Source organism: Notamacropus eugenii, chromosome 3 (genome assembly GCF_028372415.1).
Source record: "Notamacropus eugenii isolate mMacEug1 chromosome 3, mMacEug1.pri_v2, whole genome shotgun sequence".
Taxonomy (NCBI): domain Eukaryota; kingdom Metazoa; phylum Chordata; class Mammalia; order Diprotodontia; family Macropodidae; genus Notamacropus; species Notamacropus eugenii.
Genome location: NC_092874.1, coordinates 131,442,128 through 131,586,306, shown reverse-complemented (window position 1 = coordinate 131,586,306; position 144,179 = coordinate 131,442,128). Strand labels below are relative to the sequence as shown.

At 35.1% G+C, this 144,179-nt stretch overlaps 1 protein-coding gene across 2 annotated transcripts; it reads left to right on the top strand.

Annotated features, from left to right (window-relative positions):
- Positions 1–46,021: 46,021 nt before the first annotated feature.
- On the top strand, positions 46,022–132,875 carry LOC140533318 (A-type voltage-gated potassium channel KCND2). 2 transcript variants are annotated; one of them, XM_072652913.1, is made up of 4 exons: positions 46,022–46,114; positions 46,399–47,026; positions 47,535–49,061; positions 129,701–132,875. In XM_072652913.1, the coding sequence occupies exons 3-4, from the start codon at positions 47,947–47,949 to the stop codon at positions 129,708–129,710; spliced, it is 1,125 nt and encodes a 374-aa protein (XP_072509014.1). In that variant the 5' UTR covers positions 46,022–46,114; positions 46,399–47,026; positions 47,535–47,946; the 3' UTR covers positions 129,711–132,875. The 2 variants fall into 2 exon arrangements, with proteins under 2 accessions (XP_072509014.1, XP_072509015.1); XM_072652914.1 differs by lacking the exon at positions 129,701–132,875 and having other exon boundaries at positions 47,535–49,065.
- Positions 132,876–144,179: the final 11,304 nt, after the last annotated feature.

Below are 144,179 nucleotides of genomic sequence, written 5' to 3'. Positions count from 1 at the left end.
CTTATGCTGTAAAACCGTATGCCTTCCCAAACATAAGAACCTTAGCAACTTGACTGACAAATAGGTCAGCAAATTGAAGGACAACGGGAAATTGAGAAATATACAAATGAGGGTTTCTTATATTACTAATGACTTAAAAATATTTACATGTAATATACATCCATTGATAGTTTGTAAATATTCCATACTTCTCAGAAAAAATTAATAAATTTAATAAATGCCAACATTTGGAACAATATAACCTCTCTGTAATTCACTTTTTGAACATACATGCTCATGTTCCTTTCTTAAATTTATATAGTTTGTTCTTACCAAACTAACATGAAATACATATTAATAGAAGAAAAAGACAGCAAAACTATACTAGGGGAGGACTTCAACTGTCTCCCCACAGAACTTTATAAATCCAAATAAAAAGGAAACAAAAAAGAAATTAGGGAGGTAAATAGTATATTAGAAAAGTTAAATGTAACACATCTTTGGAGAAAACTGAATGGGAACAGAAAGGAACATAAATTTTCTAGGTAGCACATGGCAGCTACACAAAAAATGACTATGTAATATAATAGGATGTAAAAAACCTCAAAATCAAATGTAAAATGGTAAAAATATTAAATGCCTTATTTTTTATCATAATGCAGTAAAAATTGCATTCAACAAAGGGCAGTGGAAATACAGATTAAAAATTAATTGAAAACAATATAATATAATCCTAAAGAATAAATGGGTCAAAGAATATATCATAGAAACAATGAATAATTCCATTAAGCAGAATGACAATAATGAGACAGCATACCAAAATTTATGGGCTTCAGTGAAAGCAGTACTTATGGGAAAATGTATTTCTCCAAATTCTTACATCAACAAAATGGGGGGTGGGGAGTGGGGAAGACAATAGATCGATGAATTTCTCATGCAAATAAAAAACTAGAAAAAGAACAAACTACCAATCCCCAATTGAGCACTAACTTGAAAATTCTGAAAAATAAGGGTGAGATTGAATTTAAAAACAACTATTGAGCTAGTAAACAACTCTAGGAGCTGGTTTTATGAAAACAAAACAAGAAATTAGATGTCATTGGTTAATTTTATCTAAAAATAAAGAAGAAAACCAAATATCCATTATCAAAAATGAAAAGGGTAAAATCACTACCAATGAAGAAGAAATTAAAGCAATCATTTGGAAATATTTTGCCTAATTACATGCCAAGAAATCTGACAAACTGAGTGAAATTGATGAATATTAATAAAAATATAGATTACCTACATAAATAGATTAGGAAAAAATCATCTAAATGACCCTATCTTAGAAAAAGAAATTGAACTAGCCATTAATGAACTCCATAGGAAAAAATCTTCAGGGTGAAATGGGTTCATGAATGAATTCTACCAAACATTTAAAGAACAATTAATTCTAATACTATATGAACTATTTGGAAAAATAGGTGAAGGAATCCTACCAAATGCCTATTATGACACAAATTTGTGCTGATAACTAAACGAGGAAGAACCAAAACAGAGAAAGAAAATTATAGAACAATTTCCCTAATTAATATTAATGCAAAAATTTTGAACAAAATAGTAGCAAAACAAGTACATCAATATATCAAAAGGATTATAAACTATGATAATGTGTAATTTATACTAGGAATGTAGGGTTGGTTCAATATTAGGAAAACTATCAATATAATTCACCATATCAATAATAAAACCAGCAGAAATCATATGATTATCTCAATAGATGCTGAAAAGGCTTTCGACAAAATACAGCATCCATTCCTATTAAAAGTATTAGAAAGGATAGCCATAAAGGCAGTGTTCCTTAAAATGATAAGCAATATATATCTAAAATCAACAGCAAGCATTATCTATAATAGGGATAAGCTAGAAACCTTCCCAGTTAGATCAGAGTGAAGCACAGATGCCCACTATCACCACTATTATTAAATATAATACTAGAAATATTAGCCACAGCAATGAGAAGAAAAAGAAATTTAAGGAATTAGAATAGGCAATGAGGAAATAAAACTGTTACTCTTTGTAGGGAAAATGATATATAATTAGATAACCATGGAGCATCAACTAAAAAAATTACTTGAAATGATTAATAACTTTAACAAAGTTATATTATATAAGATAAATCCACATAAATCACCCCCATTTCTTTATATGACCAATAAAGTGGGCAACAAGAGATAGAAAGATAAATTCCATTTAAAATATCTGTAAACAACATAAAATACTTAGGAATCTGCCTGCCAAGACAAACCCAGACAGTATATGAATACAACTACAAAACATTTTTCTTACAAATAAAGTCACATTTAAACAACTGGAAAAATAAGAGTTGCTCATGGGTACGCCAAACTAACATAATAAAAGTGACAGTCTTGCCTAAATTAATTTACTTATTCAGGGCCATACCGCCAAATTGCCAAAAAATATCTTATAGAGTTTGAAAAAACAGCCATTAACAAAATTCATTTGGAAAAACAAAAGGTCAAGAAAGCCAAAGGAATTATTGAAAAAAATACAAAGGAAGGTGGTCTAGGGGGAGGAGCCAAGATGGCGGAGTAGAAAGACACACATATGCTAGCTCCTAACCCACAGCTCATGAAACACCTGTAAAGAAGAACTCCCAACAAATTCTGGAGCAGCAGAAGCCACAGAACAAAGGAGTGGAGGAGATTTCTGCTCCAGAGAGACCTGAAAAACTGACACCAAAGGTCCATTGGGCTCCAGACCCGGAGCACAGCACAGCCCTGCCTTGGCCTCAGGGCACAAAGGGGAGCAGATCCAAGCAGGCTTCAGGGGCAGAATCTCCAGCAGCAGCACAGGTCCCTCCACCCACAGGCACCAAAGATCAATGAGAGAGTCTTTTCAGCTCAACAATGAGGGGAGTGGGGTGTCCCCATAACTCAGTCCCCTTCAGGAAGCAGCAGTGGAGGCAGCAACAGACAAGGGCTCCCTAAGCAGGCAGGAGCCCCGATCCATTTTTGAAGGTCTCCCCATAAACCACCTGAGGGAAATGAGCCCTGTGTAGAGGCCCTGCCCCCACCTGAGCACCTGAACTTAATCTCACACTGAATAGCATCCCCATCTTTGCCAAAAGCCCTGAGGCTGGGAAGCAGCATTTGAATCTCAGCCCCTAAGCACTAGCTGGGTAGGTCTGGAGGCGAGATTGGTATGGAGAGGAAACTCAGAAGTCAAGTAACTGGCTGGGAAAATGCCCAGAAAAGGGGGAAAAGAAAAATAAGACCATAGAAGATTACTTTCTTGGAGAACAGGTGTCTCCCCCCATCCCTTTGGATGAGGAAGAACAAGGCATATTGCCAGAGGAAGTCAAGGGCCCTCCCTCCAAAGGAGACTTAAACTTGGCTCAGGAAATAGGAGACCTTAAAAAACAAGTTAGCAGCTTACTAAAGGAGAACCAAAAAAACGCTGAGGAAAATAGAGGCTAACTCAATTGGAAAAAGAGGTCCAAAAAGCCAATGAGGAGAAGGAGTGTATAAAAAACAGAATTAGCCAAATGGAGAAGTTTCAAAAGCTCATTGAACAAAATAATTCATTGAAAAAGAGAATTAAGTCCAGGGAAAAGAATGACTATGAGTTTAACCAAGAAGTTAGTAAACAAAACCAAAAATTTTAAAAAGTAAAAGATGATGTGAAAGAACTCATTGGAAAAACAGCTGACCTGGAAAATAGATCCAGGAAAAATAATTTAAAAATTAGTGGGTGACATGAAAGCAATGATAAAAAAAAAAAGCCTATACACTATCTTCCATGAAATTATCAAGGAAAACTGCCCTGATGTTATAGAATCAGAGGGCAAAATGGATATTGAAAAAATTCATCCATCACCCCCTGAAAGAAACCCAAACAGAGAAACTCCTAGGAATATTGTGGCCAAATTTCAGAGTTCCCAGATCAAGGAGAAAATACTGCAAGCAGCTAGAAAGAAACAATTTGAGTACTGTGGAAATATAATCAGGATAACACAGGATCTGGCAGCTTGAACATTAAGGGATCGAAGGGCTTGGAGTAGGATATTCCAGAAGTCAAAGAAACTAGGACTAAAACCAAGAATCACCTACCCAGCAAAACTGAGTATAATACTTCAGGGGAAAAATTGGTCTTTCAATGAAATAGAAGACTTTCAAGCATTCTTGATGAAAAGACCTGAGCTGAAAAGAAAATTTGACTTTCCAACAAGAATGAAGAGAAGCATGAAAAGGTAAACAGCAAAGAGAAGTCATAAGGGACTTGCTAAAGATGAACTGTTTACATTCCTACATGGAAAGACAATATTTGTAACTCTTGAAACTTTTCAGTATCTGGGTACTGGGTGGGATTACACACACACACACACACACACACACACACACACACATACATACACACACACACGTGCACGCGCTCAAGCGTTCGTTCACACAATTAGTATTACACAAGATATTTAGTCTGTATTGAATTGCTTCCCTTCTTAGTGGGGCTGGGGAGGGGGGGGAGGGAGAGAAGTTGGAATTCAAAGTAGTAGAAACAAATGTTGAGAATTTTTACTGCATATAATCGGGAAATAAGAATTACAGGGATAGGGGTATGGAAATTTATTTTGCCCTGCAAGAAAAGAGAGAAGATGGGGATAGGACAGGGGTGGGGTGTGATGGAGGGAAGGGTACATTGAGGGAAGGAGCAACCAGAATGCAAGGTATTAGGAAGTGGGGTGAGGGGGGTGATGGGGAGAAAAACTGGTCATGTTACAAAGTGAGGTAAAAGCAATTAGTATTAAAACAATAGACTGAATTAATTACTGAGAATAAATCAATGACATCTTTAGTTTGGAGAAAAGAATTTCAGTCTAACTTTCCAAGAGGAAGGTAATCGCTGATAAAATTTGGCATTGATGGAAAAGTTAAGGTTTTAATGGTAAATTAGATTTTATGATTGCCATTTAATCAGGAACTAGAACATGTATAGAAAGTCATGTAAGCCACTTAAGACTTGCCTAAAAGATGTTCCTTAGCCAAAGTGAAACTATAACCATATTTTAAACCTGGTTATAGGAACTTGCCATTTTTAGATGCTATGGGACTACTAAGTGACTGTTCTTCTGAGTCTAACTCCAGGTATGGGAAGCAAGAAAGGCGATCTGAGCCTCCATTACATGATTCCAGTATGCTCATGAGATGCTGGTATGAACTGCATAGGTGATCTCAAGGAAAGAGTGGGAGAGCAGCTGTTCAGCGTGGGCTGAGGTGGGATTCTCCACACTCAGTTTCCTCAATGACACTTGGCAGACTTTAAGCCTGACTGAATACAAGTGGACAATCTACTCCTGCCTGGAATAGACATGAAGTTGGGGAGATATTGTTTCTCTTCATCGTCCCTACTCTTGGTGGCAATTCCCTATGGTCAAAAGGTTTGTAAGCTTAATACCAGATCTATTCAATTGTAGATTATGGGTAGGGGAACATCTGAGGCTGCCTAAAATTAAACTATTAGGCATAGGACTTTAGACCAACAACCTTAAGTTAGGGTCTTTTTATTCTTAGTAATACTGAGGAGACAATTAGATCAAGAGACTGTGAAGTTAGCAACATAAATATTATCTGTGTCTCACTTGGTTAATGTTTAAAAAGAAAATTCTTTTGTGGTCCATATTTTAGATGCTTTAAAAAGATATATCACCTGACCAAAAGTTTGAATTGCTTTATCTGTTATAAACTGTGTTAAAAATAAATTTAAAAAAAAGGAACGTATTCTAGGAATATGAACTCTCAAATTATATTATAAGGCAGTAATAATCAAAACTATCTGGTACTGGCTACGAAATAGAATGAAGCATTTGTGAAATAGATTAGGTACACAAGACAAGGTAGTCAATGACCAAAGTAACCTAGTATTTGAAAAACACAAAGAACTTAGCTTTTGGGATAAGAACTCACTATTTAAAAAAAAAACAGAAGTTATTATTTTCCAGTTGCAATCAGTATATGATGCATTCAAAAGGTGAATAGACAACTGATTTTACAGTATCGGAAATGTTGGTTGGATTTTCTTATCATCACTCTCATAATACTCAGTGACAATCTGTGTAATATGATTCTGTTGGAAGATATCTGATTCAGAATCAAAGGACCTTCATTCCAATCTTCACTTTGCCAGCACTTATTTGACCTGAGGCAAGTCATTTCTTCTTTGTTGTCTTCACTTTCCTTATGTGCAAACTGGGGGATTTAACAAGATTATCTTTAATGCCTTTTTAAAAATGATGATCAGACTCATGTCATCTTTCACACACACACACACACACACACACACACACACACACACACATTTTTTTTTGATCTACTTGTTCTGCATTATCTCCAGGATCACATGTAAAATCCTTTGTTTAGATTTTAAAGCCCTTCCTATTTTTCAGTCTTTTTAAACTTCACTTATCACAATCCATGACCCAATTACATTAGCTCCTAGTTATACCACAAATATGACATTCCATCTTCCCACTCCTTTGCCTTTTCATTGTCTTTGTCTTATGCCCAAAAGGCTTTCCCTTTCCACATTCATCTCCTGGCTTCTGAACATTCCTTTAAAACTCAGTTCAAATATCACCTTCCTTCTTCAAGAGGCTTTTCTAGTCCATGGCTAGTGCTTTCCCATGATATTATCTTCCTTTCCTATTGTATATATTTGTAGGTATAGCTCTTTTGCAAGTTGTTTTTCTGATTAAATGTGAAGTCTTTGAAGAAATGTTTTTTAAGCTTTGTGTATGTGTATGTACGGAATTATGTGTGTACATGTGTGCACTCACACGTGTGTGCGTGTGTGTGTGTGTGTGTGTGTGTACCTAGTGCTTAGCAAAGTATCTGGAACAGAGTAAAAATTTATTAATGCTTATTGGTTGCCTCACTTTTCTTTCTAGAAACCAGTGGTGATCCTATAAAGATAAAATGGCACCTGTTGCCATTCCCTCAATATAAATAATGAACATGGCCTGAACAATTGTCTTGTAGGAAGAAAGAAAACAAACAAATTCTCAAAGTGTACAAGTGGACTTGAATTCAGTACTGTGTGCATTAACATAATTGAGGAAACTATTCAGGTTTTCTAAAGGATTAGAACTAGTGCACATGGTCTATTATTCATTCATTGAGTCAACTGAATATCTATATTTTTTCTTGTATTTTAATGGAAATGGAAATGGATACTGAGGAAAGGAGAGGAACCAGAGGTGTCACATAAGAAGTAAGCAATAAAATGAAATAAGGATGATATGAAGTCTTATCAAAAGAACCTTTATTTCATTCTTTTATGAACTTGAATCTTTAAAACTTTAATTCATCTTTGCTTTGTATTAAAACACATAAAAATGTTTATCTATGGATGGATTAAAATAAAAAAACTCTGTTAGGGATATAAATTCTAGCTGTGCTACTTTGCAATTCAAAACAAGTAAAATGCCTACTCAGTAGAAATTATAATTGAATATTCATTAAAGATTCAAATTTGGTGATCAGGTGTTTAGACAGCTACCTTAGGATATGTTCTTCTTTCCATTTTGCCAAGTAAATAGAACTGCACTAGTAATAAGACTTGAAAGCTAAACTTGAAAAGGCATGAAGAAAAATATACTGTTGGGTCCCAATTATAACAAATAATAAATCTTACAAGTGGGTTCACAATATTTGAATTTACACTATCCTTAGATATAAACATATTTAAAATACAGTTCCAGGTCAATGGAAATATGTGAATTCAAATAATATGAACACTTTACAAGTTTGGTATTCTTACTAATCATGACCTGGCTGTATATGGTAGTAGTAAGCATGTTATCATTTACAAAATGGCATTTTGAACCATCATCATATAATTCTGAGATTCATGTTTTATCTCACAATTCTATTTATTTTATTACATTACCTATCATTTAGTTGTTCGCATATTTTACAGTTCAGGACCTACTGAATTATAATCAAAATAGTTCTTCATCCCCTGAATGACCATTATGAAAGTCCAAAGTAGTTTTTAAATGCTTCTTATTCATATCTTTTACACTATTTTCTCTGAGAGGCGTTAAGTTGTATTTATTATGTTCACTTATTAGATTCTAAGTTCCACGCTGGTATGGACCAAGATATCAAAAATGTGAAAAGCACCATTGTCCAATGTTCTGCAAATTACAGGTACTTGGTAAATGTTTGTTGAATTGATTTTTTAAAAAAATTGATGAGAAAATTGTTATAGTCATGTTGGGCTTCTTAAGTATGTTAAAAAGAGGAGTAATTAAGTATGTGATTAGGCTAGACAAGTACAGAGTTACCTTGCAGGACTTGATCAAGAAAAGGTTTTACTTTACTCAATAGAATAATGGAAGCTACTGAAATTTTTTAGTAGAGGAATAAAATTTTCTGGTCTCTGTATTACAGTGATTACTAAGGAGATAAGCTGAAGATGTACTAAGAAGGGGCTCAAAGGATACGGAATCTGTGACCTGGAGGCCACATGTGGCCCTCTAGGTCCTTAAGTGTGGCCCTTGGGCTGAATTCAAACTTCACAGAACAGAGATTTGTTCAAATTTGATTTGTATTTTATTTGCATTCAGTCAAAGGGCCACCCCTGGTAGACTATATGCAGGAAGATTAGTAAGGATGCAAAAATAGGAATCCAGGTAAGAAGATATGTGGTATGAAAGGGGTAGCTGAATTAAAATAGAGAAGATAAATTCTATCAGCCAATTATTAGAATCAACAGAACTTCATGACTGATTGGGCAGGAGAGGTACAGGGTAGAAAAGAGTCCTCTAATATTTTGTTAAAATCACTCATTGTTAATGACTAATTTTGTATTATATCCATTGGTGGGAGTGTGATAAATACTGCCAATGTGTAGATTTTCAGCCTGCTTATTTCTTGCTGCTGAAGTTATGAAGCTGTTAGTAAAATGAAGATTGAATATAATGCTCCGATCACAGATTTTTCAAAATTTACATTTATGAGTCATTCTGGTATTAATTGCTTTCTATTTTTGAGACTTTCAATGTAATGTCACAAATCCACAATCAGACCTTAGATGCCATATATTGGATTCAGATGTCTGATTTAAGTCAAAGAAGTGTAAAATCTCATGTAGTTGAACATATCCTTATTGACTATACATATGAACAGGCTCAGCAGCTTAACTTAATCCTTCCAAAGTTTATAACATTCTGTTTGGGTATTGGATGCACCCAAAGGTTGTGTTTTGCTTTTTTGTACACAGTTTATAAATTGAAAATGATAATAGGATAGTTCTTTCCTGTAAGACTCTAAGCATTTTAAAGATTTACATTTGAAAATTTTTCCCTAAAATATCTCTGTATAACTATCACCTTATATATATATATATATATATATATATATATATATATATATATATATATATATATATATATATATATATATATATATATATATATATATATATATATATACACACACACACATACACACACACACACACACAGACACACAGGAGATGGGTCTGCCAACATAATGCTAGAATTACAGCCACACCAAGGGTCTACACTACTAAAGTGCAGTGGAGAGGAGGATGAGCTGCTTAGGAAATAATCAAAGAAATATGATGCTATCCAGAATGACACTTCAGGTCATTCAAATTAATTTGGGTTCAATTTCAAGGAATGCTTATGATTACATAGTGCTAAAGAAAAGTAAAACAGGCCTTTAACTTAGGGGCAATAAACTATTTCTTTAAAGTCAGGTTGTTCCCTTACTTAATCTGTTCCTGGATCTCCCATTAATATCTCTGCCTGTAAAAAAAACATTAAAAATGATGGATACAGTCAAAGTTCATTTAAGACAGCAGTTTATTATCTTTTATAACTCAATTGCTCTTAGTGGTACTATTGAGACGCCTATGTCAAATATAGCTGTCCCTTCCACAACACTGAGGGCGTAGCTCCCCTGAGATGTAGATTTAGAAAATCTGCATAAAAAGTTTTAACCCTCCTTTTGTGCTGGAAAAGAAGAATGATTTTTTTTCTTTTTCTTTTATGGAATACTATTATTATTATAAAATTTGGGTTTATTTCATATGATATCATACATATATCTTATGCATTTCTGAGTTTCTAAACTTTTTCTCTGTCACCTGCTGGTCTTCACATGTCATCTGCAACTTCTGCAAAATTCTCAAAAAATTCCCCTTTTACTTCTTATGCTGACCCACAGTATTAAACTGCAATGGGGAAAGTGACAATATGGAAGGGATAACTGTGGTTCCCACATTTCATGGAAAGGGTACTGGGCAAAGAGTAAAGAGACAAGTTTCTAGTCTTTATTTTTCCACTAACTAGCTGTATGATCTTGAGCAAGTAACTAAGTCTCCCCATGTCCCAGTTAATCCATCTACAAATTAAGGAAATAATTTTGTTCTGAATTCTTCACAGTGTTTGCCATCTTGATTTGAGATATTCTCTTACTGATTGCAGAAAATAACAGATTTTGCAACTAAGAATTCCAGAGTGGCATTTTAATATAATTTCAAAATAAACCTTCAGGTCACACAATAGTTAGCTGCATAAGGCCAACTAAAAGTGCTTCTTCAGAAAATCTAGGAACTAGAAAGGATCTTCTGAACTTGATTACACCATGATGATTGTATAGTGGAACAAAAACTAGTTTATTCACAACTAGTGGAGAAATCCACCAACTCATATAAGATAATAAGAGTTGGGGTTGCAAAACTTATCACTGAGGTTATCTGTGAGTAGAAAAAGTAAATGAGCTACGTACGTAATAAAAATGAAAGAAAATCAGAACAAGTAACAAACCTGCAGCATTCTATGTAGATACTCTGATTAACAACCTAACAATAAAGCTAAAAAAGAATCAAACAGGACAAACTGATAAGGAATAGATGCGATATATACTAGCTAAAAGACCATAGGCATTTAACCTCTCAGTGTAAGAGGTGACTTTTCATGACAATAAATTAAAGAAATACAGATGTGCATCTGTAAGGGCACTTGCTTATAGAGACGAAATTATGATTCTGGATCAAAAGTTGGTCCAAAATAATACCTTATCCATATTCAAGAGATGTCTGATTTTTAAACCCTGTTTCATAAAACCTATAAACTCCCCTGCCAAGTGTTGGTTAAGCTCTTTTTACAGTAAACCTTTTCTTCCATGAAGTCTATGAATATTCATAAGCCTAGAAAACTATGGTAACATATGTATCTTTTAGCCCAATGTTTGAAATTTTCCATTACTTTTTAAAACAAATTGCTCATTTATTTTACTTCATTTTAAAAAACAGACACAAACACTCTGACGTGTTACATTACTGAAAACACAGGACTAGATCTGGAGTCTATTCCCAAACCTGCCATTCTTTAATAATGTGACCACAGGTAATATATTCAGACTCAGCATTACTGAAACATGTCTCTGAGGTATTATACTGGTGTGATGCCAAATATCTGGATGTTTCAAAATATTAGATGTTTGAAGTTACACATACATAACAAAATTTGATATTTTACCTTCATGTGCATATTTAGCATTGTGTAGACTTAGCCAAAGTGTTATAAAACTTTACATCTTGGAAAATATAATAAAGATTCACCTGTACATAATAGTATGCCATCTATACATATATATATATATATATATATATATATATATACATACCCACGTTTATATATATGCAAATCATGGGTTATAAAACTTTTACTTATAATTGCAAATCATGTGAATTAAGAAAAAATAGAATATCTTTGCAATGTATTTATTTTCTAATATCATGCTATTATCATTTCCTAGAAAAGACTAGTGCTTTATGTAAATAAATATTGAATCCAGTGCATGTAGAAGCATATTTTAAAGATGCTAGTTTCAAAATAGAAGTAAAACAAATATATATAACAATTTGTCGTTACTCAATTTCTAAGCACACATACTCTTCTTTACCACTAATTTTGATTTTACTGTATTGCAGTAGTGTCTACCTCCATTTTTAATCTTTTTTTCCCTTAGTATTTAATGGTAATTGGGATTTGTCACTTAAATGTTTATTTACCCCAAGAAATTTTAATGGAATGGAGAATCCAATTAAAATTGTGTAGTCATAACCTAGTTGAAAAAGCCAAGGTAAATAAGAGGCTAACATATGGGGTGTCTGAAGAGTCTTGCTGCTTTTTTAAAAAAAGCTTTAAATGGCACTTAGACTTTTTGGGACACCCTTTATAAGCAAGGATACGAGTGAGACCAAACTAGGCAAAGAACCTTGGTCAACAAGGCCAGGAAGAAATAAGCCAGCTACTCATGAGAAAAGTGCAGTCAGTTAGGGAGACAATATGAGAAAAACTAAAGCCTGATTGGATTTTGTGGATATGAGTACCTTTCTGATGGGCCTACCTTTTTCAGTTCTTAAACAAAGCCTGGGATCCACCAGTCAGCTTAGACTCTAGTGGAATCAATTCTGTTTCACCTCTTTTCCACCTGAAAGCTAGTTCTGATGATTAGAATTAGCATCCTGGACCTAGAAGAGTGCCCCTTGAATTTCAATGGGACAAATACCTCAGTGAAGAAAAGGGCAGACTGGTTTTGGAGCTGGTGGTGATAGAAGGTGGTAACGCTGCTGCTTCTTCCTCCTCACTATATTGCAACTTTATTCAGCCAAAAAATACCCAGTGCCCTGGCACGGATCTCCCTGTTCTCACTGCCATTCACTCCTGACATAAAGTGCTTCCTATAGAAAAACTAGAAGTGAAGGAAAAGAAAAATCAGAGAGCGACAACCTCAAGGGGAGGTGGATACCTTGACTCATCTCTGATTCCAATGGGGGCTCACCCACAGTGCAATGAAAACTGTAAAGTACCTGCCTGGGTAAGATAATCAAACACTAGAGACACAAAGACAGACATGACAATGACCCTCTCAAGGCATTTCCAATAAAAAGAGGCAAAGATATACACAAAAATACTTATTAGACAGTTAATGCACATCACACCTTTCCTATGCAGACTCACCTTTCTGACCATGGTTTTCCCTTATATCTTCAGTAGAGAATCTACTTAATTCAATGAAGCTTTCTTTTCTTATAATAGTGGGGAGAGCAACCCTTATGTACCACTCAGGCTAGTCAGCCTTGTCTTTCATTCTTTCTCAATTACCAGCCTTTCTTTCACTCATATGTGTCCTCAATATTATCTTTTGTGCCATGTAAGTTGGCACCATGCCATAGCTTGCTTATGTCCACCATGTATCTTTTCATTGTTCATTGGGCTATGTTTTATTTCAGTTCCTCTGAAAGTATATATTTTTTATGACTGCCAGGAATAGATGGTGAATCGAAGAATGTGATGTTGAAAAAAATGGGCTTTTGTGACAACAAGCAGTTTGGGATCTAAATAAGAACCATTCGGTTTCTCAAATGAAAAAAAAAGAAATTTTAAAGGTACACAATAATTTTAACCTGAATTTTACTGAGCTATATTTATTATAGAAAGCAATCTTGTCATTTTTATATTTAAAATATAGATGTGATTTTTCTCATCACCCATCTTCTTGTAAAGGATTGCTTTTTCTTTGCAAACATTAACAAAACAAACTTGTTGAAATTTATTTTTTCCCATCTATGCCAATTAACATCATACATTTCATCCAACAAATAAGCCATGATTCAGTTCAATCATATACTTATTCAACCATTGCAGAAACAATTAATAGGCATCTACTATATGCTAGACATTATGTCAAATGCTGTCAGGAATAAAATAATAGAGATAATATGGTCCCCTTCTTTTAAGATTAGAGTCTAGTGGGGAAGATAAAAAGTCAGTTTATTTCAATAATTTTAATGATCTGGGATTTCATTGGTAAGGATATGGTCTCTACCTACACATATCAAAACCTCTCAGATATTCAACATAAGCCTTTTGAAACATAATAGATCTCCCAAATTTATACCCTAATTAGTCCTTATGTTATGTTGATGAACTGATGATAGCATATTGTGTATTGTTTAAGGACTTTTAATGAGTTTCATTGGGGTTAAGTATAAAATGTATGTAATAAGGGAAAAACTTGAAATAGGGTTAAGGAGAGATCATGGAAGACCTTGAATGGAAGCAAAAGTATTTTAATTTTAATGTAAGGAGTTACCACATTGCATCTAGAGGCTGTTAGATAGATGAGTAAATACAGAACTTGGCCTGGAGTCTGGAAGAAATAAGTTTAAATCTGCCCTCACACACTTACTAGCTTGTGACGCTGAGCACGTGTTTAATCTCTGTCTGAATCCAGGGAAGAAGGAAATGGAATACCATTCCGTTATCTTTGCCAAGAAACCCCATGGACAGTATTGGCATACTTTTGTCCAGGGAACCACTAACAATCAAACATAACTGAGATTTTTAAAATGGTGAAAGGCACAATCAGAAATTGTGCTTCAGAAAGATTGTCTGAGCAGGAATGTTTAATATAGCTCAGAAGAAGGAGACTTGCAGTTAGGGAGACCTATAAGATTGCTGTTTCAAGAGACCTGGCAAATGTGAAAGGTAAACTGAAATTCTAGCAGTGGAAGTGGTAGAGAAAGAGAGGACACTTTGGCTATAGAATCAACCAGGTTTCATAAATGGGCTGATATTATGCTAGGTTAGAAGTTTGATTAGGAGCAGGCAAGAATCAAATTTAACTTTGGGAATATGATGATGCCATTAAGAGAAATATGAAAGTCAGAAAGAGGAGCAAGTTATAGGATGAGGAACAGAATGCAAATATTTTAATTTTAGAGATGTTGTGTTTGAGAAGAATCAAGTGGGATCATCTAGTTGGCAGTTTGAAATATAAGTTGTCTGAAGTCCTAGTGAGGGATTTGGGACAGATTTTGTGTGTGCGTGTGTGTGTGTGTGTGTGTGTGTGTGTGATCCTCAGCGAAATGATATTTAAAGCTATAGAAATAGAAGCAATCCATATAGACAAGTATGTAGATAGAAGAGAGTTTTTAGAACCCAAACTTTGAAAATAACTATTTTTACCATTTGGGATTAGGTAAAGGAGCCTATGAAGGAGACAGAAAAGCTGTCAGAGAGTTTAAGTAGTACTATAAAAAATGGTTTATAACTCACCTTTCATTTTGATTCAGGGTCTATTCCAACGGGGATTTTTAAGGAAACTGCATTAAGAAAAGTCTAGGTACTTAAAGAGTATCAAGAGAACAATTACTATAGAAAACTTCTGTATATGGGTACTGGACATCATTTTTCAATAAACATAATACTTATTCTGATGCTTTGAAAGATCCCTTATTTCATCAGGCTAGATACCTTCACTGACAAAGATAGCAATCCCTTCGGTGATTCCATGTTTTAAAAATTCTTTCTGATGATGGACCTCACTGAATTTATCTGAGCTGATCCTACAACAATATGCCAGTGAAAAATAATCCTGTGCTAAAAGCTTTCCTATGTTGGCAAGATGTATCGAAGGTGTTGGGTCACTGATAAAATCTAATATTTTACAGATTGTGACATGAAAGCGTAATCTTGAAGGAATTTTACAAGTACTCATGTATTATTATACCTATACATGAGTTTAATTTATTGATGCTAAAAATGACATGCTTTAGCATTATCTGTGTATGTGCTTACATGCACATACACATATATATACATACATATATTCATATATATATATGTACATAAACATATATATACCCACCCATATATATATATAGGTATATACTGAAAGATACTTGTAAACTAATTTAAGATTTAATGAATTTGCCAGTGATGAAGGCTCTTCCACTTGCACAGAGTTACACCATTTAGGGAGGGAGAAATATTTCTATAGGGCCAGATAGAAATAGGGATGGGGTATCTGTTTCTAAAGCCCTGGGGCAGATTTTGCTTAATATTTCTTTGTCCTGTGATCTTAGGATATTGAAATTAAGCTAGTTTCCAAAATCTGCATGCAAATGGGACATGGTGACACCTTATGCCAGGCTGCTTGCAATTTCAAGCAGGATGCAGTTCAGGGAACATAATAGGGGGGTGGGGGGAAGTGTCCCTTAGCAGGTGATAGGATGGCAAGGTCAAGAACCACAATTACTTAGGTTCAAGTACTACCTTCAGCACATACAGACACATCTAAATTTTGTGACCATGGCAAAGTAATAATTTCTCTCATCAACATCTTAGTGTCCTGGACACTCAATACCCTGGGATCATTCTTTGTATAAAGACCTAGATCAGTGTAACAAATTTACACAACACATGTTCTCTTCGTGGATGATCAAAGGTACACTTTTCCAAACACACCCAACAACAAAACAAAACAAATGACTCTATCAATATATGCTAAAAGACAGATGTATAGATATGGAAAAGAACATAGAGACTATACAATTCAAGTATTCATTTAGTAGAAAGTGAAGTCCGGGGAAATCACATATATTTACTTTTGGAGGACAGGTATGTAGTACAGTGAATGGAGCACTAGGTTTGGAGGCAAGAAAACCTGAGTCAAAATCCATCCTCTGAGACTTACTAGTTTTATGACCTTGGGCAAGTCACTTAACCTCTTTTTGCCTCAATTTCCTCATCTGAAAATGTGGATAATAACATTACCTATCTGCCAAGGTTGTTGCAAAAATCAAATGAGGAGATAATTCTAAAGTGCTTAGCACAGAACCATGGCCCTAAATAAGCTGCATATAATTTTGTAATCATCCCCATCGTCATCATCATCATCATCATTCTCCCTTCTCCTCCTTCTTCTTCTCCTCCTTCTCTTTCTTCCTCTTCTTCTTTCTTCTTATTCATCAAATGTATTTGAATATATAAAAGAAAGAATAATTCAAGATTGTTCACTCTGACAAATAATAGAAAACTTTAAAAACAGAGAATACCTTGAAGGAGCAATGAAAGGTGAAGAGCTAGTAATGTTCAACTTTGAAATTGTCTCCTATGGGAAGCTCCTTAACAGAAACCCAACACCACTTATTGATTTAGTTCTAACCCACTACACTTGAGACCTTTTCTCAAATCAGTCTAGTGCAGAATGAAGATGAACAGCTATGTTCTGTAGCATAAAATGTTGAACGGTTATTTTTTGTTCCCTTTTAAAGGAGTTAAAATAATGAACCTTTTTCTGTCAAATAAATGCCCCATGGAAATACAAAACTAAATGATAATATCACCAAGGAAAGGAAGTTTTAGAATCAAAATACAACTATATCTTCTTGTATATATGCTGAGATATATCAAAATTTACATGAAAGCTGAACAATGTATGTCCATTCCTTGCAAACAGTGATTAACCTGACGTGAGCTGCAAATGTCTCAATATCAAAAAAAGAATATCATTTGGTAAAATTTTGCTGGGGTTTCATTATGTCATATGGCATATTACCATATCAAAAAATCACAATTAATCCAGCTTATATCAGTGAAAATGAATAATATCATGAACTGTTTTTCTACAAAACCTAAAATTAATGTATTTGCTGCCTTCTTTATGGGTCTAATAATTAGGAAGAAACATATTTTAAAACCAGAATTTAAAATAATATTTTCTTGAATCTTATTCTCAATAAATAAGCCTATTCTAAGTGTGTGTTTAAAATAATAGGTTAGTAAATTAAAAGAGAGGTGGATCGGGTGGGGAAGAATAAAGCACAAAGGACATGATTAGTTGAAGCTAGCAATGTAATTTGTTTGTGGTAAATTCTTTTCAAAATACCTTTGTGTTTGCATGAACTCATGGTTTTCAATGGCCAAAGAATAATCCCTTGTATTCAGTTCAATTCAATTCATTGCAGAGGTTCTCAGAATCCAACAAAGCTGGCCAGTGAAGAGCACAGATAGTCAGTCAACGGAACTCAACTCATCTGTGAAGTGAGTTGTATCTTAACTTTCATATAAATTAGATCATTGACATTGAAATCTACTAGGAAGAATTCTCAATAGTATCCACCATTACCATGAAGAATGTTTTATGCAGATTTCTAACGGAGGAAGAATTGCCCACAAATAGCAAGGCTCTCCAGATACAATGTGGAGATGACCATAAGAACTAAACAATCTTTGGAATGTGGCAAAAAATCTCCCAGCAAAATCCATGACAATGCCAAAGAGATATCTGATTGTCTACACAGGGGAAAAATAATAAACACTAATAAAAATAATTGAAAAATGTCTTTGGTTAGATGATACCAGTCAGTTGAGTATATCAATTGTTGAATTAATTAAATAGCATATTTTTCTTAAAGAAGAACTAGATTGATAATGAACTAGATGAATACATCCAATTGTATTATATTGGGAAATTTTGCAGGGCTTCCAGAAAACCATAGCTTCTCCTTGACACAAAAAAACCATATCACTAGCAACATTCCTGCTTACTCTGCATGGTTGCAAATTAAGGACAACTAAAAGTCAGCATTGAAGGTCATTGAAAGGGTAATGGAAAAGCATACAGTGGGGAGAAAATATTCTGAAATATATTGTCAACAATGATTTGGACAAAAGAAGTTATATCTCATTTGCACAGAATTATTTCTATTGTGTGATTGGAAAGTGACCAAAGCTGTTCATGTAATAAGATTGAGGGTTAATAGATGAACAGTCCCAGTACTGCGTTGGTACTTCTAGAATGTTAAAAAACATCCTAGAATATATTAAGATCTCATAAATGTGTTAGGATCTTCTGTGAAGAATGTATGGGGATTGATGAATGAAAAAGAATTCTAGAGGATGACAAGCAATGGATAGGTTCTGATCTACAGATGATGAGGAAATATCTGCATTGATGAAATTATAGATCCACTGAAATATTGGTTACTTTTGAGTTTACAGAGAAATAACCCATGTACAATATTTTGAAAACCTTCAATTGCTGTTACAATACCAGTTAATGTCATCTAATCAGAACTCCTCCTTTTATAGAATAATCAATCAACAAGCATTAACCTAAATGCCTAGTAAGTGCCAGGCATTGCACTAGGTTCTAGGAGTGAAAAATAAAAATTAAAGAGTCCAGCCCCAGCAGCTTAAGTTCTGGGGGGGGGGGGGGTTTATATGTACACAAATGTACACAGGCACATACATGTTAGATGTGTAGTTATACACATGTTAGATTGTAGGTATACACATATGCACATACATGCACAAGTGGTGCAGTGGGTAGAACACCAATGCAGGAGTCAGGAGGACCTGAGTTCAAATCTCACTTCAGACACTTGACACTCAGTAGCTGTGTGACCTTGGACAAATCACTTAACCCCAATTGCCTCATCCTGGGTCATCTCCAGTCATCCTGAAGAATATCTGGTCACTGGATTCAGATAGCTCTGGAGCAGAAGTAAGGCTGGTGACCTATATAGCCCACTCTCACTCAAAACAAAGTCAAGTGCAAGTCATGTCATTATTTCTCTGATGGCATGGTCTTCTTTGGCAACAAAGGAAAAACACATACATCCACATATACATGTCTATGAAATGTGGTATATGTCATGTAATTACATATATAGTATATAGTGTGTAATATACCCATTACCTGTATGCAACACATATATAGTATATAATATACATATTTCATGTATAATAATTACAATAAAAATTCAAGATAAAGTATCAGGACAGAGAGAAAATTAGAAGTTGAGAGAGCAGAAAAGGCTTTGTGTGATGGTTACATGTGAGAAAAGCTCTGAAGAAAGAAAAATGGATTCTAAGAATCAAAGATTAGGAGATAGTAAGTTCTAACAAACACAGGAGGAGATAGTGCCCAGACTCGGGGACAGGAGATGGAGTGTCCTGGGTCAGGAATAATGAGAAGGCTAGTTTGGTTAAATCCTAGAGGGAGGAGAGATAGAAGGTTAGAAATGTCAGTTGGGTGCAGGATCTAAAGGGTTTTAAAAGTCAAACAGGGAAGTTTATATTTGATCTTAAAGGCAATATGGAGCCATTGGATTTTATTGAGTAAGGAAATGATATAACAAGACCTACACTTAGGGAAAATCATATTGACAGCCCTATGTAAGATAAATCAGAAAGGGGAAAGGAAATTTAAGACCAGAGATATGAGATGAGCTAACAAGCTGTTTGACAAGATCAAAGGCCTACTTAATTCTCTATCTGAAATTCAGTCCTATATCTTCTGACTCTTCATCAAGCATAGCTTCTCTTGGATATTCTATATGATGCTTACACCTCCCACTAATTGTATAGTTTTCCTGCTTTCTTATCTTCCCTTTGGCCATTTGCATCCTTCTACTGCTTGCCCTTTTTTAGTTTTGAAACCATTTTCAAGAATAGAAAAGCTCTGCATATCCCCTTTAAGTTAATTCAGAATACAATTCATGTTTAAAACATGAAATTGAAATGAGATAACGTATGTGAAAGTGCTTTTTAAACTGTAAAGAGCCATACAAATGTGAGGTATTAAGGCTTTATTCCAAGAGATGATATCAGAAAGTACCAGACCAAGTACCGTAAGTGCAATTACTGAACAAGCATTTGGAACTGCTAAGTATATTCTGGTTACTACAAACAAACTTCTTGGCACTGAGCTCTTTTTTAAAGGTAGTGAAAATATATACCTGAGGGATGAGAACAGCTGCAATGAAAATAAACTTTTAATAAACTTTTTAAAGATTTTTCTTATTTAAATTAAAATCTAATATAAGCTAAGTTGTAAATAAACTGGATTTACATAATATTAATGTTCAGAAGAAGAGGACTGCAGGGATTTGATGCTGACCACATACTTAAAACCATTAAAATTATTTTGTCTTTATATCACCAGTATCAAATATAGCAGCTGACATAAAGTAAATATTTCATAAATCCCTGCTGACTGATTTTATTTGTCTATCAACTACCATTATGAATAATGTTTTAAGGAAGGAGACATGAAGATTTCATTAAAAAAAAACACCCAAATAATTACATTGTGTATATCCAACAACCACATTGGAGTAAATCAAGTAGTTTTAAAGAAAGTATACAAGAAAATATATTGCACATGGAATGTGATTATTTAAAATATGAAAACCTCATATATGTCTTTCTAAAGTTTTCAACTTCCATAAACTATTTAGAAGCAATTCATCTTCCCTGTCAATGTTCATGCCATATGCAAGCTCATGCACTTCTCCATTTTTAGAAAAAGAGAACTTTTGTCTCCCCACAATCCTTCCTGCTCCTTCTTCACTTAAAGAAACAATTCTCACTTTATGGTACTGGAACTATTCCACCACAAATAATCCCAATGTTATAAATAAGATAATGAGTTTAAGAAGAAAACATATATTCTCATTTCTTTCATTGCTTTTTCCTTTTCTATCAAGTATACATGGATCTCTGTGAATGATACACATAAGTATGATGCCAGAAAAAAAGTGCTGGACTTAAAGTAAGGAAGTCTAGGTTCCAATCTACACATATTAGCTATGTGATGATGGAAAAAATAATTTAACCTCTTATAGTCAAAATTCAGTTAATTATGTTCAGAGTCCCACAGGGTGGTGGTATGAAAATCATTTTATGAAGCTGAAGAAAGAAAAGAGAAGTTCAGAAGGGATGACAGATACAATTCAATGTTCTAATTATTGTGTCAAATTTGAAATATGCAAAGAATAAAGTAATCAGTCCATAATAGAAAATCACAATTTCAAATGTATTGGGTTTTTTTCTGTTTTTAATGAAAAATGTTCATTTTCTCCAGTTAATAAAAAGAAAAAGGGAAATTTCAAAATTATTTAGTATTTGCTTCTATGTGTGTATGTATAAATTTGTGTGGGTGTGGGTGTGTGTGCCTTATCTATCTCTTAAGATAATGAAGATAATGACTGGTCCACTAAGTCAAGTCAGCATGCTTTTATACTAAGTCATTCACTTCAGTATGAAGGTGGAAAACAGAAAAGGATAGAGAAATGTATATTGGAAAATGTAGCTGAAGTTTGAGAAGTAAAAGAGAGTAAACTTGACTGTATTTTGAGAGACAGAAATGATTATACCTCTCCTACTATTTTGGGCAAGATCAGATATAGCTCTCAGCTCTATTATCTAGTTAATACAAAAATAAGCATCAACAAGGCAATAAAATTAGAGCAGAAGATAAAGACAAGAAGGTAAGCAATGCACATTCCTGTAAAAAACAAATCAATGTATATTGCATCAGACATCAAAACAAATAGACCAAGGGAGTGAATGAACTGCCCTGGATGCTGAACACTTTCCATGCTAAGTGGAAAAAAAAGGAAAACAAAACACTACTTTAAAGTATAAACTCATTTGTAAAACTCAGTGGAGAACAAGGATAGAAAATTACAAGAAATGACAAAAAAGAAAAATAAATTCAAATGAAAAATAATCTTAGAAACTTTTTATGAATTCCAGTTTGGTCATATAATCTCAAGAAGAATAAAAAATAAAGGTGGAAGGAAGCAAAGCAATCAATCAAAAAACATTTACTAAGTGTTTACAATGTGTTAAGTATTATGATAAGAAATAAGAATACAAAAAAAACAGACTCAACCCTCAAGGTATTTACCTTATAATAGAAGTGAAAATATGTCAGAAATACACACTCACATGTGTCTACATGTATGTATATAATATAAAGAGTGGATACAAGGTAAAAATGAAAAGGCAACAGCAAATGAATGAAATAGAATGTTCTCTTGGAGAAAGCAGCTCTTGTTCTGAGTCTTGAAGGAAGCCAGGGATGCTATTCTTCAAGGGTGGAGTTGAGAAAGGAAAGCATTACAGGCATTCATGAAAATAAGTGCAAGGAAAGGGAGCTTAGAAAGAGAATCTTGGGAGTCAGATCTGGGTTCCTGAAAGAATGGTGGTATCCATGGGAGTAATAAGGGATTTTGGAAGGACAGGGTTTAGGGACAAATGCAATGAGTTTTCTTAGGGACATGATAAATGTGAGATACCATGTGATACTGAGTTTCAAATATCTAGTAGGTTTGATAATATAAGACTGGAGTTCAAGAGAAAGAATAAGCAACTACTGGACAGAGTATGGGACTTTGAGAATCAAGGTCTTCTTCATTCTCTCTATAGCCCAAAAATCTATCTCTCAAATAATCTCTCAGACATTTAAAAACTGAGTCACTCTAGTAAAATCACTTAATGTAGAGGTGAAGCCAAGATGGTGGAGTAAAAGTGGGGACTTCTAGAGATCTTCCTCCAAACCCAGCCAAATACCTCTTAAAATGACTCTAAACAAATTCTGGAGCTACAGAACTCATAGAATAATGGAGTGAAGCAAATCTCTAATCAAAGATAACCAGAAAATTCGATGGGAAGCAACTATCATACTGGGCTGGGAACAGAGGTCAGTCCAGTGTGGGCATCCTTGACACAGATGGGACCTGAGTAGGCCTGGGGCAGAGGACGTAATGAATCTCTGGGACCTGGGGTGGTTTCCAGACTTTACAACACTGAAAAACAGTGGAAAAATTGGAAGGTTAGTAGAAAAAAAAAACCTATCAGACCTATGTGAGAGAGTAGAGTGGTCTGGTGGTGGAGGGGGCAGAGGAGCCTATTGCAGCCTCAACAGCACGAGGGGCAGCACCTGTTTCTGGAGCTCTAGGCCCACAGATTGTGGGTAGACTGAGAGGATGACATTACACTACCACCACCCACCCCCATTGGAAGCAGAGAACTACCTGGACAAAGAGTTTTAAAGTCGAGTAAATGTCTGGAGAAATGAGCAAAAACCAGACAAAGAATCAGACCATAGAATCTTACACTGATGATAAGGAAGAACAAAATATACAAACAGAAGAAGACTCCAAAGTCAAAGCTCCAATGTTCAAAGCCTCCAATAAAAATATGAATTGGTCTCCAGCCATGTAAGATCTCAAAAAGGATTTTGAAAATCAAGTAAAAAAGCAGAGTAAAAATTGGGAAAAGAAATGAGATCGATGCAAGAAAATCATGAAACATGAGTCAACTGCTTGCTAACAGAAACCCAAAAAAATGTTGACAAAAATAGGAACTTAAAAATCAACTAACTCAAATGGCAAAAGAGGTTCAAAAAAGCTAGTGAGAAGAATTCCTTAGAAAGCAGAAAAGGAGGACCAAAAGCTCACTGAAGAAACTAATTCCTTAAATATTAAAATGGAGCAGATGGAAGCTAAAGAATTTATGAAAAATCAAGAAACTGTAAAACAAAACCAAAGGAATGAAAAAAACAGCAGACAATGTGAAATACTTCATTGGAAAACAATTGACCTGGAAAAGGATCCAGGAGAGATGATTTTAAAAGTATTGGATTACCTGAAAGCCATAATCAAAAACAAAGCCTAAACAATATCTTTCAAGAAATTATCAAGGAACACTGCCCTGATTTTCTAGAACCAAGGGCAAAATAGATATTGAAAGAATCCACCAATCACCTCCTGAAAGAGATCCCAAAAGGAAAACTTCTAGGAATATTGTAGTCAAATTTCAGAGTTCCCAGGTCAAGGAGAAAATATTTCAAACATCAGAATGAAACAATTCCAGCACTGTGAAACACAGTAAGGATAACACAATATCTAGAAGCTTTTACGTTAAGGGATTGAAGGTCTTGGAATATGATATTCCAGAGGTTAAAGGAGTTAGAATTAAAACCAAGAATCAACTACCCTGCAAAACTGAATATAATGCTTCAAGGAAAAATTGTTCATTCAATGAAGTAGAAGACTTTCAAGCATTCTTGATAAAAAGACCAGAGCTGAAAGACCAGAGAAATTGTGACTTTCAAACACAAGAATCAAGAGAAAAATGAAAAGGTAAAAAGGAAAGAGAAACCATAAGGGACTTACTAAAGTTGAACTGTTTACATTTCTACATGGAAAAATAATATTTGTGACTCCTGAAATTTGTTTTCAGTACTAGGGTAGTTGGAAAGATTATATACACATAGAAAGAGGGCATGGGGTGAGTTGAATATGAAAGGATGGTATTGAAAAATAATAAAGTTAATGGGTGACAGAGGAATATATTGGGAGAAGTAGAAAGGGAGAAATAAAATGGGATAAATTATCTCTCACCTAAAAGAGGCAAGGAAAAGCTTTTTCAATGGAGAGGAAAAGGGAGGAGGTGAGAGAAAAAGAGTGAAGCTTACTCTCATCAAATATGGCTTAAGGAAGGAATAACATACACACTCAATTTGGTATGAAAATCTGTCTTACATACACTAGAGGAAAGTAGAGGGGAAGGGAAAAAGCAAGGGTTGGGTAGGATGATAGAAGGGAGGACAAATGAGAGAAGAGTGCAATTAGAAGTAAACATTTTTGAGGAGGGACAGGGTCAAAAGAGAGAATAGAATAAATGGGGGGCAGGATAGAATGGAGGAAATATAATTAGTCTTTCACAATATGACTGTTATGGAAGTATTTCACATGATTACATGTATGCAACCTATATCAAATTGCTTGCCTTCTCAATAGGCATGGGTGGGGAGGAAATAAGGAAGAGAAGTTGGAACTCAAAGTTTTAAAAGCAAATGTCAAAAATTGTTTTTACATGCAAGTGGGAAATAAGACATATGGGCAATTGAATATAGAAATATATCTTGTACTACAAGAAAATAGAGGGGAAGGGGATTAGAGAAGGTAGGTTTGTAATAGAAGGGAGGGTAGATTGGGGGAAGGGGTAATGCATGCTATCTTGGGATGTGTGGAGGGGGATAAAATTTGGAACTCAAAATCTTGTGGAAATGAATGTTGAAAACTAAAAACAAATAAATTACTTAATAAAAAATAAAATCACTTAATATCTCCACCACATTTTATCAATCTGTAAAAATGATACAATAGCTTCTAAGGTCCCTTACACCTCTAAATCTATCATCTCATCCTATCATATCTGAAACTCATCTGCAGAGGGATGATAATAGAAGGTTTAAAAGTTCCTAAGATCTCCGAGAGAGAAAAGATTGGGGAGCAGCCAAGATGGTGAAGTGAGAGCAACTACTCACCTAAGCTCTTAGAAAAAGTCCTTCAGGGGTGGAGCCAAGATGGCGCAGTAGAAAGATACACATACACTAGCTCTGAACCCACAGCCCATAAAATATCTGTAAAAAAGAACTCCCAACAAATTCTGGAGCAGCAGAAGCCACAGAACAACAGAGCAGATGAGATTTCTGTTCCAGAGAGCCCTGAAAACCTCTTGCAAAAGGTCCATTGTGCCCTGGACCCGGAGCAGAGCCCAGCCCTGCCTTGGCCGCATGGCACCGAGGGGAGCAGATCTGAGCAGGCTTCAGGGATGGAATCTCCAGCAGCCACGTGGGTCCCTCCACCCATGGGCCCCAAAGGTTGGTGAGAGGGTCTTCTTGGCTTGTTGAGAGGGGAGTGGGGTGCCCCCACAACTCAGGACCCCTTGGGAGGCAGCAGTAGAGGCAGGAGCAGACAGGGGCTCCCGAACCACGCAGGAGCCAGGATCCATTGTTGAAGGTCTCTGCATAAACCCCCTGAGGCAACTGAGCCTATGAGGTGGCCCTGCCCCCACATGAGCACCTGAACTTAATCTCACACTGAATAGAAGCCCAGCCCCCACCAAAAGCCCTGAGGCTGGGAAGCAGCATTTGAATCTCAGACCCCAAGCTCTGGCTGGGAGGATCACGAGGCAAAGTGGGTGTGAAGAGAATATTCAGAAGTCAAGTCACTGGCTGGGAAAATGCTCAGAAAAGGGAAAAAAGAAATAAGACTATAGAAGGTTACTTTCTTGGTGAACAGGCATTTCTTCCCTTCCTTTCTGATGAGGAAGAACAATGCTTACCATCAGGGAAAGACACAGAAGTCAAGGCTTCTGTATCCCACCACACCCAATGGGCTCAGGCCATGGAAGAGCTCAAAAAGGATTTTGAAAATCAAGTTAGAGAGGTGGAGGAAAAACTGGGAAGAGAAATGAGAGAGATGCAAGTAAAACAAGAAAAGCAGGTCAGCACCCTGCTAAAGGAGACCCCAAAAAATGCTGAAGAAAATAATACCTTGAAAAATAGGCTAACCCAACTGGCAAAAGAGGTTCAAAAAGCCAATGAGGAGAAGAATGCTTTCAAAAGCAAATTAACCAAATGGAAAAGGAGGTTCAAAAGCTCACTGAAGAAAATAGTTCTTTCAAAATTAGAATGGAACAGATGGAGGCTAATGACTTTATGAGAAACCAAGAAATCACAAAACAAAACCAAAAGAATGAAAAAATGGAAGATCATGTGAAATATCTCATTGGAAAAACAACTGACCTGGAAAATACATCCAGGAGAGACAGTTTAAAAATTATGGGCCTACCTGAAAGCCATGATCAAAAAAAGAGCCTAGACATCATCTTTCATGAAATTATCAAGGAAAACTGTCCTGAGATTTTAGAACCAGAGGGCAAAGTAAGTATTCAAGGAATCCACAGATCACTGCCTGAAAGAGATCCAAAAAGAGAAACTCCTAGGAACATTGTGGCCAAATTCCAGAGTTCCCAGGTCAAGGAGAAAATATTGCAAGCAGCTAGAAAGAAACAATTCAAGTATTGTGGAAATACAATCAGGATAACACCAGATCTAGCAGCTTCTACATTAAGGGATAGAAGGGCATGGAACAGGATATTCCAGAAGCCAAAGGAATTAGGACTAAAACCAAGAATCACCTACCCAGCAAAAATGAGTATAATACTTCAGGGGAAAAATTGGTCTTTCAATGAAATAGAGGACTTTCAAGCATTCTTGATGAAAAGACCAGAGCTGAAAAGAAAATTTGACTTTCAAACACAAGAATGCAGAGAAGCATGAAAAGGTAAACAGCAAAGAGAAGTCATAAGGGACTTACTAAAGTTGAACTGTTTACATTCCTACATGGAAAGACAATATTTGTAACTCTTGAAACTATTCAGTATCTGGGTAATGGGTGGGATTACACACACACACACACACACACACACACACACACACGCACGCACACACACATATGCACACGCACACACACATAGAGACAGAGTGCACAGAGTGAATTGAAGAGGATGGGATCATATTTTATAAAAATGACATCAAGCAGTGAGAGAGAAATATATTGGGCGGAGAAAGGGAGAAATGAAAAGGGGCAAATTATCTCTCATAAAAGAGGCAAGCAAAAGACTTATTAGTGGAGGGAAAAAGAGGGGAGGTGAGAGAAAAACATGAAGTTTACTCTCATCACATTCCACTAAAGGAAAGAATAAAATGCTCACTCATTTTGGTATGAAAACCTATCTTACAGTACAGGAAAGTGGGGGATAAGGGGATAAGCAGGGTAGGGGGGATGATGGAAGGGAGGGCAGTGGGAGGACGGAGCAATTTGAGGTTCACACTCATGGGGAGGGACAGGATCAAAAGAGAGAATAGAAGTAATGGGGGACAGGATAGGATGGAGGGAAATATAGTAACACAACTTACACAACACAACTATTATGGAATTCATTTGCAAAACTACACAGATATGGTCTGTATTGAATTTCTTGCCTTCAAAAGGGAAGGGGTGGGGAGGGAGGGAGGAAGAGAAGTTCGAACTCAAAGTTTTAGGAACAACTGTCAAGTACTGTTCTTGCTACTAGGAAACAAGAAATACAGATAAAGGGGTATAGAAAATTATTTGGCCCTGGAGGACAAAAGAGAAGATGGAGTCAAGGGCAGAGAGGGATGATAGAAGAGAGGACAGATTGGTGATAGGGGCAATTAGAATGCTTGGTGTTTTGGAGTGGGGGGAGGGGAGGAAAGGGGAGAAAATTTGGAACCCAAAATTTTGTGAAAATGAATGCTAAAAGTTAAATAAAAAATAAATTTAAAAAATGGAAAAAAAAAAAAAAAAGAAAAACTCCTTCAGATACCTGTACAAATAGAATCTGACCAGATTTTGGAGGGGCAGAATCTAACAGGAGAAAGACTGTGGCAGATTCACTGCCCAAGACAGACTGGAAGATTGACAGGAAGGATATGTTCAGTCGGTTTGGAGGAGCATGCAGCACACAGGCTGGACCAGAATGTCCCCACCAGCAGGGCTGAGCAGGAAGCCCCAGGCAGCAGCTGTACTGTGGAATCTTGGGCGTATCAGCCTAGGAGGGGAGTCCAGCACAACCAAGCTTGTAAGAGCTGATGAACCCCAGGTATCTGCAGTGAGTGCTCCTGAGACTATCATCCCCCAGATTGAATGTCTGTAAGTCACCTACTTGAACTTCAGGGAGCCAAAATGGTGAAGAGATTGGTAAATACTGTCTCCCCCTCCCCTTGTTGACCTTGAAAGAACCATAAAATATTTCCCCAGAAAAATCCTGGAACCGTGGGATCAGCAGAAGGTACAAACAGTCTCTTAGCACATGGGGCTAAGAAAATCACTAAGGAGGGTTACTGTGGTGGAAGGGGACCATTGTAGAAACAGAGTTGTCTTAGACAGCCCCACCTTAGCAAAACCGGGAGGAGATCCAGAGCCCCAGGGGATTGGAGTCCTATAACCATCAACATCAGCATGTGTGGCATGCCTCAGCACCCCAGGGAAATCGGGAAGACACTAGGGCAGCTAGGATCATCAACCGCTGAGCTTGGTATGCTCTAGCTCAGCAGAGGAGGCTTCCTGTGGCCATATCACACCCGCACACACACTTAGCAAGCTAGCTCCAAGGTAAATCCTGGAAAACACAAAAAGACTTCAACTGGTCTCTGCTTTCCCACACCAGCCAGCTCAGCACCAGTTTAACTGCAGCAATTCAGATTCTAGCTGAAAGAACCAGAAGTCAAAACACAAAAAGCCTCAAGTTCAAGGTACAAGAACTGTGGAAAAGAGCCCCTCACTCCCCTGAAGCAGAGATCTATTTTAAAAGTCAGGAAAAGAGTGATTATCATCATCATGAGTAAGAAGCAAAGTAGGAAAGAAAAGACTATAGAATCTATGGGGACAAGGACAAAAACAATAATAACAAATAGGTCAACATTCATACTTTTACTCCCATCTGAAACTTCTGAAGGGACTATGAACTGGCCAAAAGCACAAAGAGTACTTTTGGAAGAGTTGAAGAAGGATTGTAAAAGTCAAATTAGAGAAATAGAAGAAAAACTGGCCAATGATTTTAAAAGTATGAAAAAAGAATTCACTGAAGAGAACAGTTGCTTAAAAAGGAAAATTGGACAAATGGAAAAGGAAGCAAAAACCCTAACTGGGAAATTTGAACAAATGGGAAAGGAGGTACAAAAATAACTGGAGAAAATAACTCCTTAAAAGGAATAATTGGACAGATGGAAAAGGAGATGAAAAAGTTAACTGAAGAAAACAATTTGACAAAAATTAGAATTAAGAAAGTAGAAGCTAATGACTCTATGAGACACCAAGAATCATTCAAACAAAATTTAAAGAATGAAAAGAGAGAAGAAAATGCAAAATATCTAACTGGAAAAACAACTGACCTGGAAAATAGATCCAGGAGAAAAAATCTAAGAATTGTTGACCTACCAGAAAGCCATGATGGAAAAAGACCCTGGAACACATCTTCCAAGAAACAACCAAAGAAAACTGCCCAGAATTCCTAGATCCAGAGAGCAAAATAGTCATCGAAAGAATCCACCATTCACCTACCAAAAGGGATCCAAAATTAAACACACTAAAGAATATTGTTGGCAAATTCCAGAACTATCAAGTGAAGGAGAAAATACTACAGGAAGTCAGAAAGAAACCATTCAAATATCAAGGAGCTACAGTCAGGATCACACAGGACCTTACAAATTCTAAAAGATCAAAGAAATTGGAATATGATATTCTGTAAGGCAAAGGAGCTGAGAATACACCAAGGATCAATTACCCAGCAAAGCTGAGAATAATATTTCAGGCAAGGAGATGGACATTCAATGAAATAAGGGATTTCCAGACCTTCCTGAAGAAAAGCATAGAACTCAATAGAAAATTCAGTCTTTAAATGCAGGTCTCAAGAGAGGCACAAAAAGATAAACAGGGGAAAAAAACCTTGTTACTCAATATGGTCAAACTCTTTATATCCCTATAAGGGAAGATGATACTTGTTCATCTTGAGAATTGTATATTTATTATGAAATATAAAAGGGATATACATAGATAGAGGGAGTGGGTATAAAGTAAATGATGTAATGATAAAAATGTGATTTAAGTGTACAAAGGGACTATAACAGGAGATGTGAAAAGGAGGAAGCAGAAAATGATAAATTACATCAAAGGAAGAAGTACAAAATTATATTACAGCATAGGGAAAGAGGGGAGGAAGAGGAGCATTGTTTGATATTTACTCTCATTTGAGGTTCAATGAGGGAACAACAAACTTAATTAAAATTAATTAACTAGCTCTATAGGCAGTAAGATGGGAAGGGGGAAAGGAAAGGGAGACGAGGCTAAAAGGGAAGGAAGAAGTAGTAAGGGTAAAGGGAAATAAAAGGGAGGGGAGATGAAAGAAGGAAGGAAAGATTGTGGTCAAAAATTAAAACTCTATTGTGGAGGGGAAGGGAGAAGGGAGAACTAAAAGCCCAAATGGGGGAATGAGGATGGAGGGAAAGACACAGACAGTTATCACAACTATGAAAGTGAATGGAATGAACTCTCCCATAAAAAGGAAATGGAAAGCAGAATGGATTAAAAACCATAATCCACCAATATATTTTTTTACAAGAAATATATTTGAAACAGGGGAATACACACAGGGTAAAGGCAAAAGGTTGGAGCAGAGTATATTGTGCTTCACCTGATGTAAAAAAAAAAAAAAGCAGGGGTAGCAATCATAATCTCAGACAAAGCAAAAGTGAAAATAGAGCTAATTAAAAGAGATGAGGAAGGAAATTATATCCTGCAAAAAGGCACCATAAACAATGAAGAAATGTCATTACCAAACATATATGCTCCAAGTGGTATAGTATCTAAATTCTTAGAGGAGAAGTTAAGGGAGTTGCAGGAGGAAATAGATTGCAAAACCATACTAGTAGGGGGCCTCAACCTCCCCCTCTCTGAATTTGATAAATCTAACCTCAAAATAAGCAAGCAAGAGTTATCAACAATAAAAGTAACAGAAACCACATGATTATCTCAATAGATGCAGAAATAGCTTTTGACAAAATACAACACCCATTCCTGTTGAAAATACTGGCAAGAATAGGAATATATAGAATTTTCCATAAAATAATAAGCACTATCTACCTAAAACCTTCAGCAAGCATTATATGCAATGGGGATAAGCTAGATGCATTTCCAGTAAGATCAGTGGTGAAACAACGATGTCCATTATTAGTAGCACTATTCAATATGGTTTTAGAAATGTTAGATGTAGCAATAAGAGAAGAAAAAGAAATGAAAGGAATTAGAATATGCAAAGAAGAAACTAAGTTATCACTCCTTGCAGATGATATGATAATATACTTAGAAAATCCCAGACAATCAAGTAGAAAACTGCTTGAAACAGTAAATAATTTTGAGAAGGTTGCAGGTTACAAAACAAATGTGCAAAAGTTTCTGCATTTCTATATATTACTAACAAAGTACAACAGCAAAAGATAGAAAGAGATATTCCATTTAAAGCTAGGGTAGACACTATAAATATTAGGGAGCTTACCTGCAAGAGCAAACCCAGGGACTACATGAACACAATTACAAAACACTTTACACACAAATAATGTCAGATCTAAGTATGTGGAAAAACATCAGTTGCTTGTGGGTAAACCAAGCCAAGATAATAAAAATGACAATTATATTTAAATTAATTTACTTGTTCAGAGCCATACTAATAAAACTAACAGATAATTGTTTTCTAGAGCTTCAAAAAATATCTAATTTATCTGGAAGAACAATGGTCAGGAATATCAAGTGAACTAATGAAAAGAAATGTTAGGGAAGGTGGCCTAGCTCTACCAGATCTCAAATTGTATTATAAAGCAGCAATTATCAAAACCACTTGGTACTAGCTAAGAAACAGAAGGGTAGACTAGTGGAATAGGTTAGGTACTCAACACACAGTAGTCAATGAATATAGCAATCTACTGTTTGATAAACCCAAGGGTCCCAGCTTCTAGGATAAAACTCACTGTTCAAAAAAATTGCCTGTAAAACTGGATAATGGTGTGGTAAAAACCAGGCACAGACCAATGCCTGACACTATACACAAGAATAAAGTCCAAATGGATACATAATCTAGGTACACGGGTACATAATATTGATACTATAAACAAATTAGTGAAGTGAGAAATAGTGCATTTATCAGATTTATGGAGAAAGGAAGAATTTTGACTAAACAAGACACAGAAAACATGATGAAGTGAAAAATGGATAATTTTAATTACATTAAATTGAAAAGTTTTTGCACAAACAGACCCTATGCAATCAAAATTAGGAGGAAAGGAGAAGACTGGAAAAGAATTTTTACAACTAGTGTCTGTGATAAAGGTCTCATTTCTCAAATATATAGATAACTGAGTCAAATGTACAAGGATACAAGTCATTCCCCAATTGATAAATGGTCAAAGGATATAAACAGGCAGCTTTCAGAGGAAGAAATAAAAGCTCTCTATAGTCATAAGAAAAAATGCTCTAAATCACTATTGATTGATTAGAGAAATGCAAATCAAAACAACTCTGAGATACCACATCACACTTATCATATTGACTAACATGACAAAACAGGAAGATGATTAAGATTGGAGAAGATGTGGGGGAGTTGGAATACTAATTCATTGCTGGTGGAGCAATGAGTTGATCCAACCATTCTGGAGAGTAATTTGGAACTCTGCTCACAGGGCTACAAAAATGTGCACACCCGTTGACCCAGCAATAGTGCTTCTAGGACTGTATCCCCAACAGCTCATAAAAATGGGAAGGGGTTCCACATGTATAAAAATTTTTATAGCAGTTCTCTTTGTAGTGTCCAAAAACTGGAAATCAAGCAGTTGCCCATCAATTGGGGAATGATGGGCTATAAGAAATGATGAACAGGAATACTTCAGAGAGGCCTGGAAAGACTTATATGAACTGATGCTGAGTGAAAGGAGCAGAAACAGGAGAACTTTGTACACAGCAACAGCCACAGTGCGTGAGAAATTTTTCTGGTAGAATTAGTATTTCATTGCAATGCAAGGAATTAAAAAGTTCCCAGTGGTCTCTTAAGGCAAAATGCCTTCCACATCCAGAGAAAGAACTATGGAATTCAATCACAGAATGAAGTAGATCATTTTCTTTTGTATTGTGTTTTGGTTTGTTTTATGAGTTCTCCAATTCATTTTTATTCTTCTATGCAACATGACGAAGGTGAAAATGTATGAAGTAGGAATGTATTTGTAGAACCCATATAAAATGTCATCTCAGGGAGGGAGTGGCAAAGTAATGGGGAAGAAGGGGAAGGGAGGGGAACAAAATCTAATATATATGGAAGTGATTGTAGGACATTGAAAGCAAATAAAATAATAAAAATTGGGGGCAAAAGAGGAAAAGCTTATTTTAGTGGACTAAACAAATAGACAAAATGGAACAGATGTGTGAATATTTTGTGGGAATCTATTCAAATGATGAGAACCTCCTCATTTTAATCTTAAATATCTCAATTCACAGTGTATGACAGGAAGATATTGAAACAGCACTCAAGATGAAATAAAAAAGAGCCCCTAAATCTAGGTACTATAACTAAGTACACAATCAGAATATTCTGGAAACAACACAATTTTAAATTGTCAAGGCATCATCTACAAACTCTCTCTGAGAAAGGAAGATTTTAAATGAATGGGACAAATCATAGACACCAAAGAGAGATCAATAATTACTGACCCATTTGCTTTCTTATTTTTTATTAAACCATGTACACAATATCAAGTATGTTATACTTAATGGGAATTTGAAAAGGCAATAATAAGGTTTTCACAACTTTTTTCCATCTATATACAGCAACACAATTGAGTGAAAAATACAGAAAACACAAGATTCTGCTATGTGTGGTTTGTTGATTACCCCAAAAATATTTGCTTTGTAATAGCAAAAACTCTTAAAGTGTCTATTCTGTTAATGGTTTTCTCTTGGATATTTTAATATAAGATAAAGTTCCTTCATCAATGCAAACACAGAGAGAATGCTTATCAATGACTGTACTTATTAGTATTAAGCAAAGCATTAAGCTGGGAGGTGCAAAAATAGATTGAGACAATATAGTTTGGTTCAGATCTCATCTTATTGCCTGTGTAACAATAGGAAAATCACAACTTTTTTTCTTCATGTTTCAAATTAAGTGTTCAGAAAGGATGACCTTTAAGATTCCTTTTAAACTATGATCCTATGAAGGATATCTTGTGTAGAAACTCTTTATGCAGGAAAGATTTTCTATTCATACTAAGATTCCTAGATGCTCTTGTTAGCAAATGATATTATAGTCATTGCATTAATCCCCCAAACCTGAAAGAGAATATGTAATTTATTGTCATAACAGTAAATACAGGGAGAAAAAACTGAAGCATGATTGTAGTTATTGTCCACATTGTGTCTTGCAGTTGGATGACCAGTTCATTGAATTAGTCTAAGAATACACATATCATGGACAGAAATTATAAATGAACAGTGTGGGGGTACCTGAATCCAGTAAAAGGAAGAGAGCAGGCAGAATTTTGTTTAGGAAAAAGCAGTTTTCAGTTATTATCGGATTCTCTCATGAACAAAACAAAGCAAACTAAAATCAAGCTATTAAAATAAGTGGTATCCTAACGTTGCTGTATGATTTCTTGCCTTGAACAGAATAATCTTCAAACAATCAGAATTGCAAAGAACCCAGAGCATAATGGTTGAGTCCAGTTTGTAGGTCTAATAGTGACTTACGAAGAAAGAATAGTAGAAGGGTATTTCATAAAGCAATGTGAGATTTTCAAATGAGGCTCCCCAGTTATGTAATGACACCAAGGGTAACAGATGGACAGTTCAAAATCTGCAGTGGTAAAGAGGAAATTTAAAAAAAAAACTAACTCACAACCTCTGACACATTGAATCTCACGTATATCTTGGATGGGGGACATATGAGACATATGGATAAGGACAATCTGGATGAATAGACAGAATACTCGCATGGAATGCCAATCATGGCAACACACCTGAGGATTGCTTTTGTGAATAATTTTAAGGGTCTAATCTCATAGTATAATGAAGTCTCTATTCAGCAACAAACTAAACACTATTCAATAAAGTAAAGCATAACATTCATAACAACATCCTTAAGCAAAACATATCATCTAATACATAAATATACCTCATAATTCTCACTATGTCATATGGTACATAGCATATATCATTGCATCTCCAAAGTCAGAGGGTCCCAGGCTAGGGTCTTACCTAGCATGATGAATCCTTATGAAAACACCATACCATCCACCCCTAAGTCACCATAAGAACAATCTCCTTAATTAAGTCACAGTGTCCTCTCTGATCTTGACTCCAAGGCTGACTTACAAATCCCATAGATGGCTCAGGAGAAGAAAGTGAGGCTGGTAACTGCACAGCCCTCCCTCACTAAAACAAAGTCAAGTGCAAGTCATGTCATTATTTCTCTGATGGCATGGTCTTCTTTGAAAATGAAGGATGTCGTGATCTTTGAAATGAAAGATGAACACAACATGTGAGGAGACTGAGCTGCTCGAGTGGTGACTCAGTGACCTGGGTAATTTAGCTCATCCACTCCCTTCTATCTCCCTCTCCCCTTCTGTTGAGGATTACTGGCTAGATATCCTTTCCTTCCTTCCTTCTCATTCCCAAAACCTTACACCCAGTGCACTCTGAAACCCATAGGTTGGACAATAATAGGTCCCTGCCCAAGCTCTACTTAATGGCTGCCTGAGAGTGATTATCAGTAGTAACAGTTTCTCTTTCCTTCACAATTTCTTTTAGTTATTTTTTTTTCTTTTGCTCATTAAAAGGGTCATTCCCTGACTACTTCTTAAAGAGGCCTATTCACTAAATGTGCGTTACCTCCCACGAACGAGTATGTCAAAAGGCCTAGACTAAAATGTCCAAGGTTTCCCATTGAATCCTGGGTCATCTCCAGTCATCTTCATGAACATTGGGTCACTGGATTCAGATGGCTCTGGAGGAGAAGTGAGGCTGGTGACCTGCACAACCCTCCATCACACAAAACAAAGTCAAGTGCAAGTCATGTCATTATTTCTTTGATGGCATGGTCTTCTTTGAAAATGAAGGATGAACACAACAACAGCAACAAAGCTCATGGGTCCCCCTCAGTGGACTGATCACTCCTAGTTCTTGTCCCGGTTCACATGCAGACAGCTCTCTGCTCCTCTTCCTTGTCTCAACTCATGGGGACAATTACACTCCAAACTCTTCCTGCTTCTGCCTGACAGCAGGCTCCAGGGGCTCCTGCCTGCAACTTCTGTTTCTAGGAAAACAAAGCTTAACAGGGCTATAACAATATTTATAGACATTACCAGTACCATGATCTCAATTCTCTGTAACAGCTCTTAAAAGGGACTTAAGGTAAGCCTTCTTCCAGTGGGTAAATCTCTACTTCTCAGTTCAATTCATTCATAAAGACCAACAGACAGGGCTTCTGCCTGAGAAATTAACACAGATCAACAGACAGAACTTCTGTATGAGAAATCAACACAGATCAACAGAGAGTGTGCTGACATCAAAAATATTCTTTCTGTTAGGCCTCTCCACGAGCAAGTTCCCCTAACTTATCAACACTTGCTTCTCTTTCAGCTCTGCTTTTCTCTTTACCCCCTCTTCTCCCACCAAACAATACAATATATATAATATTTCCCATCAAATACTCTTGATTCAGTTAAAGACTCTTGATTCAGTCAAAGGCTTTTGATTCAATCAAAGGCAAAATTCAATCAAAGACTCTTAATTAGCTAAAACAATCCAGAAAAATAGTGAAAAATACAACTTTTCTAGCCTTTACATCACATTAATGATGTCACATAGATACCAAAATGTTGAAATATGTATAATATCAAATTTGACAGTTCCATATCTCTGAATATAAACTAATCATGTTAATGTTTCCCTCAGACTTTAGGAAACTTGCTATTATTTGCTTAAGGTAAGCACTGCTTTCTTCAATAATGACAGCTGTAATTTGATGGTAAAATTGAACCAGCTACTCAATGATTACAATTCCTACATTTAAATGCAAAATGTGTTATTTCTAGAATATTGCAATTGAACAGAGGCTCCATGCGTTACCATTCATCATATGTTTAATTGACAATATACACACCTATCTATATCAATGGAAATATTAAGATACTCTGAGAAAAAGAACAAAATATTTTTAGAAAGATGACTGATTTAATTAGATAAGGCTGATAATCAAGAAAAACATGGATAACAGATGATCCTTTTAAGAGAAATTTGAAAGGGGACTTTGACATTATCATGAAAGGAAAAAGCCTGTTGAACTCAGAGGCAATCAGTTCTTTTCATAATGGTTTTTAAATGTCCCTTTGGTATCTGTGGGTCAAAGATATTACTCTTTCCATGATATACGTATTTAAGAATCTTTTGGGTGTTGTTTAAAGTCTCTTGAACATAGTTGAAAAAATTTAATGGTCATTTCAGTGATTAAAAACAGCAACAAAATGTTCCCCTGCACTGTGTACCCAAATGCATCATCCCCACCACACTCCATTAGGAAACAAGTTTTAGTCTAAATTAATGTGATCTGTGAATTTGATTATCCAGAAAAAACTTTCCCAAAAATTTAAACCTCCCTTGTTAATCCTTAACTTTAACTACTGTGAATTCAATCCCTAGAAATAACACAGGCAAAAATTTGAGCATAAAGGAAATAACTCTTGGTATAGCCTTATTTTATTATTTGTGTTTCTTTTCTGATTTTAGGGACAAAAACTTGATTTTTCTCTTTAAGATGTTAAAAATTACTGCCTGTTAGTTGAGGAGTAACTAAACAAATTGTACCAGATGAACATGATCAATTATTATTGTATTGTGAGAAAGGACCAGAGAGATTTATTCAGAGAAATCTTAGAAAATTTGTAAGAACTGATGCGGAATGAAGGGAACAGAAGCAGGAGAACTACAATAATTTAAAGGAAAACAATTTTTGAAAAACTTAAGAGATCTCATCGGCAAAATGACCAATCATGACTCCATAAGAGGACTTAGGATGAAGGATGCCTCTTGGTACTGGGTTGCAGGTTCAGTATCACACACACACACACACACACACATACACATACACACACATGCATACGCATATGCCTGCACACACACATATATGTACATATATGTATACATATATATGTAATAATTAAGGGACTGTATGGATTCATTTTGCTTGACTATACTTCTTTGATGCAAAAGAAGGCATTTATTTTGGGAGAGGTGGTACTGCAATTACTTGACTCATTAGTGGACAAGAAAAGAATGATAGAATGGTAATGAAACATTTAAACATACATACAATAGAACAAAGAATGAATGGCAATTGAGAAAGGGAAAGTCAAGAATTGCAACAATTATGTTAAATTTAAATACTTTTAAAAATTCTAATAGATATATATGGCTTCATTTATAATCTTTTTTTTCTTTGTGCATGGAAAATTTTATGTTCATTAAAGTCATAGCAAAAAAATTTATAAAAACAAAAGTTTATGTCAGACAAAATTTAGGTTTGAAGTTTACAATAAATCAATAAAGCCAGTTATTATTTAATCTTGCCTTAAATTTAATTGTAAATATTGGTCAAACCTTTTTTATAATTTTTTTTATAAATTGGATGCATCAAGTTTTTTATAATATAATTGACTAACTTTAGGATTATGGAACTATTACATAATTTATAATTTTGTCTTACTGCATTTATATCATTAATTGGTTTCCTGTTTCCAGGATTGAAGTATTGGGGCCTTATATCATTTGGAAAATATTATAAAGCACTTTCAGTGATACAAAATTATTTTACTTTTTCCGACCACAAAGGTCCATTTTTTATGTCAAAATTCTCCCAATAATACTGTATGTAATATCATGATTTTCACGTGATCACAATGGCTAATGACCAAAAAGATGATGAAAGGACACATGGTAGATGTAGGTTATAATATCTAAATTATTTGCTAATGATAAGTGGCATGAAAGACATCATGAAAGACATGAATTATAAGAATGGGAAGCATGCTGATCATGTAGTAAAAGAAAAGAACAGTAGTCTAAATTTTGTACTAATGTATGTACCAGACATAGTACATGTGTGTTTATGAAATACTAAGATAATTAGAACATATTTATTGCATTGGGTAGCTTCTCCATAGAAGATTTATGAAAATATGTGAACAAAGATGGCAAAGAATGATAGTTTGTGCTCTCTACTGATAGAAGGAATCCACACTGTTATGAAATCATAGATCCACTGATATTTTGAAATAATTGCTCTTCTATATATGAAACTCATTATAGATAGGTAGAAATATACTTATGTATATTTATCTAATATATACATGGAAACATGCATATCTGTATATATATATATACATATACATATCTATATGCATGTGTGTGCATGTATATTACATGTACAGTTGTATCTATCCATAAAGACATAGATATAATGCATATATGCATGTATACATACATACACATATAGATATGCATATATTTATTCCTCCATAGAGAGAGAGAGAGATACATAGTTACACGTGCCTCTATATTTGTGTATCATGAATTTCATATGTAGAAAGGGCATTACTTCAATATGCCTGTGGATCTTGATTACATTGGGGTATGGTATAGACCTAGAGTAGTATAGTATAAAACCCATGATCCATCAATCGATTTATCTCTCTACCTACCTATCTACCATCTACCTTTCCATCTTTTGTCTTTCTATCATGAGTTTCATGCATAGAAAAGTCATTACTTCAATATGTCAGTGTATCTGTGACTATGTTGTGATGTGTTTCCCTGTAACTTTATAGGACATACTCCAAGATCTATCTATCTAGTCATAAATATCTACACCTCTGTCTAGCTCTATTAGACTTACGACAAGTTAGGTGAAGTGTATGGTACTGAGTATGGTATTAACAAGAACAAGGCTATTGGCATGTTTCCTGTGTGATACCACATGGTGTCACCTGGTACAAATTTCTCTCTTCACCTCTACGCATTGAAATATTTTCTTTGTCTCAAGGTAAATCTTGGAGAAGAACATATATTTTCCCAATTCCTTGCCTCTTCCCCCCCAAAAATGAACTATGCAGACTAAGCTGGTGAGTTTACCTTTGATTATGGAAAACATCCAAAAGTGTGTTGTTCAAGTTTCTTGAAAAGGACTCAGTGATCACAAATAGTCACTTGGGCTTGACCAAAAAAAAAGGCCATTCCAAACTAGCCTCATTTCCTTTTTAATTTTTATAGGGTTATTAGATTGGTATATAATATAATGCTATGGAATCAGTTACCTAGATTTTAGCAAAGCATTTTCTTATAGAGGAGGTTTGGTTCAGTATGGAAATATAGAAATACTTTGGTTGAATAGTGGTTGAATGTCAACTTAGAAGGGAATATCTTATGAAATACTCTAGGACTCTGCTTATCTCTGCAGCATTTGAGCTAGTAATCCATGACTTGGATAAAAGAATAGATGGCATACTTATCATATATGATGGTGATATAATTCTGGGAGGTGTGTACAACAAATCATCTGACAGAATTAGGATCCAAAATGCTCTAGTCGGGTCAGAACATTGGGTCAGATTTAATAAGATGAAATTTAATAGGGATAAATGCAAATTCTTACACATTGGTTTGAAAACAAAGTAATTTCACATGTATGAAAGAAGGAGGTGGAACAGTTTGTCTGAAAAAAAATGGAGTTTAGCAGTACTCTTTGCTCAATAGGAGTCAAAAGCATGTCAGTCAAAAAGAAGTTAATAGTACATCATTGGGGCATATTGTTGGAAGTGGGAAGGGGAGGGTAACACTGTGCTCTGCCCTCATAAAACCATTATATTGTGGTGTACACTTTGTAGTGTACATTTTAGGAAAGACATTGATAAGCTGGTAAGTGTCCAGAGGAGATCAAACAGAATGTTGAATGGTCTCAAGGTCAAGCCATATGAGAATCATTTGAAGAAGCTGAGGATGAGAAGCCTGTAGGAGAGAAGATCTAAGTGGGATAGCTGTCTTCAAATATTTGAAGGGCTGTTTCTTCTCAAAGGAAACAGACTCATTCTGTCTGGGCCCTGGGAGGCATAACAAAAGGTTAAATTTAGTATTGATGCAGAGAACTTAATCAGAGTTTTCCAAATGTGGAATGGGCTAACTAGAACTCAGGAGCCCTCTCCAGTACCACCACCTACCTCCTCTTATCAGCCTGTTTTTCAATCTAGAATTATTTATGCAAATATCAAATGACTACTTGACAAATTGGATGCTTAGGGGATCCTTCAAAATCATTTGCAATTATAAGATTTTGTAATTCTCAGAAGTGTCTTTTTGTGTGCACCCATGTACTTGAAACTTTCCCTGGCACTACCAGCCAGAAAGGACTTCTACCTTCTCAATTTTTCCAAAAGCATCTTGTCTAAATTTTTCTTTTACCCTATTATGTTCTACCTTATAGTTATTTTTGTATATGTTGTATCATTTTCCAAGTAGATGATAAATTTCTGGAGGACAAGGTTTATATAAATTTTATTCCTCATTGTATCACTAGAACCTAGTACATGCATAAGAATCTCTTAATTATTGAATTAAATCTCACAAACTATTGTCAAAGGACATTGTGAGAAAATATGTGAATCTGTCCTCATAACCTCAAAAACAATTAAGTATCTTGTTGATGGTACACTAGAAGCTTCATTCTCAAAGGACAACATTGTCTTATTAGTTGTATATTCTGAGAAATACAGTAATTTCTATGGATATTTGATCCTCAGTTGGAAGGGTAATGGCAATATGAATCTTCAATAAGGGAAACCACCACCACTATCAACCTTCTCATTAATAAAATAAGTTGAAAGAAATAATTTAGTGTACATTAGGATATACAGAAATAAAAAGGTTTTGTAAAGTGGTAGGATTTCTGAGTTATTATATTAATAACTAAGTGTATTTCTAATTGAAACTAGAAGTTGTTGTGCCAGCCTAGAAGTAAAGGACTTTGCAGTCCTACCTCTGAATCGTACTGGTTTCTGTGCTATGGAAAAATCACTAAACCCATCAGTGTCCCCAAGAAACTCTTCAAGACTCTTAAATTATCAATAAGCTTACTATCTTTTGTGGATGGATTTTCTACATGAGAAGTTCTCCATTCTGTCTACGAAATCAAAGGTCAACACCCCACCCTAAGTTCTTTCTTTGACCAAGTAGGCAATGTAAAAATAGCAACTCCTACTTATATATCTTTTAAAAACACATAGAGTTTTTTAAAAGCTAAACAGACAGCTCTGTGAGGTAGGTGATTCAGATATTTCTAATGTGTCATTTGAGGCTTAGACGGATTAAGAGACTCATTCAGAATCACATGGTTATTATGCATCAGATCCAGGATTTGTACCCAGGTCTTTCGTGTCTCTAAAACCAGTCTTTTGTTTATTTTTGTATGTTTTTGATCCAGAAAATAAAATTTCACTTTTCATTATAGCATCTATCATTTAAAAATATTTTTTATTTCTTATTCACCTTTTAGGGACACTGAAATAGCCAATATTCTACTTTTCTTCCTATTAATTCTCAATCTCAGGAAGATAAATATCAAAAGCACTATTCAGGTCACCTTGAGCTGTCTCCTCACATCTCTGAGTCTTAGGTCAATTTGTGATATCACCTGAATATTCATTGATTCCAGTTTCTGGGTGGTCATGCAAAGCATACTTTGTTTCCTGACAGAGCCATATCACCACATAATTCTCCAGACTAAGAGTACCTTTTGTAATAATAATCAGCTAATATGTTCTTTTGTTTCTTCCTGCTGAACTTATATTTTCAGCTATGGTTCCAACATGCATCTGAATTAAATGAGCAGCAGACATTTTTGCACTTCTTTGTCCCAACCAAATGACATTAGTTTATACCTCATTAGCCCAGATGTCTTTCTTTACTTGTGAATCCTTTCCATTTTTACAAATCTTTGCATATGATGCTTTATCTCCTTCTTTGATTGTTTTATTTAAATGATGGTTCCATGGTTTTCTTGTTGCTTTTGCTTTTGTGGTACCCATATTTCATATTTCCAAGACTAAGGTGTTACGCCTATGATCTCTAGTGGAAAAAAAACAAATTCTTCCACTATACCTTACAGTCCATTTACTTCACCAAACCAAGTGAAGCAAAACCAAGGAAAGGTAATTTGCAGACAGAACTTAGTCACCTTTCATAAATAACTATTGATGGCAGACTAACATTTTAGGGTGTTTTACTTTATGTATTTATCCCGAAAAAAGTTTTTTTTTATCTATAACATACTTTTAAAATTAAGTGAAAAGGACATTTTATTTTCAATTAAATGTTTCTGCTTCAGTGCAGTGTCATATTAGAGGACACTCAAATAGTCATAGAAAAAGAAAGAAGGAAGAAAGAAAAGAGGGGAGTAAGAAAGGCAGGAAGGAAAGCAGGGGGGAAGGGCAGGAGGGAGAAAGGCAAAAAAGGAAGGAAGGAAGGAAGGAAGGAAGGAAGGAAGGAAGGAAGGAAGGAAGGAAGGAAGGAAGAAAGGAAGGAAGGAAGGAAGACAAATGAGAAGAGAAAGTGAGGAGGCATTGAGAGGGATAAAAAACAGAATGAAAAGAGAACAGAGTTGGGAGAAAAGAAAACAGACAAACAAACAGAGTCGCAGATTTTCAGTCTTTCCTTCACCTTTGGTTAAGTAACTTTTGTCTTTCCACTTCCTTAGAGTTGCCAAATCCTTAGGAAAAGATTTAATTCTCGTCGTTCCCGCCATCTAGTGGTCTGAAGAGGTTTTTGCTTGGTTTTATTTGCTTTTAAAGTGAGGAAAGATAAAAACAAAACAGTCACAGTTTCCCTACCTTTACAATTCCTGTTTGTGTGTGTGTTGAGAAGGAAGGAAATCAGTCTCTGTCTGCGTGTCTCTCTGAGTCTCTGTCTCTCTGTCTGTGTTTCTGTCTGTCTCTGTCCTTCGCTGTCTCTCTCTGTCCCTCGCTGTCTCTTGTCTCTCTCTCTCTCTCTCTCTCTCTCTCTCTCTCTCTCTCTCTCTCTCTCTCTCTCTCTCTCTTCTCTCTCTCTCTCTCTGTCTCTCTGTCTCTGTCTCTCTCGTCTCTCTCTCTGTCTCTGTCTGTCTCTCTGTCTCTGTCTCTGTCTCTCTCTGTCTCTCTCTGTCTCTGTCTCTCTCTGTCTCTCTCTCTCTCTCTCTCTCTCTCTGTCTCTCTCTCTCTCTCTCTCTCTCTCTCTCTCTCTCTCCCTCTCTCTCCCTCTCTCTCCGTCTCTCTCTGTCTCTGTCTCTCTCTCTCTCTCTCTCTCTCTCTCTGTCTCTCCTCTCTCTCTCTCTCTCTCTCTCTCTCTCTCTCTCTCTCTCTCTCTCTCTCTCTCTCTCTCTCTCTCTCTCTCTCTCTCTCTCTCTCTCTCTCTCTCTCTCCCTGCCTCTCCTTCAAATGATCGTTTAGGAAAGGGATCCAACAAATCCTTTACTAATAATTAGAATGCAATGGAGAAGGAGTTGTGGGAAGGAGACAGACAGGATTCTTTGACTTCCGACAAGTTATTACTATTATTTCCCCCCTTGGACTGTAACATAACACCAAAATAAGCAAGTACTTAAAATTAGCCCCATGCTTTTCAGATTGTGACATTTCAGCCCCTACCACCACCCCACCACCCACACATCTTAACTAATTTCAGCTTTCTAGCTTCGCATGCCGGTTTTTTTTTTTTTTTGGCTGGGGGGTTTGTGCGTGTGTGTGGGTCTTAATGTGTGTGTCTATTTCCCACGGTCGTCTAGGACAGAGACCTAGGAAGGCGCGCGCGCGCACACACACACACACACACACACACACACACACACACACACACACAACACACACAGAGTGTTTCTTATCTGCTCCACCACCATCACCAACACCACCACCACTGCCACCACTGCCGCCGCCACTGACACCACCAAACCACCGCAACCTAGAGCGTGAGGATTCCCTTTGTTCCGCTTTTAGATCTCTGTCCTTTCCCACAGAAGATCCACCTGGCTGCTTTCGCTCGGTGACATTTTGAGCCAGGGGGTGGCAGTGGGTGGTGGGTGGGGTGAAGAGAAAGGAGATGCAAGAGAGAGGTGGGGGAGGGAGGGAGGAGAGAGGTCGAAGGTGGGGGGAGGGAAAAAACGAGGAGCCTGTAATAACCTGCGGTGCCAGGGGTTTGCTTGTTTCTTGATTTATTTATTTATTTTGCGTTTCTTTTTCTTTATTGGCACAGCCAGCCACGCAGCCCCGGGAGCTCGGGGAGATGCGGGACCACCCACTGGAGGGGAAGGAGAGAGAAGCCCTCCCGCGCCCTCCCCCTGCTCCCGAGCGCCTCTTCCTGAGCCAGCGCACAAACTGTCAGCACCAGCCCAGAGCCACCCACCGGGATGGGCAGCACCTCAGAGACGGCTGCGGCGGCGGCGCCGACCACTCGCTCCTGACTCGGGCAGCTTCCGAGCTGCAGGATCCTAGGCTCCCGCACGAGCAGGAGGTGCATTAAGTTGGCTGGGGAGATTTCCCTCCCCCACCCGCCACCTTTTGAACTTGTTGCTCCTGGCGGGTCCCCCTCCAGCCAACCCTCTGCTACTCTTCCTCCCTCTCCCTTCCACCCCTCACCCCGCCTCCTGATGCCCGTGGGCTCCTGAAGCGTGGAAGGGAGAAGACAGTCTGGCAGGCAGGAAAGGAGGCATGGGGGAAGGGGACGAGCACCGCGAGGCTGGAGCTTTTTGGCTGCTTCTTCCCCAGTGGAGCTGAGTCGGCGGCTCGGGAGCTTCTCTCTTTGCCCTGTCTCTCATTCTGGATGCCGGGATAAAAGAATAAAAGTCTCTATGCAACTCAGCCCCGCGCCTGGACTTTCTCAGGTATGTACCGCAGGCGAGGCACGTTCTTCTGACCCGCAGATGCTGCCGCTGCTGTCACCGCTGCCAGAGAGGAACCTGCTTGGGGTCTGTAAATGTCAAATTGCACGGGAGCTAAACTTGCCAAGAGAGTGAAGGGAGGCTGGAGCAAACGGTTTGGGGGGATGTTTGTTTTGTTTTGTTTTTTCTTCTCCCCTTCACAAACTGTGTGTGGGTAGGCTCTGCGGGAAGGGGCGATTTGGAGGCAGCCCTTCTGTTCACTCTCCATCATCCCACCACTGTACGTAGAGGGCAGGGTATCCAGTTCCCAGAAAGAGGAGAACAGAGGGGTCTGTCTGCTACTGTGTTTGCATCTCGGGAGCTCCAACAACAGGTCGCCTTTTGGTCAGACTACTCTGGCGGAAAGGGGAGAGAGAATTGGGTCTTGGAAGAGGGGGGCAAGGTAACAGTTAGCCCCTCTCCTTTGGTGAAGAAAAAGAGGTGACTGACAGTTCTCCCTCTCACCCTCTAGGCATAACCCCTCTCCCCAACATCTGGACGGCGTGTGGGAGAGAATCAGAGACACCTGCTCGGAGAAGAAAGGGCTGCATCTGAAGTCACCTGTGTGTATATCTGCCTGTGTGGGAGGGTGGTACCAGCTGCAGGTGAGAGCTTGGCTAGATTCATTTCACGGAGACTGGTGGATTGTTATATTTATTACTATTGTTTTAAATTTCTGAATAACTGGCTCATAGGATTGGCTGCCTCTCTCAGAATTGTGTCTTCAGCAACATCCTTACTTTTGAAGTTGCAGCATTCATCTGTACCAGGTTCTTTAACAATAGTATTTTCTTCTTGGGAAGAAAAGGGGAACTTGTGGCCAATTTCGTGGCCACATATTAAAGGCCTTCCCATCTTCTCCCAGCACCTCCCCAAAAGGAGCCATGGCTGCAGGGGTGGCAGCATGGCTGCCCTTTGCTCGGGCAGCAGCCATAGGCTGGATGCCTGTGGCCACAGGACCTATGCCGGCACCCCCCAGGCAGGAGAGGAAGAGGACTCAAGATGCTCTCATTGTCCTGAATGTGAGTGGCACCCAGTTCCAGACGTGGCAGGATACCCTGGAACGCTACCCAGACACATTGTTGGGCAGCTCAGAGAGGGACTTCTTCTACCATCCTGAGACCCAGCAGTATTTCTTTGACCGTGACCCTGACATCTTCCGCCATATCCTGAACTTCTACCGTACTGGCAAGCTCCATTACCCAAGACAAGAGTGCATCTCTGCTTATGATGAAGAATTGGCCTTCTTTGGCCTCATCCCAGAGATTATTGGTGACTGCTGTTATGAGGAATATAAGGACCGTAGGCGGGAGAATGCTGAAAGACTACAGGATGATGCTGACAATGAAAATACAGGGGAGAGTGCTCTGCCTTCAATGACTGCCCGGCAGAGAGTCTGGAGGGCCTTTGAGAACCCTCATACGAGCACCATGGCCCTAGTATTCTACTATGTTACTGGGTTCTTTATTGCTGTCTCAGTCATTGCTAATGTTGTGGAGACAGTGCCATGTGGCTCTAGTCCTGGCCATATCAAGGAGCTACCATGTGGTGAGCGTTATGCTGTGGCCTTCTTCTGCCTGGACACAGCCTGTGTGATGATATTCACTGTTGAGTACCTATTGCGCCTGGCTGCGGCACCTAGCCGCTATCGTTTTGTACGCAGTGTCATGAGCATTATAGATGTGGTGGCCATATTGCCTTATTACATAGGGCTAGTGATGACTGATAATGAAGATGTTAGCGGGGCCTTTGTCACACTGCGGGTTTTCCGAGTCTTCCGGATCTTTAAGTTTTCCCGCCACTCCCAAGGCCTTCGGATCCTGGGCTACACGCTCAAGAGTTGTGCTTCAGAGTTGGGGTTCCTGCTCTTCTCTCTCACCATGGCTATCATCATCTTTGCTACTGTCATGTTCTATGCAGAGAAGGGGTCTTCAGCTAGCAAATTCACCAGCATTCCTGCTGCTTTCTGGTATACCATCGTCACCATGACAACACTAGGGTAGGTGCCACGATGGGGAATGGAATACCATTGAAGGGTGATACAAGGGATTATGTCTATGTTCCAAAGAAAGTGGTGTTTCTGAGTATTTCTATGTGATGAATGAAGAAAAATTGGTTTTTTTTCTTGTTGTTTATACTTGATTTTTTTAGGTATTACTTGTATTTAGAAAGTGTCTATGATGATAAGGTTTGGTACATTTTAACAGGTGAAAGTTCATGCCCAAACTTCTAGTGACAAAAGTGAATTCTTACAAGTAAATGGTCATTTGGTATTCTGGAAGCTATAAATAAAATATCCACCTGAGCACTGGAAACACAAATTCATGTGCCCAGAAATGTGGATAGAAGTCAATAATTTTAAACTTGATTTATTAATCATATTACTATTTTCTCAAGAATTTATACATATATATACATATACACATATAAAACCAAATAAAAAGTTAGCATTGTGCTTTCAAAAAGAATATCATATGGTTAATATCTGGATGCTGTAAAGATTACATTAAGATCCACCTTAACCCAGGTTTTGTGATCTTTATTATATACGATCATGCAGTGGTCTGAAATATAACTTGTTTTCACTGAGGAATAGATTCCATTTTAAACTTAATTTCATCACAACAGGTTTAAGAAAGGCACAGAAATCTCATCCATCTATGAAACATGCATTTTGGCACTTACCTGTTGTTATGCATATATATGTGTGTATATATATATATACAAATATGTTTATAATGTATATGTACATGGTCATGTACATGGATGGTTACTGAGTTTGAAATTGTCCAAGTCAAACCAATTTGAAGAGAAGAAACTTTTAAGTAACTTAAAATTTATATATGTATATATATGTACATATACATACACACACACACACACCTGCATTCCATTTTTTTAATAGTTCAATTCTCTAGACACTAAGGATTGCATCATGCAATATATTAGTGTTCCTTAGTTGTAAATAAAAGTAGAGGAGTAAAATATAGGGATGTTTGCCCTCCAAAATTCTCTTGTGTGTTTCCTTATTTGTGATATCGTCGTACTCCCAAAACAAGGAGACAAACAAGAAATGGTTTATTTTTAAAAGGAAGATAATATATAAAAATTGAAATTTTTATGGGACTTAAGATTCAAGTTAACAAGTTATCCAAATTGTTAATAAGGTGATTCTGACTGAAAGAAAAAAATAGATGCATTTTAAGCATTAGAGGATCTAGTAAAATAAGATCATTTCAGTCTTTTATTTTTAGGTCTTAGTTTAGTTTTAAGTAAAGCCAAGGAATAATGCTACTTCCCTTTCTGCAGTTTTATCTTTTTATTTCATATGCAGTCAGTTAAGTAAAGATTTGGTAATAGTTATAGGAAAAAAGAAGTTGTTTTTCGGGCTGCTTTTCAAGTTCTGTGTAGATGGGGAATGTGATTGTTTTCTTTAAGTAATGCAAATGATGATTTAGTTAATATCTACTAGGTTTCATTAGTATTGTCTTATTGAGCTAAGATGCCTAGTTTTTTCGGTTTGTTTGTTTGTTTTTTTCACATGGCTAACTAATGCAATACACCTTGTTGGCTAAAGTATTTTCCCCAAAATTATGAATGATAGAGTAATGCTGAGAGCTATTTATTATTTTCATTGACTCCTTTTCCTATCTTCTTGCTGATGATCTACTTGATCCTTAGGTAAAAACTGTGGGAAATAACTTCATTTTTATCGGGAAATGTGTGTAATATTCTATATATTTCTATGTCACCTTTTTTTTTTTAAGTACTAGTATAAAAACCTGGTTTTTGACTGTTGATGAACTCATTCACTCTGCGTTCTTACTCTCGTAGAAAGATTCCCTTCCCCCTCCCCCTTTCATAGTACTGAATTTAGTTGTTGGACAGAATTATTGTGTAACAAGCAGACATAAGTGACTTCAAGTTAGAAATAAAAAGTGGCAGATGCACACTAAATGAACAGAGATATATTTTTCCTACAGATATTCATGTTAAGAAGAAATGAAGGCAGGAAATGCATGGAATTATTTCTAAATAGAACTGTTGTCCATGAGATGTCAGTGAGTCTTCAGTAATGTAATTCTATAGGTTGAAGACAAGGCTTGCTATCCTAATGAAAGCTGAGACTACATTCAGAGAAGCAATTTAAATACTACCCTGTAGACAGGAGAGGAGTTGTAGTTGTGTCTGTTCACTTCTTGAAATAACTTTCATCAGCTGATTAGGTGATGGTAAAATCTTTTGTCTTTTCTGGGAAAATATAAGTAATTTTAAAACACCACTGACAACATTTTATTGCATAAATGAAATGCAGATACAAAATCAATCTATTTACATTTTGAAAGGGTTTGGGAATCTGAATCATAATGTATGAATAAAATCTCTGCAGTGGGATTTATTTCAAGTGTTCCATATGTAAGAGCTTTAGGGGAATCAAATGCATCTTTTCTGAGAAACTGGAAGTAAACTGGATTCCACTTTTAAGATATCAGTTCTGCTGATATCTTAGATTTGGGAAAAAATAATTTTCAGGAAATTGTACTAATTAATAACAGCTGATGTGCTATATATATGTGTATATATATATATGCACATATATATGTAGCATGTATATGTATACACACACACACATACACATACACCCCTCCACTCACTTTTAGACTGTTAAAAATGTGTGAAAATATATGGAGTTCAGAATGATTAGGTAGTTCATTGGAGAGTATGAATTTGTTGTATAAAAGCATCTGGAACATATATCTTCTTATTCCAAACCTATAATTAAAAGTTCCAAATTGTTAGCTATAAATTCAGTCATCTTAATTGTTCAACAAGTTACAGAGTTTATTGTGTCTAACTTTTAAATTCTATTTTGGAGATCAACTGAAAGGATGTATACATTATGTAGAGCTTATTTGTCTTTGTATAATGAAGCAAATATTGCTGTCCAGACATAAAATGTAACAAAAGGCCATAACCTAGCATTATCTATTTTCTATGCACTTTTAAATTTAACAATATTCCTAAAAATGATGATAAACAGTAAGTTTTCTGGGGAAAATATGTAATAGCAGAGTTAATGGCAAGGTCTCTTTGGTAAAAAAATCAAAGAACTTTCCATTACATTTTCTGGGCTATTTTACAGTGGCTATTATTTTTAATAGTGCTAATATACATCACTAATGATAATAGAAGCAGTGGTAATGGAATCTAAATCAGTGGTTATTGGAAGTTCCAACTAGTAAGAACATTAACCTCAGGAGGTAAAATACTAAAAGCCTGGTCATTAGGTGATGGGACTATCATCCAATGTCACCTAGATAACTGTTTATCTAGCCATTGGATGCTGTTTTATGTGGGCAGTAATAAGTGGGTCTGTCTTAAAATAAGTGTTTATCCACCATAGAAATATTAATTGTTCTGACATCTTGCATATTAGAAAGTAGATTTAGGCCAATACTATAAGAACAATTATTTCAGGTTTGGGCATAATGAACATTTATGGTGTTGTTATTAAGGTTTTTACACTCTTTACTAAGAAACATCTTTAAGTCTGGAAACACCTGCTAAACCACTTTGGTGTTGAATTTGTTTGAATTTAGAATAAGTTTGAAGCATTTTATAGAAGTAAAGGGAACCTATATCAGTAAAATAAGTGCAATTACTTCATATTTAAATTGGATAACAATTGAGTAAATTAAATTTTGTAGCTTTGGGGACTCCCCCTTTATTCTTCTTTTTGGGGGGGAAACCTGATAAGTCAGCAAATGTATATTATACATATATACATATATATATATAGAGAGAGAGATACATATATATATGCATACATGCCACTGGACAAAATTATGACAATCCTTTTCTTTCCCTCTTCACCCAAATTTTCTAATGATTATTGATTGCCATTGACTGCTATAGGAGAATGGGAACCTGATACTTCTATTTTTTTGTCATCAAATCCTGAGAACAAAGCAATAATACACTGGATGACAATACTCATTCTGAATGAAGCTAATTCAGCTTTGTATATATTTGTGATTTGTAGCAAAATTCAATGAGTTATTTGAAGTGTAGTGTGTTAAAAAAAAAAAGAAAAACAACAGATAAGCAAATGAATGTGCATTTCACAGACTCTTGCTACAGTTATCCAAGAGTAGCTTACTCTCAGTGCTGCAGTGTTAATGAGTGGCAGCCTTAGTAATTTAGGGAATTATTATCTTGGAATAATAGTTGCACTAGATTTTTCAGTTCTTCATGATTACTAAGCAATTAAGCCATCCTTTAAAAATGCATGTTGAATTTACTCTTATAGCACAGCAGTGCTAGTGACATTGTAAGGATGACCCAACTCTTAATGTATTTGCTTTACCCATCTGAGTGCTACTTCTCATAGGTAGAAAGGGAACAGTATCCATGCATACAAACATACATCTACAAGGGAAAAAAAAAAGACTAAAAAGGAACTTTGGTAAGAAAAATAAATTAAACATGAGTAACTTATAGTAATACTTCAGAGCAATCTTGTTTCTCTATTTTGTAGTTCTCCCTAATTTCAAAACAAAATTGTTTGCATCTCAGAAGGCAGGCAGTATTGTATGAAGTCTAGAGAACTGACCTTAGACTCTGGAAGACTTAGGCTGATTCCCTGCCCCTAACATATATTGACATATGACTAGGCAAGACATAACCTCTCAAGGCCTCAGGAACTTGTCTAAGACTAGAAGTTGCAGAAGTTTCCAATATGTATTGGTAATGGGATTTTTCCATACAACAATGAAATGATAGATTCCCATCATCACTTCTGCAAAAGGGCATGTTTAAGAAAACTAATGTTCCACATTCTAAGTCAAAACTGGGGGTCTCAACTTTGATGAAATTCCAACTAAGTAAAGGAAAAGTTATAATTTTGATTACTAAAAAATCGGAGACATCCAACAAAAAAGTAAAATATATACTGAAAGTGCTTAGAGATTAAATTTAATTTTTCCCATTTTAATGTTTAGTATTTTACCTATTTCTGAAAGAGCATATTAATTGTTTCTATAGCATTTCCATTTTAAAAGGTCTGATGAATTAATATTTTGAGAAACAAAAGAGCAAGATATCTTTTAACTGGACCAAAGAATGGCCTATCAAAGACATCAATTATTTGAAATGACATAATTTGAAAAGGAATTTACCATAAGCATAAGGGACTGTAATGGAAAAATAAATCTAATAAATAACACTTTCTTGATGTCTGTCACCATTCAGATTCCAAATATTCCCCCCTTTGCTATAGAAAAATATTGGTAAAATGTTCATCTCAAGCATATTTAGAAGTTGGCAAATACTACAATTTTTCTCCCTGACAAAAAAAACACAAGTTAATACAATGCCTTTTTGAGAATGGCTTGTTAAAACAGTTTTCTTAAGTATTTTAGTGCTTCTTAATGAAAATAGAAGCTAAGCTTTTGAATAAATCTAAAAGGTCTATTACAATACATGTTGAATCTTCTGTTAGTTTCATCACCACTGGTGTGTCTCCTATTTCAAGTTATAAACAGTTATGAATTGAAGGAGAAACTGTATAAGGAGCATGATTTATTTTAAAATTTTCATTCACTTGATGCAGCATCTAGAACTTATGCTTTTATTTCATTCCCAGATGAATTACAGAGAGATATGTCAAGAGGAGGTAGTTTTCAGACTGTGCTTGGTAGGCTGCTATTTCTGAATAGAGCTAGTAGGAGTAAGCAGAGTAAGAAATTCAGTTTCAAGTTTTTATTTGTTTCTAATCTCATCAGCCAACTTTATCTTACATCGTGTGTGTATGCATGTGTTGTGTATATGACCAAGTTGAGCAATATATAGGCAGTAGAATGTAGTCAAAATTGGTAGTAAGTTTTTCACTCAATTTTCTCACCCCTTTGGTAAATAAGCTGGTTATTGTCCTTCATACTTGAAGAAGATGAAACTGACATCACAATGTTAAGGTCAATGTGCAGTGTGTCCAACTATGGCAGATCAGACCAGTACATGCTTGGAAGTTTCTACCACAGGTTGGGTAATATTCTCGTTAGTTATCCGCTAGAATCATAAAATAATGGTTGCAGAGATGCAAATGACTTGATAGATAATCCACCCAACTGAGATACAGAGATGTTAAATAACATGTTTAAGGTTACAAAATATTATGAGATGATTAATTTATTTTTTTCTCTATTTTTAGATTTTGACATCTTCTTTCCTATGTAGAGCACAAGGCATGGTATTAAGCTATTTTATAATAGACCTAAAATATTGTCAGGAAAAATGGGGACCAGATATTGTATAGTTTCTTTTTATCATCCATTCATATGTTTTGCATTTTTCTATCTTGGGCTCCACTATCTGGTACCAATTGTTCAAACAATGAGACAGAGGTATATTTGTTAACTAACCATAATGTTCCTGTTGGAATATCTACTATGAAAGTTCACTGAAAAAAGTGAGAGATAATTATCTGACATGTGGACAATTCAAGTGGTATTGGACCCAGGTTGATTTCTTAAGTTTTACATGTTCCCTTCCCCCATTGATTTTTACTTTTTTTCTCTCTTTTCTTTGTCTTGATTTTTAAAATACAGTGTCATTATGTGGGAAAAGAAAATGAAGGCTGGGTGATGACACAGAGAAACACTAACAAGAGAATGAGAATTTGATCCCACTTTTGGAATTTGGGGAATGTGACACGTTTTCAGATTCATTATCCTACTTTATTGTCTTCCTAAAAGTTGAAGCAGTGAAAGAAAAGAGTTAGCTTCAGCACGTGTGTATTAACTTTCTGAGTTATTTACTTGCTAGCACAGCTCAGTGTGGTTAAAAAAACCCCATAAATTACCAAAAATCTTTGTACAATCAAACAATAAACTATGTTTCAATGAGGTTGTTCAGATATTCTTTTTATCTGTATCTTCTTTGAAGCAGCATGCAAAGTTACAAAACATAGGTGAAATAAGTAAAATTCAAGGAAATATGCATAGAAATAGATGTGCCTGGCACCTGTGATGATTCAATACCATTGAAGTTTGAATTTAAGCTTTGAACTTCATGCTAATTTAGGCACAAATAAGAGGTTAAACCATTCTCAGTTTGAAAAATGAAAAATTCAAGTTTTTCAAGAGAAATAATCTTTTACCTGACTGTAAATTCTAAGATGAATTTAATGCATGATTCATTATAGAAGTGACAGTGAGTAGCATCATAAATTTAGAAGCAGAAGAATCTTTAAAAGATGTCCAGTACCCTAATATTACAGATGAGGAAACTGAGGTCCATGGAGGTGACTTTACATTACTAGTGCCATATAGGGAAGTAGTGGTAGAGTTGAAACCAGGTCTTCTAAATCAAAATCCAATGGTTTTTTTTTTCCCACTCACCATGCTGTCTTCAATTATTGTTTTGCAGAGGGAGGGAGGGAAGAAGAGGGAAAGAAGGAAAAGGGGAGAGGGAGAGAGATACAGAGAGAATTAGCTTTCAAATAGGTATTTCTTACATCAGCCCTCTGTAAAACCTAGGGGCATAGCTCTATCTTAACCGAGGAAAGATATTTCTGGGGGAAAATAAGGTACTATTTTTAGGCAAGCATCGTGCTGATAATCTGACCATACAGAAATGGGCTTTTTTAGAGAATTCAGTGAAATTAAGAGTTAACATGTCCATTAGGATGTCTCATTCAAATATCAGTTATCTAAAGTGAGCTTTTGGCATGTACTGCATCAAAATCAATACATAGTTGAATTTTCTGTCAGTGTCTGATATGCCAATATTCTTGCTGATGATTAAAGAGAGATTTCTGTAGTAGAGATAAAAGATGCATATGAGGGAGCACTGACAATCTATTGTTGAAATTTAGGAGCCCAACTTATATTCTTCCTTCGAAAAATGGCCAGTTTTCTTCTGCAGGGAGTCAAATCATAAGAATGGATCAAATTAGGGGCAAAATTGTTTTCCATATGAATTTTGAAGTACTTTTGTTCTGTTAATCTTGAAAGGAATTAATTTGGGCTGGGGGAAAAATTAAGCTTTGTGTTGGACCATTAAGGGATAGAGACATCCTCAGCTATCCACCTTGGTTTTGTTTCTGAAAACAGGCTAAGTCCCTAGTTCAGTTATAGACCTGTAGACTTCTCAGACTCAACATGCCTAAAGAGAATTCATTATCTTTTCCAAAAAATACTCCCTTTTTTAACTTTTAAACTTCCCTATTACTGTTGAGGACACTACTACCTCCTGGTCTTTCAGACTCATACCTCAGTATTATTTTCAATTCCTCTTTCATTATAGTATTTTATAGTATTTATAGTATAGTATTTCATTATAGTATTTTATATAGTATATATATATGTATATATATATATATATTTTCATATATGCATTCACCATGTCCAGTCTGTTGCCACATTTTGACTGCTATGTTCATGTATTTTTTGTATACATTCCCTACTCTCTAGTTATGCAACTACCAGCATGGTGCTGGTTCTCATCACCTCTTATCCAGATACTGTGTCTCTCTGACTCAAATTTTTCCTCTTTTCTTATGCCAAAGCAATTTTTTCTAAAGTATATATCAGAACAAGTGATCCCACCTTGTCCTACTCAGGAAATTCCAGTGGCTCTCTATTACCTCTAGAACCAGATATAAATACTCTACCATTTACAAGCTTTCACAACTTCATCCTACCCTGTTTTTCTAGTTTTCTTACATTTTATTCCCTTCCACATACTCTACAATCCAGAAATATCAACCCTCTTGACTCTGAAACACCCTCCTAGTTTCCTTCAAGTTTCAATTAAAATTTCACTTTGTGTAGGAGGACTTTACCTTCCTCTTCACTTCCTGCTGTCTTCTTTCTTCTTCTTTCTCCTCCTTCTCCTTCTCCTCCTCCTCCTCCTCCTCCTCCTCCTTTTTCTTCTTCTTCTTCTCTCTCCCTTTCCCTTTTTATATGTGTGTATATGCATATCTATGTGTACACACCATTGTCTTGTAAATAGGAAGTGCTTAACAAATGCTAGTTGCCTGATTCACTGGCAATATAGGAGCCACCATTGCCTTTTATAATGTATATAAGGTTTTTTTGTATTTTGTATTTTGGGGTTTTTTTCCCCTTTTTTATTAATGAGTTAATTAATTTTTGGTTTTCAACATTCGCTTCCACAAGATTTTGAGTTCCAGATTTTCTCTCCATCTCTCCCATGTGCATACCACAAGACAGTGTGCATTCTGATTACCCCTTCCTTCTTTCTGCCCTCTTTCTATCACATCTTTCCCTTCTCTTATCCCCTTCCTCTCTGTTTTCTTGTAGGGCAAGATAGATTTCTATACCCCATTGCCTGTATGTATTATCTCCCAGTTGCATGTAAAAACAATATCTTACATTAGTTTTTAAAACTTTGAATTCCGACCTCTCTCCCTTCCTCCTCACCCACCACCATTGAGAAGGCAAGCAATTCAATATAGGGTATACACATGTAGTCATGCAGAACACTTCCATATCAGTCATGTTTGAAAGACTAACTATATTTTCCTCCATCCTATCTTGACCCCCCCACTTATTCTGTTTTCTCTTTTGACCCTGTCCCTCCTCAAAAATGTTTACTTCTAATTACCCCCTCATCCCATTTGCTTTCCCCTCCATCATCCCCCCTCACTGTCCTGCTTATCCCTCCCCCCTTTCATGTAGGGTAAGATATATTTTCATATCAAATTGAGTGTGCATATTATTCCCTCCTTAAGTCAAATGTGAAGAGAGTAAGGTTTACTCTTTCCATCTCAACTCCTCTTCCCCTCCATTAAAAAAGCTTTTTCTTGTCTTTTTTATGTGAGAGACAATTCTATTCTATTTCTCCCTTTCTCCTTCTCCCAATATATTACTCTCGGATCCCTTAACATTAATTTTTAGATACAATCCCTTCATATTCAACTCACCCTGTACCCTCCCTCCCTCCCTCTCTCTGTCTCTCTGTCTCTCTCTCTGCCTCTGTCTCTCTGTCTCTCTGTCTCTCTTTCTCTCTTTCTCTCTCTCTCCATAAAAATAGATAGATAGATATAATCCTTCCAACTACCCTATTACTGAGAAAAGTCTCAAGAGTTACAAATATTATCTTTCCATGTAGAAATATAAACAGTTCAACTTTAGTAAGTTCCTTATGATTTTTCTTTCTTCCTTACCTTTTCATGCTTCTCTTGATTCTTGCATCTGAAAGTCAAATTTTCTATTCACCTCTGGTCTTTTCATAAAGAATGCTTGAAAGTTCTCTATTTCATTGAATGACCATTTTTCCCTCTCAAGTATTATACTCATTTTTTCTGGGTAGGTGATTCTTGGTTTTGATCCTAGCTCTTTGAGCTCTGGAACATCATATTCCAAATACCCTGATCCCTTAATGTAGAAATTGCTAGATCTTGTGTCTACAATACTCAAATTGTTTCTTTTTGACTTCTTGCAACGTTTTCTCCTTGACCTGGGAGTTCTGGAATTTGGCTCCAATATTGCTAGGAGTTTTCCTTTTGGAATAGCTTTCAGGAGGCAATTGGTGGATTTTTTCAATATCTCTTTTACCCTCTGGTTCTAGAATATCAGGGCAGTTTTCCTTGATAATTTGTTGAAAGATGATTTCTAGACTTTGTTTTTTTATCATGACTTTCCAATAGTCCAATAATTTTTAAACTGTCTCTCCTGAAGCTGTTTTTTTTTTTTTTCAGGTCAGTTGTTTTTTCAATGAGATATTTCATTTTTTTCATGTTTTCATTCTTTTGGTTTTGTTTTATAATTTCTTGATTTTTCATAAAGTCTTTCATTTGCTTCGATCTGCACCATTCTAATTTTTAAGGAATTATTTTCTTTGGTGAAATTTTGGACCTCCTTTTCCATTTGTCCAATTCTGCTTTTTAAGGCATTCTTCCCATCATTGACTTTTTGGATCTCTTTTGCCATTTTGGGTTAGTCTATTTTTAGGGTGTTATTTTTTTTCAGCATTTTTTGATCCCCTTTACCAAGCAGTTGACTTGTTTTTCATGATTTTCTTGCATCATTCTCATTTCTCTTCTCAGTTTTTCTCTACTTCTCATACTTGATTTGCAAAATGAAATCCTTAGCCTGAGCCCAATTCATATTTTTCTTGGAGGCTTTGGATGTAGGACCTTTGACTTTGTTTTCTCCTTCTGTTTGTATGTTTTGATCTTCCTTGTCACCAAAGTAAGATTATATAGTCTGATTCTTTTTCCAGTTTTTGTTCATTTCTCCAGCCAATTACTTGACTTTTGAGCTCTTTGTCAAGGTAGTTTTCTGCTTCCTGTGGGGGTGGGGGGTACACTGTCAGCCACTCGATCGCCTCACAATCTGTGGACCTAAAGCTCCAGAAACAGTCCCTGCTGCTGCTGCTCTTATGGCTGCCACAGGCTCTTCCACCCCCTCTGCTGCCCTGGGGCTGGGGCCAGAACACTCTGCTCTTTCACAAGGGTCCTACATATTTTTTCTACTGACCTTCTAATTTGTCCTGGTTGTATTAGGGTCAATAAGTTTGAAAAACTCCACAGGTGTTAGTAATTCAGTTCCCCTGAGGCCTGCTCAGTTCTTGTCTGTGCTGACACCACCCATGTTGAACTGTGCTCTGCTCCCAACCTGGCACAATAGATGCTTCCTGTCTACCTTCTGGCCTGTCTTGGGCTGGAGATTTGCATCACTCCATCATTCTGTGTGTTCTGCAGTTTCAGAGTTTATTTAGAGTAATTTTTTAAAGGTATTTGGCTGGGTTTTGGGGGGAGAGCTCTCATAAGTACCTGCTTTTACTCCACCATCTTGGTTTCCCTGTATTTTTGTTTTGATGGTTTTGTTTCAACATATCACACAAATCTTACTCCCAACTGAATCTCCACAATGTACAATTCCTGAAAATGATTAAGTAAAACAACTTACTAGAATGATTTTCATGGATCGCACATAAAACCTGAGCCTTTAATAATTTTCCATTTATTCAAAAGAAAGAACAGGTGAATTTTTTGTATGCCAATACTCAACCAGTCTCACAGAAGAAAAGGACCTTAAGGGTTGTCAAGTTCCTCTAATACCTGCATTATAATCCCTTCTGCAACACACTTTGCTTGAAGATCTGTGGTGATGGGACTGTTATCCAATTTTTTTCATCCAAGTTTAATTGCTATTTAATGTGACAGTTGAAATAATTGTGCATTTTAATCTTTTGTTACTATATTTTTATCTTGCATCACTTCATATAGTTCATCCCATATTCCTTTCAATAATTTATATACATGCCATTCCATTAACATCCCATTATATTTATATAATGCAATGTATATGGACATTCTCCAAATCTTAGTCATACTTTGCTCTGTTTTTGTTTCTCTGTCTTTGTCTCTCTCTTGCTCTCTCACTCTTGCTTTTTTTCTTTCTATCCCTCTCTCACCTCCATAGAAGCAGCTAGTGGCACAGTGGATAAGGTGTTGGGTCTGGAGACAGAAAGACCTTAGTTCAAACATGGCTTCAGACACTATTTGACCTTGGTCAAGTCACTTTATGTCTATTTTCCTCAGTTTCCTTTCAAAATGGGGGTGATAATAACACGTAATTCACACAAGGTTTTTATGAGGATCAAATGATATAGTATTTGTAGAAATGATATCTATAAAAATCACATTGCAGAATGCCTCTCACATAGTAGGTATTACATAAATATTTATTCTCCCTTTATTCCTACAGCTTTCCTTCCTTGCCTCCCTTGTTTTCTTTTCTTTCTTTTTGTATTATTCCAAATAATGCTGATATAACTCCTTTTGTACTTACAGGCCTTTTCTTGTTGATAATATCACTGATATATAAATCCAAGTCTAGGACTGGGTCAAAGGACATGGACAGTTGTGTAAATTTGCATGCATATAAATTGTTTTCCAAATGGGAAAAAATTCTCAATTCTACTAGCAGTAAATAGACATCTGTTGTTTTTATGTATCCCTACCAATGCTGGATTTTTCTACCTATTGCTAATAGCTAATTTGATAGATGTGACATAGTATCTCAGTGTAGCTTGCATATCTAAATATTAGTCATTTGGAACTTTTCTTTTGCATGAATATTGAGTTTCTGTGTTTTTTTTTACAACTGTTTACATATCACAGGATCTTTTTGGTAATCATTGATAGTAGAGCAATAATTAAAATGTTTTCATCTGAGACAAAAACTACTGAGTGAAGGAGGGAAGGTGTGGTGAAGGTGGCACAGAGGACATTCCAACTGCTTGAAAAGACCTGCTAGGAGAGAGGGTATTTGAGACACTAGGGGTTATGGGACTATGTAGGATCAGGAGAGGGGTGCCATGATTTCAGGACCAACCAGATAATTAGAAGGCTAGAGTAGGGGACCCCCTGATGAGAGAGGGAGTTGTGTCCCAATCATCAGCCCTTATAGTGGCACCCTTGAGTAAAGCCTCATTTGCTCCATACTATTATTGGCTATGGTTGATAGATATTCTCTCCTCTTCCCTCTAGAGCTCCTGAAGATAGCTCATCTACAGAGGAATACAGTTTCCTTCAAACCAAAGAGTACCCAACTTTTAGGTAAAATCACTTCCCTGAACTTGGTAGTTAACACTGTATTGTGCTGCAGGTGAAATTTCCCCACAGTTTGGTGCCATAGAGAGCTCTCAGGAAATGTAGCAGGGTGTAGAAAAGCTCTCTCTCTCTCTCTTTCTCTCTCTCTCTCTCTCTCTCTCTCCCCTTCTCTCTTTCCCTCTCCCTTTCCCTTTCCCCCTCCCTCTCCCTTTCCCCCTTCTCTCTCTCCCCTTCTCCCCTTCTGCCTTTCCCTTTGTATGTTTGTGTGTGTATGTGTGTGTGTATACATATATACACACAAAATTGCAGATTATGTATGTACAATGTGTATATAGATTGTGTATATATATAAATGTGCATGCATATTGTATATATACATATATATGTATGTATATACATATATGTATACATATACACAAATATAAAACTTTAACTTGTTTTCCAAAATGAGCACAAGTTCTCAATTCCTGTATACGTGTGTTTGTGTGTGTGTTTGTGTGTGTGTGTATGTATGTATGGAGAGAGAGAGAGAGAGAGAGAGAGAGGTTAGATGATCTTGAGGTTCTATGACTGTTACTTGATGACTTCATTAAGAGATCTCTGTTAATGAGCCTCAGGGGCTGAACTGGTTCCTTGGGGGAATGAGGAAGAGTCCATCCTTTTAAGGTAGAGAGCAGATGGGTGATTTCACTGTTATCTATGAGTGCACATTGAAACATTTTCTGCCGTTTACAATCTTAGTTTAGATTTGCCTGAGTTCATATGTCAGAGGCACGATTTGAAGCCAGGTCTTTGTGGCATCAAGCCAGACTTCTATCTACTGGCCACACGGCCACTGCTGCTTTGTCATTTTAGCAATTATACTCAAATCTTTTTAGTTGATTAAGTTTGCAAATAATAAAAACATTAAAATGTATAGTAATTGTGTTACCACAAAAGGGAAAAGAATATGTAAGATGCAATCCAGAAGGAAAGCTTAGTTTAAGGCTTTTCAGTAGTCATCATTCTGACCATAAAATTGACAGTGCTGGAAGGAAGGCTAGATAGTTGATGACTATCATGAGCTAGGTTGTGAATGTGAGCACTGATCCTTATTTAATATCTAGTCTATAAAACAATTTCCTTCCCCTGCACATGAACAGAATGAGCTATTTCTAAATTCCTATATCCCTGGCCAATGGCACAAAATATTTCCAAATTCCATTCCCTTTCTCTGAAACAAATGTATCCTTAATTTTATTTTGTGACATGCATAAATCCACAGATTTGGAGTGGGAGTGGGGGTGGGATGTCAGATTTGTAACCCATGCATTGACTGGTACTTGGGGCAATTGCTATATTAAATACTAAAATAAAAAGGAGTGTTTTACAGTGAAACTTGATTAAATTAGATTCTTACCTTTGGAAATTGGTTAAAATGAAACCAATTCAAGTGGAAAATGAATTCTGTATTCTAGATGGAATAACTGAGGTTCAGGAGATGTGGAATCTCTTGGGAGATGCCTCAGTAGAAGTATTTCATATACAGGTTTTCTCATTTAGAGGTGTAAATTCTAACATTAACTTTCATGAAAACCACACAGCTTTGACTGCTCTTATAAGGAATTTTGTTCCTTTTTTTAAGGCTGAACTTGGAGGCTAGAAGACCTGAGTTCACTTCTGATACTTACTACTTGTGTGACTTAGGACAAGTCATGTAGTATCTCTAGACCTCAGTTTTCCCATTTGTAAAATTTGGGTCTTGGACTAGAGGTCTATGAGCTTCCTACAAGCTCTGAATCTATGATCTTATGATCTTGGGACTAATGTAAATGTATGAAAGTTTTTTGTTTTTGTGTTTTAGTAAAGGAAATTGTTTTCATATCTCTAGATGAGTACAGAATGCCAAGTAATAAGTATTTCACTACCCAAATGAGGTATGTAACATAAATATTTCATATCTGATTTTAAAATTAGACATCATAGTGATTAAAATTAATTGCAATGATTTGTCCTTATAAGAGATAGTGTGGTATAGTGCGTAGAAGTCTGACCTTGAATTTACAGAGACTTAAGTTCAAGTCCTGACCTTGAAATTTAATGACTTTGGGACCAGAAGCTAATCACTCAGTCTCTCAGTATCCCCCAAGTAGCTCTCCATGACTATAAAATTATATAGTTTCTAATCTGTTTTTGCAGGGTAAATTTCAGTACTAGGAGTTTGCCACACAAATAAGATACAGGTCCAAAATCCATCCCTCAAAAAATGTTTTATTATACTCAATAAGAACATAGACATAGGAAATAATTCTTCAAAATATATAGAGACTTTTAAAATGTTTTATTATGTGTCATGGATATTAAGGCATGTCACAACTAAAGACTAATATTCACTATGTCAGGAGGAGGCAAGAACAATTAATAAGTTAATAAATTACATTTTAATTTACATTTCAAACTAGCATCCTGTGTGACTGCTTAGCTAGTAAATTTTGTCTTGATTAGAGACCAATGGTACCTATTAGTAAGTGGAACTCCATTTGTATTTCAAAAATTTGTAAGAATTTCACAAATCTGTTTTCACAATAGGACCTAAAATCATTCAGTATTTCCATATGCTAACACCTCCCCATCAATGGATCAAATATGGATTATGCAACCTAATTTTTTAGCTTTGAAAATCAAAGTATGAAGAATGGGAAAATTAATTACTTTTCCTCTTTTTTATATTTGCTAGTATGTATAAATTTTGCTTAGTCTTTACCAAATGTGTGTGTTTATGTACACATACACACACACACACACACACACACACATATTCCTTGTTAAGGAAAGAAGAGGCAACTAGGTGGTTCAGTAAATAGAGTAATGGGCCTGGAATCAGGAAGACTTGAGTTCAAATCTTGCCTTGACACTCATTACCTGTGTGATCCTGGGCAAGTCACTTAACTTCCACTTGCCTTAATCTGTTGGAGACAGAAATTGCAAACCATTCTAGTATATTTGCCAAGAAAACCTCATATAAGGTAATAAAGAGTTGGATGCAACTGAATGACTAAAGAATAATTAAGGAAAAACTCTCTTCAATCCTTCTCCCATTTGTTCTTTTGCTATTAATGCTACTCATTAATACTCAAGTCTCCATCACCTTCATCACCTATATCCTCTCATCCTACAACAGGAAATCACAAAATAACTTTCTGAAAAAGTCCCCAATGGGATTTTGTGCTGTTAAAATTTATCTGTGCCCTTGAATGACAGACCATTTATTCCTCTCTGAATGATAATCCTCATGGCTGTACACCATTTTTATCTCCTAAGATCCACATCTCCAATGTCTTCCCCATTGTTCCCAGATGATCTTGCCTCCAACGTTTTAAAGAGAATTGGGCCCATCAGAAATGAACTGTCTTGCCTTCCTTCATTCACTCCTCAATGCCTTTGCCTGTTCTTACTTGTCTACTTCTTCTGCTTTTTCCCTACAATGTCAGAAAAAAGGAATAACTCTCAGTCTTTCCATAATGAGTGACTTTCTATGTATTCTTGACCCCGTTTCCTCCTGCCTTCCTGTGATAGTGTGACATCATCACTCTCTTTAATGCTTTTTCACTATTCTCCAGCAGTCAATTCCAAATAAAAGAGAAAGATCCTTATTGTTTACCATTCATTCTGTTATATTAAAAAGTGGCAATTATAATGGATTTTATACCATCATCCTTTGATATGGAGGAGATTATATTAATCATTACTTAAATTAAGGTGGAACTTTGTACTTTGGAAAATGCTAGTCTTATATTAGCCCTTTATGGTAACTAGCACAAGTATTTTTATTTCCATTTTATAGATGAAAAAATGTCAGAAAAAGGACAGTGTCATAGTTGATAGTGTTTTAGGCTTGGATTCAGGAAGTCTTGGTTTGTAGCCCTCTGTAACATTTATTAGCATTGTGACCTTATACAAATAATGACTATGTGATGCATGTAACTTTACCTCCAGTTGCCTCATCCAGAAAATCCTAGATCATTCATTCATACAAATGTAAAAATGGGTAACATCTCATTTTGACATAACACCATTTTAAATACCAAATCTTCATTTAGTGACAGTAGTACTCCTTGAAGAGCTACATGCACAATACATCCCCAATTTTAAATAAAATCATGTATATTCAATATAACCTTAGAATTATGAGATCAGAGGTCATCTCCAAAAGATTTTGTTTTAGCTTTTTTAAAATTTAATTTTAATTTAATTATTTATTTATTTGTTTGATTATTAATAATTTAAAATTTAAATTGAGTGCTAGGAAAACCCAGATCTAAAAATCTGCACATTTATCCATTTATCCTCATATTTTGAAGATTGTTTGAAAGGACAAGGACTAGAAGTGAGGAAATGGGTTAGAGTTAAGAAACTATTGCAGACATGCACATAAAGGGCAATAAACCTAGTATATTGATTTTGAAATGAGGGAATAGATTCTAAAGAGGGATTTCGGGGATAAAACTTGGCAACTGATTAGATGTGAATTACTAAAATACAGTCCAAGAGTTGGAAGGCCATCTGTTGTCACCTCAACTAGTATGAATTTTATCTATAACATATAACCTCCAGATTAAGATTTGCAGTGATAGTATGTTCACTACCTTATGAGGCAGTCTACTTTATTTTTCTAGTTTTATGGATATTTTTCCCTTTATTGAGATGAAATCTACCTCATGCATAGAGATGAGGGAGTGAGAAGAGTCAATGGTTAGTTCAAAGTTGGTAATCATCACTTTGTTTCCCAACAGTTTTGCCAAAAGAGAAAAATTCTTGAAAAGGCACTAGTCAGTGTTTTTTTAATAACATAAGGTTGGCAATGAAAATTGTCTATACATGCAACAGAGTTCAAAATTTCAGGTTCCCTGAACCCAATGAGTACAGAAAACATACAACTTTGCACCAGTCCAAAAATGTTTATATTTATTTGCTTTTGACTTTCCACAGTTCAGAACAATTCATTTTCATTTAATTTTCACAGAAAATTCAAGGGAAAAATATCAATTTCTTCTCTGATATGTGAGAATTTCTTATACAATTATTTATAAGTTACGTTGGTTTTCTAGCTGTGTATGGTCAAATAAACCCTCACATATTCGATAGAAACCCATCTCTTGATATCTCCTAATTTATTCTTTATTGCTAAAGCAAAAATGTGCTCATTTCAAAGAATCTCATTTAAGGTTCAAAAAAAAGTACACTACTGTGGATTAGGCTGTAAGATGGAAATATCAAAAGTTCCTTCAGTTTCAGAAAATTTCTCATTACAGAAAATAAAGTGATACTTTTTCACTCTTTATATAGATAGACATGTTTGAAATAAAAAAAAAAACAGTTGGTTTCAAATAGTATAATTAATATAGGGACTATACATGCTGATCTCTTTGCTGGTTTCCAAAAGCTGTTATGTCCTCTTTGAACATAATAAGTCCAATGAATTAGGATCAATGTGAACAGTGGATGCCATAACAAATTTACTGTTTTATAAAAGAAAAAAAAAAGTGAAAGGCGGCTTAAACAAAGAGCTATAAAAATTGCTGTCTATGCAAATAGACAGCACTTTATTCATCATTGACATGGTCTGAAAGTAGTAATAAGTAAAATGTAAACAAATTTTTAAAAAATGAGTTTAATATTTTCATGTGAAGTATCTAACGCCAAATCATAGTGATCTAAATTAGATTATCTGAACCTCAAAGGACATTCTCCAGAGTATAAAACCACCAAAAAGATGAAAAGACTTTTCAGTAAAAGTAGGAAAAGTTAGCTGTAAGTGTGGAAATGTATTATTTTTAAACAGTGCTGATTAAGTAAGGAAATGCTTCACAGACTGCTCATCTCCCTTTTAGCTGTCTCCTCACTCCTTGACATAGCCTTTGTTCCTGGCTTCTGAGAATTTACAAAGATTCCTGAGGTGTTATGGTGATAATTCATTTCTTTTTCTTTTTTAAAATTATGTAGCCTATACTCTCCATTCCCCAAAGGCAAGTTTTAGAGATCTTTACATACAGACAAATGCCCAGGTATTTCTTTTTGACCTAAAATGTTTTGGAAAGTTGCCCACTTTCTTTACAAAGCTTTCCAGAATTCCTTCAGTTCTTTTTAGAATTATACCAGGTTAAAGCCTCAATTAGGCGATAATTGTTTTCATCACCTTTTTTTTTTAACACTTACTAATCTTCCTCTTTTTTTACAAGAAGTGAGAGCAAGAAGGTAGGATTGATATAAAGAAATACGTGTCCAAGGAATCTTGAATTAGTTAGGATTTCTTATAATATATGTAATATACAAAAGCTTTATGAAAAATATTTCCTATTAAGTTGTTCATAGCTTTGTCATGAGAATTTACCATAATACTTCACTACTCTATTCCAAGTGATATTAAGGAGAAAAAAACCACTTCTATCCTAGTAGTTATCTGTTTACTTGTATTCCCTCTTGATGAAATAAAATTCCTTGATGTCAGGGACAGTTTTTATTCAATCTTTGTATCTTCAGCAGCTGGTGTCACACCATGTATGTGTGTACCTGATTTGTGATTTTATTGCTTTATGGAATTCTAGGTGAAGAAAATTCCTTAAATAAGACAGAGCATCATGGCTATGAAATTTACAATTGTAGAGGACTGACAGAGATACTAAGAGATGAAGTGATTTATTCAGGGTCACGCAGACAGTCTCTGTTGGGAGCAGAACTTGAATCCAGACTTTTCTGCTTCTGAGACCAGCTTCCTCGCCACTACACCAGAAGTGTCAAAGTTGTAGCCCTCAGCATTCTGAAGTGCACTCTGAAGCAGATTAAACCAGATTAAACTTGGAAATATTTTAAAAATAAAAATAAATAAGACTACTGTGTAGTATTCTAAGTCAACGTGTATTCATATGGATCTGTATGTATGGCTTAATGACTCTGTTTCTATTTGAGTTTACCACCAAGGCACTGCATCGTAACGACTCTCACATAATATGCACCTATTACTTCTTGAATTAGATTAGAACAAATACTTATTCACCAGACTACTATATGCTATGCACTGATTCAGAACCTAAGGGTTAAAAATGATTTTGGAAATACTATTCCCTCAAAGAGCTTAGATTTCAGGGCTGGAGCAATCTCAGACAACTGTAGTATATAATTGAGGTAAAGGCATGTAATCTATAACTGAAGCAATATTAGTAAAATGATAAATATTTATTTATCTTTATTTTATTGAGTAATATTTAGAAAGCTCATTTTATCCTCACAAAAACTTGAGGATGTAGGTACTATTTTCTACCACATCTAACAGATATGAAAACTGAGACAAACTCACCTCCAGATCACACAATTAGTAAGCATCTGAGGCTATATTTGAACTCAGGTCTTCCTGACTCCAGGTCTACCACTCTCTCTACTGTACTTCCTGTTCAATGAAGTATAGAATAGATGATTTTGAAAAGTTCATCTGCAAGGAAAGTTTGGTAATACTTGGATGAGATCCATAAGTCCCATATATGTAAAGATTGGTTTCGATAGCTTGCCATACTTCTTTTTCTATATAGTATCACTAAACAGAGACAATTTTGGTAGTTCAGCAGATTTGTCATCTTGCTGATACGGATATTCCCAATTTACCTGTGCCTTCTCATTCCTGCAATTAGAGACAAACAGAGGATAAGAAGGAATGCAAGTTCCTCATAAGACCCCCCAGAAAAATCTTGTTAGCACATATAGGAATGAGCAATGAGGACACTTAATTTGCTGTAATGATATTTCAGTCCATATCTAGGCTTTATCACTGATTACATGTGTGATTCTTGGCAAGACACATCTCTCTGAAACTTAGTTTTCTTATCTGCAGACTGAATATAGTAACACCTGTACTCAATGCCTTTCAAAGTCAGAAAAGTGATTTATAAACTTGAAAAGTCTAAATAAATATGAGGATTTGTTGTGCTAGTGGTGCATTATTATTGCTACTTTACTCTTACCTCCTTCTTAATTTTTTGATCTAGTTTAGACTAAAATGGTCCTGGGACAAATCACCATCGACTCTATTTATTTATATTAATTGTTCTACAGACTATCGCAGAGGCAGACAATTGCTTTTGATATAACAATTTTATATATAATTACTTTTTTATAAATGAACACAAATTTTGGAATGTATACCTTCTGTAAACTCATTCACACCAGCTATGGACCATCTGAAGGAACAGACAAAATGGGGGTGGGAGGGCGGGATGCTAATACTGTTCTCATAGGGTTTTAATTTCTACTGGGCCTTTGTGTTTTAGAGGTTTCATGCTATGTAGTTTAGAAGTAATGAGTAATCATCATGGCGATATATATGAAAACTGTTACTTTAAATTTTGTTGTGCTGATGTTATGAGTGGTTGTAAGCAAGAATTATAATGATGCTCTCTCATTCTGGTAACAGAGTTCTTGTTAGCATTGATCAACAAATATTCTGATTATTTATTGAATTCTCATGGATATTTGGTAGCGTATTTGTAGTCTAGAGATTCCTTTATTACCTCATGAAGGGATAGTGATCTTCTGGCTTATTAATTTGGCTTTGTGTTTTTCTAGGTATTTAGTAGATGCTAAATTTTGGCTAGTGACTAATTTTGTAGTTTTTATTTTCCATGACTTTTACCATTTCCTTGCAAAATGTGCATTGATTACAAGTGGGTTCCATAAGGATAATCTTTCCACGATTTCTTGAAGCAATAGTCTAATTATATAGTTCTATCATAAACCCTTACAAATTCTTTATAGACACATTGTTGATTGAGTTGACAAGTATATTGGCTATGAAAGACCCTTTTATTCCACTCTTGGATACCAGCCATTTTCTAGCCTTTGTCTAGAGAAGAATGATTACTGTGAATTTGTTCAAATATTTCTGTACTCCCAAAAAGAATCACCCCAAAGCTCCCCCAAGATTATCTCGATGCTTTGCACATTACAACTGTTCATTTGGTAATGACTGAATATCCTATTAATTTTAGGAAATTATAGGATCTTCTCCCTCAGTCTTCATATTCACTCATCCCCACTCCTTTTTTAATGGGTACACAAAATAACTTTCCTGAAGCCCATAGAACTTCCAAATTTTACTTAGTAAAAGCAAAACAAGTCAAGCAAAAATTGTTTTAGAGGTAATTTTTGATTTTCTGATTTAGTGTTGTGAATAACTTTCAGGCATTCAATTAATTTCTTAGCTATTTTAATTGCATGTGTTTAAATGTATTCTAAATACAGATAGAATTCTTCTGGAAATTATCTTTCCCTTATGACCTTTGCTGAAATTCCATATGAAAAGCCTCCAGAAAAAAATAACAACATTAGATTTAAAGCTGGATAGGACTTCACAGATCAACACTAAAATGTCAAACTCAAAGGTCACAGTAAAACCCCCAAATGAAGCCTGAAGCAGATTACAATGAAATTTGAAAATATTTAACTCAACATTTCGTAATTAAATAAAATAAGTATTTCCCAAATTAACACAAGTGCAAAGGACATATATGATGCTAATTTGAAGTTTTCTAAGACCATATGTAGGGCAAGAATTCATTTCTCTTTGAGTTTGAACCTCTGAACTAATAGAGGCTCTGTTTGAAATGAAGACAGTGATGAGCTAAATTCACACAGGTAGCAAATATCAATTATAAATTGAATTTATAATCAATTATAAATTGAATTTATAATCAATCCATTGGTTATAAATTCAGCATTCTTTCTATTATACCATGAAAAAAATTTGGGACAAGTGAGACCTACATATCAGAAGTGAATCCTCTTCATTTATGGCTATAAGGGCGAAAACATGTCCCTAGCATTTTTTAACAGTGAGGGAAAATTGTAACTATGTATCTCTTGTATTTTTCCACCATGGGAAAACTGTAACTAATATTTTCAGTTCTATTCAAATACGAAATTGAATTGGCCTTCTACAATTCACAAACTGTGCTAGGCAGTTGAGAATATAAGAAAAAATACTGAAAAACAGTACCTGCCCTCAATGAACTTAATAAGGAAACAGGAAAGAAATACACTTTTTATATAGACAAGTAAATGAAAGATAATTGAGGGAAGAGACAGAGACAGAGAGAGACAGAGAAAGAGAAAGAGGGATCATTTACAACCAAAAGGATGTGGAAAACATGGTAGTATCATAGATTAATAGGTAAAAGCTACCTCAGAAGCCATCTTAGTCAAAATTGACCCCAGAAATGTTAGATGCCTTATTCAGTGTCCCAGAGATAGTAATCATCAGAGATAGAAAGAGCAGCTAGATCCTTGGAATTCAAAGCAAACACTTGTTCTGCTATAGCAGAATAAGATAACATAGGAATGCTGAAGAAGTCTAAAAAGTCTAAGAAATGGAGTAATGTACTACAGACGTTGAGAATGGCTGTGCTTAAGTGATGGGAGCAGGAAATGGAATTTCATGTACAGGAAACATCAAGTAGCCCAATTTTGCTAAGATATAGAATGAGTGAAGGAGATATAATATTGGAAAATACATCTGGAAAGATAGATTGATGTCAATTCTTGATTGACCTTCAATGTCAAGATAAGGAGTTTATGTTTTGTAAGGTGGCCCCTCTGAAGATTTTTTGATCGAGGTAATGATATGATCAGGGCTGTGACTTAGAAAGATCATTTTAATAGCTTTCAGGAAGTTTGTGGTTACCAGAAAAGGCAGGGCAATCAGTTAGGAGGTCGGTGGAATAATCTAGGTAATAAGAGCCTAAAGTAGGATGATAACAATGTGAGTGGAGGGACAAACCCCACAGATATTGTTAGCAGAGGAACAACTAATAACACATAGCAACTAATTGGAAATGGCAGACGAGGAAGGAAATAATCAAGGATAAAGATTAAATTGCAAACTTGAGTAACAATAAGGATAGTGGCACCGTCAAGGCTACTCACATTTGAAAGAAAAAAAAACAGATGTGTGGGAGGATAGGGCAATGTAATGAGCTTCATTTTTAGAAATGATGGGCTGCCCTTTGTGATACAACAGTGGCATTCAGTAGCTTGATTAGCGCTAGATTTAAATATTTGGGAGACATCAACAAGGAGGTGACAATTAAACCCTTAGCAGATGATGTGATCACAAAAAGAGAGGAGAGAAAAGGGTTCACAAAGAAGGACATTTTTATGCAAAGGAAAATTTTTTAAAGAGATGTAGTTGGAGAGGTAAGAAGAGGGCATGAAGAAAGTAGTATCATAGAAATAAAAGGATGAGTGTTCAGGAGAAGAGATTTTCCATGTGGAGGGAGGTAGTCAGTAATATAAAAATGAATAGAAAGAAAGGGTCATGAAAATGGAGAAAAGTCTGTCACACTTGGAAAATAGGAGGTGTGGACATGCATAGCATAGTGGCTGTGGCACTAGATATTAATCCAGGAACACCTGGTCCTGATGCTGACTTGATGTTGTTTGACCCTCAGCAAGTCATTCCTCTGAGCTTCAGTTTTCTTATTTGTAAAATGAGGATTATAATAATAACACGTACTTTACAAAATTGTTAGGAGAATCAACAGTGTAACACTTGTAATGTACTTTGAAAATCTTAAGAAATATTCTATCAGGGGAGTTATTATTTTAAAAGGAAAGATGTTTGGTAGATAGGTATTCACTTGAATGATGGTGTCAGGAAGGAGATTTCAAGGGATCTGCAAATCTGTAGTTTAAACCAAGGAAATTAAAATAAAACTGTAAAAAGTATTTTTGTTTGTAAATGTAGGTAAGCAGCATAGATAATTAAAGTGGTATCTTTTTCTATTACTTTCAACTTGGGAAATGCTTTGCAACAACCTTGCAATTTGAGATTTGTCATATATTTTTAGCAAAGATACTTTTCTAAAGTAACATTGGCTTGTAGTAGTATTTGTGAAAATTGTCACTAAAATTGTTTCCACCAAAAGTATACTCATATCTAAAAGGTCAACATGAGTTTAAGTAAGATTAGAAACTTTCTGTGGATTCATGAAAATGGAGAATCAAGAAGCCCTGGACTGGACAAAGTAAGGAGACTATTTATGACCTCCTGAATTTTAACTACAACTCTATGAGCGTCATCAGTTTGGTGGGATAGATTTAAAATAAAAATTCAGAGATAGAAAGATATACATCGTTCAAAATAAATATTATATAAAAGAGATGGAGGAGCTAGTTCCATGTTAAAATGATTTATATCTGTTTAGATTTTATTTCAAAAATTTGAGTAGCGTCACAATAGGAGATATTTGATTAAGGATGAAAGGTGAAAGAAATAGGAATGACAGTGGTGAGATTATGACAAAGGAACTGATACAGCAGAACAATGAAAGTCCAATTTTGCTCCTGTCTTTTCCACCTAGAATAATCTTCAAACTAAAAATGATGGAATGAACTTACTCAAGAAAAAATTAACATATAAGTTAGATGAAAAGATAGTAAAAAGGACATCTAATTACTTTGTATGACTGTAAATATTCAGGCCTATATAAATTAGAGCCCAGGGCATGAGAAAAAAAAATCACGTTATGATTATTAAGATGGGAAAATGTCTGTATTTTTAAAGAAATCAATTCTGTTTAACAGGCCCACAAACTTAAAACTAGTACCTGGCAAATTAAGAAAAAAACAAATTCATAAGCAGAAAGTTGGGAACATTAGGAACCACTATCAGAGACTTCTTAATTCTTCACTTTATGCCATCAGAGTGATATCATCTGCATATCTGAGATTGTGGATATTTCTCCTGGCATCCTTAATTCTGGCTTTTGATTCACATAGCATGATTTTCACGTGATGTGCTCTGCATATAAGTTAAAGAAATAAGGTGACAATATGCAGTCTTGTTGTACTCCTTTTCTAATCTTAAAGCAGTCAATAACTTCATATTCAATTTTAACTGTTGCTTCTTGAGCCACATATAGGCTTCTTTCCTCAGAAGACAAGTAAAAAATACTACCATTTCTTTGAGGACTTGCCAAATTTTGTTGTGATCTACATAGTCGAAAGCTTTTGTGTAGTCAATGAAGCAGAAGTAGATGTTTTTCTGGAATTCCCTTGCTTTCTTCATAATCTAGTGAATTTTAGCAATTTGGTCACTAGTTCCTCTGCCTCTGGTGAAAACCAGCCTACTCTTCTGGTAATTCACAGGTCACATATTGATGATGCTGAGCTTGCAAAATTTTAAGTATGTATAACCTTGCTGGCATATGAAATGAGTGCAGTTGTTGAACAATTTGAACATTCCTTCACATATATAAGATTGAGATGTAAATTGATTTGTTTCCAAGCCAGCGGCCATTGTTTTCCAAATTTGCTGGTATATTGAATGCAGCATTTTAATGGCCTTATATTTTAGGATTTTAAATATCTCAGTTGGAATTCCCTCATCTCCACTAGCCTTGTTAGCAATTCTTCCTAAGGCCCACTTAACTTCATTCTTCAGGATGTCTGGCTGTGGATCAGTAACCACTTCATCATGGTTATCAGTGATATAATGATCTTTCCTGAATGGCCCTTTTGTATACTCTTGCCACCTTTTAGTTCCTTCTACTTCAAACTCACTGCCATTTTTGTCTTTTATCATGCTCATTTTTTCATGAAACATTCCCTTGATGTCTCCAGTTTTCTTGAAGAGATCTCTTGTCTTTCCCATTCTATGATTTCTTCTATTTCTTTGCATTGCTCATTTTAGAAAATCTTCTTTCTCTTTGAGGCATCTGAAATTCTACCTTCAGCTAGGCATCTTTCCCATTCTCCTTTACTTTTTGTTTTCCTTCTTTCTTTAGATATGTGGAATGCCTCATCAGACACCCATTTTGGTTTTTTACTCTTTTTCTTCAGAATATTTTTTTTGGTGCTGCCTGTATAATATTGTGAACTTCTGTCCATAGTTCTGTAATCACTCTATCTATCAGATCCAGTCTCTTCAATTATTTCCTCACTTCTATTTAATATTCATAAAGGATGTTATTTAGATCACACCTACGTGGTTTGATTGTTTTCCCTACTTTTTTCAATTTAAGTCTGAGTTTGGCAAAAAGAAGCTCATGAGGCGAGCCAGTATTGTTTTAACTGATTGTATAGAGCTTCTCCACATTTGGCTGATTGTGTTATTGACCATCTGTTGATGTCCACATGTAGAATTACCTTTCACGTTGTTGAAAAAGAGTGTTTGCTATAACCAGTGAGTTATCTTGAGAATACACTATTAGTTTCTGTCCTACTTCATTTTTTTTTTACTCCAAGGCTAAACTTATCTGTTATTCCAATTACCTTTTGATTTCCTACATTAGTATTCCAATCTCCATGATGAATGTGGCAGCTTTTATTGGTATTATTTCCAGAAGATGTTATAGGTCTTCATAGAACTGATCAACTTTGACTTTTTTGACATAAGTGGTTAGAACATAGACTCATATCACTGAGATATCAAATGGTTTGTCTTGAATTCAAACAGATATTATTGTCATTTTTGAGATTATACTCAGTACTGTCTTCCTCACCCTTTTATTGATGATGAGGGTTGCTCCATTTCTTCTGAGGGATTCTTGACTACAAGGGGTCAAAGTCTCTCATTGCATCCTGGGTCACCTCCAGTCATCCTGATGAATATCTGGTCACTGGATTCAGATGGCTCCAGAGAAGATGTGAGGCTGGTGACCTTGCACAGTCCTTCCTCACTCAAAACAAAATCAAATGCAAGTCATGTCATCATTTCTTTGATGACATGGTCTTTTTCAGCAACGAAGGACAAACACAACAACAACAACAACAGTATATGTGGTGATCAACTAAACTAATTCAGTCATTGCCATCTATTTAAATTCATTAGCACCCAAGATTTTGATGTTTAATCTTTCTAACTCCTATTTGATCACATCCATCTTACCTTGGATCATAGGTCTTACATTCCAGGTTCCTGTACAGAACTGATTTTTATAGCACTGGACTTTCCTTTTCTTTTACTAGTCACATCCTTGCTTTAGGCTTTGGCCTAGCCACTTCATTAGTACTGGAGCTAATTCATTAGTACTTCCACTTGTCACTGGTAGATTATTGGACACCTTCAAACTTGAGGAGCTCATCTTTCAGTGTCATCTCTTCTATCATTTTAGTACTGGCCATGGGGTTTTCCTGGCAAAGATACTGGAGTGATTTTCCATTTTCTTCTCTCATGGGTCACTTTTGATAATACAAACATATGTGTCCCTAACAAAGATTTATAAAGAAAGATTTTTTGAAAAGCAATGAAACTAACCATCAAAATAGTTGATTTTGATAATATCCATAATATTTCACCCCTATTATTCCCAACACATGGAATGAAAGAATGCTAGTACATTTGCTCAATACTCACCTATGTCTAAGGTTGATCATTATAATTATACAACATTCAGTTTAGTTTTATTGTTATTGTTTCTGTTTATGTTGTTTTAGTCATGATGTATATAATTTTCCCAGTAACACGTAGGACCTCTACATCAGTTCTCATGGTTTCTATGTATAATTAATATTCTTTGGCTTTTTAAAGCAAATTCACAAATGGATATAATGAGATGTTATTAACATCCCATTATGTTCATGTACCTCAGTTTGCTCATTCATTTCAAAATTAATAGATACCTTTTTTCCCATTTAGTAAGTATACAAATGAAGTTGAGAGGCAGAATTACAGAGTTGATAGCCAACTGTGGAGTCATGATAAAAACAGGATTAGGGTTACAAATATACTAGCTGTGTGACTCTGGGCAAATCACTTAATCAGCTATTCAAAAAAATTCACAAATGATTGAAGGAAAAATGACTTGAATTCAGTAGCTAAAAATAAAATCTTACTTTTAGTGTAGTATAAATCCAGTTACAAAAATACAAGATAAGAACATCTGGTTTGCTATTGGGGATGTAAAAAAGACATAGGAATTTCAACTGATCACAAACAATCTTAGCTGCTCATGTAACATGGCTACCAATGAAGCCAGTGCCCCACACTATTAAAAAGGGGTGTCAGGAACAAGGATGGAAATATTTCCATTGTATTCTGTGCTACACAAAGAAGAATTCATGAGAAGTAATGGACTCAGTTTATGATGTTTCCTTTGAAGAGAGACATGAATAATATTCAGAGGTTGTTATCAGGATGTCAAGGAGACTGAAAATCAAGTCCTAAACAAAGAGTTAGGAAACTTTAACCTGGATAAGTAAGAAAAGACTATTGAGAAATGTGATGCAAGGACTTGGGAACAGGAGGTGTCATGGGGAGAAAGGAATAGACTTATTCTTTCTTTCTCTAGATTAGGGTTTCTTAAGTATTTTCTATATAATGGACCTCATTTGGCTCTCTGGTGAAGCCTATAGGCCCCCTCTCAGAATGATATTTTAAATGTATAAAAGGAAGTGCAAAAGAAAAAAGGAAACAAATTATGTTAAATAAGATACAGTAACCATTTTTTTGAATCCAAGTTCACATACCACAAATTAAGAAGTCCTCTTATAATGACCATAACATAAGGAAAACATTTTAGTTTGAATTAGAATATGGATAACAATTCAGTATATTTGTAACAATCATAATTATTTAAGAATGAAAAACACTACCTCACAAAATAGTGAGTATCCCATCACTGAAAGGAGTCAAACCAAGTCTGACAGCTCAAGTGTAACAAATGTTGCAGAAAAGATTCCATTATTGAGTGACAGATGAGACGAGATGGCCTTTATGGTTTCTTCCACGTCGGATGTGCTGAGCTATTTAAAGTTCTCTCTCAAATCTTATAAAAAATTAGTATTAGAATAAGTGCCAGAGAAGATGGACTTAGCTACCTAAGAGGACATATGAAAGTGATTACAAATATGTAATGGATTCTACCAGAGAACAAAAATGTAGAAGCAACTAAAATAATATTTAAACATTTTCTTCTTTTGATTAATAATTTATCCTTTAAAGGGTGCTAATATGTTGACAGCAGTGAACTTATTTATTATTATTCTAAATGTAATTATGTAAAGTATCTGCATTTCAGAGAATATTAAAACTGGGTTTTTTTGTTCTGTTTTGTTTTGCTGTAAGTCCAAAGGCACAGTTGTTGTTGACATTATCACTTTATGTCAATTTATCCTCCAGAGTTAGGTCATTTGATAGTATTAAGTCTGCACATTGATGAGTCCTTGTGTATTTTTTCATACTGGTCAGATAGTGTATATAATTAAAGGAATGGCTATAGTCCAGTACCTCCATCAGGTATCCTACCCATACCTCATCTCTTTAGTCTCTTGGTCACTCATGCTGACCCTCACCCTACCATTTGAAACATATTCTTCGATAGTGACAATTAATGGAAAGTTATATGATTGTTTTCAAAAGGCAACGCATTGTACTCAAGGAATTATGGAAAAATGATATCAGCATAAAAATGTAAGATTGAACAAGATGACGGTTATAGAAAAAGAGGGAATAATAAATAAGGGTTAGTGCTGAGGTGATATTTCCCACTTATATATTTGTGAAGTTGAGAAAACACAAGGATGATTCCCATAAGGTTAGAAAAATTCTCTTTGTTGAATTTCCAGAAGGTCATAGAGGAGAATTACACAGGCTGGGAAGGGGAGGGTGGGTTACAACCTTCACTATTGGAAGAAATCATCACATTGATGAAATTGCATATACATTGACATCCCTTTTAAAGGGAAAAGTCATATCCTCTTCCCTTAGTAATATGCTTGTAGGTTAAATAATCTTTAGGACACAATGTCTCAAACTTTATGGTTCAATCCAAAGAAATCACAGCAATTTTGAAAGGTTCAGTCTGGAGTTGGAGAAGAAGATGGCCTGGCCAAGAAATAGAAAGATATTTTTGTCTGATAGTCCTTTAATAAGTTGGAATGTGTACTCTAAGTATAGGGCTAGGCTAGGAATACTATGAGATTGCAAGGGCACGTACAGAAAATGTGTTGGACTATATGTTTAATTCTTCAAGATATGGAGTAATAAATAAAAAGACATATAATGAAATAGTTAATGATTCATGGTCACAGGCAGTTCTGCTGAATAATTACAATCTAGTAAAACATGCCTTGAAATATTGTCAGTACATTTCTAAGCCAAAACATCAAGTTGAAAAATGGGATATTCAGATAAACTAGTTTATAAGGATCATGTAGACCAAATAGATGTTCCCTGAATTAAACTATATTAACTTAATTAAATAAGTGTTCCTTCAGTGTAGACAGGGTAAGTTTCAAGTAAAACTCTGAACAATATTGGTGCCAGCTTAGCAATTTTAAAGTGCCCACAACACTTAACATAGCCAAAATTTGTTGTTTAATTGTTAGGCTTCTCACAATGACTCCTTCTGTATTGTTTGTTAAATTCTCAGTCAATAAGCACAGTTTGTCATAGGATTTCTATATGGAAAGCTGGACAAAACTTGCAATTAATAACTACTGCTTTCCAAAGCTTAGAGTAGGATTTGTGGACATTTTTATATGGGAAATAAAATCTCTGTTGGGAATATTCTCATCTATCTTGCACATGTATTTGGGCCGTTTTTCTTTTGGAAAGATTACGGTGAAAAGGGGCATGGGGAAAGCAATTCTTGGCTTTTGTTTTCATTTTTAAGGAAAAGACTGTTGATGAAAAGAGGAATAAACTCAAATATTAGATCATAGAAAATATGGAACCATAGGTTGTGAAAACTGGAAGAAACCTTGAAGGGCAAGTCTGACTGTCTTATAGAAGAAAAAATGGAGATGCAGAGAAGTTTAGTTATATATCTAAGATCTAACAGCTAGAACTGGGCATAGATCCCATTACTCCTGAGTCTTGTGTCCTTTAAACCATACTATGAGTGAAACTAAAAACAATGTCCAGTTATGTAATTTAGCCATTGGTTTAAACATTTTAACTAGGAAAATAAAATCATAATGTCAAAAATAACACATTCATCTAGAAATGAATTCAATCAATTTGCATTTTCAACATTACCTATAGTTATTTCTAAAATTCAGATCAATGGCTAACTTAGGACATTATCAAGTCCAAATTAAGCAAAGATGGTTCAGAGATTCCTTGTGAGCATATTTAATCATATTATGAAAATGAATCTATGAAATATATGAAATAGAAACTATTTCACTATGAAATAGAAAAAGCATATTCTTTTGAGAAAATTATCAGAAAATTCCATTCATCATTGCAATTATTTTTGTATTAATCAACCTAAAGATACTTTGAAAAATCAGCAAAACCTTTGAGTTTAAATGGGGAGGAAAGGGATCTTAGAGAAAAACTTAGAGATGGTGGCTCAAAGCGACAAAATTATTTCGTTGTTCTAATGAGCAGAACTTAATGAATTTTCCTAGCACCTTTCTAATCATTCCTGTTATCTGTTCATCAATGATATCTTGAGGATAGAGAGTCAAAAACTTTTAGGTTTCTAATTCTTTGTTGCACCAAACAGATTTCATCTAGAATATTTTGTAGAATTAGAGATATTAGCTATTAGATTTTAGAGATATTAGAGATATCAATTTTGGAACTGGGTGCAAATTTCTCAAATTACTCTTCAAGTGCCCAGAATAATCACTACCTGTAAATAAAGTATTTAGTTAGAGAGAAATGTGTATGGAGGTCATCAGTCCAGTAGAAAGAATGTTGTAGTAAGAGTCTTTGAAACTCGGTTCAAATCAAAGCTCTACCACTTATTAGTTCTATAGTATTACAATTTCTGAGTCATTTATCTTCTGTGAGCCTCAGTTTTGTGAACTGTTAAATGGTGGTTGGACTCACTACTTTAAGATCCTTCCCGAGTCCAAATCTGTGAAACTCTAAATTACTAAAATAGGCATGACACATTAAAATGCACTAAGAGAGCTGTGTTCAGATTTGAAGCATCTGAGTTCAAATCCCAATTCCACCACTTCCTACCTCAGTGACCCTCCCACAAGTCACTTAACATCTTTAGGCCTCACTTATTTCATTTATAAAATGAGAGAGTTGAACTAGTAAATCTCTAATGTCTCCTAGCATGCAACCTCTCATACATTGACCTCAAAAGGTAAGTTGGGAAGAGAGAATGGGTCAAGTGGCAGAGCTTCTGAGACACTGCCTGGGGCTACTCCTGGGCTGGACACCTAAAGTGCAGAAGGATAGACATAGAACACCAAAGAATGGGGAGGAAGTTTGTACTATCTGGTAGCTCCTGATTTTAACTATAAGTTTGCCAACATACCATAATTGAGTCTCTAGTGTACATTTAGTTACACTTATGTATTATAGGTAGTTATTTGGGAAGTATAAGTAGTATTAGCATTATTAATAGTCTGGACCTATGATGTGACTGTCAATGGCTCTGGATCTATGATATGATCATTATATAAGTCTTAACCAGTTTATATGATTTTTCTTTACAGAAGCCAAGTAAGGCACACAGGTGCAAGCTTGTTATCCCCATTTTAGGAATGAAACTGCTTTTATCCTTGCCATGTGTTTGTTTTATTTATTTTATTAGACCAGACTTGTAATTTTACTTATGGAGGAAATCTCTAATGAGGAAATTCACAATTCCAAGGGTGGGGAACCTGCAGCTTCAAAGCCACGTATGGCCCTCTAGTGCAGCTCTTTGACAGAATCCAAACCGGTTAAAAGGTCTAGAGGGCCACATGTAGACTTCGAGACTGCAGGTTCCCCACCCTGCACTATTCTAATACTCTGTAACTTTAATAGGCTGAAACAGTTGCTTGGGGTCCTTAAAAATTAAAAGTGATTTGCTCAGAGTCCCTCAGCTAGTATAGGACAGAGGCAGGCTTCCTGAATCTCACTGATCACTATACTATGCTGCCTCAGATTTCTTTAATACTAGTGAAATTGGTTTCTTCTGACCAACAATAGGCACTACAGGGAAAAAAAGATAACCAAAAATATCTAAAATATGTTTTGGGGAAAAGTGCTGTGTGTGGTCAATATATGTATATATGTGTGTGTATCTATATTTGTGTGTATACACATATATACGGATATGTGTATTTATATATGTGTATATGTCTATATGTGTGTGTATTTATGTATGTATGTATGTATGTATTCCTCATTAAAGAAAGACCTGATCGACTATAGATGGCATCTTTGGTTTCAAACTGTCATCCAAATATCTTGTGGATCAATGAATGTTCATTTGAGGATGGTGAATTGATCATATTAAAACTGAAGCAATTGAGTTTGTATTGAATAAAACAAGTTACAACCTGCTGTCTGACTTGTTTATAGATGCCACATTTGTAAAAGTGAAATAGCATTGACTCTAAAAATGATGTCATCTTACTCTTGATAAATGAACAAGTAATTTCTTGAAGTTAGAGATCATTAATTCATCCTAAGGTAATAATGACATTTATTATACAATTTCTTTTTATATAGAGTCCATAGTTGAGAACTTAATTAATGCCTATATGAAAAATATTTTTAAAACCATGTTTGTAATGACATTTTAATTTAACTTGTATTTTAGGAGAATGCATACAGTTATACTGAGGTACTTAAAATGGCACTATAGTTTGCAGTAACTTAATTATGTCTTGATTAAAAAACTCCCCTGTGATGAAAGAGTTTATCAAAATTTTTCATAAATCTAATGAGAATTTGCTGGGAAAACATGTCTATCAAATGAATAAACAAGGCATGTTATCATTCAACTCCATAATTTTGTCGTTTATAAAATCCACTCAATTCAGTGCAACAGATATCTGAATGAATGAATGCAACACTGTGCCAAGCACATGTGCTATGGTGGGAATAAAACTATACTGTAAAAGCAAAAGCAGTCCCTATCACAAGGAAATTCTAATAGGGAGAGTCAATACACAAGTGATCACAAGAAAGGTCCCTTTAATCCAGAAAGTTATAGGTATGATGAGTAGATCAATAGAGTAGTGTATTGACAAACCTCTTCCAGGAAGAGTGGTAGAGTTGATTTAAGAACTCTATGTAGCTGGGTTTGTTGGAGGAGTACATGTTTTGGGGCAAGGTAGTTGTTGAGGCTGTTGAGAAGATGGTCATACAAATTAGGAAATCAAGTGAAAGAAAGCTTCAGACTCACAGAAAAAGTGGTCCAAGGAGACTTGAGCCACAAAGTAGAAGATCTAGCAATAAAAAAGTCCAGATCTCCAAGGCATGGGGTCTGGTCCAGGTGGAATGGCACCTGGTAGACAAAAGAGAAATAGCCAACAGGCAGAAATAGAAGCTATGTGATACAATAGAGAAAGAACGGGATTTGAAGTCCTAATGAGATGTAGTATGGTATTGTAAAAGACAGAATGGAATTATAATGATGATGATGATGATGATATCATACCTGGAATCATGTGTTCAGGTCCTTCTTCTCAAGATTAAATAGCAAGGCACTTTAGCTATCACTAGTCTAGGCAACTAAGACTGTGACTGACAGGTAAATTTCCCACTGAATCAATGGAGGGAGTTTCATTTTACTGAGCAGCAATGGTTTTCAATGTGCAATACCAAAAATATATATTGACGTTAGAGAATCAAAGTAAATATGACAATTCAGTTCAGATTACTTAGAGAATTGGGCAGCTAGTTGGTGTAGTGGATAGAGCACCAGTGTAGGAGTCAGGAGGATCTGAGTTCAAATCTTACCTCAGACACTTGACACTCATTAGCTGTGTGACCTTGGGCAAGTCACTTAACCCCAATTGCCTCATCCTGGGTCATCCCCAGTCATCCTGATGAATATCTGGTCACTGGATTCAGATGTCTCTGGAGAAGTGAGGCTGGTGACTTGCACAGCCCTCCCTCACTGAAAACAAAGTCAAGTGCAAGTCATGTCATCATTTATCTGATGGCCTAGTCTTCTTCGGCAACAAAGGATAAATACTCACACTTAGAGAATATTAGAATTTTGAAGTCTGGGTTCATTCACCTTCAAAAATATAAAAATTCTCTTCCCATATTAAACATAGAATATGTGTTTTCAAGGTAAACACTAAGTATTTCTGACATTCCTTATAAAGAAGTTTTTTTTTTCCTTTAATATGGAACAGAAAGGATTTATTTCCTTCTTATTTCATTAAACAGATAAATACATCTTTCCTTGATACTGGGGAATTAATGTCATGCAATTCATTCTTCTGTTAGCTGTGGACAATGTTCATTTGCAATATGTCTATCTGGAATCTGGTACTAAAATTTCTCTACTTTAGGAAAGCTGCTTTTTTCCACTGTACTGTTTGTTAACTTTCCCCCACAGAAGCCCTGAGCTAGAAAAACAAGTGCTAGATATCAAAATCTGAAAGAGCTGCATCATTAATTCCTGAGGCCCAGAATTCTCTTTTCCCAGTCAGTCCCATAAGTAAAGTTCATTTTTTTCCTATTTGCTTCACTCCACATTTTCTTTATTTTCTTATTTTAAAGTGCTAACAGACCTGGGTAGGCACCTAATGTACTGGGATATTGTGAAGGCTTTTATTATTTGGAAACTCCTTTTGTTGAGATTCATTGGAAAAATAAGGCTTATTAGAAAACTTTACTGCCACCATTTAGTTCATTAATTGCATAAGACTACAGTAACACTCAGATTGAATATTTAGCAGTATCCTCAAAATACCAGAACTTGAAATTCTAGGGAGAGACTATGTCTAGAAGACTCAAATTTCCTTGACTGGAAGCTTTCAAGAAAAAAGAAAAAAAAAGTTTTAGAAGTTATAATGCAACAGATTTAAAGCTAGAGTAAGGGTCTTAAAACAATGATAAAGACCCTGTCATTTATAGATCAGTCAGACTCCATAGAAAATTCAGTAAAATGTAGATTAAATCAAAGTTATATTCAAACTATAACCTAAAATATGAATAAATCATATGTTTAAATATGAAGTTGCTTTTAGATCCTTTGCCAGATGAGAAAAAAAGAAATAAACTCTCTCAAATGCTCAAAGATTAAAGATCTCATTCAAGAAAGTATTTTATTGAATAATTCTAATTATGCCCCAATCCAAACCTATCTAACCTATGGAATTCACATTCATGTCCCTCTGTAATTTTTCACAGGAGGTTAATTCAGTATTATTGGGGGACTCTTCTACTTTTTTATACCATAAAGATAAGAATGGAGTAGTTGGACTGTCCTTTTCTTATTGCTTGCTTTCAATACAGTTTTGGTGGGTTCTCATTAACCTTTTTAATTTGTCTTTCTTCAGTGATATCGTTTGTACCAATTATTCTGCATTTTTTTCTTAATTGCAAAATGTTATATCCTTTGCATGTACACTGTGTTTCTCTTTATTGCTTTTTAATCACTCTTTAACTTCAGTGCTTTTGAGACCTTGCGTGACTTTCAGGCATACTGGAATAATGTTGTTTTTAAATACAGGTCTTTGATTCAGGCAAATCCTGATGTCATTACACAAATTATAAAATTTTGCAAAGGGGATGACTTCAAAAAAATGATTAACAATTGGAGTTATCATATACTGGGATTTTAATCCTATAGCCTGCAATTTCCCGTCAAATTTACAATTTGATTTAATGATGAGGAATGTTGAGGGAATTACACTGATTTGCTTTATACTCTGATTATTCTAATAGAGTCTCCTCTAGATGTTAACAACTATAACATTTATGTGTATATATAATCTGTATATGTATGTATATATACATATATGTATATATAAGTGTTGATATATGTGCATATATACATATGTATATGTGTTGTTTAGTCATTTCAGATATGTCCAATTCTTCATGACCCTATTTGGGGTTTTCTTGGAAAAGATACTGGAGTGATTTGTGGTTTCCTTCTCCAACTTATTTTACAAATAAGGAACTGAGGCAAACAGAGTTAAGTGACTTGCTCAGGGTCACACAGCTAGTGTCTGAGGTCGGTGTTGAACTCAGTTCTTCTTGACTCCATGTCCAGTGCTCTATCCATTGATCTACCTAGCTATGGATATGTTTATGTGTAAATTAAACACATATGTGCATTTGTGTGTATACGTATACATGTGTATAGACATAAACACACAACTTACAAGTGTATAGAGATACATAATTTTATATGTATGTATATATGTATAAAATATACATATAAATATTGATATATATGAGGAAGCTCAGCCATCTCTTGCAATGTAAGTTGAAACTTGTTCTGTAAGTTAGTCTTTAAGAGTTTCACTGAGATGTTTAACAACTTCAGGAAGGTCCCATAACTTCTGTGTCTCAGATAGAACTTGAACTCAAGCCTTCCTGACTGTAAGATCAAATCTCCATCTACTTACTATGCTAAGCTACCTCACAACTGACAATAGCTGGCATTTATATGCACTTTAAGGTTTGCAAAGTACTTTTCATACATTATCTCATTCAATGAATTGCCCAATTGCTTTTCAAAATGTCTTCTAACCACTAACATTCCTAATCAACATTTATTTCTTTAGTGCCATCATTTCCCAGAGACTTTTGAAGCTATTGGCTTATTAACTGTATAACATTGGAGCGGACAATTTTATTTTTCCCAGTAGGTTTATTCTGCTGAGCTAAAGTCATCAGAGACAATTTTAATTTTTTTTTCCCCAAGCCTCTTTCAAAGTGTGTTGACACTGCAGCTGAGTCTTACTAGAATGAAGATTCTTAGTTGGTAAAGTGCTTAATTTTTTTAGATGTGTAAATGAGACATTGCCCCATAAAATTGTATATTCCTGAAATAGAATTCTTAGGCATATTTCTATACCATATGCTGGAACTAATCTTCCACTGGGGCAGTTTGGGGGCATAAATGTATTAGCCACTAATTAGGAAATCTAGTTTAACAGAATTCTGCCCTCCTCCCACCAACAAGTCAAGTAACTTTGATGTTTCTGGAAGCACAGTTGAATAATTCTTCATGTGGAATATAGCAAACAAATAAAAATAAAAATATTTAATTAATTGGAAAATCTGTATGTAGCATGTTACATTCATACCCCTCTATTTCTGCTGGTTATTGATTTGTTTTTAAATTGCTAGGCAGTCCAGTGGATCTAAGCCTAGAATCAGGAAGATCTGACTTCAAGTCCTCCCTCAAATGCTTTCCAGTTATATTACCTAAGCTTGCTAATGTAAAATTCCTTTTGTAATTATGCAACTACAGTCTTCTTGTTATTTTTCGGACCTTTGCTATGAAGAACCAGTCAGCAGTAGTTATTTTTTTTTCCATGTGAACTACATCAATTTGGAGTTATTTTTTCCTCCTGATTTGACATTATTTAAAGGTATGGCAGTAACAGAAATGAAAAAACAACATGATTTTGACTGCCCCTGTTCATGCCAGATGGTGCGTGTTATCCCTTTTCATAGAAACAGGAGAATTCAAGCTATATCTGCAGTTCTCTGCAATGGTCAGGGGAACTTGCTGAGCCAGCTATACAAGTAAAGAGAACTAGGGACAATTCACTAGCTCCTCACTGCATCTTTTACTGGCTTAGAAGCAGCATAGCCCTGCTTGGTGTTTGTTTAGGACAACATTTTGCTGATTGGTGAGAAAAATGAGCTCAACAAATGCCATTCAGGTATATGAGGGACTCAATCAGTGCCTTATGGAGAAAGACCAGCATTTCAAAGCATGTCACCATGATTCATACTAAGCCAAAGGAAGTCATTATATCCTTACTCTGCTTGTTAAATATAGGTTTATTCACAACTTAGAGATATGGTCCATCTAATATTGTTAACTGGTCCTGTGACAAAAATTATTTTCGCAAAACAATGTTATAGAATGTAGGCATTTCCCTAAGGAACAACTTTACAAATGAGTGATTAGCTGAACAAGGGAATGATGTTTCAGGAGAGACTCACAAATTTACCCTGGGGTTTGGTTATAATGTAGTAATAACACCACTGTGAAACAACATTTGTCTGACCAGGTAGCATGTATCTTTTTTTTGGCTTTCTACATAAGTGCAGTGTACCTGAACCACAAAGAAAAGCACAAATTAGAACAATGTGAATGATATTTGGGATATAGATTAGGGTCTTGTTAAGACAAAGTAATTTTTGTTGAGCCAGAAGCTCCACCACCTATCATCCCCAGAATGGAACAAAGGACAATTACGAGGATATAAAAGAGAATAATTTCTGTAATTATTTGAATACACATGATCCTAAAAGAGAAAAGGGCTTAGCTTGTATAACTGGCTACAGAGGGAGAATTATGTTATATATGGGGGTTATTCCAAATTAGAAGAATAACATCTTTAGGGACCCAGTGAGAATTTATTTGATATGAGCCATTATTTGTTTTTTTTTTTTCTCTACAAGTCCTTGACATCTCACCCTCTTGGAAAATGTTAATATAGTATAAAATAATCCAAGCAATATCTTTATTTGGTCCTTATTGGCTTGCCTTGAGTTTTTAATTTTTATGTTTGCCTCATTTGAGACAACTTGATAGTGAGTGCTTTTATGTCGCTGAGGTAAATATACTTGAACAAAGAAAAAATCATGAAGTCATGGATAAGGGTGGAAAATATGCTACACATGGATGAGAAACTTGAATCTTCTATCTTCTGTAATAGATCATAAATCCCAGTATCCCAGGATGCTGGATTTTTTTTTTCATTTTTTTTTTTTTGGCTAACAAAAAAATAGGGAGAATAGATTAATATTATTTGGTGTGTATTTATTATAAGAACTACTTTAGATCCTGTTTGTGTCTTTAAAATACATCATATAAATTATTAAACTCTGATATATTTAATGTAGTTAAGTTAATGTATATTTAGATATATAAATAAAAGATACAGATGGGTTAAGCGTATGTGTTAACTATAGATGATAGAGATAGCCCCAAATTCTAAAGTATGTGACCATGTTTCATACCGAGTCAAAGGAAGCCATCATATCCCAACCTATTTCCTAAATTCAGTTTATACATCTAGCACAGATATGCTTGAGATAAAGAGAACACGGAATAGTGACTATATCCTGTCACTGTGTTAACCCCCTGATAGCAATAATAACGTTGTTCACAAGTTACACAAATACAACTACAATTACAGAACACTTCTGTACCCTTCTGTATCTCCTACCTCATTTTTGATGCATTTCCTATGGTCAATCAAGAAAGGAAGGATTCCATCGTTTCAAAGGAATATCATGTAAACGTGTCGAACATATTGTGTAGTTGTTCCAACTACTCCTTCATCTTCTAGGAATATTCTGAATAAAAAACCAAATGACTCTAAACAGATATAAAACCAAGGTCATTTATTTTCCTGCTGTATGTCTTCTGTGCCTAAAGATGCTTCTTCTAGGTATGTTCATTTATTTTTTCTTAGCAAAGAAATGTGATTAAAACTCTTGACTTTTGCAATTGTTCACTTCTTTGAAAGTTCAGCTGAGGTGTGATCTCGTGTGGACACTTCATTTTCTGACCCTTCAGTTGTTAGAATATAAGTTCCTCAAGAGCAGGATCTGTACTATATCTATATCCCCAACAGTTAGTAAGATATCTAATAATAAGTGTCTGATAAATTGTTATTGATTGTTGTGTAAGGTGTCTTCAGGGAAGATTAGTACCTCTGGTGTGATGGCTGCTAAACCCTTTTCAGGGCTGCTTTCCACCTTTGGTGTCCACCTGTTCCACTCAACTCTCACAAGTAAGGGAGAGAAGAGGTATTAGACTGACTACCAAACTAAAGGTCTACAGAGCTGTTGTGCTGACCTCATTGTTATATGCTTGTGAAACATGGACAGTCTACCAACACCATCCCAGGAAACTGAATCACTTCCATTTGAATTGTCTTAGGAAGATTCTGAAGATCATCCGGCAGGATAAGGTACCAGACACTGAGGTTCTTACTCAAACTAAACTACCAAGCATTCAAACTATGCTTCAGAGAATGCATCTCCGATGGGCTGGCCATGCTATTCTAATGCAAAACATATGTTTGCCCAAAAGGCTATTTTATGGAGAACTCATACATGGTGATCAGAAGTGATGCAAGAACACTCTCAAGAACTTTGAATTGATTGTGTGACATGGGGGACATTGGCACAGGACTCTCAGCATGGCATGCGCACATCAGAGAATGTGCTGTACTCTAGGAGTAAAGCAGAATTGAAACAGCTCAAAGGAAATGCAGGATGCGCAATCTTAGAATATCCACTCCAAAGGTTCACATGGACTATTTCTGCTCAATCTATGATAAAGCATTCCAAGCTTGTATTGGTCTGATCAGCCACAGTCAGACACATTGAAACTTGACTTTGTCATAATGATGTCATTTTGGTCCTCTTTGATAATGAAGCACAACCACCACCACCACCACCATCTTACTGATTGATTGAATGCTAGTCCTTTTCCAATGGAAAATATATACTTTGTATTTATTGTACTTATATATTTACATACTAATTTATAAAAAATTTAGAGCTAAAGGAAACCTAGAAACCATCTATGTAGTCCAAATTTGTGATTTTGTGGATAAAGAAACTGAGACCTAGGAAAGTTTAGTCACTTGCTTAAGGTCATAGAAGTAGTAAGTTTATGATAAATGGAAGATTATAGCTTTGCGTCTTCCCCAGTTCAATCTAAGATCTTTTAGAATGGGGATTATTTTATTTTTGTCTTAGGAAATCCTAGCAAAATACCTTGACATAATATGAGCCTTAACACATAGTGCTTAAATGCTTGTAGAAGAAAGAAAAGGAGAGGATATGAGAAGACAGGAATTTTTTCTTCTGCCACTATGACAATTTATAAAACAAAGGTTTAATGCCCATCTAGGTTTAGTCTTGAAGTCCACCTCCTTAAACAGTCTTATCTGAAAGAAATATTGAAAGTCAGTTGGTGACTGTATTTGGGATTGCTATTCAAGTGGAATATTATTTTATTAAAGTCTGTCAAGACCAAATTTTCACTTTAAGTATATACCTTGGAGCCTTTCACCTTCATTCTGTCCAGTTCATTGCAACCTGAATAATAAAAAACTACTAAGTCCTACATTCCATCAAGAAATGCTGGCTTCCCTTGCTAGGCGATTTCAGATTTTTTTTTTAAATTGTATTTTATTTTATAAATTTGCAAAAAAATTACATACACATTGAATTTCAGAGGCAAAATATAATAAATAAGACATAATTCTACATGCGACAAAGGATCAACAACAAATCCAGAAAAATTCCAATTGAAATCAACTTATATACCCAAATAAAGCTTAACTAAACAAAGGGGCAGCTAGGTGGTACAGTGGATAGAACACCAGTGTAGAAGTCAGGAGGACCTGAGTTCAAATCTCATCTCAGACACTTGACACTCACTAGCTGTGTGACCTTCGGCAAGTCACTTAGCCCCAGTTGCCTCATCCTGGGTCATCTCCAGTCATCCTGATGAATATCTGGTCACTGGATTCAGATAGCTCTGGAGGAGAAGTGAGGCTGGTGATCTGCACAGCCCTCCCTCACTCAAAATCAAGTCAAGTACAAGTCATGTCATTATTTCTCTGATGGCATGGTCTTCTTGGCAACAAAGGATGAACACACAACTAAACAAATTAAAGTTGAGTATTAATAGGTCACTCCACATACCCCCTTGAAATAGTAACTTTTTAAAGAAAGCATTTAAATTCTCTCAATGATTCAAGCAAAGAATATACTGTGCCCTGCATTTATTTCCTTATTTCTGTACTTTGCTTGGTTTGTTTAAATAGACTTGTTTTTAATACTCCAAAATGGTCAGGCCATGATATAACCAGAGTTGATATTTTGATCATCATTTGTTCTAGCACTATCATTTGAGCTGCAAGCAATCAGTACTGGTTATGAAGACTTCCAAAATTATCAGTATAATTCAGTATTAAGTAGGATGCCCTATTTCCATCCCTACTCATCTATTTTTTTCAATGACATGGGAAGTGATACTGTTTGGAGGTTTCCTAAATGTGTAGCCAGGCTAGAAATATACATGCCTTGGGTTAAAACCTAGAATCAAAGAATGCTTGAACTGGAAGGAACTTTAGGGACTATCTTATACAACCTCTATATTTTACAGATGAGAAAATCAAAGGAGATAGTAAAGTGTCAGGAAGGAAAGATACATTCTGCCATTAGTGATTAGAGAGCTGGTATTGGAGCTGGAAAGGTTTGGCTCCAAAGTCTGCTTTTGACATGTATTGTCTGCATGGCTCTGCACAAGTCATTTATCCTATAGCCTAGGTAATTCTTTAAGATCAAAGTCAAAAAGAAGGTGCTTACCTTAAAAATATAGATAAATTGCTTTGGAGTTTTTAATTAAAATTTGAATTTACAATGCATTTTAAAGTTTAGGAAGAACTATCCTCATGACAACACCATTAGGCAGGTATTAACATTTGTTAATATTGTTGTTATTTTACTGATGAGAAAAGTAGGACTCAGGAAGATTAAGTGATTTGCTTATAGTGCCCCTAGTTAAGTGACTTCCCGTTTGTCCATTGTTCATATAGCTAGTTAGAGGTTAGAACCAGGATTACAACATGTCTCTTCTAACTTCAAAGTCAATGATTTTTCCACTACATTTTCTGCTTTTACCAGGTAGAATCTTTACAAATTAGCTCAGGGTTAAGGAAGGGGTGAGGACTCTGCAGCCTTGAGGTCCTATGTGGCCCCTTAGGTCCTCAACTGTAGCCCTTGGACTGAATCCCCTTCTATGAAGTTTGGATTCAGTCCAAGGGCCATAGTTGAGGACCTAAAGGGCAACATGTGGGCTTAAGGCCACAGATTTCCCACTCTAAAATAGATGAAAGAATAAGATGTAAAGATATGCCTGTTCTAAGCTTTCTTGTGGACATTCTAACATGTTTAATGAGTTTTGAAAATATATCCTTCTGATGATATTAATGCATTAGCTCTATCATCTCTCTGACTCTAATAGAATTTCAGATATGTGTAACTACTCATTTTCTTGTAACATCAACTATATGCTGAAAGTGAAAGGTGTCTTTATTGTTAAACAAACACCGATATCTTTCTAGATAGAGGTTAGACATACCAACCTTCTCAGTGCCTTTGAAAAGTGCCAGAGAAACAGTTTACACCAGTGTTTTCTTCAAGAGCACTTACAAATCTGTTACTGCAGAGCTGAACTGTTTAGCTGAGATGGTGTTCAAGATACAAGAGGTCCATATATATTCTTTTATCTTGTGGATTTTGATTTCATGCTTTGACCCTTTTCTCAGATACCCATGAAATAAATGAGAAAAATGAGATAGATCACTTGTAATAAACAGAAAATTTATATTTTTGTCTAAGAAAAACATTAAGTGTTTTCCCTTCCTTGAAGAAGTTTAAAAGAGTCTGGCATGAACACAGAGCAAATTACCTAGGAAGGTTTTTTTGTTTTTTGTTTTTTTTTTTAAAGAAAGAAAGCAGACTGAAGTATGCTGGGAGTGAGTGATTCTTTCCATACTATTTAAGGAAGAATATAACCATGTTTTGTAAATAGTATATCTCATAGTCTTTCATCACCAATTCATGCTTATATAATCTCTTATTTTTAAAGTCATACTTACATCACAAATATTCTTTGTTTTATGAGCCTATATTCTAGAAGCTACATTTTTTTATTTGCAACAATACTACCTACCTTTTTTTCCCCCTCCACCTCTCTTACTTGATTTTCAACATCCTTTTTGAGCTCTTCCATGGCCTTGAGACCACTGCATATTTATTTTGGAGGTTTTGGATACGGAACACTTGATTTTTATGTCTTCCTCAGATGGTATGCATTGTTCTTCCTCATCTGAAAGGATGAAAGAAAATATCTGTTCACCAAGAAAGTAACCTTCTATAGTCTTATTTTTCCCTTTTTTTTTTTTTGACATTTTCCCAGCCAGTTACTCAACTTTTGAGTCTTTTGTCAAGAGGAGGATATACTCTAGGGACCTGTAACTTCTCAGTTCCTCCAAAGTGGCACAATCACAGGAGAGGAGTTTTCTCCTCTTCTGGCCTGCACTCTGGTCTGGGAGCAACTACAAGCTTTTCTGCCTAGGATCTGCAAGTAGAATTTCTTCTCTAGAGCCTCTACCAGCTCTACCAGCCAGTGCTCCTCCTTGACCCAGATCAACAGCTCAATTCTCCCAGGGTCTTTAGCCTGAGAGTTCCAAAGATGGATGCTGCCGTGCACTGCCTGTTGCCCCGCTGGGGCCCAGGGGCCAGACCACATTCCCTTCTCACCGAGGTGAAAGAGCTTTCTCACTGACCTTTGAAGCTATCTTTGGCATTTGTGAGGTGAGAAATCTGGGTGATTCTGCACCTGGAAGCCTTCTCTGGTCCTGTAGTGCAGCACCATGTGGCCAAGGCTAGGCTGTACTTCATGGGCTGCACTCTGTGGGCTGTGTACTGCCCTGAGCCCAGTGTGACAGACCTTTCCGGTTGGCTTTCCAGGCTTTCTTGGGCTGGAAATCTCTTTTACTCTATTGCTTTGTGGCTTCTGCTGCTCTAGAATTTGTTGAGAGTAATTTTTTACAGGTATTTTATGGGCTATGGGGGGAGAGCTTCTACAGGTCCATCCTACTCCACCATCTTGGCTCCACCACCTAACTTTATTTTTTTAAAGAAAGCTCCTTATTTCTTTGTTTCCTAAATAAACAGCTTTCTCACAGTCCTCTTTCAAATGCTTATTTTGGAAGGCTGTTTTATCACACCATATTTCCTCAGCATCAAATATCTTAATTCTCAAAATTTTTAAAATGTCTCTAAGGCAAGGGATCTTAACTTGAGTGATGAATGTGTTTGTATTCATATTTTGATAGCTATGTTTCAATACAGTTGATTTCTTTCCTATTTTTCTGTATTTTTATGTAATAGTGTTCTGCCGCATGTGCAGACCTCACCAGTTTACTAAGATGACATAATTCAAATAGAAGATGATAGATGCTTCGGGGAGAAGGCTGAGGACTGGAGCATTTGTGGACATTTTGTACCTGGTTCTGGTTAGTTTACCACACTATTAGGAAGATCTTTTTTTTTTCCTATCATTTTTATAGCCAGAATTATTCACATTTCAAAAGGCCTGATTCTCATCCAATGGAGGAAAATAGGCCCTTATCAACCACATAATAGATTCCCTGGAAACAGGTGCAGAACGTCTACAGTGCTACAATCCTCATTCTCCTGGAAGCAGAACCTTAATATCTTCCAAGTGAATTCCAACATCTTAGCAAAGTGATGGGGTCTGCACATCTGCCTGTAATATTTATTTTATGCATTCGAAAGCACTCTTCTATGATGAAGTTAAGAATTTAACCCTTACTCTAGAAGTAGCAAGGATATATTTGTGCTAGACAAAGATGATGAAGAGACTATTAGTCAACCAGGGCTTACAATGTGTTATAAATTATTAATTACATTCTATTAAAGTGTACTTTGCCCTCTGTTTTCATTACTTCTGGTACTAGTTGCCCAGTCTGTGGAGGAGGGCATGGAACAGTCCTTGCATTCTAGGAGCTCTTATTTTATGCATATATGCATATATACATAAATACAAAATACTTTTAAAGTAGTTTGAGGAGAGAGAACACTAACAACTGGAAGAATCAAGAACTTTGACTGCTCCATGAAATTAGAAAGGGGTGCTATGAGGTGGAAAGAAGAAAGGAATTTAGATAGAATTATCTTTGGGACAGTAGAAACACAGATCAACACTTCAGAACCACAGAATGTGAGAGATGAAAAGGACAGAAGAGACATCTATCTAGTACAACTCACACCTCAAAGAACCAGCGCTACTACGAACTCTGATATGTGTTCATCTATATGAATTGTAGAGGGAAAGCCTACTACTAATGTAGTTATATGTAAATATATTTTTATCTTCCATTAAACCCAATTATTTTATTAATGTTATTTTATATCATTATTAGTTACTTGTAACTGCTTGTTTTTCTTTCTGGAAACCTAGAAACAATATGATCATAGGTTTTACCTTTCTCAGTCTCTCCTTTTCTCTGAACTTGTCTCTTATTCTCTTTGTTCCTCTTTCCTACTCCACCTCTGTCATCTCAGTCTTCCACTCACATATACACACTTCTATGGCAGCTAGGTGGTGCAGTGGATAGAGCACCAGTGCAGGAGTCAGGAGGATCTGAGTTCAAATCTCACTTCGGACACTTGCACTCACTAGTTGTGTGACCTTGGGCAAGTCACTTAACCCCAATTGTCTCATCCTGGGTCATCTCCAGTCATCCTGATGAATATCTGGTCACTGGATTCAGATGGCTCTGGAGGAGAAGTGAGGGTGGTAACCTGCACAGCCCTCCCTCACTCAAAACAAAGTCAAGTGCAAGTCATGTCATTATTTCTTTGACGGCATGGTCTTCTTTGGTAGTGAAAGATGACATGCATACCTGCACACACACACACACACACACACACACACAATCAATTCTATACCCATTCTTCCCCAGATCCCTATTTATTTTCATTTTTATCCCATTTTAGTCAGATCTATATATTTACTGTTTGCATTACTTGAATCAAATAATTTTCAAATTCTAATAAAAAAGGGAGGAAGGGAGATATCTATGGAGAGACACTTATCTCAGCCCCTTGATTTGTAATTAAAACTCAGATTTCTTAATTCTGATTGTATTGTTATTCTCTTTTCTTACATTTCTCTTAGACAGGCTAGATACAGAATATTTCATGGTCCCTACTCCTATCTCCACACTTCTTTTGAATGACCTCATCTATGAACTTATTCCAGTCTTGGAAATAATAGCTTACCTCTTTACTGTCCCCAATTTATCATCATCCAGTATAGTTCTGTCTAATTCCACTTTATAAGTTTTCACCATAGAATTTATCTCTTTGTTGTTTTCTTATCTCGTTGACCATAGAGAAATAAGACTTCTAAAATACGATATAGCTTTATTTCCTTCTTATAGATTGTAAGCACTTATTTTCGGTTAGTCTTCTCATTAGGTAAATTTGTTTACCTTTATTGTCCCTTTACTTTAATGGGCTGGCATAGCTAATGGCTTGGTTTTTGCCCAGTTTCCTCAATAGCAATGATCCCTATTTCTCTATCTTGTTTGAAACCTTTTCTCAGGAAAGAATACACTCAGCTTTGCAGCTTTAATTAGAGGACAAACTGATTCCCTTTGCCTTTTGATATATCATATTTGTAATTTATGTTCCATAATTAACCTTCAGTTCACATCAAGGATAAGTGATATTCTATGATCTGATCTTGGAAACCTGGAAAGACTTGCATGGGCTGATGATGCAAAGTGAAAACTATGGTGAACAAAGAAACAGCAATATTGTATGATGATCTGTTGTGATTTTGGGGTTTTTTATAATATATATTAAGCTTCCTCCTAGTTGTTTGAAAGACTTTTTCTTTAATGTGGTTACTCTGTAACTTCATAACTCCATTTCTGGGTTAGTCAAACTCTGAGATCCTCATGATTCCTCACAGAATCCTTTTCATTATATCAATATATACTTTGCTCTCTGGTTTCAATGCTAAGAAGTTTGTTCATATGATTTTTCCATGAGACTATAAGCTCCTTGAGAAAAGATACTATGCCTTTTCATCTCCAGTATTTAGCATAGTGCCTGGAATATTAGGAACATAACAGATGCTTGTGGACTAATTGACCAAATGAAATATGCCTTTTGGGATATTTTTTCAGAGACTTTTTCCAGGAAACCAATAATGCTCAAATCATCTCATTAATATATGTCTTGAAAGGTGATTTATTTTGACTTGTAAAGAAGTCAATATTTTCAAATGTCGCTATCTTTTGATTTGATTCTGTTATTTGTTATTTCATCTCTTATTTTTTTTAGTTCTATATCTGAAAATCTCTTTATCAGGATATCCACTTCTTTTGTGAGATTTTGTACCATTGGTTATAATACAATGTAACTATCTCCTATTAGAATGTGCATTTCTTGGAGACAAGAGGCTACTGACTTTCTATCACTAGCACTGAGTCTGATACATAATAGACTCTTAATAAATGCTTCTTGATTGGCAGCTATCTTTATCATTTTTTCAATTCATGTCCAAGTCAAATTTATATCCTTTCTGCTTTTAAATAGTTAATCAAGCTTCTAAAATTCTCTGAAAGTCCTTTCAGTGATGATGTAAAGCTCTTCTCCTTACTTACTCAATCATCTTCCCCAGAGTTCTCACTATTTCATTGTTCAGATGGTCTTTAACAATCCTTTTTAATAATTTGCTATTATTGTGCCATCCATGAAAGCTAACTGCGTTATCCTGTAGGTTGTAGGCTCAATTCTCTTCCCCATTTTAAAATTCCTTTCTTCTTTCTGTCCAGGTTGTCTATAGTGTACTTCACTGGCAATATCTACTACAAATCTTCTATCTCTACATCTGTTGATATTGGAAATACAATTTACTATGTTTCTCCATTTAGGTTTGGCATTTCATCATATAAATGTGAATATAAACATATAGAGAATGTATATATACACATGTATTTTATGTGTATCCATATGTGTACATGTATACATATATACTTAATGTGCACATATGCGTATGTGTACCTCTCTATATATTTTCACAATAGTTTAAAATCCTATTTTCACTATTAAAATTAACAATATCTTGTTAAAGTTGCTTAAAGGTGCATTGCTTATGTGGTAGACTAAATAGACATGGGAGTTTAAAAATATCTGAAAATGTGTCCCTATTAAATATAAAAGCTTGAAAGACTGTATTACAGTTCTTGTATAATACATAATCTCAAGTTGTCTAAATATTGATATAAATACATGTAATTATTAAATGTCCCCAGAGTTTTATATTATATTTTTCAATGCATATTACCCATATATTTTAAATAATAGAGTAGAATGATTATTCATAACCAAGGCAACATTTGTGTCTAACTTTTTGATGGAAGTGAAAGACTTTCAATAGAAAAGTCTCAGATTATTCTGCTGTGTTCCGGATCACAAACAATTTGTCATTTCTGCTTTTTGGAAACGTTCTTCCAAGTGTACAACCGTAGCATCCTGGATGAGGGTAACAACTTAGAGAATCGCAGAATTTTAGTGTATAAAGAGACCTTTAGGCTTTATGCAGAGTAGAGATACAGGTAGCTAAATATCATTCTTTTTTTAGTATTAGTTGTTTTGAGAGGTTAATGCTAAGGATTAATCAGTGTGTTTTGAAAAATGTAAAGACATAGTATATGGGCCAGTATTTTTTAAGGTGGTAGTGATAAAAATCTATGAATTTATTCATTCAATCATTACTTAGTAAGCATTAACTATATTCAAGGTTCTTGGGATTACCAGTTAGGGGATCAGTATCTATAGTGAGCTGAAGTCCTTTCTCTGCCATATACATTCCCATGTGATCCTAAGAAAGTAACCTTCCAGTGCTCCAAACAACTAAGATTTAAATTACATAGTAATTGTTGAACCCTATTACTACAGAGAGTTTCTTCACCAAAAGCTTCCTACACTAATGAAATTCCTAGCCCACCCCTTGGCCATATTTGAAATACATGCATAGATCCATACATTTACACGTGCGTAATATATAATGTATATGCATATGCTCATGCATATATCAACATACATACATACAAATATTTCTATATATAGATAGATGTGCATATATATACTTGAACTTAATAAATACATATAATTATATGTATGTGTGTATATACATTAGAATTAGAAGAAAACTTGTTGATCACCTCATTTACCACCTTTCTTTTTACAGATGAGAAAGCTGAGGACCAGAAAAGTTAAAAAAAAAAAAGTATTTGCCCAGACTCTCACTCACTTACCCCATGCTATTAACATTTAAGCATAAAAAAAATCTTTGTATCACAATTGAAGAATATTCTGTTGAATATTAAGTTAGGCAACATGTTCCTCCTCTTTAAAAACCACTCCAGAAAATGAAGGTCACACAGTGACCCTGACATTTCTGTGAATAGGGCAATCAGCTTAGTGATAGATCCATGTTGAACAGGCATAAGAAGCATATTAGAGACATGTTTGTTTTTGTTCAATAGAAGATGTATCATGGCACGCATTACCTATATTGTGTAATCCACTCAAAAAGCATGTCTTGACTCTCTGACTGGAATGCATCAATATGCAAAATTGGAGTTACTCTTCAGAACTGAGGCAAGCTTTAATAGATGCTGTGCCAGCTTCTGAGACTAGACACCGTGACGATTTTGTAGGCCATCTCATTAACGAATTGTATCTCTGCAGCATGCACTGCTTACTTATTTATTGAAGAGATAATAGGAAATAACCAGTTTCTTTGTGAAGTCATAAATAATATGACAGAAGGATATTAAGTGCACTGAGATGTGACAGAAAAGCTGAAACTTGTGGGGTTTTGTATTTTATAATGCCAGCCCTCTTTTCCCCCCATGGGTACATGCAAAATAAACAGATATGTTTGAGATGTTTATGTGGTCGATTATCAATTTAACTTTGCAGCAGCTGAAACGTGGGTGTCCTAAACTGTTGTGAACTCCCTGTAGCTTTTCACAGTATCATGTGCAAAAGGTCTTTACCAGGGGAGGGGAGAGGAAGGGGAATTGCTCTCTTCTGGTTCTTTCTATAATTCAGTACCAAGAAATGCAAAAACTCCTTACAAATACAAAGGTGGTCTCTTCCTTTGTATTTCCTAATCAGCTTGCTGCTCCTGGAAAGGTGAGAGAACGGTGATCTCTCTTCTGGTCTGACTTAGTTTTACCCAGTTTACTAAAAAACAGTTCCAAGCAGTGTCATGCAGAGATGATACATTACTGTTCTTAGTGTTATCAGCAAGAGGGCTCTTTTAGTTGCCTTTTGAGGGCTTAGAGGGATTGCACATTTATTTTGCAATAGGAAGTGAATAACAGACTCAAGTACAGCTGAAATGAAAGTTGTTCTTTGATATCACAGAAAACTGCTGTACACTTACATGTATGAATGTATGTGTAGGGATAATCCAAATGTGGCAGTTTCCTCTCATTATATGTGGCAGTCATTAGACTTAATAGTCATTCCCTCACCAAGATGGAAATATGTATATTTCATGGGCATCTCAGAAAACCATGGAATCCCATCATTAACCAACAAGGACAGAGCTTTACAAGTCGTGAATTGTCTATCTCTGTTTTCCTCTTATGTGTGAAACTGAGAATACGGGAAAGGTTTATCTTTCTAAATGCTGTTTCCTTAACTTCAAAATATGTAGAAGAATATGTTTCATGTCAGTGCCATCTAACCCTATATTTTTTAAAATAGTAACATTGAAGTTATAGAAATCATAGAGTAGCAGAATATCTCTGGGTTGTGTTAAACTTCTAATTTCAAGCCCATTGTTCTACAACACATGTGGTTGTGCTGTGGAATAAAATCCTTTCTCTGGTTTATATTGTGCTATTTTACAGGATTTTCTTTCTCTAAAATGCAGTGAATATCATTTTGCCCTAGAACCACTTTCAATACATGTCAATGTTCAAAAAGTGCTCATCAATCCTCTGAATGAAGAACTCCAATAAGGGTGTTCTACCCTGTCTTGTGGTAGCACAGTCTACTTTCAGACAGCCCTAAATTTGTTGCTTGTGACTTCCATTCATTTTGGTGACCAGGGGAGAAGTTCTTAACTACTATCTTCCGAAGACTTTTTCAGAAATTTGAAAGAGGATGATGACTTGACTAGCAATTACGATGTTTTAGAATAAATTTAGAAACTTCAAAATGCTAATGAAAAGCCAGTATATTAAATTCTGAACTCTTAACTTTCAGATTGTTTCTTATAAAATGAGTAGAGTAGTTTCACCACTCCTTTTCCCCCAAAAAGAAAGAAAAACCGAAGCTCCAAAAGACGTCTATGTTCATTATATTCAGCCTGCAGAATAAAAGGGACAGTAATTGTTCACTATGACATTAATTCTTAGTAATGACTTAATCATTTTTTCCTCTTGAAGATAATCTCTTGTATTATCTGGTCTATATTATAAACTAGAATGGATTAGAATTTTTCTTCTATGTATACACAATTCAATATTTATGTATACTACAAAACACATGGAAATAAAGTATATATGATACTTTAGTCAGGAAGTCAAAAAACTTTTATTAAGCACCTACTGTGTGCCAGGTACTGCACTAAGAGTGGGGAATACAAAACAGGCAAGGGACGATGCCTGCTCTCAAGGTACTTCCCATTCAGTGGGGGAAAGAATATGTCAACAACTATATACATACATGATATTTACTGAATGAATAGGAGGTAATCAAAAGAGGGAGGGAACTAGTATGAAGGGAGAGCAGAAAAATAGTCTTGTAGAAAGTGGGATTTTAACTGAGACTTGAAGGAATCCAGGGAAGTTGGGAGTCAGAGAAGAGGAGAGGGAGAATTCCTGGCATGAGAGTCAGCTATGAATTCCAGTGCCTGAAACTGAGAGATGTAACATCTTGTGCAAGAAAGGGCAAGGAAGCTAGTATCACTGTATCTCATAATATATGGATTGTAAGAAGACTGGAAATGTAGAAGCAGGATAGTATTTGCTTGAGACAGAATATCTCAAACTGTTGATTAAGAAGAGCCAAAAGTTCTTCAAGGTCAAGTGAGGAACTTTGCCATTCTTCACTTTCATTCAAAACTGAGGAACACAGAGACTGTGTTTCAGATCTAGAAAGAAGAGTGAATTACTATTTCAAAGAATATCTCTTGGCCAGTACTATGGTCTCTTACTGTTTGGGAATCAAAGACTTGCTCGTTATTCCAGTGTTCTATCATTCTACAAAAGTTCCAGAACTATGTAAAAAAAAGTTGCTATGGCAAGAAGTTGAAACTATCCAGTATACTGATTTATCACTTTTTCTAATATTGATTTCCTAATTTTTTTATTTGCCAAGGACGCAATTTTTTTAATCTAAAGTTAAGCCAGCATGAGTTATGGATAGGACTTGAATCCAGTTATCCCTACTTTGTTTTTCCCAAATTTATTATTAAATTTAAATTTAATATTTAAATTTAAATTATTCCCCCTCTCCAAGATGTCATTCAATCTGATATGGCTCTACACATACTTTCCTAGTAAACACATTATCACATTAGTCATGTTGTATAGAAGAAGTATAACAAATGGGAGTAACCATGAGAAAAACAAAACAAAACATAACATAAAAGAAAATAGTCTGTTTCATTCTGCATTCTGACTCCATAGTTCCTCCTCTGGATGTGGATGGCATTTTGTATCATGAGTGCTTTGGAAATATTTTAGGTTCTTGCACTGCTGAGAAGGGCTAAGTCTATCAAAATCAGTCCTCACACACTGTGACTCTTTCTGTGTATGAGGTTCTCCTGGTTCTGCTCACTTCACTCAGCATCAGTTTATATGAGTCTTTCCAGGTTTTTCTGAAGTCCACCATTATTTCTTATAGCACAGTAGTATTCCATCTCATTCATATACCACAACTCGTTCAGTCATTCCCCAGTTGATGGGTATCCCCTCCATTTCTAGTTCTTGGCCACCATAAAAAGAGCTGCTATAAATATTTTTGTACATGTGGGTCCTTTTCCCATTTTTATGATCTCTTTGGGATACAGCCCTATTAGTAGTATTGCTGGTTCAAAGGGTATAAAAATTTTTGTAGCCCTTTAGGCATAGTTCCAAACTGTTCTCCAGAATGGTTGAATCAGCTCACAGCTCCACCAACTATGAATTAGTGTTCCAACTCTCCCACATCTTCTCCAGCATTTGTCACCTTCCTGGTTTGTCATGTTAGCCAATTTGATTGATGTGATGTGGTACCTCAGAGTTGTTTTGATTTAAATCTCTCTAATCAAGAGTGATTTAGAGCATTTTTTTATATGACTGTAGATAGCTTCAATTTCTTCCTCTGAAAACCATCTGTTCATATCTTCTGACTATTTATCAGTTGGGGAGTGACTTATATTCTGATAAATTTGACTCAGTTCACTATGTATTTTAGAAATGAGACCTATATCACAGACTCTGGTTGTAAAAATTATTTCCCAGTTTTCTCCTTCCCTCCTAATCTTGGTTGTATCAACTTTGTGCAAAAACTTTTAATGTGATGTAATCCAAATTATCCATTTTGCATTTCATAATATTCTCTATCTCTTGTTTTGGTCATAAGTTCCTCCACTCTCCATATATCTGACAAACTATTCCTTTCTCCCCTAATTTGTTTATAGTAACAGTCTTTATGCCTAGATCATGTACCCATTTGGACTTTATTCTGGTATACGGTATCAGGCTTTAATCTATGCCCAATTTCCACCATGCTATTTTCATTTTCCCAAAAGTTTTTGTCAAACAATAAGTTCTTATCCCAGAAGCTGGGGTTTTTGGTTTTAGCAAACAGCAGGCTAGTTGTTTCTGCTTCTATTGCTGGAGATCTATATACTGTACTTATACAAGTAGGTGGAAAAGTATATACACACAAAGGTTTGTAGAAATAAACAAACTCATATTTACAGATATTTGAGGGAGAAATATGTGACTTATCAATATCATTTAGTTGTGTTTGTGTGGGAACTTCCTCTTCAAATATAGATTTTAGCTTGATAAAATGTATAGTCTTCATTTGCACCAAAGATTCAGAGAAGTTAAATAATTCAACAATGAGTTACACAGATAGTAGCAGAAATGTGATTTGAACCCAACTCTAAATCAAAATTTTGCTCTATCCATTCTATTATTAAAATAGTTCTTCTTTTTATCTATGTCCCTACTAATTATGGGCCAGAAGAATGCTATAGTGTCTTTCTGTTATCAGAATCTCTAGCATTTGTAAATTTTTCCTTAAGGATCTGGGACACTTAATCACACTCAAAGATGCCCTACAACTTCTGGATACTAGAATTAATTACCTAGAAGTAATTGTAGATTATTAAAGAGAAAATTTGTTCTCCTTCCCTTAAAGTCTCCCAATCCTTTACATGTGCTCAAGCCAATGAAATCTTTGTCCTTCCCCAGTTGTTAAGTTTCCTTTTGATGGTGGGTCCTCCTTTAGTGTAGTTCTACCTTCTGAGATATGGAAGCATGAAGCTAGCATCATGCATATCGTTAATCCTTCCAAACAGCAAGAACACTACAGACTCTGTTAGAGATCTCTAGTGGGTCCTCAGATAAGACATTAGACAAACATTTTAGTATAAATTTGTTTTAATTTAGTTTAAATTGAGTTTAAATTTAGTGTAAATTTAAGAAATAGAGAAGCATCATCATAGTTACAATTATGAGTAAGACCCCCTAAAAATCTGACTTACATACCAATACTATTCATAGGATCCAAGAATTAATTATCAGGAACTTCATGTAGGCACAGAGAGATTAAGTGACTTGTCTAAAATCTCACAACTGGTAAGTATAGGAGGAAAAAAAACAAGCTTATGTTTTTCTTACTCCAAGTTCATAGCTCCCTTCACTATGTGTATTGGTAATGCCTTTTTGCTTGTTGTCAGTGCAATCTGCTTTTTAATGGGAGGATCATTCCCATCCATTAATAGGCCCATGTGACCTGCTTAAGTCACCTGGATTTGGGATCCCAAAATATAAGGCCTCTGCTTCTTCTAGGATCCATGGCAATTTAGATTGTGAGGCCAAGGATCCAAGAAGAGTGGAATGTAATGGCAAGAAAAGTAGTATCTTTTGCTGTTTTGTAAGTGCCTGGGATTGAATCTTGCCTTTGATTGAATTAATCTAGACTCTTTAACTGGAAACAGAATTGTTAAAAATCTACCCCAACGACTAATGGGCTTGCTTATTAATGGGAGTTTGATTAGGGGAGAGTTGTAGGGGAGGCCCACACCTTTTGTTAATTTTCTGATGAGGCACTGGTTCTCAAGGGTTGTGATGTCCTCTGGCTCTGAAAACTGTAGAAGTACCCTGAGATGAGGTTTCATATTGGGGCTTAGTCTTTGGAAGTGTTTGGCCACATAAGACTCTGGGCAACAACTGAGGATCCCCCTGGCTTTAAAAACTCAGATATTGGTTCTTCTCTCTCTGGTAGCTATGTATGTGACAGTCAGACAGTTGGATCTGTCTATTGATCGATGAGGTATGTATTGCTTTTGTCAAGCAGCTAGAAGCACTGTCTATTGATTTGTATTTCTCTGTATTTTCTCTGAAGTTTAAGGTGCTGACTTTTTCCCCTGAACTAAGTGACTAATAAATATGAGCTTGATTAAAGTTATTGTTGACCCCTCAAAAGTTGTTTTCCTTTTTAGATCTAAGAACCTATAATAGCAGGCTCTCCCATATATGTCAGGGTACTTGCTTTTATACTATGACAGTTAGCAGTCTATTGCTGTTATAGCTAAGTTACAATCCATAATCTGATTGTCTTTCTCTGTCTGTGTGTCTCATCTCTATTTCTCTCTGTCTCATTCTGCCTCTTTCTTTCAGTCCCCACTCCAGGCCTGAAGTGCAGTGACTGAGCAGTCTGATTGCATCACACAGATTTTCAGAGAAGTTTACTTGTTCCATTTCTAAGATGAATCAGTTCATACCCTCCTAGGCATTATAGTGGCCCACCCCTCCCAGTGTCTTACAATGTTGTCAGAATGAGTATAGACACCCTAAATCACATTTGCCCTACTGAAGTTCAGAACTCCTGAGTGCGAGTAATCCACCAGCAACATCACTCCCAATGGCATGGTTTATAAACATTTGCAAAAATTCTCACCCCAAACTACATCATGTCATATATAGTTAATAAATGTTTGTTGAATGAATGGTTTTAAGACGCTGTGGAAAGAGACATGTTGGTGTTTTTAAAGAACCCAAACTAATAATCTTCTGAAAGTCCTTGTAGCAAAATTAGCAAATGAAAAGTTATTTGTTTGTTTCTTTCTTTTGGTAGGCCACAGGTATTGTTAGGAGTAATAATAATATTTAGTTTTAATCTTTATAGCACAAAAGGGTTTAAAGAAAGTTTTATTTTGTATTGTTTTACTCTTACAACACTGTGATATAGCTTTGATGAGAATCATTAACCCCATTTCACAGATGAAGAAGCTGAGGGTCAGAGAAGTTAGGTGACCTGTCCAAAGCCATATAGCTAATATATGATAAATCCAAAATTCAAACTCAGGTCTAAAAAGTCACTTTTTCCAATACACTGAATTTCATTATCCCAAGTCAGACTTACATAGGCCCCAAATCACTTAGCCTAGCCCAAGTCACTCTGATAAGTTCCTTTATGAAGGAAATCAAGATGGCCAATTTAATTACAGGATCAACCCAGGGCTACTACTCTGATCAATCCATGAATCTCTTCATTACTAAAGTAATTACTTATTTGGGGCCAATAATGACCTGACTCATAATAAGCTCTATTCCACAAAAAGTAGAGCTCTAGTTCAGATCTCTGTACTATTATAAGAACTTTCATTTTCTTTCCTATTCCATAATAAAATTGGAAGGAATGCTCTCTTTATCTTTATCAGACTTTCTATATCCTTGTCTTCTTTTTTTTCAAATTAGGATTAGCTGTTAGTAGCACTATATTTTACCTTCTTGATGGCTTGGAAAAACAAATAATCCAGTCTAATTTGAAAAACATTTATTAAGCATCTGCTATTTGCAAGGAACTGTGATAGGTCCTAGGGATTAGAAAAGGAAAAAAAAGTCAAAACAATCCCTATCTTCAATGATCTTATATTTTGGGGGCAGCAGGATATGGCATTTACATAAATTAATACAATATTATTTGTGAAGAAGAGAGGACTTTGCAAAAAGTAGGTTGATTAGGATTGTTTAGGAGGCAACACCTGAATTGAGACTTGAAGGTGACGAAGCATCCTCAGAGGCAGAGACATAGTGAGATTCAGACTAAATCTATGTAAAAGCAAAGAGGAGGGAGAAGGAAAGCTGAGTTTGGAGCATAGAAAGTAGACCAATTGCGATGGAGTATGTAAAATGGAATAATTTGAAATAAGTCTGTCAAGGTAGGCTAAAGCTAGACTATTAAGGACTTTAAATGAGGAGATAAGAAGTTTGTATTTCTGGTGTCTATGATGGTGCATATGTATTGGAAAGTTTGTTAACATAAAGAGAAAAACCAGCCTAAAATACATCACTAAATAGACAGATGTTCATCCTCTCATTCTATTAGAAAGAAATGCTATTTGAACAAAGTATATGTGTCAATAAAATTAACTAGATGAAAAAAGACCAACTGTATTATCATTGATATAGACTCATTCTGAAGGAGAGTATGAGTTATTTAATATTTCCCTTTCAAAAATATGATGTTCCTAAGGGCTTTATAAAAAATCAATTCATTATAATAACTTTAAATATAGAAAGTACAGTATTAGATGTTCTAAATCACACTCTGTTTTCCATATCTTCCTCTTTCTCTTTAGGTGGTAATTACAAGACCCAGATGGTAGGCATAGGAAGATTTCTTGAAGTGGTAGCAGCTGGGTCCATAGTGAGCTCCATAGGCAGCCTAGTTGTTTGCCTCCAAATTGCTTCTATGTCTGTCACAGTTTTTTCTGCTGATGGACTATCTGAGCATCAATTTTTTTAAAGAGAAAATTCTCTCCAGAGACTCTTTTTTAAATTTAAAGAGAATATGTTTCTTCAGCAATATGGAGGTTTGTTTGCTTATTTGTTTTTAGATCCCTCGATATTTTGCAGGTCATGAACCAACTGTCTACATACCCCAGCTACAGTGAAAGTGGTCCTGGAAATTGTGTCCCTTATTTCAAGTATGTATACTCACAGTATCACCTCTTGAATATTTGCTAATTGCTATCTACATATTGAACTTTGAATAAATTCAATGAGAGCACTGATAAATAAGGATTTCAGTGAAAATAAGTTTTCAATGAAAATTAGTTTTCCTTATTTTCAGTAATTGATAAGGGCAAATATGATAAATTCATATAATTCCACATAATGGTAAAATCATTCAAATATTTTCCAAAATCCTTTACCATTTTTAAAAGTTTTGTACAGACATTAACAGGAACTGTTAACAATTAAGAACATTTATTAATAAACATTTATTAAGTGCCTGTGATGTGCCAGGCACTGATTATGGGATTAAAATTCATACTCTGCATTGACTAGTCATTGTGACATTAATAATTAGTAAAATTGACAGACAAGGGACACTAAGAAGGAGAAAAAAATAAGTAAAAGATAAAATTAGGACATAAGTCAAAGATATAGCACCTCAACATTTGAAAATGAACCATAGTCTTTTAAGGCCACGTTGAAAAATATGTACTTAATTTTTACCTAAGACCAAAACTAAAGGACTTGAAAGGACAAGATCATCAAATATTGTCATTCAAGGTTGGATTTGCACACAAAATTGCTTGCTCTAATGAGGTACATCATAGGGTCTGGGAAAAGTTCAATGAAGTTGTTAAGGGACAATGTCAACAATTCCTGAGAACACAGAGTACTGGGGTTATTTCCTAGTCTTGACAAAAGGTAAAAATCATGGTTTTCTTTAAAAATAAGAAGAAAAGCATGACCTGGGAAGTCATGATCCTGTATAGTGCAAATATAGGGAAACATACTGAAACAAATCACATATTTGCCAATTGATTAGGGCTCAATGTGGCACAATCAAATTGCCTTTGTTAGGAACAAATTGTTTCAGAATACTATAATTTGTTTCAGATCCATGCTAGCTTTCCATATTTGCTTGTTACCCAGCATCTCATTTTAGGTTGCTGCTCCTTGGCTTATCTCCCAAATTCACTGGCTCTGAGCAAACTAAGAATCTCCCTCCCTAGGAATTAAGAAATGACTGAGGGAATTTCTGAGGAGCTTCCGTGGAGTCAAGGTAGTCTCAGTCTATTAATAAAGAATCTATAATGTCATGAGGGGAGTAAGATATTCTTCAGATTTCCACAGGCAATCTAGACACCCCAGAATCTTGAGAGCCCCAGACCAGAAACCAACCTCTTTTAGGAATTTGAAATATCAAGAGCTATTGGAATTAATGAATATATAATGGGAGGGAGAAGGAAGGAAAGGGCTTTGAGTTATAACATTCCATTATCTTAGGAATCTTCTAAACCCAGACCTAATCAAATAGACTTGGACTTCCAAAGCTCATTCTGGAAGGATCTCTGGGATCCCCAAATCAAAAATTCTAGAGGCATCCTGAAGTTTGATATATGTAACAGAGACTCAAATACAGCAAATTACATCCGTACTAAGCCATTGGTGATATCATACCCAAATGGAGATCAATAACAGATGTGAAGAACTTGGGGTCAGACTTTGAAAATCCTTGACCAAAATGTTTGACTTGTTGCAGAAAGCCTATAGATTGTTATCACAATTCTTATAAAAAGGATTACAGAGAGGACACTTGAACGGGATTTATCGGGGCCGTTCACCCTGAGCCGACAGGTTTACCTGACCAGCAGGGCCTGTCGACCCTGAAGGAGCTCGCTGTGAGTAGCGATGAGGCGGGAGGCAAAGATGTAAGGCAACTCCGTTTATTCAAACTAGCTCAGTCACTTATATAGTATCATGTACACCTTAGTTACATAAGCAGCACAAGCAAGATTAAACTAGTTTAAGCAGATTTTGCTACTGCTTTCCAGCCACGTTTCAGGAAGTATCTTATGGTGAACAGGGGTGGAACCCTTCCTCCCAGTGCCATCTTGTTCATGCCTTACCAATCTCCCTCCCCTTACCTGAGCCGTGATTGGTGTATGCTGTGCAAGAGAGATGAGGGTTGGCAATTCCTTACAGACACTGATATTTACAGATAAGATATCTCATGCCTAAACCCAACAAGCTGCTGGGATCTATAATAAATTAGACGAACAGTGCACATTTAAGAAACCAAATCTACTAGTGATGTAAAATATTCTAATGATGAGACCATTTTCATTAGAGCTTTTTGAGAAGAGTTTATATACATGTGGCTAAAGGAGAATAAGTCTCTATCTTTCTTCACAGAATCCCAGGATTTCACAATTGGATAAAACCTCAATAGCTTTCTAGTCTACCTCACAACTGAAAATAATTCTCAATTATTTGATGCTCAATTCATAAGTTAGAGGTGGCTCAGTCTTTTCTTGGAGACATCCAATGAAGGTAAAATCACTTCAGAGGCAGTCTAATCAACTTTGAGATATATTAAATCATTAAAGAGTTTTTTTTTTCCTGTGAAATTGGTCTTTATTTTCCAACTCCCTCAAGTGCAGCCAGTCTAATTTCTCCTCCATGTAACAGGCTTTTAAGTTCTCCAGGGTAGCTAGCATTCCTACCTGCTGCCACCACCCAGATACACATCCACCTTTTCTTCTCCAAATAAGACATTGCCCTTCCTTCAGCCCCAAAAGACATGAAATGGAAGACCTTCACCATTCTAGTTGCCTTCCTTTTTTATTTTCTCAGGCTAATGATCTTCTTTAATATGCCAATCCTTAGAATTGAACACATTCCTACAGTTATGATCTAAAATTTTGATGAAGATTCACTCTAAAGTTAATTGAAAAAAAGAAGTTGTCATCATTGCATTTGGGAGTGATGTTTCATCATTATTGGGGGATGGAAAGATAGGATTAACTGATCCTTTTTTTTTCCTTAGTGGAGCTTTATATCATTGCTTTTCCTCAGGACTAGTCACTGAGGTTGTTTAATTTAATATTTTTATAAGTAAACTGAGGGAGATATGAAGTTTGTAGGTGATATTAAAGTTTTCTAAGCAGCAAAAAGAAAATTTATAGGGACAAACTCAAGATCTTAAGCATTTGTGTAAACAGGAAGAAAAATGGTAAAAGTATTGTGAACAAATGCGAGGTACTATTTTAAAGGAGAAATAAAAGTATACTTATAACAATAATAAAAGAGCAACTAATTTTAATCCAGGAAAAGGAACAGGGGGTTATTGTGGGATGTCCCCAGAAGATACAAACTCAATCTGCAACAGTGATCAAAAAGAAAAAATAAGTAAATAAAACAGCCATAATAAAAATAGATATGGAAAACAATACCTTTATCCTATATTGTAAAATACCATAATTTATTTAGATTTGCAAAATGACATACAATGCTGTCCTCAATGCCTCAGGAAGATAAACTTGACCAGAACTATACAGAGGAGAGCTAAAATGGTTAAGAGATCAAGAATGTGTCATACGAGAACCGACAAAGATGATTAGAGTTCTTAATTTTGGATTGAGGAAGGTCTGAAAAGAGTAAGATTAATGTTTAAGGAACTATTAAATAAGAATGAGATGCACATGAACTTCATTCAATTTTAATCAATAATAAATATTTATTGACCACATACTTCATACCAGGCACTGTGCTAGCTGCTAAAATAGAAAAGACATGTAGAACATGACCCATGCCTACAAAATGTGAACAATCTATTTATGGAAGGGTAAAGGTACATACAAAAAGATAAAATACTAGGCAATACATTATTGGAGAGAAAGAGACAGACAGAGACATTTAGAGACTGCAGAAGGGATGTAGAGGCTGCAAAAGAAAAACAGAGAGACAGATAAAAAGTAGTAGAGATAACATAGAAGTAGGGAGTTGGTTCAGAGTGGTCACCTGTGTCCCTAATTGAACATCTCTTAATATTCTAAACTTTGGGTTCTTATTGGAACACATCCTCCTATTCTGATTATCTTGAATCTTGCCCATTCATTTTGAGCTGTATTTCTCCCCTGTTCCTGTTGACCATCATAAATCCTGTTGACCAAAACTATAACCACTATTCCATCGACTATCTAGCAATCAATTAGCATTTATTGACCTATTCTGTCCTAAGCATGGGGCATGCACAGACAAAAATTGAAACAGCCCTTATTTTCCAGAAGCTTACATCCTGTGAGAAGAGACTGGATATATATATATATATATATATATATATATATATATATGTATATATATATATATATATATACATATATATATATATATATATATATGTATATATATATATATATATACACATATATATGTATATATATATATATATATATATATATAGAAAAGCATATACAAAATAAATTAAAGGAAACAGTTAGTCATTGCATTGATCTGAGTTTTTAAGTCTTTTGAAGCTGTTTTTCTTTACAATGCCGTTCTCTTTGTAGATATTGTTTTCCTAGTTCTGCGTATGTTATCTGTATCATTCATGCTACCTAGGGTTTCCTGAAATGGTGATTTTCATAATTTCTTGTGGAACACTATTCTGTTATATTTATGTATCACAATTTATCCATTTGCTCCTCAATCTAAGACTCTACTTCATTGCTTTCCCCTTACATTTCATCCTTGCTCCAGAATAAGGGAGTTTGTTTTGTGCCTTTGGCTCTTTTCTCCCTCATTTCTACCCCTTTAGCCACTGCCTCCCCATCTCCACTTGTTTTGGGGTTGAGTTTGAAGTATATCTACAATAAACTGTCTGTGTGCTATCCATTTTGTCTGTGTCAGATGAAGCAAATCCCTGTTCTGTTTGGTCTCTCTATTTCTTTTTCCACGTTTATATACTCATCTTCTCATACACCCAAATCATAAGAAACAGAAAATTCAGCACCTTCTGTCTTTCAAACTGCCTTATTTTCCCCATTTAAAACTTTCAGAATAGAACAGATGCAGCCCTAGCTACTGAGGTATTTTTTGTTACTTAACCTTTATTAGACTCTGAAAACATTAAGGTTCTGATGAATAACCTGCTTCTTCTCCCTTATTAGAACATTCAGCAGCACATCATCATACAGTTCAAAAGAAAAAAAATGTCTAGGTTTCTCTGGACTCTTGAATTTGCATTTCAACATTCTATTTAAATCTATTTTTTTCCTGAGAAATACTTAAATATACTCTATTCAATAGAAGATGCATTTTTCCCCTTGCTGGGCTGGATTCAAGTATTTTTTGTAAACCCATAGCTTTCACCTTTTACAACTGTGTCTTCCAAGATCTTATTTAAAATAGAAGCTTCCAGGTCTCATGTGATCCTTGATTATGGTCCCTTGGTACTGGAAGCCCTTTCCAGATGTTTGAAATAGTTTTCCTTTGATGTGAGAATACTGGATTTTGTCTAATGCATTTCAGGGACCTTGGTTTTAGGAGTTCCTTGCAGGAGATAAAAGGTAGAGTTGATTTATCTTCCCCTGGCCCAGAGAGGGGAGGTGAGAGGTTTTGAGTGAACCTTACTCTCATTGAAATTGGCTTAAGGAGGGAATGACTTACATAGTCAATTGGGTATGGAAATCTATCTTACCCTACAGGAAAGTAAAGGGGAAAGGGATAACAGCTGGGGAGGGGTGATAGAAAGGAGGGCATATTGTGGGAGGGGTAATCAGAAGCAAACACTTTTGAGGAAGTACAGAGTGAAAGGAAACAACATGGTTATTATGGAAATATTTTGCATGACTACACATGTATAACCTATATCAAATTGCTTGCCTTCTCAATGAGGTGGGTAGGGAGGGAGGAAGGGTAAGAATTTGAAAGTCAAAGTTACAAAAACAAATGTTAAAAATCAAATGGGAAATCAAATGGGAAATAAGATATACAGGCAATGGGGTATAGACATCTGTCTTACCCTATAGGAAAATAGAAGGGGAAGGGAATAAGAGAAACAGGAGTAAGAGGTGATACAAGAGAGGGCAGATTGGGGGAAAGCGTAATCAGAAGCAAAACACTTTTGAGGAGGGACAGAGTGAAAGAAGAGAGAGAATGTTTTCACCTTGCCCTTTGGTTCTAAGAGATCTTGTCAATTTTAATTAGTGATTTCTTGAAATATAGTATGTAGGGGTTTTTTTAAGTATAGTTTTCAAGGAGTTCAATAATTCTTGATCACTTCTTGTCTATTTTCCATCAGTTGTATTCCATATAAAATATCTGATTTTTAAAAAAATCTTTTCATTTTGTACAAATAATTGTTCCTGTCGCTTACAGCATTGCTTTCTGTTTGTTCTATACTGCTGTTCAGTTCATTGTATGAATACAATTTTCTACTTTTTCTTCTAAGCTAATTATTCTCCTTTCATTTTTTCCATCTAGAGTCTGACTTCACTTTTTATCTTTATTTTATCTAGATATGTATACAATAGAATATTCATTTTCTTTGAATCACTGTTTTCAGTTGTTACTACAGAGTTAGTCTTTCTTTTGAAGGGTCTTTTTTATAATATTTTTATATTGGTAGTGTTTTCTTTGATTTACTCAAAGTTTTTATGCCAGAAACAGATTTAGCCTCTCCTGAATTTGGGGGTGGGATGATCAGCCCTACTTGGTCACACCCTAGGTGCCCTGGGCTACTGAATTTATTTTCATAGATTAAGATTAGTGTCCAACTTCAATTTTTTGTGATTTCAATGTCAAATCTTTGAGCCCTCTATAGTGACTCAAGTGAACTTGACAAGGACCTTGGAACCACTGACACCTGGGCTATACTGCTGTGTGTGCTGCCATGCTGGTCTGGTAATTTCTGTTTTCTGAGGCTTTGAAGTCTCTTACACTAAGACTTTCTGACTTCCCTGGTATAATCTCAAGTAGCCCATCATTTTTGGTGCTTCTGGACACAAATTTTAAAAGTTATACATATGTTCCATTGGTAGTCTTTCTAGGAGGCTGAGAATATTTGCCTTTTTTCTGGCACTGATTTTACTGGCAACTGACTTTTCTCCTGCTTGTGAGCTTCTCCTTAACATTTATATAGTTATAGAGTAGAGGAATTTAATTCCAGCAGTTTTTAATTGTTTTTTGATAACTTTTCCAGATTTTGTGGGGGAAAGTATGTGGAAGCTGGGGGGTCTACTTCAGTTCAGACATCCATCATGGTCAGAAGTTTTCTCCATTTTCACACACACACACACACACACACACACACAGAGTGTCTTAACTTTTAAATAAAAACTTTTTTAAGTGGCATATTTGTTTTCCTGGGATCTTGACACTTGTCTTCCAATCTATATAAAGTTTAGCTAAAAGAATTTATCTTTCCATTTACGTTCATTCTTTTTTTAGCAAAACTCATCAAACACTATTTTAACTTTTTTTTGTCATTTTGTTCTAACATTTTGTTAGGGGAAAAAGCAATGAACTTGAAGTCAGGAAATTAAACTCTATCATGGACTAGATATATGATTCTAGGAAGCACACTTCACTTATGTGGGCTTCATATTTTTTTTTCATCTACAAGGTGACAATGTTAAACTAAATGGATTTTAAGGTCTCCTGCTCATCTAAAATTATGTGTTGCCCTAAACTTCTAAGCAAAATTAAAGAAAAAAAGATTTGTCTTGAAGATATAAAAATGTCAATATATAAAGTTTTCCATTTGGAAAAGTGGCAGATACATCTTTTATAGTATTGAGTTATTCTTCATGATCATAATAAAAATAAGATTATGACATTTAATTATAGATCATTTATGTATACTGCTAAGCTCTTCAGTGATTTATTGAATAATCCTATTTGATAATTCATGTTCTTTCACTGAAAGATTAGGATCATCTATTTACAACTTGAATGACTTTTATTTGTAAAGGTAGGTGTACTAAGAAGGGACATTAAAACAATGACATTGTATTTTCTTATATTATCTCTTGATTGCAAATAAATTATCCTGTATATTTCTAGGCTGCATTAATGCTTATGACATCCCAGATTATAAGTATCTGTGGTTTTTACGACTATGTGACATATCATATTTAATTCTCAAATGAAATTAGGTTTTGACTGAAGAAGGAATAGATGATATCTTCTTTATTCATTTGTGCATAAAGTAAATTTTACATTTTTTTCAGGTATATCTCACTGTAAATAAAATAACCATCTATGATATTTACTTCTTATATAGAACCCATCTAAAATTTAAAGATAGATTATAAGTAATGTAAAGTGATATAAATTGCCTTCATTCTTAAATTTCATCCCAATTTCATTTGTGTTGCTGTGTTTGGGTTGAGAATACAGTACATGGTTTCAGAAATTAAATTGTCTGTAGAGACGGTAGCTACTGTGCATGTGTAATTAAGTATAGTGATTATTGTCCATAAAGCTGTTAAAGCCTGCAGTTTTATGTTGGGAGCTTAAAACAAATGATTTTGAATCAATCAACTGGAGAGAATCCTGAGATTTTCAAACCATTAGTATTTTTGTAAGAAACTTTGAGACATGCTCTCTTCTTGCAGTTAATCTGGACATTAAAATCTGGCAAATGTTGTACCATATCCATTAACATGCATTAGTCTGCACCTGCTACCTGTAGAGCACAATACTAAGTGTTGTGTGGGAGACAAATGCATAAGGTTCTGCATGAGGTGAGAAAACTAACCAAAAGTTATTGAATGGTAGAAGTGGTATGAACTTCATAGATAATCTAATCTAATCCTATAATTTTGTAGATGAGAAAACTACTGATCAGAATGGGAAATTGTCTGGTTAAGGTCCCCTAGCTTGGCAGTAATAGAGCCTGAACTAATATGTGAAGGGAGAGAGGTGGGATATACAATAATGCTCAATAAATTCTTACTGAATTGAATTACAGATCATAAAAGTATACAACATAACTGTGTTGGGAGAAACTACAGTGAAATGAAATTGTTCAATGTTTTAAAAAATGGGAAGACCTACATATATAATAAGGGCTTCTAGTTAAAATTGAGCACAAGTTCTCAATCTAAGTTGCAAGCACAGCATATACACTGTTTCAGGAATCTGTTCCATCATCGTATGAAGTTATACCATTTAAAAAGGAGTCAGATGGGGTAAATTGGAAATTTTCTTTAAATCTCTCATTAGTTGTTGAAATTACTCATGAACAAGCTTTCTTCATGCAACACTACTACTGACAAAACAATACACAGACAATTTTGTATGTTAGATATATATGGAATCAAAAATAAGATAACCTCATAATCATATACAGTCTATTTCTAATTTAGACATATGTATTATGTAATGTTTACACATGGTATGAAGAGAAGTGCCTGCCATTGCACTCACTGTTTTTACACAGCCCGGCTTTGGCCTTTATATTCTTTTGCATTAGAATTAATAGATGGAAGAATTGACTTCTCTAATCTTATATACTCTTAGCTTTTATACCATTCTATTTTTATGGATAATATAGTAACCTCTCTCCGTATGTGTCCTCAAATGACTATGTTTCCTTCTTTCCCCTATCATCATGCAAAACACTTAAAGATTTCTTAATCTCCCTTACAATATTACTGGGAACTAGCAAAGTACTCACTATTAGTAAATGACAGATAAATTGAATCACAGTGTGACTGATACCTTGCCCCATGATTCAAACATCAGTGATGGTCACAGAAATGATAACCAACATACGTATGCATACAGCATGAGGCAGGTGTGTCCCCAATTTTTACCTGTCTAAGGTACTCTGGCTTTTAAAATACATCTCAGTGCAGTAGATAGTGTAGTTGCCAATGAAAGGGACCCTTTGTGCCTTTTTATAGATGTCTGGAGTAGATATAATAAGTAGTAGTTATGACTCATATTCAGAAATATTGTAGGGATCTATGAGAAAAAAGTTATCAACAAGAAGATATCACTGTTAATTGACATTATAAACCGTGTGATCTGATATATATCCTTTAGCCTCTCGTAGCCTCAGTTTCTTCAGCTGTAAAACGAAGGGGTTGAACTTGATGATCTCTAAAGGTAGCTTCCAGCTAAAATTTATGATATCATCCCATACTGTATTCCTATGGATTTTTGTACCTAATCATAGACAATAAATAATCTGTCAAGCATATTCCCAAAATAAAAATGTTCCTCTAAGAAATAAGTAAGGCAATAAATAATTTAGCTTGTATTTTTACTTTTATTTTCTTTTTCCTTTATTTAAATTAATTAATTTATTTTTTAGCTTTCAAAATTCACTTTCACAAGATTTTGAGTTGCAAGTTTTCTCCCCATCTCTCCCTTCCACTTATCCTAAGAGAACAAACATTCTGATTACCTCTTCCCCCTGTCTGTCCTCCCTTGTATCACACCTCTCCATTCTCACATCCTCTTCCTCTCTATTTGCTTGCAGAGAAAGATAGATTTCTATTCCCCATTGCCAATATGTCTTATTTCCCAGTTGCACATGAAGATAACATTTGTTTTTAAAACTGCTTCTTTCTCTTCCTCCCTCCCCATCCATTCCCCACTGAGAAGGCATGGAATTGGATAGAAGTTATACATGTGTAGTTATGCAATAAACTTCTATAACAGTCATGATGTGAAAGACTAACTATATTTCCCTCCATACTATCCTGCTCCCCATTTATTCTATTTTCTCTTTTGACCTTGTCCATCCTCAAAAGTATTTACTTCTAATTACTCCCTCCTCACATTTGCCCTCCCTTCTATCATCCACCTCTACTCCCCACTTATCATTTACCCCCTAATTTCCTATAGATAGATTTTAATACCAAATTTCGTGTGCATATTATTCACTCCTTAAGCCAAATGCCGTGAAAGTAAGATTCACTCTTTCCCTCTCACTTTTCCCTCCATTAAATGAGCTTTTTCTTGACTCTTTTATGTGAGAGATAATTTACCCCATTCTATTTCTCACTATCTCCTTGTCCCAATATATTCTTCTCTTATTCCTTAACTTTATTTTTAGATATCATCCCTTCATATACAATTTACCCTCTGCCTTCTATCTATCTGTATATAATCCCTCCAATTACCTCAATTCTGAGAAAAGTTTCAAGAGTTACAAATATTATCTTTCTGTGTAGGAATAAAAACAGTTCAACCTTAATAATTCCCTTATGATTTCTCTTTCATGCTTACCTTTTTCATGCTTCTCTGGATTCTTGTGTTTGGAAATCAGATTTTCTATTCAGTGCTCATCTTTTCATCAAGAATGCTTGTAAGTCCTCTATTTAATTGAATGACCATTTTTCCGCCTGAAGTATAATACTCAGGTTTGCTGGATAGGTGATTCTTGGTTTTAATTCTAGCTCCTTTGACCTCTGGAATATCATATTTCAAGCCCTCTGATCCCTTAATGTAGTATCTTCTAGATCTTGTGTTATCCTAATTGTGTTTCCACAATACTTGAATTCCTTCTTTCTGACTGCTTGCAATATTTTCTCCTTGATCTGGGAGCTCTGGAATTTGACTATGATATTCCCAGGAGTTTTCCTTTTGGGATCTTTCAGGGAACAATCAGTGGATTCTTTCAATATCTACTTTATCCTCTCATTCTAGAATATCAGGGCAATTTTCCTTGACAATTTCTTGAAAGATGATGTCTAGGATCTTTTTTTGATCATGACTTTGAGGTAGTCCAATAATTTTTAATTTGTTTCTCCTAGATCTATTTTCCAGGTCAGTTGTTTTTCCAATGAGATATTTCACATTGTCTGCTATTGTTTCATTCCTTTTGTTTTATTTTAGAATTTCTTGATTTTACATAAAGTCGTTAGCTTCCTTCTGCTCTACTCTAATCTTTAAGGAATTATTTTCTTCAGTGAGCTTTTGGACCTGCTTTTCCAACTGGTCAATTCTCCTTTTTAAGGTATTGTCTTCATTGACTTTTTGGATCTCTTTTACCATTTGGGTTAGTCTATTTCTAAGGTATTATTTTCTTCAGCATTTTTGGGTCCCCTTTACCAAGCAATTAATTCGTTTCTCATGATTTTCTTGCTTCACCAACTTTTCTCTTCCCAATTTTTCCTCTATTTCTCTTACTTGATTTTCAAAATCCTTTTTGAGCTCTTTCATGGTCTGAGACCAATTCATATTTTTCTTTGAGGCTTTGGATGTAGAAGTTTTGATTTTCTTGTCTTCTACTATTTGTATATTTTGGTCTTCCTTGTCACCAAAGATTCTATAGTCTGATTCTTTTTCTGGTTTGTGTTCATTTCCCCAGCCATTTACTTGATTTTTGGACTCTTTGTCAAGGTAGTTCTCTTCTTTTAGTGGGGGTGGGGAGTGTACTGTTAGCCTGTCTGTCTTTCCACAAACTATTGGCCTAGCATTCCAGAAAGAGCCACAGCCTGCTGCTGCTGTCGATTCCTCTACCCCCTCTGCTGCCCTGGGGCTGGGGCTGGATTACTCCATTTTCTCACACAGGTCCCACAGGTTTTTTCCACTGACTTTCCAATTTGTCCTTGGTGTTTTGGGATTGTGAAGTCTGGAAACTGCCACAGGTGCCAGAGATTCAGTCCCCCCACCCAGACCTGCTCAGGTCTTGTCTGTGGTGGCATGGCCCATGCTGGACTTTGCTGTGCTTCCAACCTGGCAAGACAGATGCTTCCTGACTACCTTTCTGGCTGTTTGGGGCTGGAGATTTACTGCCCTCCATCATTTTCTGGATTCTACAGCTCCAGAATTTGTTTAGAGTCATTTTTACAGGTATTTGACTGGTTTTAGGGAGAGAGCTCTAGCAAGTCTCTGCTTCTACTCTGCCCCTTTGACTCTGCCCCCCACCCCAATTTTTTTCAATGTTAACACTTGGAAGACTCTTTAAAAATTGGTTAAAGAGGAGGAATCTAAGCTGATTAATTGAAATATATAGATTTTAGTTTCAATAAGTGTCATTATAAAGCATTGTTTCCTTTAAATTAATAGGTGTCATATTACAAAGTTTTATACATAATAGTTCTATCTGGAAATGCTATTCAGTGTTCTGGTATTTATCTCAAGGCATAGAATGGATTTTTAGTTCACAGAATTCATTAATTATTAAAGGGCAGAGATTATTTGGAAACTGTGAATGTCACAGTAAAGAATGTTGCTAAAAGAATCTTAGTTCTACTGAGGGGGAAAAACTATACTAAAGATTCATTAAAGTAATTCCTACCCAAAATGATCTTTCTTATCTCAGAATTCCTATACTATATTATGGCATTTTCTATATATCATAAGCATGAAAATGAAAGGAACACTGAAATGGAATTCAGGAGACCAGAAATATAGTTCTACATCTGCCTTTAACTTATTTTTTAACTTTAAGGAGATCACAAACACTGGTGTTCCATATCCTTGTAAATTAAGGGAGCTATATTTCCAATGAACATATTAGATCTCATCTACTTAAATTTCCACTGGGTAAAGACTAAGTCTTAGACATATTTTTATCCCCTAAGATTCTAATACAATGTCTTGTATTTAGATGTCATCCAATAAATCCTTATTGAACAAATGTATCACTAAATTAAGTTTATGTTGGATGTTTCCCCTTGGGGAAAAAATAATGAAATTACAAAGGCAATCATTATGATGTCAGTGGTAGACTTAAGCATTCTATGTTCCTCCCTCATGTAAACTTTACGATGTATTTAATGAGTCAAAAACAGGGATTCTTAACCTGTTTTGTCACAAATGCCATTTTCCGTCTAGTGAAGCCTATGGATCCCATATCAAAAGTGTTTTAAAATGCATAAAATAGACAATTACAAAGGAAAACAATTGCATTGAAAGGCATTCATCAAAATATCAGAAACAACAAAAAGTTCAAAGGTATAAAATTGGGCATCTCTTGCTTTAGAGCCTATATTGATGGTGTGGGCAAGTTCAGTCAATAAACATCTATTAAGTACTCACTCTATGCCAAACAAGAAAGGGTAAAGAAAAAGGCAAAAGCAATCCTTGTGTTTAGGAGTTTGTAATTTAATGAAGAAAAAATAATCAACTTCATACATATAAATATATATGTAATATGTAATACATATATATATATATATATATATATATATATATATATATATATATATATATATATATATATATATATATATATAAATGATAGAGAGAGAGAACACTGATAGAAGGTAAACTCAGAGAGAAAACACTAGTGTTAAGGAAGACCAGGAAGGGCTTCTTGAAGAATGTGGAATTTTAGCTGAGAATTGAATGAAACAAGGGAAGTTAATAGATTAAGGATGAAGAGGGAGAGTATTCTAGGCATGGAGGATAATCAATGAAAATTAATGAGGCAGAAGATGGACTATCTTGTCTTAGGAATAGCATGGAGTCCAGTAGAGTATGTGGTGAGGGATAAGGGACAAAAATTTGCCAGTTACTAAAATGTGCTTTCTTTCTGCTATAAAATGGACATAGGCCAGGGCCAGTGACTACTGGGGAGAAGTTATGCTCTTATATCATCCTCTAATCTCAAGTTACCATATTTCTCTACATCATCAAAACAATAATCAAGCAGGGTATTCTGAGAAAACAATCTTAGATTTCAAAGTACAGAGAGGCTCATGTTCAATTGATCTCGCTATTGAGGCTCAAGGTGTATTCTGGTTTGACAGATTATCCACAGATATAGTTATAGCAACTGACTCTGCCTACAACTTCAACGTCTGGAACTGGGTGGTCCAGAAGGTGAAGGCCTTTGGGGTTTTATGTGGAGGTAAATAGTAGGTGTTAGAAACTTTTTTTTCCTAAATTAGAACCCAATTTAAAGAAAGCAGACTCCAGATACCTTTGAATACACTAATCATTAGTAGAGACAAACAGGAGGATTGGTAGGATTTTTTGATGTCAAAAGCTATATTAATTGACTCATTAATCATTTTAACTTTTTCTATCTATAATTTTTCCCTTCCCTTTCTGGGAGAAGGGCCTTGATTTAACCATATTGCATCTAGCAAGAAGTAAATGCTATGAAAGGTGAGTCAAACAGACACAGTCATTGTCATGTACAAAAATCTAAGATAGTAGTGCCGTGAATAAAGACAAACAAAAATGAAATAGACTAAGTGAGAAAATTAATCATAGTTATTAACATGAAAAAGGAAGTACATTTTGTAGGGTGGTAGTGTGGAGAATGTGAAGAATTTAGCATTTTCTCATCTGTCAGGTTAACAAGTCTTCATAAGTAGTAGACTCTCAAGAACTATGTGTGTGAAGGGTTTAATTACATTGGAGAAGATTGAATTTTAGAAATAACATAAAATGAGGGGGAATATTATGAACTGGTTAATCAAAATAACGATGAGGACAAAGAAATAGAGAAAAGGAGGCTGAAAGAGAGAAAAAAAGAAAGAATGGAAAAGGGAGGTATAAAGGAAAAGGAAAGAGAAAAAGGCCAATGAAGGACTTTACAATCTATTAATCAATTGATGACTTTGATTTTGTACCTAAGTAAAACAACTGTATAGGGACCCAATCAGAGGATGTCACAGTTTATGTGATAGGTGCATAAGATTTCATTAGAAACTTTATTTTAAAAGATGAACTGGCCTATGGCTTAGAAATCTGAAGAAAATTTAATGATGGTACAGTTAGTAAGTCAATCAACATTTGTTAAGTACCTACTATGTTCTAGGCACTGTGCTAAGGTTTGGGGATACAAAAGGAAAAAAGCAAAATACTGTTCCTACCCTCAATGAGAAGCTAGATAATACAGACAGTACAGTTCTGAACCTATAGTCAAGAAGACTTGAGTTTAATATTTGGCTGTAGATACTTATTGACTGTTCGGCCCTAGTTGTCACTTGTTCTGTTTGCCTCTGTTTTCTCATCTGCAAATGAGGATAATAATAACATCTGCCTCCCAGGGTTGTTGTGAGCATCAAATAAAATAAAAATCATAAAGTACTTTGCACAATGCTTAGCACAGTAAGCATTATATAAATGTTCACAGGAGGACAGCAATAACAAAAGCTAAATATGTACAAGCAAACTATGTATGGACAGTTAGGAAATAAAAGAGGAATGCCACTAGAATTAAGAGAGGTTGGGAAAAACTTCTTTTAGGAGGTAGAATTTTAAGTGAACTTAAAGGAAGCCAAGGTAGAGAGGAGGGTGAACATTCCAGGCATGGAAAACAGCCAAAGATGATGTCCTGTGTTAAAAAATGGAGTATCATATCTATGGAACATCCAGGAGGCCCATGTCATTGGATTGAAGATAAAGAGGAGTGAAATGTAAGAACATTGGAAAGGTCGGGGGTGGGGGGGGCTAGGCTATTAGACCTTTGAACCCCAAACAGAAGATTTTGTATTTGAACCTAAAGACAAAAGGAAGCAACTGGAGTTTAATGAGTGGGACAGTGGGTGACATGGTCAGACCTATGCTTTGAGAAATCACTTTGGTAGTTGAATGGAAGATGGATAGGTGTGGGGAGAATTGAGGCAGGCAGAGCCACCAGAAGGCTATTGCAATAATCCAGGTGTGAGGTAATGAGGGCCTGCACCAGAGTGACAGCAGTGTTAGAGAAGGGGATATATTTGAGAGTTGTGGCCAAGGTGAAATTGACTGGACTCGGCAATGTATTGTATATGTGGAGTGAGGGACAGATAGTGAGGAATCCAGGATGTTATTTGGGTTATGAACTTTGTGGACTAGAAGGATGGTGTTACCCTCTAAAGTAATAAAGATGTTAGGACTGAAGTACAGTTTGGGGAAAAATAATGAATGATATTTGACGATGATGTTTATGTTTAATATCAGCTAGTTTCATATTGTCTAAATGGATATACTTCTTAAATATTTTCAAACATAAACTGTAGTTATGGGAGCCAAATGGTATTTCTCTTAACTATAGATATTGAACCAGCACTGTTTGTAGCAAACAGTCTTTGAATGGTTGGGAAAGAATGGTTTAGCAATTTATTGAGTAAAAAAAAAAACAAAACACCTATATGTAATCTAAAACCTCAATTTTCCATTAATTACATGCTCTTTTCCTAGCATACTCTTTTTGGTATATGTTAATAAACAGCAAAAATAGCTTTCAATTTCATTGTCTCCCTTTTCCCATTGTGGTTAATGTGGGTATATTCAATGTCAGAAAATTTCCAGACACAGAGGTGTAGCAATAAAAATCTAGGAAAGAAAGGAAAGGAAAAGCAGTGATCAAAGAAGAAAGGGCATTCAGGTTAAATATAAAATCTGAGAAGGATTTAAAAGTAAAGGAGCACCAAATTTGGGAGGACAGAGATTCATCTTAGGAAAAAGAAAAATGAAATAAATTGTGTGAGATTTATTTGGAAGCTATAGCTTGGTCCCAGCCATATTGCATCAGAAGTGAATGATGTTCTTTCCATTCATTCACAAGATAGCATTCTGAGTCTGAGTTTATGATGCCCTCTGCCTTAAATCTCCCACCTTGTCTTCTTTCTAGAGTGGAGATGGGGTAGTGGCTATCTTTAGAGTGAGAATCCAAAAGGCCTGTCAAGACTAGGGTGCCCTAAAAGTTTTGAAGCAGAGAGACAGTGTGATTGCTTTTATTTTTCCTATGCATGGTTCAGAAAGAATTCCTGCTAAAATATAGTTTGCCAATCTCTGAGGTTCCTTCTGGTCCTGAGATGAAGTTTCCTTAAAGATCACCAGTCCAAAGTACTCACTTAATAGATGAGGGAAGTGAACCTGAGAGATGCTGTGTCTTACCCAGGATTGTACAGTGGTAGAACTGAGATATTGTAGTCACACCTCCTGATTACCAGCCCATGTCTCTAACATTATAAGACATAGTCTCTTGTTATAGTTGAGTGTTTTCAATGAAACACTTCCTAAGTAAAAGGAATTCTCTCAAATTATTTAGATTAGAATTTAGTTGTGAATAAATTAATAAAAATGAAAAAAAGAATTCAATTAGGACTATGTGGTTATTTCTTTTAAAAAATGAACACATCATTTAATTAGTGCATGGGACTTCTGGTGTGGAAACTATTTCCACTGTTGCAGATCAGCAAGTCCTCTGTAACTCTTATGGTCCTAAATGTTAGCCTAGGACACTTGAGGGTTGTGACTTGCCCGTGGTCACACAGTATGGATCACAGGCAGGACAGGATATTAGGACTTTCTGACTGACAGAGAGGCAGTGTGTTAGTGTAAAGAATACTGGCTTTGGAGTCAGAAGACCTTGGTTGAAATGTCACATTTGATACTGTCTGTGTGACATTGGGCAAGTCACTTGATTTTCATAAATTTTAGTTCCTGTTCTATGAGGGCATTTGAATAGATGGGTTTTGAGATCCTTTCCATCTCTACTTTTCAGATCCTATAACCATCTTTACATTAAACCATACTGCTTCTTATGATTACTTAATAGAATCCTTTATGGAATAGTATGCATTTCTGGGATAGTTCATTCTGTTATTTGTAAAATCCCATTGCTTTAGTCAGGTTGTTAAAAGGCAAAAAAAAAAAAAAAGAGGAAAATATTGTTTAAATAGACTTAGCATATTTATGTTTTAATTGTTCAGTTTGCCATTGCATTCATTGAGTGTTTAGAAAACATACATATTATTTGCTTGTTGAAATGCTAAGTGGTATTCCTGACTTGATAACTGGTTATTTGTCTTCTTAAAATATTCTGAGTAGGAAGTAAAATACATAGAGTTTTGTGACATCTATAACAGGTTTGAGTTTTATAAGTCATATCCAGCTTGGTTCAAGCTTGTTTGGGCTTGGTTAATGGTATTAAATAAGATCTTTCAATACCAATTTTAAGAATTGTGGTCCCTACTAAAAGTCACATCTTTTACTCATATGTCTTTATGATTGTGAACCAAAAGAAAACATTCTGAAATAAAGCTTAGTACAACGGTATTAATAATAATTGAATAAAGATATTTAGTCCCTTTTTAAAAATACTTCTTTTTTGGAAATAGGAGCTTTTAGTTTGCTTGTATTATGTGCAGGAAATTATGATACTATGGCCCTGCTGACATGTGATTTGGTGTGATATTTGGTATTATGCCTTGTGAAAGTCTTCTGCTTAATAGTGTCAGAAAAATGTTGTCACTGGGGGGAGAAAGATGGAGTATCAATGTATGGAGAAATAGATGGTTTAAGAGAAGCTACATGTTGAATAAACAAAATTTGACTACTTCAAAGGCAAAAATTAAAGAGCATATGGTTGGTCTTATGTAAAGCTCCTTAAGCAAAACCCTTCCCAGGTCCTGTGTGTATCCCTGTCCATTTAAAAGAAATTCATATTTACCCCATAGGGTATAGCTGATAGAAATATTATCTGCTCACAGCTGTCCCTTACTCCTCTTCTGTGGTGCCTAAAAAAAAAGCACTTTCCTAAATTGAATGTAACTTTTTAAATTGTAGCCCCATTAATTAATATTTCATTTCTTCCTCAGAACAGAATAGAAGAAGGATTTTGTTGTTGCTGCTGTTGCTGCATATTGACATCTGGTCAAACAAAGTGGAAATTTCTGACTTGAGTCCAAAAATCTCAACAGAGAAAGCAATTCTGTATCATTTTTAGCATAATGTATTTCTTGGAAAAACTTTTCTAATTGCAGCTTCTCGCATTATAAACACATGTACTTGAATTCATACATGAATACATTAAAACCAACTGCCCAGTGACAATTTGCGTAGTGTTATTATATTACCTGGTGGTTAATTTCTGCGTGAGTGTGTAGAATAAGCCTTTGAATGCTCATCCTCTGAAAAGTGACAGATGCCACGAAGCCCATGCTCTAAGGCTTCTCCTGTTGGTGAAATCCTGCCAGAGCTTACAGTCCATTGTCATTAAACTTTGACGAACTAACACCATTTCCATCCTACAATAAAGCAAGAGCAAAATGTCTCGGTAGATGATAGCACCCAAATAGAAGTGATATTTTTTTTTTGGTCTTCTTGATAATATCTGCATGTAAAACATTAATACTCTAGACTAATATTTATTGAACTGAATGTTAATTGGTATAAATAATGAAATTAAATAAATAAATGTCTGCATTCAAAATAATAATGGTCATTTCTATGGCATTAAATTTGATTCCATTGTTTCCCACTATATTTAAATGTGACCCCATTTTAAGTAAATTTAAAAAAAAAAACCAATACTTACAAAACTAGAAACAATAGGCAATCCTCTTCATTACAGAAAATTTCTTCCCATAACAAAATAATTTACTAAATATTTCAATTTAATTTATGTCAAGAAACATTAGTTAATACCTGATGTGTTATGCAGAGGTATGCAGATAACACAACAAACAGAGGGATGAACCAGGAGTCAAAAATAATAAAATTCAAATCTTGCCTCAGAGACTTTCTAACTGTATGACCCTGGGCAAGTCACATAAACACAGTCTGCCTCAATTTCCTCATTAGTAAAAATAGAATAACAGTAACACATCCCACAATTTTTGTGAGGATAGTGAAATAATGTTGGTAAAAGCATGTTGCAAACCATAAAGCTCTATGAAAATGTGATATTGTTAAAAAGTAAGTCACTGTTCTAGGCACCAGGTTTAGAAAAATAGATATGAAAAAATAGTTCCTGGTCTTAAGAATCTTATATTATTGAATTTCATGAAAGAGTAAAGCCATATTACTCAGTCTTCAGAATTCTGAGTTTTATATAATTTTTCAGAAAAAAAATATTGCTAAAAGACAGGTATATACTTCTCATCAGACTCCTGTTATTATTTCTTTCTTTAACTTACTGTCATTCTTATGGGTCAATAAGTATCATTATCATCAACACTACCTCAATCCATTAGTGTCTTCATGTGCTCATTTGGAAGCCAACAATGCTGTGTTTTTTGTTTTTATCAAGCTTTCACCACTATAATGAGAGTTCTCACTCTCTTGTTGTAAATGAATTCCCCACAAATGATTGGAGAATTCTTATAGACAAGTGCCCTTACTGAATCTCTAAAAATTTAAAAGGTGCCAAGTCTTTGGACTCCAATTTAGATTAATTTGAATAAGCAATGGTTTTGGGCAAGTCCACTCTGAACTAAATAAAATGGGGAAAATAATACACTGTGAACAGTAGCTGAGATTATGACTACAAAGCACTTCATAAATTGTCAAGTGCTTGATGAATGTTTGGATAGAGATGAAGTATTGGTTTCCTTTTTTTTTTTTACGAGTCAAAATGTACCCAAACGTTCTATAAAGCAAATATCATAGAACCATAGATGGAGAGTTTTAAGAGAACTTATAGACTATCAAGAGCAATTAGCTCATTTTACAGATGATGAAAACAGAAGCCCAGAGAAGTTAAAGAATTTACTCAGTTTGTAGTTGTCTGAAGTGAGATTTCAAGCCAATTCTTTTTGCCTTGAAGTCCAGTGCCCTAACTACTAAACCAAAGACTGTGAAAGAAAAAAAAATGCTAGTATAATTAACTTATGAGAAATTTTGCAAGTAGATATGGCCCTATTCATTGTCTGAAGAAAACAAAGGTATCTGATAAATGTTTACTTTTTTTGTTGACCTAATTTTAGGTATTAATCTTTAAAAATGAAATATATTGGCATGTGGAGAGAAGAAGAGAGAAAAGGCTTGTATCCTCCATTTATATCTTCATAATATCAAGAATTCTAGAGGAAGACTTCTTTTGTGGAATCCCATGTGTAGGATTCCTATGATAGGACATGGACAAGAATCACTCAGTATGGGCAGACATAGATGGCTTCTTATCTGCATCGATGGAAGGAAGTAGCACCCAAATCACTGACTTCACAGAGCCATCAAATTAGCTACTTGAGGAAGAATGGAGACTACTGCTTTCTGGATCTACAAAGAAGTTTTTGAATTCTGGTCCATACTTACTAGCTATGTCAACAGATCATTATTTTTAATCATCTGCATTTGAGATAGCAACATAGTTCCACTCTCACATTTTCTTAGGCAGCCCAGTCCTTTCTTCACTTTTACTTATAACTTTAAAGATTTTTGTTGTGTGTTGCATATGTGAGTTAGCAAATTAAATTCATATATATATATTCATATACACATATACATACACATGAATATGTATACATATATATGTGTGTATATTTGAAATATAACATTTCCTCAGGACTTGTGAGGACATGACAGTTATCTTGAATGGGTTTATTCTGATGGATTTAAGTCAGTTGGGAAATACTATAAGGAGATTTCATTATGAGTTGTTCAACAGATTACATATTTGCCCTGTCTTAATTCAATTAAGATTTCCCTTAATCCCGGTAATGAACAACTGCAAACTGTTGTCATGAAAATAAAATAATACAATGAAGCATAAATAGTTGTGCCACCATGTAGTTGGTTTCATCTATACCTGTGCCCTGGACTTTCTGCTTTATTAAAACCTTCATGTGCTTTTCTTCTCCTTTGACAATTTTTTTTTAATGTGAAAGAGAAATTTAAAGCTTTCTTTCCATTTTTATTTAAATTTTTCTAGCAAGCAAGCATCTTTACAGATTGTGTGCTCTGTAACTCATTTTGAGATTTCCGTGCTTAGTCAAATGGATCTTCGAAAATTCAAAGGGCTTCTCAACAATAAAACTGTATTTTGAGTTCTCACATTACTGTTGTGCTTCATCATTCCTTTTTGCAAATGCACTAGGAGATCTAAAAAGCACTTGACAGATCTGCCAAATTATCTTTAAGTTGGCTTCCATAGTGCTATGAAGCCATCTCTGGCCTAGCTATTTTACTGAATGAATGAAAAAGCATTTATTAAGCACTTACTATGTGCAAAGCTCTTTTCAAAGATCTGGGAGTATAAGTAGAAAAGCAAGACATTTACTGCTCTTATGGAACTCACATTCTAAGAGAGTGAGATAACTCATATAAAAGGGTTTAGCTTCAGGGCAGAGTGTTTTAAAAACTTTAAGAGGTTATGTAAATATATAAATAGCATGCGTTGTTATTATCATTTTGGTAAAATTCATTATTAGGTTACAATTAAATTTCAATGCTTTTGAAATCCATTTGCATTTAACTATTTAGGATTAATAACATAAGTGGTTTGGTCTTTATCCTTAAAAGGTCCTGATAAAAAGGCGGGTGACAAATTTGAGCCACCAAATAACATTGAAATTTTATAATTTTTTGCTCTTTTATAAGATTCTCTATGCAGCACTCTTGAGTAGATCTTCTCTTCCAGGTTTTATGAAAAACTCTTTAAAAGAAGATCTAAATTGGGATGCCAGGGTATTAAACATTCAGTGAAGCATTTAAGGAAAAGTAGGGATATAAAGACTTCAATAACCATTCATTTACTCTGAAAACACTACTTGATTAAATAAAAAGGTAACTGCATTTGGACTTCTTGCATTATAAAGGGGAAACTTCCAAGAAATGGCAGTCATGTCCATCTATTTTTCTTACTTGACATAATTAGTCCCCCTAAACCCATATGGTAAATGTATCATTGATTTTAAATGCATGAATATAATATACTGTGGTATGCTGCCTTATGTCTCACATTTGGCAGGCAGAGAAAAAGACATGCATGATGTGCTAAGGTAAGAGTTGATGATGGATTTAATTAATACTGGATTTAGTATAAAAGGAACATTATTAAAATGACTTCAAAATTATATATTTATATATCCATGCCCACTCAAAGGATAGAGGGTTTTTTTTCCCTTAAAAAAGGGGGGAAATGATTGGAAGGAAGCAAATATTGCATTTTTAGTTATTGGTTTTCCATGGCAGTAGTATAGTTGGAAGTAGACCTCTGAAGTGCCTAGTAATCCAAGCCTGACATGAATCAATTAATCCATCAAAAAAATTTAAGTACTTAACATACTTTGTGACAAGACCTTTGTTGGATGATGAAATTGCAGATGTAAAAATGTGGTAGTCCTTACTCTTGAGTTCTCCCTATAAGAGAAGAAAATATATACATATTCAAATATATTGGATAGATGGATATTTGATTGATGCAAAATAAATATGAAGTAGGTTAGAAAGAGATTCAATAACAGGTGGTGAGACCAGGAAGTCTTCATGTATAAGAAAATAGTTAAACTGACCCTTAAATGCAGTAAGGGATTCTGTGAGGTAGGAGTGAAGAGACAGTGTTTTCTGTGCAAAGGGACAGATAACTAGTGCAAAGGCATGGAGATGGGAGATGATAATGAACTGCTAGAAGGTCAGTTGTTTGTTTTATATATATATATATATATATATATATATATATATATATATATATATATATTCTAGAGAGGAAGGTAGGACACAAGTTTAGAAGGGCTTTACTATCCCAATGGAGGAGTTGATAATTGATCCTAGAAGCAATAAGGATTCATTGAAGTTTGCTGATTAATGAAGAGACATGGTATGACATGCCATTAAGAAATTTGCTTTGGCTACTGTGTGAAGCATGGTTTTCAGTATGGAGAGATTCAACCAGAGAGATTAATGGGGGGAGAGGGTTGCAATAGCCTAGAGGTTATGAAAGCTTAAACTAGAATTGTGACTATATGAGAAGTGACAGTAGAAGATGCAAGAGATGTGAAGACCAAAATTATTCAGAAAGGAATTGGATCTCAGTTCACCTACTACTGTGGATGTTTTCCCCCTTTCTCCCTCACTGGCTCTTCTTCTGTCTACTACTTCCCAAATGCACATTCCCCAACCCCAGATTCATTCATTGGCATTTTTTTCTTTGTACCCTCTCTATTGACAATCTAATATTTGTATAATCTTTGTTGAGTCTGTTCATTCATTATAGGAATTCCTTTTTCTATCCAATTTCTACAAAATCTGATCCACATTTTTCAAAGTCTTCTCAAATGACTTCATGAAACTTCCAGTAATCACCCAACCAAAAGTAATGTCTACCTTCTTTGAACCCATGTAACACCAATGCAATATTCACAGTGCCTACAGCAGCCATGAATATGCTAGCAAAATTCTGAATCACAAAATACAACAGACTCTCCATATCGAAGACAGAACCAAAACATTTATACAGAAACCAGAAAGCCAAATCCCAACACCAGAAAACCAAATCCATCATAGTAAGAAAGAAACACAATAACACTACAGAGGGCAACACCATCCCTCTGATAGGCTTCCCCCAAACCAGCTCCCTTACCCAAAATCACAAACAGGTTCCCTTAAACAAAATCACAAATTCTCCCACTCACAGTAGTCAGCTGCCTGCTTTCTCTCTTCCCCTCAGTTCCAACTACTTTGATCAATTTCCTCTTAGCTCTTCTCTAGCTCTGCCGCTTCCTATTCCACCCTTCCTTCTCCACCCGTTCAACAAACTCCTCCCACCACATATGACTTGGGCTTCCATATGATTTAGCAGAGTACATGGGTCTATTAATGAATGGGAAAGATCTTCCCATGCAAATTACCTTTATAACTCACAAAATAAGTTTCGTGTAACTCTGTTATGGGATTTAAAGTTAACTGATTATAGAAAATTATAAAATTGTCTCAACCCCCTTGCTACACTATAAAATTCTTTTTTGAAACTGTATCACATTGATGCATTCCTGAGAGTGCCCAGTACTATATTATAGTATGAAACCAAATTAAATCTTTGTTGAATTTGAATAAAAATATATTAGCTAAAATAAAAATATGTGTGTATGTAGATAGATGGATGGATGGATGGGTAGATAGATGATAGATAGATAGATAGATAGATAGATAGATAGATAGATAGATAGATAGATAGATAGATATCAGCTTCCTGAGAATCTTGGCAGAAAGTTGAAAAAGCACTTCATGGTTCTAGAATATAGATGACCTTTGGTGAGGGAAAGAAAAGAAGAAAAGCTGTTAGGTAAGGTGAAAGGGCTGTAACCAAGTTGTTTTGTTTGCAATTTTATTTTTAAATTGGCATAGCCTTCTGTGTTTATTGATGTGAAATAACTGTTCCTGAAGTATAAAGAGACTTCATAACATTATCATCGATATTTCTTCCCATCAAAATAATCAATAGGTCAAAAAAATGATAAATCTTGATGATCATAGATTTAGAACTGGAGGGGAACTCATAGGCCATCAGTTTCATCAGGTAGTTGATACTATTAACAATACCCTTTAATAGATAAAGAAATTGACTCTCAGAGAGGTTGTGACTTACCCAGGGTCACACAAGAAGTGAAGAGCTGATGCAGAATTTGAACTCAGTTCTTCTTGATTCCATATTCAGCACTCTAACATTATGCCTTCTAGCTGCCTAAGCATTGAAGAAAATAAAAATTATGTATTAAAATACAAAGTATGAGGAAAATGAAGAAGTTAAAAAAGAAAATAATAAGACCTGCTTTCTTCATTTTAAAATTTGTTCCTATTCTATAAACTTAAGGAGTTGCCACAATAACATGCATTTAAACTAAGTTATAAAATGCAATTTATAATGTATTTGAAAATCACATCCTACTAAGATTCCAGTGAAACTGATAAACTTCAGTATCATATATGCATGACTGAAATACATGGTGACAAAATATTAAACTTATCTAATGTTTTTAATCTTATTATTACCATGAATAGGGAATAAGAAAATGTGAAAATTCTGGTCCCAGTGCTTACAATCTAATTAGAAAGAACAAAAATAGAATCAGATTTACAAAGACTGATATAATTAAAATATTCCCCTCCCCCCTGTCTTTTTATCTTGGCATTTTCACAGAGATATTGGTTTCAACTTGGTTTCATCCCAAATTTCCATTTCAGTTGGGTTATTATATGGTTTTTACGTAGCTAGCAGCAATGATGGCTTATAATCTATTTTTAAATTCCTTTCCACAGAAATGAACTCATCATACTTTATTTAGAAAGAGTTACATAAAATTTTAATTATACAGCCAAATATCTGCATATATCAATTGCATTATACCCACAATATTTAAGGGCAAAAAGAAGTATTATGCACTCACCATCACTGAAATAATAGTGTATCAACACAATTTCATTTATCAGTATAAAATTCTTTGATCTGGAATTTGATAGAGAAAGCTAAATTGAAGATTAAACAATCACTCTGTTGATTCCAGAAGCAGAATCTAGTGGGAAAACATCACCGATTTGGCCTAGTAAAGAATTATTGTCCTCAAATTTACTAATGACTTTCATAAAAATAAAAGTTATTTTCCTATAGGAAAGGCTTTTCCAAAACAAATTCAGTTTCTCATTAAATATTTTCTCAAAAATCAAACTCTCCTAAAAGAAAAAACAAAAGTTTTTAGATGGATAGTTATTTTTTTTAATTATGGCGTATCTACAAGTAATCTGGACTAGACAACTAGTATTTTGTGTCAAACAAAAAATTTTGCTTAATCTTTCTCACTATTTATGTATTTGCAAAAATGACTTGAAAATAATTTTTTGCTTTGTTAATAAATTCATACCCAGGGAGTCATCACTATTCAGAAAAACAACAAAAACAACTGTATAGCATTTAAAGTAAAAGAATTGGGGCCCCCCACTTACTACCTCTACTGTTTTTCATTTCCTAAAGGACTTGGTCTATATGAACTCTTGAGTCCCTTCTAGCCCTAAATCTATGATTCAATGAGTCATAATAATGTCCTTTTGGACAATTTTCTATGCTAGACATGTTTCTTGTATTCAAGAAATTTATACTTTTCTATGCAAAACCACAAAAAACTAACAAAAACCCATGCACTCCAATGATTCTGCAATCCAGGATCTCACTACCTCACCCCTGGACCTTCTATGCCATTGGAGATTGCAAACTTTTATCTAATGCACTTGATAATAAGGTTCTTGTCATAGTACATGCTTAATATATTTTGAATGAAAAAAGTAAATGCTCAGCAGATTATTCTGACTATATTTTGTCAAACCAACATATACTTTTTTCAATGAGCAAGCATAACTGGAGTCATTCCAAGTCTCCATTGATTCAGTTACTATATCAAGCTGAGAATGAAAGTTTCCCTTGTACTGGATCTGGAAAAATCTGGCCAATGTAGTCTGAAAAAAAATGACTTGTTCCTATTACTTATTTCTGGGTAGAAACTGTACTACCAAAGAAGATTTTCCACACCTTGAAAAACAGCTTGAATGATCATCCTAGGAATATAGCTAATATTTAGCATGGTCTGCTTATTTGTTCCGATGCTTATGTGATAAGGAAAACAAGATGAAACAAACACATCAGCAATAATGATAAAAACAAACACCAGTGCCATCCCAGATCTGTCTCTCAGTATTCATATACTGATTTCTTGTCATTGCTTCTTTTTTATATTTCTATTGGAAATTTTGAATCAAGAGAACCAATAAAATATTGTTTTCCTTTCACTGACAGGGCATCCGTTATATATGTATATATTAGTGGCTCACCCTTGGGTTTAATCTGTGTAAGCATAAAGAATGCCATGAATAAATTTCTTGGCAGATATTAATTCTCTTTGAAATCAAAGTATTTTTCTCAAATATAGAAAAAGAATTATTCAGACTCAAATATGCATATTATTAGTTTGCCTTCTGGAATAAAATTGAAGAAGTATGTGTGGTGTGAATGTAAATATAATGAATTAATAAATAAATATGTATGAAGTGTCTTCTATGTGCAAAGCACTTTTAGATACTTGGGATAAAGATCCAAAATTTAGATAGCCCTTACCATCAAGGACCTTTTATTACTTTTAAAATTTTGTTTTTTTAAAAAAGTTGATGTCATCTTCATTTCTAAATGTATTTCTTTCTCTCTTACATTGCTGTCTCTTATAATAAATAAAAGAGTTAAACAGCAATTCAGCAAAAAGACTAAGCAGTATAGCAATTGAATGGAGCAACACATGAAATGTTGTACACCTAGAGCTGCCCTCCTTCATAACCCTCCACTTCTTCAAAGAAGGGAAAGACAATTATTGTTTTTACTCCTTCTTTGGGAATAACAGGGTCATTGTAATAATACATTGTTCCAGTTTTTTCGTTTCTGCTGTTCTTTACACTTATACTGTTGTTATCAATGTGTACATTCTTTTCCTGATTTTGATTCTTTTATTTTGCATCAGTTTATATGCTTTCCTATGCTTCTGTAGTCTCTCCACGCTCATCACTTATTACAAATCAATAATGTCCCATTACCTACAAGTTCTATAATTGGTTTATCCATTCCACAGTTGATGGTTATCTACTTTGTTTCCTGATCTTTGCTAAATAGTAGAGCTTCCATCCTACTAAATTAACAACAATATTGTCAATAAATTATTTATCGTACAAGCACCAAATAAGATGTATAACTAAAACTGGGTGAAGATCAACCAGTAATTAATTTTAGTAAAATGAATGTGAACATGACAAGATGAAATTCCTAAATTTTTTTTTCTTTCACTACTTAATAGTGAAACGTATCTCCTGTGGTGTCCCTCTGCAGGACAGACCTTGGTACATACAGCATTCCTCATGTGACTAACTTATAGACGGACATGGACAAGAGAACCACACTATTGGTAGGTTGGTAGTAGCGTTCATGTTGATAATAAAATCACAAGTCCATTTGAATATTTTGATATTTCTTTCCTATTATATACATGAGGTATCATCCAGTGTCTATGTATGTGTGTATGCCTGAACTTATCAGTAATATATACTTTGAAATACACCTTGTGTGTTAGTGAAAAACAACAATTTACATATCAGATGATAGCTTTACGCAATTGATGTACTGGGGAAAATTACTTTATTGGTCCTTTCATACAATATCTTTACTCAAAATCAATAACTTTTAAATAGTTTTCTTTAAATAGTTAATTGAAAAGGGTACATAGTACCCCAAAAGAGATGGAAACCACAATTTCGTCTCATCATTTTTAACTTTTATTTAAACATACCTTTTGGAGGAACAAACTCTTAAAATATCAGCTTATTAAAGACCTTTCAAAAGCTCTTTAAAGATTTGTGTTTACTAGTTTGAAGACAGAGTTATTCTGTTTGACCTGCTTTAGAAGTTTTGATGGTTCATATTTAGCTACAACAAAATAGTCCATTTAAATATATTTCTCCTTGAGAGAGTCAGAGATGTTAAACATTTTAATACTTTATATTTTGATAGTAATGTAAAATAGTTGATACTTTTATCCTTAAATATATAAAAAATAAAATTAGCATTAAAAGAAGAATCAACAGATGAAGCTTTTTGGAAATTTGGGAATTTAATGATATCAAAGGGCACTTGAATTTATTTTTCATAATTGTTGTGTTCTCCTAAGGAATCCCTGATGACATTCACAAATTTCTTGCATAACATTGGCTTTTTAAGCTCTAGGGTGCAAGAGACCAAAAATCTCAGAAAATAAAAACTTTTAAATAAAGCAAATTAAAAATATTAATCTTTTATTAATAAAAATGTCTAATTATAATCATGTACGGTCTATGATCTCCATAGAGAATTGATGCATTTGCCCCAGTGATTTAGGCAGTGAGCATTTGCTTGAACTATGAGAAGCCTATTTTGAATTCAGTTTTATTTGCCATAACTATCCAGATAAGTGCCTCAATGGTTTTTATGTTCTATAAAATTTTCATATTTAGCATTCTAATATAAGAGGTAGGTAGGGATACCTCTGGGTAGGTCCATGTGGAATATTCTATGACTTGTTACAAATTCTAAATTTTGTTCTAAAAGTTCTGTCTACTAACATTATAACCAATAGGGAAAGGAGAGTTTGGAAGCATAGAAACAACGGAAGATTGCTTTGGGATGACCTTTCTCCTCAGCCCCACATGCAAGTTGAAGTTTTTATTTAATGCATTGTTTTAAAATTGATATCTCTTCTTATTTGTAAAAAAAAAAAATGAAGAAATTGGCAGAGATGTCACTTTGAATTGAAAAGTGCTATGATAATGTGACACTTTCTCATACTCACTGCTTTAAAACAGAAATTATTATATTTTTAATGAAGCTATTTTAAAAATGGTATTTTCAAAGCATTTTCTACATGGAGAAACCGGACTGTCAGTTCTCTTGGCCAGCAAAAATTGTAATCAAATCAAGCAATGCTTCAATATATTCATTGGATAAGTGATCTCAATAAAGGGGCATCCCTTCTGTCAATCTATATTGCAACCCATATATATCTTCTCTTCTAGCTATCTAGGGATAGCCAGTGGATAGTGTGCTGGGCCTGAAATCAGGAAGACCTAAGTTCAAATCCAGTCTCAGACACAAAATAGCTGTGTGACATTGCACAAGTCCACTTGATCTCTACTTCAGTTTCCTCATCTGTAAAATGGGGATAATAATAGCAACTACCTTTCAGGGCCATTGTGAAAATCAACTTATATAATATTTGTAAATTGCTTAGCACAGTACCTGGCACTATACTTGCTATAGAAATGTTAGGTATTATTACCTTTTATTCTTCTGGTCGGAATTGTCTCAACATAATGTCCACAAACTTTCATTAATATACTTTGATGGCTATATTTTTCAATATAATTGATATCCTTTGTGATCCTATATATTTTATTGAGAAAGGATACATAAACTTCATGTGACTGGCAAAGGGGCCTGCAATGGAAATAAGATTAGCAACTTATGCTCTAGTTTTTTCTTTGTTTTTTACAAAGTAGTACATCATTCTGGGTGTCAGTCTTTTATCCTGCTGACTACATACAGGATACTATCCTTTTCTTAATCAAATATGTCCTGAATGATACACATTTGTTGCTTGAACTGTGAAAATCACGGTTATTGACACTGTAGCCTACTTATGCCAACATTCTATGTTCTTTGCATTTTAATTGGATTTTCATATTGTCTTGGCCCAAATGGTATACATAATCAATAATTTGATTGCATGAGGTCACTGACATAAGAAGCCCCTCCACAAACACAGATTTCAATCTTTCTACCATGTCTTTTCATTCAGTGTGACATCTGTCCATGTTCTCCTATAAAACTTTCAGGGAACATATTCAGGGAATATGTATTAAATTATAATGATTTCTTTCTCTTGATTTTTATAAGATTCTGGGCTTTCTTTGCACCTCTCTTAATTCACCTAATACATTCTAGTTTGTATTATAATCTTTATGTGCTTGCCTTATCTCCCCTTTTAAGTCACAAAATCCCAAGGTCAGTGACTCTCTTATTTAACATTGTATATATCAATGTGTTTAGTCACCAATCAATCAACCAATTAATAAACATTTATTAAGCACTTTACTAAGCAGTATGGATACAAAAGAGGCAACATATAGTCCTTGGACTCAAGGAGCTTACAATCTAATGAGGGAAACAACACAAACAGCTATAGATAGGTAGATAGATAGATAGATAGATAGATAGATAGATAGATAGATAGATAGATAGATAGATAGATAGATAGATAGATAGACAGACAGACAGACAGACACAAAACAAGCAACATGCAGGATAAATGGGAAATATGAGAGAATATGCTGTTATTATTATTGAAAGGTGTTGCATAAGACTTCCTGTAAAATGTAAGGTTTGAGTTGGGACTTAAAGGAAACCATAGTGGTCAGTAATGAGAGAGGAGGAGTGGCTTACACATAGTTGCAACAGTAAATGAAATAAAAAATAGACAAATGAATGTTGATTTAAAATTACTTTCTTTAATATAATTCACATACTTGATTTACCTTTATAGCTTTCATCTATTTGTACTATAAATATCTAAATCTTTATTTCTCTTCAGAAAGATGGATTAAGCTGATTATACACATATATCTGACCATGGTAAATTACTCCATAATGTACTGTGAGGAACATGATAAATTATGGGGGATAACAGAGGACAAAATTCAAGTGTTCCTCTTATTGGTACCTGGCTGCAGGACAGGTATGAGAGCATGAGTATGAAGGATTGGCACCTTTGATGCTAGCTTACTCAAAAAAAATTATTCTTCAAAAGACATTATGCTTGTATGGTAGTTAGTCAAGGGTAGAAGGTAATAATGCTTATATAAATTTGTAAACTACTGAACCAGTTTCTGAGAACTTGAGCAGACAAACTTGAAGTAAATACATTCTCTTTCCACCATCACTAATGAATGATTCATGAACATAATATATAGGGTCCTCATATTCATATGCCAACTCCTTGTTATTTTGGTGATTAGACAGTATATTTTAGGGATATTTTCAAAGATTTTTTCTTTCTGCTATGCTAGCTTCTACTACTCATAAAAATACTTGTAGAAGAAAATTCTGAAGACAGAAAGGAAATAGGAATTTTACAAAGTGAAGGCAACTACATTTTTGAATTAGAGTAAATAGCAAGTTAAAAAGACCATTTATTAGCATAAAATTGAGTGAATATAATAGATTGACACTCCCCTAGAATGTTTTATGTTTAAGTCTATGTGGTAAGGATAGGTGAGGATATAAAATGATATTTGTTGAGGTATAAAATGATTTTCAAGTCATTAATACCTACTATGGGCTTAGCACTATGGAATAACTACTGCAGTTTTTTTTTTCTAATAAAGCACAGCCTCCCCCAATTGAAGAGTTTACCTTTTGCTATACTTTCAAGGCTAACATAGATGAGTCCATGGAAAGAACAAAATTGATATGGACACTAAGAACAAACCATATTAAAACAGATTCCTTTCCATGTTGACATTATTAATATGGTGGTATATCAAGATTGTTTGGTAAACATGGTAAACTTGGATTACCATAAGATACTTGGTAAATTCTTTTATGACCTTATGGGAAAAATTAAGAAATGTGGACTATAAATAAAGTAAGCAGACTTGTTGCAAAGTGTACTTTGGGCTAACTTTCTCTCAATATCACCTTTTTCTGATCATTGGATAGTACCATACTTGAATGCATTCCTTCATGAGGTAATGAGTTCCTATGAAGATCTGCTCCAGACTGTCAATGGACTAATGCCACCTTAA

Coding starts and splice junctions, on each gene's coding strand:
- LOC140533318 (XM_072652913.1), top strand. CDS start 47,947: ATGGCTGCAGGGGTGGCAGCATGGCTGCCCTTTGCTCGGGCAGCAGCC.